Genomic DNA, 130,939 nt, shown 5'->3' with positions numbered 1-130,939 from the left:
AAAACGCACCCGCAAAGTCTGAAACCGTCTCTTCGTCGACCTCGGAGTCCGTAGTTCCTTCGCAGGCACCGTGTACGTATTCTTCGAGAGAAAGGTGACTTGCATCCCATAGCTGCAGACGAAATTCTTGTCCACGCAGTTCTGGCAGCGTGGTTTGCCTTCATCGCCTGTTTGTGTTTCCCGGAGAGAGACAAAATGTTAGTAGGAAGTCACTGCAAGCATCAAGAGTCCAGAAAAGATTGTAATAAGTTGTATCCATCCATGGTTTTCATAAGGATGGTGGTAGTGGGTAGGTGCTTAGAGAGAAAAGATAGGAGAAAGTGGGACACAAACTCACACTTGCGCCGTCGCGTGCGACATCGCAAGCACCCGGTCCTACATCTGGTAAATTTAGGCGGCGTGGGTGTCACTTTGGCTGCAGCTGCTGCAGCTGCTGCATCTGCCATGGAGATGGTCGGTTGGTTGTAAGGAGGTACACCCTTTTGAGGTGTTGAGAATCTGGATTGATCGAAGGGTAAGAGTTGTGTAGAATTCTAGCGATTCGGGTGCAGGATAGGAACGGAGAAGGGACCGATGGATGGGGAGAGTTAATGAATCCAGTAGGCCTAAGCGCGGGGTAGAAAACAAACCCCCGACTGCCGGCCCCGGGCGGCGCTTCGAGTTTCCATTTCGAGATTACCCCAGCTTTTCCAAATTCTCCCCATTCGCGAGCCGATCGGCTGGGACCACGTCATAATTGAGATGCGCTTGCAACGACACTAAAGTCTGGCTTGTAGTATCTATGATGATCACGTCTGCCTATATTCTACCTGTGTTGGTTATGGTAATCTGACGGCCTAAAAGAAGTAACACCATTGTCGCAGTGCACATTTACGCAGGATAAGAGGCTCCAAAGGGACAGTCCGATTAGGATCTATATGCCTCCTCTCCCAACCCAATTCAATTTCATGGAACGCCGAAGTTTATGGATTGTTAGTGTTTTTTCCACTTACATTATGCAGCGCTTTGCGGATGACCTGCTGTCAGCGCCTGAACATGGGTGTAAACCCAATCCACATTCCCAACTTCGACCCGAGATGACTGTAAACTGATAGTGTCAAGTCATGGTCTTCGTGATCCGGACCAGCAGAGCACCACCAGTATCCACTCCCGCGCGGTCATATATATGAACAAAACGGTAGCCATGCTGAAGTCTGCTGAGTCGTATGCACGCCCACCCAGCAAGCGAGTCACGGAAAAACTCGTCATCCTTGATCTTGAACCTATCCCATCATCAGCATCCACCGTCCGAAAGAACGGTCGTCAGAGAGCACATACCTGACAAAACTAAGATCTTCAACGACGTTGGGTATGGGAGGGAACTCGATCTTCTGGCCCTCGAAATCCGGATTCGACCCCGTTGCACTTTTGGTGGTTCGCTTGTAGCCGGCTTTTTCAGAGTCTGATTCATCATCGCTCGCGGAGTCGCCAGAGTCATCATCTGGAGTATCAAGATGAAGGATACAAGACACATAGGGGTGGAACTTCTTTTCGCTCGTCTGGCCTGGCGGCAGTGGCAGGTTTTGACCGGCGATGAATTCAATGGACAGGTTGAGTTGTCGTCGTTGGACGATGATCGAGTCCGCGTCAGAGCTTCGATACCCGGGGGGCTTGAGTACCCAGCCGTGCTCGCCTGCAAACATCCCGTGGTTGAGCATCATTCCCTTGTCGAGATTCTGCCAATTCAATGCTACCATCTGGGCGCCGCGCCGCCAGAAGAAACCGGGGTCCATATTGGAAGACCCTAGGCGTAGCCCTTTGGGGTATACGCGCATGAAGAAGTGGCGGTTGTGCTCGAATAGCGCATTAGGGTCCTTTATATGTGCCTCTCGTACTGCATTTTCCGAGAGAGAAAATACGTGACTTGGCACTTTGGCCTCTGTGGTGTTTCAAAGTGAGCAACAATTCATGGAAAGCCAGTGGATTAATCTCAACATACCTGGCTGCTTAAAGTCCTTGAAGTGGAAACCTTTGGTGAAAACGGCCAGCTTGCTCAGAGCATGCACGATCTTCGACGGTTTGTGGGGAGCCGAAGCAGGGGCTTCAGGCGTCTCAGGAGATGTGCTCGCGGGGCCTAGTGGTGTGCCTTGCTGTTTGAGCGTCTGAACATGCTTCAAATATACTTGCTTCTCCTCTTCCTCCGGGTCCTCGTTCTTGTCCACGCTGTCTGGGGCAACGTATTTCACCTTGATGAGAATTTTCCGCTTCAGCTCCTCCAGAGGCGGCGGCGTCTTGGTCGCTTCAATCTCAGGCGTCACTTCGATCAACATCCCCTTCCACGACTCTTCCATAATCTCCACCATGGTGTGCTGCTGTTCATGACAGGCATGCACCTCAAGACTCACAATCACCGGCAGGTCGCTGGTCACAAACGCGCTATCGCGGATGGCGTAGCATACATCTCGAAAACTGGCCTCCTTGGTGAGGGTGTGGCCGTGGAGGACGCGCGGCTCTGGACGTGCCGGGCCCTGAGCTGTTTCTTCGGGAGGCTTTTCCGTCGTTGTAGGTTCGCTTTTAGACGACGACAATCGATGATGGCCCAAGAAGCCCTCTAACTTGCCGACTTCTTCGGAAATCGCTTGAAGACGCGGGTGGCTCTCGGTCGCTTTTCTGAGTCTCTCCATCTTCGACTTGCGACGGCGAGGCAACTGGGGCCTAGCGGCGCTTTCATCCGAGCTTGAGTCATCGCTACTACTGCTGCTGCTACTGCTGCTACTGGTGTCTTCGTCCTGCGAGCTTTCGGAGCTGCCCTTTCCGTCCCAGATGTCTATCTCGACACATCTTCCTCCACGAAGCAATACCTAAGACACATCAGCTGTCTGCTTTTCTTCCGCGTTAAGGCAGAGTCTCTTGGTATCGATGATGGCTCGACGTAAGATGGAACGTCGTGCGGATACTTTTATACAGTGTTGACGCGAGTTCCCTTCTTACAGCTGGCTTTTGAACACAACGAAAAAAATGACGGGTCCAAAGGGGCAACGTACATTGGTATAGGCACTCGCATCCGAGTCGCTATAAAGCTGATTGCCTGTCAAGTACGTATTATGACTGGAGGAGATATAGTAGTCCGTGATTGGAGCCGAGAGATCAGGCCGATCGACCGGCTTCAAGGCAGAGGCCGCGGGACTCGCCATGTAAGCATAGAATGCTGGCAAGGATGCCAGGGGATTTGTGCCTTCTTTGCCACTTGCATCTCGCGTGCGAGTCTCCTGTTGAATCTCCCTGACAAAGTCTGGCTGGGACAATGAAGTCAACGAGCTGTAGATTTTGTCCAGGTATGTGAGGACCGGAGGTGAGAAGGTGGGTCTGGTCTCCGCTTTGGTCACAGGCTGCGATGAGTCCAGAGTGACATTGCTGATATGTTCTGTGATTCCAACCATCTCTGTCTTTCTGTTGTGTTGTCCCAGCTTAGATTGTAGCCTGGTCCACACCGACTGGTTGTGATGCTTGCGGGCCGTGGTTGAAGGTGGGGGGGGATCACGAGCACTCGGATCAGAATGAGCCAAAGATAGCCGGCCGTGTGAAGAACGCGGGGGAGGCCCAGGACAGCGGAATCAATGGAATGGAAGATACAACTGAGAAACAATGAAGTAGCATGAAATGCTGGGAGTAAGGCTGGTGGAAGAAAGTTCCGGTTTGTTTTTTTTTTGGTGTTGTCTGTGAGAGTTTTTGGTTCTCCACGTGAAGTGGAGACGGATTGTTTCAACCTTCAAAACTAGCCTTTGTTGACTGGCCTTATAAGGATAAGGCTACTACTAGCTCTTCCTTTGCATTTTTATCACCCCAACTTTTCTGAGAATGAGGTATGACTGCTGTTGCTAATGACGTCTACATTGACTTCCGAGCTGAAGCAGCAAAGAGAGCAGACAATCAGGCATCTGGAGTGCTGCAAGGCTGCCTGTCCAAAGGCGATACCTTTCGAGTGAGGTGGGTGCGGGGCATTTCAGCACTGACGCTTTCTTCAGCCTTGTCTCGCAGGCAAAAAGACTACCCAGATCGATATGATCTGTCTGCTGCATGACCCAGCCAGAATATCTCTCCTTCTTTTTTCTGCCGAATTCTACTCATCCCTCAACAGTTCAGGGTAGGAGTCCACGATGCCAGCAGTGGTGCAAAGTAAAGTAGCGGTGAAGAATCAATCACGGGGTGACTCCCGACGGGTCGGTGGCAGGTCGCATTGAAGTCGCAAAAGACGATACAGTAGATGGATCATGGCTTTTCACGTTCATTCTCCAATAACATACTCACATCCCTCTGGTCCAATCCACACCTCATGTACTTTTCCCGCCGGCACATCCAACCTCGCGCCCACGCCGCACGTCTCCTTCTTGACCTTTCCTCCATGGATCGCAACATTATCCTCCGGGTACGTGATGGTCAGACTCCCTTGACGGATCAGATGGGTCGTCAACCCAGAGTGCGAATGAGGTGGGTAGTGCGCATTGCTGAATGACGATTTTCGTCAGCGGATCGCATATTCAGCATTTCGGTCTCGTCGTCGGTGGTAGGTAGACATACCTCCCATCTGACCAGGTGAAGACATGGCTAAATCCCCAATCCCGGACCATGCGCTCGCATTCTTTGCGGCTGCCGATGGGGTAGGTCTCGAGCTCGGGTGCAGTCATTGTGCGCTGAAACCTCTTCTTCTCCTTTGTACTCCGTCCAAGAGGGTCGTGTTTGGAGGTTTGATCTCTCCTTCGAGTTGCAATGAGAGCGGGGAAGGCGATCGATGGCAATGACGTCGTTGCGGTCTCGCATCACGTGTTTTTCCTCTTTGTCTTGACAACAAATCAGATCGAGACAAGAATGATCCTTTTAGTCCATTGATGTACATTTATGCTACTATTTACGATGCTTTCAATCTCGACGGTTTCCAATTGAATAATTCTCAACGCTCTTGGTGTGTGTAGTCTATCAAAGAAAGTAGAGTTCCGCCAATCATTGCCCCAATGCTGTGACTTTTATACAACCAGGAGAAAGAGTGTGCAAACAAGCATGTGTGGTCGAATCGCAACGTCTTCTTGGAGACAGAAAGAGAGCTGTATGGGGAGTGATATCGAAGCTATGCGAGGGAAACACGAAAACAAAACATTGTCATCACATGATTATATGTACAACAAATAGGGATATTTATTTGAGGAAAAGAGCAACAATTATTGACAAGATCGGATACAATGAATAGAGCCAGGAACAAACAGGGTATAAGATCGAGCTGCAGCGGCATCAAAAGGGACAGTCAACCTGTCATTCAGACATTGTTGCCACCGTCAAGACCCCGGAAGTAGCTGGACTGGAGAAACTCGTCACGCATGACCAAACTCACGTCCGAGTTACGGTACTGCCGTAGATCCTCGCGTTGAAGTCCACGCAGTTGCTCTCGACCAGCCGTAGAGAGTGAGTGCGTGCGGGAGTGATGCCCGTTGCGATTGAGTACGGGGGAGAGCCGGCCGGTTGGGGAAAGGTGACCGTTGGACGACTTGTTACCCGCGAGCCCCGACCAAGAGAGGGTTTGACGAGGCGCAAAGACAGGCAAAGAGGCATTGCTCGGGAGAGGGAGGAAGGAGCTAGCGTCGGTAGAAGCATTGCTCAGGCTTGACCGGATGGACGACGGGCGTTGATTCGCATTCAGCATAGGGAAATTAGACACGGAGCTGTAGAAGCTTGACATGCCAGACGTAGCGGACGATCGCCAGGAGTTAACTGCGCTGCGTGGTATGGTAATAACTTCTTCGTCAATTGGCATAGTTTGCTGCAGAGCAGTGGCAACATCAGCGGGCTCACTAAGACTAGCGTTGGGGCGACTAGCCATGATCTTAGCGGACTTTCCGATCCAGAGCATCTGCTCATGCTCACGCAGGTACCGATCACCACTGAAGGACTTCTGCACAATCTTGCGGGTCATCATACCCAGCTTGCGGCGGTGTTCGCTCTTATCATACATGCGGCGCGTGATCTTAGCAACATCCTCCGGGGTAGGTGCAGAAGTCAAGACAGGAGGTGCCTCGGTATCGTCGGCAAATTTACTCCATTCCCCAAGAAGTCCAAGCATGGTGATCTGCGCGCGGGCGAGAGCCAAGGCATCGTTGGGTGCAACCACGGCGCTGAAGCGGGAGAAGTCATCGGGGTCACTCAACACACGCAGGGAGGCTCCGACATCAGTACAGACAACGGGTGCACCGGTAAGAGCAGCCTCGCCCAGCGCCAGCGGTAAACCTTCAGACAAAGACGAGTTCAGGAAGAGCCAAGTATTCTCCAGCACCTTCATCGGGTCAGCAGTACCACGCAAAGTGACTCGACCACGAAGTCCCTTCGAAGCAATGATCTCTTGGCATTCGGTGGAATATGTTGGGGCCTTGTCGATAGCACCGTAAATGTCCAGATGGTAGTCATCGAACTTCCATTGATTGATGATGATATCCGCGGCAAGGAGCGCTGTCTTGATATCCTTGGCGTACCAAACGTGGGACAGCATAGTGACTGTAGGGCGCTGCGATTTGATCTCCTTAACTGGAGCAAACTTCTGCATGTCGGTGATACCGTTGACCACGGGATCAACCTTGCGACGGAAGACATTGCGATGCTCAATGGTTCCTTGACAGGTACCGATTTCGACTTCCCAGCCTGGGTTGAAGAAGTCGGCACATGGCAGGATGATATCAGCGTGGTGCAGCGTGAGAACCGATGTGACTCGCATCAAGCCCAGAAGAGCATTGCGAACAAAAGGCGAAAGCTTGCAGAGGGCAGAAGAAAGACAGAGATTCGTCTCACGCCAGCTGATGGCATGGTCCCAGATTTGCAATGTACAGTTTCTCTTGATCTTGCAGACAACTCCATATGACGCACTGACGCTGTGATGTGATGCCTGGAAAACATTGGGAATCTTTTCAGGGATGGGAATAGAGAAGATGAAGAGATAGCGATACCAGAGCTCAAGGGCTATGTCGAGAGATGCCAAGGTAGGAAGCTCAGTGTCGTACCATTCTGACGAAGGGGTTGCATTGGGCATCTCCTGAGTCAGCCAGAGATCGCGCCAGCTCTCCTTCACAATTTCACTGTCCCAGATCTGAGTCCAATGACGCGAGTCTTGGAAATAGGTATTAAGGTTCACCAAGGCTCTAGTTGCCTGCTGGATATCAGCCTTGGAAAGGTGGATAGCACGGGCTCCCTTCACCAAGGCCGTTAAGATAGGGATGAAGTTCATCTTGATGTCCATCTCGCTGGCGGAAGTGACGTTCTCGACCTCGGAGTCAAGTTTGTTCTTGAAGAGACCATGCGTGGGCGTGAGGAAGTCGAGACCCCAAAGAGGAACCACTTTCAGTGACAAAATGTTCTGCTCTGTCTGATGCTTGGGAACACCAAAGTCGTTTGCAGATTCGCAGATCATATGCCATTTGATCGTTCGCAGGGAATTGATCATATCACGGCGGCAAGCAGAAACGCCGCCTCCTTCGTTTGGCCAGGTACCATTGTCCGCAGCCATGACGTGCAGTGATTTCTCGGTATCAGAGCCGAAGTCCTTAGATCTTGTGTTGACAACAGCATCACCGCCTGGTCCGAAGTTGAACAGATCACTTATCTTGACAGCCAAGGGAGTCCAACTGGAGATGTTGTCGTCCAGGTCTGCACTGGCCGTGATTGTATCGGCGCGTAAGTCCAGATATTTCTTGGCTGAGGCAAGATCACCGCGATCTCTGCTGCGCCAGTAAGGAGCAAGCGTCTTGTCTCTTCTCAGTAGACGTTCGTCCATCCACCGGACAATAATGCCGTCGAAGTCCACGCGGTCCTTCCAAGCCTTCCAGATCAACGAACGTGCACGAGAAGTGGACACGGGAAAGCGCTTCGTTGTCAGACCGAAGAACCGGGTAAGAATACTTGAACTCAGACTGTCACAATACAGAAGAGGATTGTCATGCACAAAGCTAGTGTACCGGGGTTTGGCCAGTACAGCGAGGTAGTCATGCTCGATCATGGGTGGGGTCTGAATTTTCTGTCCGTTGAGTGTGGTGAAGATCGTAGGATGAAACTTGTGATCGTAAAGCCAGCGAGACTCGTAGACGTCCGCACCCTGAACAAACGAGGCTTCCGTCACCTTGGAATGAGGTATCCAGCGATCAATCTTCTGGGGATGGCGCAGAGGAGGCGCACACCAAGAGACAGTACAGGTGATATGCGAGAGAGCGAATTCTGCCCGAAGCAACTCATCTCCAAACCGAGGATTCTTGCGATAATGATACTTGAACCGAATCAGATTGCCGTCCTTCATGTAGGATCCTGCTTCGATGAGGCCCTTCTTGTTGTACTGCACACTCTGAAGATGATTCTCTCCGCGCACACAGCGGCGTCCCATTGGAACCTTGGCAGAAGACAGCTTGGACAAGGAGAATCCCTTCTTGGACGGGGCACGGTAGTCATAATGATACTCATTGATCACCTTTCCACCTTTAAATTCTTGTCTGACCATGAGTAGCATATCCTTGGAATAGACGCAGACGTAGCTGAGACTTTTCGTGCCTTCCGGCTCGGCCTTGTGCTGTCCCGCGTAGTAGTAGATCTTGAACCCTCCATCAGCTTCGTCGTGCTTGAAAGCAGAGAATGTTCCGTCCAAGCTCTGAATAACAAAGCGGCTCTTCTTGATGCTGATAGTCATTCCTTTCGTCTCATCCCAGAGCTGTTTCACATTGCTGCGGCCGTGAAACAGAAAGAATGAGAGGCCTAGATTCTGCACGATCCTCGAATACGACCAAATCAAGCTCAAGGCCAGGGTGGCTGGTACACGAATGATAGCATGACGTTGACTCATGACATGGTCGAATTCTCGCTGGAATTCAGGATCAGCAATGAGAGCAACAACAATGAACTTGATCGTTGATGCCAATGAATAATAGAGTGAGTGCCAGGGCTTTGCAAAAAGATGAATGATTGCAGGGAGCCTCTTGGAGACATAAGGGATGTAGTCTGGAGTCTCTGGATCTTGGAATACAACAGCTTCGCCTGTGCCATAGTGTGCATAATCGAGAATGCTGACAGCGGTAGCAGCACCAAGGTTGCAACGCGCAACATGCACATCAAGATCCTCCGTGTCGAATTGGCAAAGACGCCCTTCAAGCCATTTCCGATCCTCGCTTGACAGCTGACAAGGCTGGCCAAGGCAACGGTTCAAGAGAGAGTCTCTGATGTCCTTGGGAAGCTTTTCCCAATGAGCATCACATTCAAAGCCAAGGCACAGGTGTTTGAGTAGTTCCTTTTTAGCCCAGCGAACAACGACCGCGGTGTTAGATTCCGCTCGCAGCTGGCGAGCCATAGTTTCAGTCACACCGGCGGTGACGAGAGACTCGGACAGAATAGCATACTCGTGAGGGATATGCAGCATTGATTCGGCGACGGCATGAAGCAATGTTTCAGCAATGACTTGGCAATTGGCACTGACATCAATGCGCTGATCGAGTCCACGTCCAACACCAATGGCAATGCTGAGGTGTGTCGTTGTGCTGCAGCTGAGCGCGTGAATGCCAGGGCCCAGTGACCCAGACGGCACAAGCTCCACGGTAATTTCTCCTTTTCCCCACGCTCCAAGGGCAAGACTGATCAATTCCTCTGCTCTTGGGAAAGCATCCTCGATTCTAAGTTCCTTTCTGCGAGAGAGCAAGATTTCCTTGACTTCGACACCAGGATGATTTTGTGGCTCCAGTTTCAAGCGCGCGTCCGAAGGTATTTGTGCGATTTTCTCGTGGAAAGTTTGCAGTTCTTGCTGGGACCACTCGGGGTCGGCCCATGGAGCCGTGTAGGCATGGAAAGTCTTTCCCAATTCAACAGGTGAGTCAACCTTCTTGGGCATTCCCATCTTCGCAGAGAAAAGGGAGAGGAAAGCGACTGTCCAAGTGGCCGAGCCTAATCCGATTACTTGAGAGTAAGGGAAATGCGGGAGACAAACTTTGAGGGCGATTCCCAAAGGTAAGCCGACAGCGCATCCAAGAAGAAGGGTCTTGAAAGCATGAGGACCAGTAAATATTTTGGTATACTGATACCAAAGCAACCCAGTGTAAGCCAAAATGTACGCGCAGAACGTAATCATGGCTTCGACAGAGGACTGGAAAGTCCACAGAAGAGCTGTAGCAAGCGCAAGGCTCCATACATGCCACATAAGGAATCTGAAGAGGACTCTCCAGTAGACCTTCCTCTTGAATCGTACGTCCCGCTTCTGCGTCGCACGGATGTCCTTTGACATAGGGACAGCTACGGACGAGTGCTGGCCAACGAGGTCGTGTAACTCTTGGGCTTTGGTGTCAATGAGAACAGCACCAATCAAGTAATAAGCCAGGCCGAATCCCACAGCCATTCTCTGTGACTCATTGTCAGCAGCGGACAGCAAACCATTGCCATGTCCGCCAGACAGAAGTTGCACCCACTTGTCCAGGAGGGCCACGACAAAGTACAGAACACCACAGCCAATCTCTCTGCTCGATTGCCGCCATTGAATGAAAGCGTTGTGCAATCGAATGCCCTTCTGAGAGTTCCTGAGCACATCCAGGCCGACTTTGGTTTGGATATTCCAAGACGAGCTGAACGGAATCGGCCTGGGTACATCAGCGTATCTGCAGTACCAGTCCAAGAGAAAATTGGTAGCATCCCAGTCTCTAGCCAATTCAAGCACCAGGGTATCCGTTGTGGGCTTCTTATAGAAGTGGCGGTTCTTCTCTGCCATCACGTCCCTCAGAAGCGCTTCTCTGGACAGCTTTAACACGGCCGGGTCGCTGAGGTTTCCAAAGACTTTCTCGTCGTTGTTACCATAAGTCGCAACATACCACTTGCGGATCTCTGTGTCATCGGTTCTTCTCAAGCTCTGGTACCAAGTGACCCACTTAGAGGCGATAGAGCGAAGGCCAAAGAGTAGGACTATGATAAAGACATAGATGACCGCGAGGTAGATGGCTGAATCATGGCCGGTGAAAGTTGTCACGATGGGCGAGATGAACAGAATTGGAACACACGCGAAGATGATTTTGCGGCCTGATAGGAAAGTGGAGCCGGGATAGCTGAAACTGGCGAGGGAGGCAAAGCTTGAGAAATAGATCGTCAATGCGATCAGATACAGGTAGAAGATGATTCCGGCCCGTGCGCTCTCTGTGGCAGAAATGGCAATGAACCCAATGAGACCACCGGCGACGGTGAAAGCAATTCCGGCAATCAATCGGATGAGGACAAACATGTTGGCGGCGGCGAATGCCATTGAGATCAGATAATAGGGACCTCCACAAGCGATCCACGTGCCGATAGCACCGGACAACAAGAGCGAAATCATTAGAGCGATGGTAGCACTCTGCTGCTCATCATAAGTCATGTAAGCAGAAAGATACAGCCCGCGCCCGATAATGGTGAGCAAGAGGATATCGATCAGCGCAGGGAAAGCGAAGACACTGAGAAATGTGAATCGCTGATAGCCACGCATAGGCTTGACCTTGTCGGCTGGATTCACATCGATCTGTGCGCCAGCGTACGATGTAGCCATATCAGGAGCACCATTGATCCAATTTGGCAGCTTTTCGTTCGTATAGCTCTTGCGAAATCGGTTTGACAGCAACTTTCCAAAAGCACTGGGAACCATGTCGAAGTAGGCTTCACAACGCGATCCAAGAGCGAAAGACTCAGCGAAAGCAGCGGCTTGGTCGGATTGATTGTTGAAGAGCGGGTTCCGGTCGGTCACTTCGGTGTAAATTTCATCCAAGGCGCCCTTTCTTGCCGCACAGAACAATGCGAGGGCCAGCATGTCCGTGTAAGCATCAATAGAAGGGGTTTGGACAAGCTGGCACAAAGCTTCAGAGATCTGAGCAAGTTCAAGCTCTCTTCGCTCGCGTAGTATATTGTTGAAGACAGATTCGGCCTCTTTGAATAAGGCGAGGCAGAGTGTCGGGGAAGGAAATTGGCAACCCTGCTCCTTATACCAAGTGAGACGGGTATCTACCACCATTTCTGGGGTAGCGGATCCCTCGAGATAGGCAGTAGTGTTCAGCTCCTTGAGCTGGGCCAGAGAAGGCAGGTCTATAAGTTGTCTGCGGATATAAGCACAAATGTCTTCGGACATAGGCCTTGGCGCGTCAGTCAAAGACAGATGTTGCAACAAGAGGAGTCGCTCTTCGGGGCTCAAGGCATCGATATCCTGCACAATGCGGCGGGGTAGACCCACGTCCTCGACAAGGTCCTTTGACCATTGCGCCAAAGCGGTTTCTGCCTCAAAGCAGATGTGGCGTGGGAATCCCTTTGCCGACAAGAATGTGTGCAAGACGGTACCCGTAAGACCTTGAGCATTCTTTGATGAGAATATATCGACTCCATCTGCATCCATCTGGTAGACAGCCCAGAAGCGAACATCGGTACTTTTACGTAGACCAGAATCCAATCCAAGATATACTCGTAGTTGGTCGGTGGAGGCCAAGGTCGCAAGCTGCTTAATGGCTGCTGCGAGCTGTTCAGAGGGACTCCAGTCGCACGAGGCCAAATTGTCATGGAACTGCCTAAGGAGAAGCCCCAGACTTTGCAGCTTAGAAGCAGGAACAGGATGGAGCAGGCTATGCGACTTGAGCCGTTGCTGGGATTGCAGGATTTCAGCGAATGCCAAAGGGGTTGCTTCAGAGCCTAGAGGGAAACAGCCTAGCTCCTTGAACTCGACGCCAGCCATGGAAATCGATAACGGGCTACCTTGCGATTTAACCTGAGCGACCCACTCTGGAGGCTCACGCAGAGAGCCAGTCGACTTGGCGCTGAGCTGCGACTGATAATCTGACGACGCAAGTAGTGTCTTCAAAGTCGGGAAGAACGGGATCAAAGAAGTCCAGGATTCATTGTCGACAGGCTGGCGTTCAATGTGAAGATTAGTGCGCCAGCGGTCCTGGGCCTTCATAATCTCGGCGTCTTTCAGCCACCCAAAAGAAGAAAGAGGCTCCAGAATTTTGACATTGAGAGCGGCGTTCTCAAGGGCGGATGCGCGGCCAATCCATGGGATTGCGCTATAGAAATTGCACCACTGCATTGATCTCTGAATTACCGCGTTGGAGAGCGAGGCGGTGTCGTCAATGGTCTCCCAAGCTATCACCAAAAAGTCACGCATACACGCCTCGGAGACGAATGCCTTGATCGTTGGATGTAATTTCTCCAGCTGGAAGTAATCCCGCTTCTGGCCGTCTGGGAGGATACTCGCATTCTTGATGACAAGCCCCGAAATTGCAGTCGTCTGTAATACATCCCGGTCTTGGAGAAACTTCGGTGGAGCTGTTTCGAGATAAACGGCCAAGCCAAGGTTGTTGATTGTCTCGCACAGTCTTGCAAGCACCCTTGACGTGAACTTGTCTTCCCAGTTAGCAAGCAGAACACCACTCAAGACCGATTCGCGAAAGCTCCCAGCCAAAACATTGCCAATTTTCTCGATTGCGGTCGAAGTAGTCTCTTGATTGAGGAGTACTGTGAGGTCAAGTCTACCAACAAACTGCTTGCCTTGCACTTGTGAAAGACCAGATACCACACCGGGCTTCAAGGGATCCACGATGATGAGATCCCAACGTTCGAGCAATTGACGGTGGGTCTCAGTCAGAGGACTAGTGAAGGACCCCAGGTAGACGCCCACAGAGGATGGCTTTTGTTTGCTGTGATGCGCAGTAGTAAGACCAAGCTGTTGAGTCGCAAGCTTGTCCAGCTGTTGAACTATATGGGCCGGCACCACCTCCTTACGGGGTCGCGACTAGAAACAGTATCAGACCGGAGCTTTTCTTATGTGATCTCAGCTTGCAGATGGACTATACCTTATACCATTCGGTGAATCTCTTGAAGCCGGAGTATGTGAGATAGAGACACCCACATACTACACTTGCCAGGAGGATGCCGATCAGGACCTATGACAGGTCAGTATGGGAAGGGCACAGTGTACAGGATTTACGTACAAACTGCCACCAGTGGCTTTTCATCCCAGCCCACCCGACGGGGGAGACGTCGAGGATTTCGGCCATCTCGATTAAAGATTAAGGCGTCCACAATAACGGCGCGAGAACGAGGGACATGTATGATGAATGAAGCAGAGCAGCGAGCGGACGCGATTACTATTAAGAATATAGGATCGTATATTCGGAGGAGGACAACGTCATGCCCTAAATCATGGTTGTAGGTCTCTTTGTTTGTGGTGTGGGATGTACCCAGTCTCAACCAGGGAAGAAGAGAAGGAATAAGAGAACGGTAGCTTTGTGTATATAAACGAATGGCAAGAACTGATGGGTAGGAAACGAGCTCTGAAAGGGTCGAAGGAACGGTGGCCGAAAAGGCTAAAAAAGCAAAATGCGAGGAGAAAATGCGAGCAGGGAAAAAAAGTCAGAATAAAGGCAGCGCCAGGTATAGAGGCGGAAGAAGAGGCCTGAGAAGCGTGATCGAGCAGCCGACAGCCAGCCTCTCCTGTATGTCTGACTCGATGACTGAGCAGGAGGCAGGATGTTAGGTCAGCCGCAGCAGGATGTCAGTTCCAGATATTTTTATTCCATCCAAATTAGTCCGGTTAGAGGGTGCGGGCAGTATCTGATCGGGGGCCACCTAGTCTGATGCAATCACGACCGGTGGCGCCCAACGCAGCTTCGGCCTCAAGGATGACCGAAATAGCCAAGCGTGTCAAAGTCCTTTGGATTTAGTTTGGCGCTAATTCTTTTGGTCTGTTTGAGAGTAAAAAGCGGCAGCTCCATATTGAGTAAGTGATGAGATGGTGCTGGGGCGGTTGCCATGCCATGCCATGGGGATGGCAATGGGGATCAACCCGGTAGCGTGGCACACCCATTCTCTCATCATTTGTGTAAAGCGGAACAAACCGAACGGAGACGAGAGGCAAATGGAACGGTACCATTGATGGCAGCGATTGATCCTTTTCCTTTTTTTCCTGTCTTTGAACAAAAGTGGGGAGATGGAGTGGGAGTGGGAGTGGGAGTGGGCAGCACAAGCACACACACACAGAGAGAGAGAGAGGTCGTTGTTGATGCATGGCCATGGCGATTGTTGCACCACAGTGAGTGCGGTGGAGATTGTCGATATGCGATTGGTCCTTTGAAGAATTTTCAGTCTGCCAGCCTGCCTTTTTTTTCCCTTGCGTTCGAAGTTAGTGGGTATTGCAGAGACAACCAGCCGGTTTGGTTTGTCTACTGAACGGTAGGTTGGAGGGGGAAACGAGACTGGATGAACCAAAAATCAAAAATCAATCAAACAGGAAAAGAGAAAATGAAAAAAAGATAATGTGGAGAAAACTGAGCCCGGGAGTTGATGCGGCTACTAAATTAAGCTTAGTGTTGTATCATTACCTTCAGTACGCAACAGCTCTGTATTCATCGTTCAGATGTTAATACGGTACTGTCAAACCAATTCTTTTACAAAAACACATCCACCGTTACACAGTCTCGTAATACTAAGCGAAAGGTCTCGTATCCGCTGGTTCCTCTTCCCTTGATTGACTTTCCCCCTCTTCCTGTTTCTCTTCTTCCCGGTTAGTCGATCTCCTACTACTACTGAACATGACCTCTATTATCTACCCCACACCATCAATCCAAATCTTCATGGTCTCAGTTCCTGATGGGCCCTCTTCTTAGCTTCCAGGCTCTGACTTGTTCTCCATTCTAGGACGCTAGAATGGCACTGCAATGGCCACCTGAATCTAAAATGGTAAACGGATGCTAACTGTACTGATGCTTTAGCGCTCCTTAGTAGTAGTCTGTGAGCTGAACTGGGAAATCCATCTCCGTGCGCCGAGTCTCTTGTTCGATGGCCAGACTCCCTTGCCATGACTCTCACACCATGTGGGCTCGTCTCTCGTCTATTTTTTCCTCATCTCTGTTTGTCAGATGTTCTGAAAGTTGGATTATGGATGGTACTTGCTAGCGAATGGGTTTGGCAAGGAAGAGAGCCCCCCCATTGCCCTCAATCCATCTCGGAAAAAGTCTCGGGGCAATTTCCACTACGCATGCCATGGCCAACTGGGTCACTCAGATACGATGAACACACTAGTCGAAAATCGACTCATCGCCTCCAACTCCTCCATCCAGGGACCTGAATCTCTGAAAAAGCGGGGCTGCAAGTACCCAGCGGAGACCAAGTGCGCCATATCTGAGTGAATCGTGGAACCCTCGGCTTCGGACTTAACGGGTCTGGCCCTGAAAAAATGCGTGAAACGATAGGCTATCAAGCTTTTTTTACGAGCTCTGGGGAGCAGGCACCCCCCGGCAGTTAATATAAACACACAGGATGTGATTGTGCCCACAGAACACAAGCGCTGATATTTAGTCTACAGCTGACGATTTCGCCAGGGGTCCTGAAGCCCAGGTCCACCCAGTCACTCGCTATCATTCGCCTTCGTCGGGCTGACATTCCTTTTCGTCTTGCGCAGGATCGGTTGATCAGACTACATTGCAATCATGATTCCGTCCTGGCTGCTCAATGCGGGCTGTTTCTTCGGGTTTATAACCTGCCATACGCCCCCAGGTGTTTGGCCTGATCAGGGTGCGACGGTCATTTCATCCACTGCAACTCCTTTGACAACTTCAACCATTGGAGTTTCAGGAACGATTGTTCCTGGCACTACTTCAATTGTTCATTCGTTTACTACCACCGATTCTCTCGCTTTGTCTACTCCCACTGCTGCACCTACTACTTTACTCACTTCGTTCAGCTCTACTGCTACAATCGTTGCTTCGCTTTCTTCTTCCTCTCTTTCCTCCTTTTCTTCCTCCTCCTCTTCTTCGTCTTCCTCTGTTGTGTCAGTCGAAGCATCCACCACCATGTCTCTCAGCTCGAGCATTGTGGCTGCCCCGTCTGCCTCCGCCGCCGTCTCTGCTTCTGTCGCGGCGGTGAGTGCGGGGTCTGTTGCGGCCAATATCCTGGTTATTGCCCGAGACACTGCCTCGGCCAATGTTGCGTCCTCTGGACTTAACGCTTATGGCATTCCCTTCACCACTCTTGTCGTGCCGCAGGCTGGAGCTAGCCTGCCTACGCTCAACACCACCACCGGAGGAAACTTCGGAGGTATTGTGGTTGCCAGCGAGGTCAGCTACGACTACGGCACCGCGGGCTTCCAGAGTGCGTTGACTACGGACCAGTGGAACCAACTGTATGCCTATCAACTGGCCTATGGTGTGCGCATGGTACAGTACGACGTCTATCCGGGCCCCAACTATGGTGCCAGTGCCGTCGGAGGCGGATGCTGTGACACCGGTGTGGAACAATTGGTGTCATTCTCCGATATCAGCGACTTCCCCACCTCAGGCCTGAAGACGGGTGCCGGTGTCAGCACCAGTGGTCTCTGGCACTATCCGGCCACCATCAGCGACACCAACACCACCAAACAAATTGCCTCGTTCGCCTCCAACTCGGTCGTGTCCAGTGACACGACTGCTGCAGTGATCAACAACTTCTCTGGCCGTGAGCAAATGGCGTTCTTCATTTCCTTCGATACCACCTGGAGTGCTACCTCCAACTACTTGCAGCACGCTTGGATTACCTGGATTACACGCGGTCTCTATGCTGGATACCGCCGTGTTAACCTGAATACTCAGATTGATGACATGTTCCTCGAGACGGACATCTACTATCCGAATGGCACTACCTTCCGTATCACCCCCGATGACCTGACGGGCATCACCAACTGGGTGCCCACGATCAATGCCAAGATGAACGCTGGAAGCAGCTACTACGTCGAGGTTGGTCACAACGGTAACGGCAACATCGAGGCCTCCGCCAACACCGGTGATGCAGGTTATGATGCCTGCAACGGCGGTGCTATTGAGTATGATTCTCCTGCCGACACTCCTTTGGAGTTCCAGAAGCCTCTTGGAACTGGCACCAACCTCTGGCCCTCTACCCCGACCGCGTACGACTGGACGACCACCTGTACCAAGCTCGATGCCCTTCTGAACTGGTGGACCACTTCATCCAACTTGAACAGCTGGGGTCACATCTCCCACACTTTCACCCACGAGGAGCAAAACAACTCGACCTACTCGGATGTGTTCAAGGAGATCTCCTTCAACCAGGCCTGGCTCAAGCAGGTCGGTATCGATGCCGCTGCGCACTTCACCTCCAACGGTATCATCCCCCCGGCCATTACTGGACTGCACAATGGCGATGCTCTTCAGGCCTGGTGGGATAATGGCATCACCAACTGTGTCGGTGACAACACGCGTCCCGTGCTCCTGAACGCGGATAATGCGATGTGGCCCTTGTTCACCACCGTTGCTGCCAACGGCTTCGCCGGCATGCAGGTCAACCCTCGCTGGGCCACCCGTATCTATTACAACTGCGACACTCCGGCTTGCACTGTGCAGGAGTGGATCGATACCTCTGCTGGCAGCGGCGACTTCAGTACTCTGCTGGCTACGGAGGAGTCCGACACCATGCGCCACCTGTTTGGTCTCTACCATGACCCTTACATGTTCCACCAGGCCAACCTCCGCAACGCAGACGTTGACCCCATCACCATCAACGGCGTGTCGGCCCAGTACTCCATTTTCCAGGCTTGGGTTGAGACCGTGGTGCAGGAATTCGTGCGCCTGGTTGACTGGCCTATCGTTACTCTGAAGCACCAGGACGTGAGTTATTTCCTTAGCCTAACTAGCATCTCTTGAAATCGGTAACTAATCAGTCTACAGATGTCCGCTGGCTTCCTCGCTCGTTTCAACCGCGACAAGTGCGGTTACGCTCTCAGCTACGCCATCGCGAACAAGCAGATCACTGCGGTGACTGTCTCCGCCACCGGCAACACCTGCAGCGAGCCCGTCCCCGTCACCTTCCCTGTGGCGCCCACCAGCACCCAGGGATTCACCACCGAGCAGGTGGGCAGCGACCCCCTGACCGTGTGGGTGGAGCTGTCGGGCTCGCCGGTGACGTTCACTCTCTCCACTCCCATCGCGTTGTAAAAAGCGCGGGGGGAGGAAACACACTCGCTTGATTGACGGGATTCTGATCCTCTGGACATAATCTGTAATGTTATAATGGCCACATCATGGATATACTAGTAGAATTAGCTACGATACAACATTGAGTATCACTAGGATGAGATACGGTACGAATACAATCGACAGTGTTTTTACGCAGCTGGAGTGGTACTGTAAAATGTAACTGGAGGCTGGACATATCCTGTACATACAGTACATAACATCACCACCACCGCGCACAGGACCAGCAAACACTGTCACATCCAGTCTCCCGGGGAAAACAACCCATAAACCCTCTTACGTCTCTATGACGCTGAGTTTAGGTTAAGAACTTTTGCGATCATCCAAAACCTACCCAACGAGAACCTACCAACACACACAGACACACACACACACAGAGAGAGAGAGAGGGACATCCCGCACGCAACCCAAAACCAAATCGCGGAGGTCCAACCACACCGGGGGAGGCGCACTGGCAAAAATCCCCTTCCTCCAGAACCCTGCATGAGAAAAGCGGGAAGGGCATGAGCATGAGCATGAGCATGCGCATAAGCAGCGGGCAAACCACCACTCAAGCACAAAGGAGACAAAACTCTTTCTTTGCTGTATTATGGTGTACCTATCCAATGAATCCAGCATCGCAAAGATACTTCCACAGTTCCACCAGTCCACGGGAGAGAAAGTATCATGCTTGCCTTGCCCCCACGTCCTTTCCAACATCCCCCAAAAGTACGATCCTTGTTTTTTTTTNGTTTTTTTTTTTTGGTTTTTTTCCCTGCTTTCTCGGGGGGGTCGGGGAAAGGATTTAGGGGGAACTAAGATTTCCTACCCCTCATCCAGGATCCAGGATCAGGGATCCATTTTTCTGCCCCTGTCAAATTGGAGCGATAGGACAGCGCATCATCTTTTCTTTACTGCTGCATCCTGCCGGTCGATCTTGGCGTATGCACACCAGTACAATCCTTTTTCGATTTTTGGGGGATTAGCCTGAATGGATCCTGTTTGTTGGGGTGGTTTCAGCAGGTTTTTCTTTTTTTTTGTTGGATGATTTTTAGGATTCAGATTAGATTTAGATATACGAATGGGGGGGAGTTTTGATTTGACGGGGTGCGTGTTTCTGATAATCTATATGGGATGACACTTTGTGGGGAATGGGAATGGGCGGGCGGAGAAAAGAAAGAGGAGCCAAAAGGGACGGAAGGGATGAGTGGGGAAGGGAAGAAGGGGAGAGAGACGGGAAGGAAGGTGACTTTGGAATGTGGACGGTGGTTGTCGGCTACGGTGACCTATTTTTACCACCTAAGGTATGTATGTCTCGCTTAAGGGTCTTATGATGGGGCTGTTTGAGCTTGCAATTGATAATGTGTTGATTTGGTCGCTCAGTGTTCACCCTTGTGGTGGTAGTGTAGTTGACAGCGAGGTCGGATCCGAAAGACAGACGAGGCTAAACACACATGATCTCTTGGAAGGTTGGCTGGACCCTGTTAGAAGTGGTGTTATAGCGTCACCAGAACCAGCTGGCTTAGTTAGCTAGTCGACTGACTAGCTCTTAGTCGACTAGCTACTAAGGTCAACTAAGTAAGCAGGGGCAAAATACCTACAGTCAAGTTACTCGTACATTGGAATATGGAACTAACTTGCTACTGTGTGCTGTATAATACACTAAACTATTACTATAGATGTAGACCTCACCCTTCCCCACACAAACTCTCGCTCCGTCACCCTGGCTTGCAGGAACAGAGCGGGAGGCAAAAGCTACCTACCTCCTCTGCCGACTAGTTCCGAGTCAGTTAGCCGATGGTGGTGAAGGTTGAGTTTCGCTTCTCCCGCGTATGGTCCTGTCAAATTTTACTTTTGTCTTTAGGTGCCGGTTAGACTAGCGTTTCTCGTATTTGGATGCATCATACATTGGCCCCGTTACACCTCATCTTGGTTTGTCTTGTATGGGATGATGCTTATGATGCTGATGCTGATGCTGATGATGATGATGATGATGCAAGTTAGATTAAAATTACTAACTCTTTCACCTGCTTACCTCACGACTTTAGTTAGGAACTCGCCGAAGAAGGCAAGGCAAGTCAAGTCCGGGATATGTACACGAGCCTAAGGCTTGGGTTGGTAGATGGCCAGTTTTCTCATTACCCCTACATTTGTAGACTTTCTTTATGCCCAGTCTCCAAGGCTGACCATCGGCGCCGAGGTCGGGGGAAGAGGAGGTCAACGGACATGCCGATGATTATGTTCGAATAGCGACGAACTTCTTGTTCAGGGAGGAGACTATATTTCCCATATTCGTATTCATTAAAGATTTGTGAGTTGGCATTGCCATCATCCCCGGTTCGACAATAGCATGATTGTGAGATTCTCATGTCATCTGGGCTGATGATGAGAGAGGGGGGCTATGAGGCTACAAGACTCGAATTGCGGAGATCGCCTCTTTGTCTCAGGCTGAGCTTTAGTTTGTAGGCTGTTGTTGTAATCGGGGAAAAAAAAAGTCATGATGCCATTCAAGCTCGTAAACCACAAGCCCAAACACAATGGACGCACTCCTTCGTCTCCCCTCAATGATCCTTATGCCAGGCTAAAAAGATAATCACATCGTACTTCTCCTGACTGCAGGACATCGCTGGACAGAAGATGTTCGAACTATCGCCTCTTCAGTTTCTGAAGCGCCGGCCCCCTTCAGCTTTTGCTCAGCCCCATCCCCGTTTACTTTTCTTTTTCTCTTCCTTGTGTTCTGTACTACGCGCCTCGAAAACCCAACCTGACAACCGTCCTACCTCAAGCACCTTTTTTGCCTTTGGCCCCGTGAAATTTTAAACCCGACGCCTGCATGTCAAGCTTAGGTTGACACCTGCCAGGGGGAGGGAGAAAGGTCAGTCAGGGACGGCCGCGGTGGCTGGCCTGGACGGTTCTCCTGCGTCTACCGTGCTAATCATAGGAAGATTCCGTTCGTCGCGAGGCAACAAACGGGCGGAAAGTAAACAGCCAAAGTAAAACTCTGCCAGGTCAGCAGATTTGCTGCAGCGAATATCCCTGTAGGATCAGACGGTCAGGCCAGTCGGGTGCAGTGCAAGGGAAAAAAGGGAGAAGGCAAAATGGCCATGGCCATGGCCATGCCATGCCATGCCAGCCCAACAAGCCAGCCAAGGGCTAAGCCGGTTTACCGTGGGGAAATGCAGGGACGGGGGTCGGAGGTCGGAGGAGATACAATCCCTGGTAGTATTTTGGCCTTAGTGTTTGTTGTTCGGAGTACATACGTGCGAGTGGTTGGAAAAGAACTAATGCTGAAGAGATGTGTGTGTGTGTGTGTGTGTGTGTGTGTGTCCCACGTAACGGAGCTTGCCAAACTTCCCATACATGAGCTAGTGGAGTTGAGAATGACCAGTAGACCAGTCAGTAAAACCAGTAGAAGATCGGAATCTGGGCACGAAAAAGTGTCCGATGATGATGGGAAGGGAAGATCAATCACATCGGGCCATCAATCACAACATGCCAAATTCTCCGCCACCGAAACGTGGTAGACAGCGCAAAAGCCATGCGCGCCAAGACCAACCCCCCAGGTGGTCCACCGCGTTCCAAGCAGTCGAGAGACTCGAGTCAGGTCACTACGGAGTAGGCTAGTAGTCTCCTGCGCGCCAAGAGGAGGGGATACGAGATGAGTGAGCGCGTAAGTCTGACGGTTGCGAACTTGTGCACATTATTTGCACAAGTTGTTGCTCGGGTAGGGGCAATGAATCGAGAACTGTTCGGGAGTCCAAATCCGAGAGCTATTTTAGGGTTGATGGGGGGGGATGGGAGGGAGAAGAATGGTCAGGAGCAGATTTGTGGTGTTGTCTTGGTGGTCTTGAGGGGTCTTAGGGTCTCTTGGGATTCCATCGCAGATCTTGGCAGAACTGCGGGTGGTTGCCAAGCCGGATGATTGTGAGATGTTTTTGTATGTAATGGTATTTACCAGCGAGCTGCAAGTTACCATGAGAGGAGCACTGTTCGACAGTCGATACCGATTTCTGACCAAGTGTAATTAACAATACATAGTCTGACCGTACCTGATCTCGGAAGGAACGGTTAGTGTCCGTGGCTTGCTGGGACTATCCGATTGGCAGCGAGGAAAAATGGCAAGGTTCCGGCCCGATGGAAGGACAAAAGGTCAGGAAAAACAAAAAAAAGAGAGTAAAAAAGTGCCAAGAAATTGAGCAGGGAAACCGCCAGAGCATGGTGGCTTGAGTTTACCGCGGCCCCTCTCTGTCTAACTTTCTTCAGCGATCAGAAACCCAGCGAAGTCTTTGCGAAACCTTAAAACAACTCGGCTATAGCGTGCTTGACTCGAATTGTTGTCATCATCCGATCGTCTGTTTTTAGGGCATCTTGCGACCGGAAAATCGGCCCTTCGTTTCCTGTTAACTAGTCGAGACGGACTGGTCTGGGCCTACGCAGAGAGTTTTTAAGATACTTACTGTGTACTCATCTACTCCGTATAAGTTATTTCAGTGACTCGATCCTCCTTTGTAGGTCGAGCCTCGTACGACCAAGGCCAAGTAAACTTCAAGCGCTGACGGTTTTACCGCCCATTGCATCCTTCCGGTCTTGATTGAAATAGACAAACAAACAAATCGAAAGAGGCAAACAACAACCAGCCTGGAGCCCAGCCATACCTGGTACCTCAGGTACTTTGCTAGATTAGGGTAAATGGGTGGCTGTGGGGAGGTCACGGGGTGGCTTAACCCTTTCCAGCCGATTCCGGTGTGGCTTACCTCAAACAAAGAACCATTCCATGAATGGTGACACGATGTTCTCTTATTATCCATCTTCAACCACTTTCCTAAGATTTCGGTTCATTCACCGTGAGGTAGACACAAGATCTGAACAATATGGTGCAGTTTCGCATCGCTACCTTCTCCCTACCTATCTCTGGACCAAGGTCCAATTCTTAGTCAGAGGAGGAGCCTGCCCAGACTTCACAGGCGCCGACCCGATTATTTTCCAATCCCAGCGCTCAGCGCCGAATAGCCAGACACCGGCCGTGATAGTTGTGTTCTGGGCGTTTTAGGCTTCCGAATTCTGGTCTCTTATTTGTGCGGTTTCAGTAGTTTTGTTCTTCAGTAGTGCACCGGACTATGGCGTGCACAGTGCAGAGCCTGAGAGCAGACAGGATTGACAGGGTCCAGACAAAGTCAGCCCGGCCACAGCCGGCATGGGCGCTTCCCCTCTCTCTTTCTTTCTCTTTTCTTCGCATTCAGGGTCCAACGCAGCGCTCTTTTCACCACTAGTAGTTGTACTAACTTACCACGTCCTCCTCTGATTCCATCTTATCTACCACTTAATCCCAGGCTCCCCTCCTAATCATATCTCCTTCACCCCCTGATCGACATCAGGCAGTTGGTTGTTTCTTTTGCCTCTTTTGCCTCAGCGCCACTGCTGAACAACATGAACCTGAGTCTTGTGTGACCAGACGAAGCTTTCCTAGACTTCATCCTTAGGCACCCTCGTTTCCCTTCTCATTCATTCGCTCATCGCTTGGATTCACCCGAGTTCGATTGCGACCGGGCTGAAAGACTAACTGGACACGAGCAATCTGCAATCTGCAATCAATCTTCTCTCCACCCTTTTAATTCCCCATCTCCCCATCTCCCCGGATTGCCCTCGTTGCTTGATCTGACCTTAATTGATCCTTACTTCCTTGGGGACCACTTGAGACTATTTTCTTGATTTTATCCCTTTTGTTGTCAATTTAGCCAATTCTCTCCCCTGCACCCCCCAAATGGATTCTGCTGGGGAAACCGCCCTGAAGGGCTACCCCGCGCGAGGCTGGAAGGCTTGGTCGCTCAAGAAGAAACTCATCGTGGTCGGTTCGATCCTTGGTGCGATCGTGGTCATCGGAGTTGCCCTTGGCGTGGGCCTAGGAGTCGGGTTGAACAACGGCGGCGGTGGTGGCGGTGGTGAGGAAGAGCCCTCTCCTCCCACGAATACAACCGGCAACTACACGACCGCCAAATGGCAGCCTGCCGTGGGTACCACCTGGCAGATCGAGCTGCTGTACACGCTCAACGACACCTCGGTGGACGTAGACGTCTACGACATTGATCTCTTCAACAACAATCAATCAATCATCAACAGCTTGCATGACGCGGGCCGCAAGGTCATCTGCTATTTCTCGGCCGGCAGCTACGAGAACTGGCGCCCGGACAAGGATGACTTCAAGTCCGCCGATCTGGGCAAGGACCTCGACGGCTGGCCCGGGGAGAAGTGGATCAACATCAGCTCCCCGAATGTGCGCAAGATCATGCAGGCCCGCCTGGACATGGCGCAGAAGAAGAGCTGCGACGGCGTCGACCCGGACAATGTCGATGGCTATGACAACACGAATGGCCTGGATTTGACCGAGGCCGATTCCATCGACTATGTTAACTGGATGGCGAACGAGGCGCATGCCCGCAACATGTCCATCGGCCTGAAGAACGCAGGAGCCATCATTCCTTCGGTCATCAAGAACATGCAGTGGAGCGTCAACGAGCAGTGCGCAGAGTATGACGAGTGTGACACTTACGCCGCTTTCACCAAAGCGGGCAAGCCGGTGTTCCACATTGAGTACCCCAAGGGGGACGATACCAACAACAACAACGAGGTCACGACCACCCAGAAGAACGACGCCTGCGACTTCACCGGGTCCGGCAACTTCTCAACTGTCATCAAGAACATGGATCTGGACAACTGGATTCAAACCTGCTGATCGGTGATCGTGATGACTGCGGAGGCAGGCGATAAGCTGCTCGCTGCGGTTTGTCTCAAGAGGTTGACGAGTGCAAATTTTGATCCTGCAAATGAGCATGGGGCATTGGCGCCAGGGAGTTTTGTTGGGAAAATCTCGCGTTGTCAGCATAATCAAGGCCACACACACATTGTATTGTAGTTTTCCATTTGCCTGCGCTATAGCACACAGCTAGCCATTTCCATGTAAATCTGACATTTGAATACCAACGGTCATCTGCTCGGAGCAAACGGGAGAGTCTACCCGATCACGAGGCTGAGATTCGATTCCTGAATAGGTGCCCACGGTGGCAGCAGCGCAGGCCAGGGAGGAAAACTTAGCGTGGTTCTCTTCTCTATATCATCCGGTCCTTATTCGAAGCCCAGTGCGCAGTGCGCCCATTGTGATCAAGACATCCTCCGACACAATGTCTCAGATCGACTCTACTGATCAGACACTTCCTCCCTCAGCTGATGCGAACGGGGAGGGGGAAGATGCATATCGAGTCATAACTAAGCATCTTTTTTAATAGCTCGAGACATTTGACAAGTCAATTTTTTTCCTGAGAATCAATGCCTAGCATCACACCACCACCACTACCTCTAGGGGTCCAACCATGCCCGTGCCCCGTCCAGACTACAGCAGCATGTACAGTACTGTAGTATGTAACTTTAACACTTGCCCCCAAACATACTGACATACTGACATACCTCCGAGTCTGATGGCGACGTGCACCGCATCATTGTCATCCTCATCCTCATCCTCGTTCTCGCAAATCTTATTTCACCGTAGACAAAACAGAACAGGATGTTGAAACCCTTTTTGAGAAAGAAAAAAAGATCACCCCCTGTCTGGTTCAAGCATATACACCTTCCATAAGAGGTCAGCTTCTTTGACACGGAAAAAAGGAAAAAGCGCAGAAGATAATACTCGTCCGGAAAAGTATCCCCATCAATAGAACCGACTCGCTCAATACACACATACACATATACACACCATTGTTGCTGTTGTTGTCCATGTCTCAGGCCCAACCGTGGGCGCCACGACTTGGCATTGGCGTTTTCCTCTTACAGAATTCGCCTTCGGTATACCTAGAAGTAGTCTAGATAGAGAGAGAGAGGTGGGGGATTACCAGCTCATCATTGCAGGATGTCTCACCCGGAGGGAGGGGGACAAAGGCCCAGAATCACATAGGTACAGTACAACACACGAGTCGAATCTAAAGGATACCGAACAAACCATGATGTTGATGATGATGAGATTGTGGGCTCAAAGAAACATCGCCATCTCCCCTTCACCACAAGTTCGAACATGTAGAATGCTCATTCCGGAATGAGTAATAACAAGCAACCCCTCCTCTCCTCGGACTCGAACCGAGGCGAGATTTCGAGAGTGCCCCAAACCATGGTTGCGGGACTCCTCTGGATGTCTTTGTCACTTTTCTTTTTCCAGAAATCTACGCGACCAAGATTATTACTCCCCGTTACCATCTTATCTAAGCCATGCCGCTTGAACCGTGGTATTGGGAGGGAGCGGCCGATTGTGACGTTATGATGACTTCGTGGATCATCACATCGGATTATTCGCCATTCTGAGAGATAACTCTATCGATCTCAGTTTTCTTTGTTCTTTCTCGTTTTCATTCCCACTTCCCCCTCTCCCCTTCGTGTCTTTTCGCTAGTGTTTTCCAGATAGATTAATGGTCCCGAGTTTCTGCTTCTTCCTAGTAGAACTTAAGATCCTTAGGGTTATGTCCAGGGAGGTCCGACCGCGTGTTCTTTTGCTGGCAACAAGTTCCTTTCAATCAATTGCCCGCCGACTAAACAATAACGAGAAAATAAGATTATTAACTTCGAGATTGAAATTCGAGATTGAAATTCGAGATTGGCGCTAAACCGCTTATCGATTCTTCGAACTTCGCTAAACCTAGTAATCTCAAGTCGCCGCAACGGAGCGACTAACTAGTAGATTTTAAGTTAAGCGCCCAAGTGGACAGCTTTTTCATCTGACTTGCGGGTACGAGGTGCTCACTGTTCCTTCAGAGTCTCTAACGCGATTTAGCTCCGTGAGTCGTGACTTTTAGTCGCAAAGGAAAAGACAGTGGACGAATCACCGGCGAGAGAGCTTAGACCCAGAACGGGCTCGCTCCGAATACGCCGGCGCTCTTTTTGTTTCGTCTCTCGCTCGCTCGGGTCAGGCCGCGGTTCGGTTGCGGTTAGCCTCGTGGAGAATTGGTTGGTCTGTTCCTACTTGTGTATTAGCCGGCTTCGCTAGGTGTATTCTTACCGCCCGTTCTTCCAGCGGGTAATTTTTATTCTCGAGGTAATTTTTCTCTCTCTGGACTTGAGCCCCAGATCTTGGATTTGGGTTCTATACATAGTAGTAGAGGGAGAAATCTGATACAAACGATCAGAGTGTGAACCATGGTTCAAGACGTTCAGAATCTGACTCGATCGACAACGGCTTCCGTGAATCACCGAGATGTAAATCGACTAGTTGAGACGTGCTAGCGACTGTTCAGATCGGTGGCGTGGCAATCCTGGGCAGTAGACACAGTGCATGCATATACTCATAGCTGAATGACCGCACCCTGGAAAGGAGGTGATGGGTCATTGATCTGACTCAAGATATGATAGAGTTTAGGATCCTGGCTTAATTGAGATTTTATCCGGCCCTTTGCTTGTTAGCGGCACTCATTACCATCATCATCTTACTGTCGCTCTCTCTCTCTCTCCTCTACCACCATTCCCTGGTTTGGAGGCACACTAGAATCCCGCTCCCCTTCCTTTATGAAAAAACAAACAACGTGGGACTCCCACTCATCTGAATCGACGGCTGTTCCTGAATCCACGACGTAATTACTCGATTAAGTTTGGTGTGCCTTGTTCCTGAACCAAAAGATCCAACTTCTGGGATTTTGATCCACACCGAGATGAAGTGCCGAGGGAAAAACACCTCCTGGTTTGACCGATCGGGTAGATGATCGTCCGGCGTGCCTGGGCGGCCCCTTAGAGAAGAGTGGATCGTGGCCAGCCCCTCAGGCACAGCTTCCTCCGTCCATGTTTTTTTGACCCCACTAAGTCTCGGTCTCCAGTAGCCCGTGCGGTAGTGGGTGGTTCGCATCGGAGATGATGCCCACTTGGTGCTTCGCGCGCCTGTTCGAACAGATGGGGGTAAGATTTGGAATCGACGAAGTCAAGAAGGAACAGCGGAAAAAGGAACTCCTAGCTCGAAGCGAGGGCCCGGTTTGGAATTTTCTCGGTGCGATTCGAAGTTTGTGTCTTGGCAGATCAATTCGAATCAGCGGTGTTGGACCGAGTGTTTGAAACCTTGAACTTTCCTGTACGTACTGTAGTTGAATTAGTTACGGGCCTCACTGTGAAGGGGGAGCAAAAGACGGAGGGCTGCAGAACCGCTAGTCTGGTCTGGATTCTGTGTACGGAGTAGTAGTCTCTCTCACTCACCTGGCACTGACACTATTGACGTTGACACTGACACTGACAGCCTGTCTTTCCATTCTTTGATGAGACTGCCATTGTAGCAGATTGAGTATTCAGCTCCATTCTTGTCGCGGGATTGTAAACGATGGAACTTGAAGTCATCGAATTATGCTTAATTAACCGTACTATAGAAGGCAATTTAACCCGAGTCCCTTCCTTGTTTCTTGCGGGATTGTATGCCTCAGGTACCGACCGTAGTCTCAAGTGTGACTTGCCCCATTAGGCAGGTACGCGGAACCTACAGTACAAACCTGCTTGACAACTAACAAACCAACTATATCACCTTTCTTCTTGCTTCAATGTATAGTACCCTCTATTTGACACACTTCAGTCTCGGAGAAGACCGTTCTGCTCACTAGTCCATTCAAAATAGACAGACTCTGGATTGTACCGGGTGGTCACACCGACAAGGAAAGCTCAAGCTGTAAGCTGAGTCTGTATCCCTCTGTCTCGGTCACTCGGGTATTCCTCGCCAGATTCTCGCTGACACGCTGATACCACATCTCAAGATCCCACCATCGATCGGCCCTCATCAACGGAATCACTTCCTCTCAGCTCCGCTGGGGCTGTTCCGATTCAGATCTAAGTCTCACTTCTCCGAAATTCCGTGCGATCGGCGGGGGAGCTAGCCTAGCTTACATTCATCGGCAAGCTGACAGCCGGAGCGAGTTCCAACCTTTCTCGACCCATTTGCGTGCAGCCCTCATGGAATGAGGAAAATATCATCGAGTAGCAATTGTTCCAGGAGTACCTGCAAATGTCAGCGACAATCGCTCTTGTCACGGAATAAGATCGCTCGCGTCGAGACAAGGCGAGCCGGTGTAACGTAGCCCCCAGGCACCCGGTTCTTAAGAAGAGAATAATCAGAAAATTACTCCGAGGGTGACATGGCTGAGAATCACGAGACTCGCTCATGTTCGACTTGTCGGCGCGGACCTCCTTGGGTTCACGGAACAAGGCGGTCCATACAATATTGTTGCTTGCATTTCCTCTTCAGCTAAGATCAAACGCTGTTTATCCCCGACATATGATGATCAGTGATCGTCGTGTTTGGGACGTGAGGAAGGCGCGGAGAATATGCTCGATGACATCCGACCTCAGCAACCACGGCTCTATAAATAAATTTGTGCCTTCATCCCTACAACACAGCGTCATTTTGGCATGTACCTCATACCCAGTAGATCGACGTCGATGATACATGCTCTACATGTATGTCTGACTAGGAACCCCGTCCAGGCTGCCGACCGGACATTTTTGCGCTTGTATTCTCCAACCGGCTCGGAGGCCTACGGCGTACATCCAGCCACCCTGCAGGGTACATCCTGCACATTCCCCATGGATGGAGACGAGTTCAACGCACCTGTGTCACTTCCTTCCTCCGCAATTTGACTGACCCTCTCCCCTCCGTCCTGCGCATATTCACCAGCTTGTCCTCACCAATTCATCACCTCAGCAGGAGTCTGTGGAACAAATCAACCCATCCTCTGGTAGGATGGTGAGTCTCCCAATGCGGGATACTGCATTGAGCTCTCCGACTGGCTTAGAAATCCTTTCATCGCAATAGACACCAGTAGTATTCTATCATCAAGCAGTTTCCCCTCTGCATGAATTTTCCTAAGGTGGCAGCTGTCGGAAAAACCCAACCAACCAGCCCTACTAGCATGTTCGCGAACACCTAGCATGCCCCCACTCTTGCTACATGTTCGATCTTGGTACAATTTAGCTGGCCCCATAATGAGAGCCACGATTGCAGGTTCACTAATTTAGTCCCTGCTGTGGTCTCTATTGACTTCAGCGCCTGGTTCCTTCGCCGGATTGCATCGGTCCAGTTTGCCACTTCAATGTTCTCACCAGTTCTTCTTTGATCATGCAACGATGTCAGGCAAGTGTTTATTCCCCCTGACCACAGGTTGGTGTAGAATCAGCTGAATCGCTTCGCAGGTAACACGAACCATTCTCTTTCATGCTATGGTCTCAGGATCATTATGCTTGAGAATGCCTGAGTGCACTTCTAGCATGGTTCATATGCAAGGTACTATGTTATTTAGAAGTGAGTTCTCTAATAGAAAATTGCAGGTAAGTCACCTCCAACTGGCCCATGCAATAGACCTATTCCCAACCCTGAGGGTCTATTCTCGTGTTTGTTGTCTGCCAACCATGCACATAAGGCACCATTGCCAAGCACATCTCATCCTCTGGCTAGCACGTAATTCCGATCCTCAGGAAGCAGAGAGGAGCGCGCGGAGCAAGCGACTCCCACACTTTTCAGCTACTGCACATTCATTCTGCTCCGGCCAACCTTTTGCGCAGTCTAGACTGACTGAGCCCTCCAACAAGGGACTACAGTATGATCTAAATCATGGTCTAAGACACTTACAGCGCAGCCTTAGACATTCGCCTTCTTCTGGCCTCAATAGGTCACCAGCGAGTAGTAGCAACCTTGGCATGAATGCCATGCATCGAGTCCTTCTCGAGTCTGTTTTTTCCGTCATCTTTGCCTCTTGCTCTTGACTCTAGCGTGGGGCCAAGACCCCGGCCTGCCGGTGAGGTTCCCAATACGTCCTAATTACTTGGACTTGTTGTCGCTGCCTTTACCCCTCTGGAATAGGGATGCACAGCACCACTACTTCCTAGGTACTGTACCTACCAGGTAGATGCAGTTATCGGTTCGCGCTAAAGCCGGAAAAGGCTAGACGAAGTGGATAATATGCTTGAACTAGCTAAGTGCCCGAGCTCTTTCTTTTTATCAGTATTTTCTTTTTTATTTCTTTTTTCTTTTCTTTTTTTCCGTTCTTGAATTTCTGCCGCCTTTGAAAATTACCCCACTTGTCAACCTCAACTCACTTCCACCCACCTCCGCGGTGAAAACGCGGATGTCACGTAATCACGTAAAATACCCTCGACGAAATTCAGAATCCGAAAAATAAGGGACCATAAAACCGGCAGCCCGTACCTGCCGTTGCCCTAACTTCTTACATTGGAAGGAAGGTAGGGGGCGGGGAAGGGATGATGGTTGCAGGGATATGTTTAGAATTCAACGAAGCAATTCCCCCCAAGAACTTCTTCCCTACAAGGGGGCAGGAAAGGTTCAATGGGAGATTTACTTATGGGAGGGGAAACAATCACTTGTCCTGTCCTGTCTGGTCTTTGCTTTTTTTTTGGTTGGTGGTCATGTCTAAGTGGGTGGTGGTCGTCATTTCTCCATGTTTGTTTTTTCTGCCTGAATGCCCTGGAGAAAGGAACAGGAACATGAACATGGGGTCCGGTCTTATGCAGGGTACGTACTGTGTAGTAGTAAGTCTCTTTTCTGGTTGGTTTCGAGAAAAAAAATTCAGATGTTGCCTGAGTTTTCCAGCCGTCGGAGCGCTTTATGCACTGTACTGTCCTAGACCCAATTAAGTTTAGTGGTATTACAGCGCTGTATGCCCGGCTGCTGACATCCTGTATCGAAAATCAACAATTGACTTTCGGTTCTCTCATTGCGTTCGTAAATACGTCATTCACATTCATCATGCTCTGGAAAACCCCCCGTTGCTATACTATACTGTCGTATACCAGACCATAATTTCATTCCATTCATCCGAAAAGCGACACAGTCGATATGTTGATGATTTTATGAGAAGAGCAGCCGCCAAAACACGAAAAAGCAGAATATATACCACCACCCCCTTGGCCGCCAAATATATGATAGAAGGAACTGTAGAATTACAGCAGAGACTAGACCAGCCCTTTTTTTTCAGACGCGCCACTTCATAGATGCCTGTCAAAAGCAGCTCTCACGATTTCGCCATTAGATCGACAAACTGCGCCCATTGGCTCCCGAAGCTGGCATAGTAATTCGTATCGAGATGGGTGATGAACACCTCATCCGCGACCTTGCGCACCTGCTTCACTAGGTTCCGGAAATGCGAGCCCTCCACGCTGGCGGGCACCGAATGCACGACGGCCGCGAGCTGCTGGCGCGTGCTGTTGGGGATCTCCTGGAAGAGCTTAGCCCCCTGACGGTCCAGGAAGGTCTGGTAAGTCGCCTCGAAGACGACGGTCGAATCAGCGGTGCTCAGGTACCGGGAGTCAGGAATCACGCCGGGGTTGTGGACGACCTGGACAACAAGCGGCGAAAAACGAGTGATGTCAGCCACGAAACGAACGGCGAAATGTCAATAGCTAGCGATTGAAAGAAACAACAAAGGTGGCTAGGCTGGTTGGGCTAGACTATGCTCGAGCCGAGCTAGAAACTAGCCGAGTTTCTCTCTTTCCCGTTCATCTGCCTCGATGGGAAAAAACAGTGAACAGCCCAAACGGCGATCCGATCCGGACCGGATAGAAGTTCGGGTCATAGAGAAGAAACAAAGGGGGCAGAATTCAACAATGAGCTCTGCGTTGTCGACGATTATTTTTCCCCTTCTCCATGGGAGGAGGAAAAAAAGAATAATCACCCGGCAAACAGCAAAATTGACAGTGGAGCAAGGAAAATCATAAAGGGGTGGAGCCGTCTCCATGATACCGGGAACCAGAATTTTGGTAAGGGAAGTTATGTAAGTAACCATGTATTGATGAACCCGGGTCGGTAAAGGTACTGGAAATACGAAGAAATTGAAAAGAAACGTCTCACGTACATAATTATCCGGCCCAAGGCCAGGATGGCTCTTCACCACCACCGTCAGCTCTTGAAGATATGCCAAGGCATTCGCATCGTATTGCTGAGGCGTTTCATCAAAGAATATGCCCCGAACCGCAAGCTTGGGGTTGGAACTGTTGGTCGGCCACGCCGCATAGGTCTCGATGTCGCGGCGCACCAACGAGATGTTGCGATTGGCGTACGTGGTAGCGACATAACCTAGTAGACGAACATTGTCATAGGAAGCGAGCTTAGGAACCTCTCGGGTATAGTTGGCGTCAGGCAAAGCATCGGGCCCAGGGCCGCTACCGGGGTTGACCACCACCGTGAAGTTGACGTCGGGATGTGTAGAGACCCTGTGGCGCTTAGCTGAGTCCGCCATACATTGAAGTTACCCGTATCATGCCACGGGGCGAACGAGCATGGACCAGGGAAAGCGCATGTATGGTTGGCCGGGGGGGAAGGGGAGGGGAACTAGGGGGGGGGAGACGGTCGATTTGGGATGGCGCTCAAAGAAGCATGAAGACCGGACAACAACGTACACTTTTTCTAGCGGATCCCAAGCTCCGGGAGCAGGATACACATAGAGAGGAACAAAAACTGAAGCTTTAGGACCCATGCTGTTCTTCTTGTGTAAAGTGACCACAACTGCTGGTGGAATGACGGCGGCGAGGATGGCGAGGATAACAAAGACGGCGAGGATAACTCGCGAGCGTGTACTGGAGAGACAGCGGCGGTCTCTCACGTGTTTTTCTTGCCCCATAATGATGAACAACAATAGTGGGTGATTATGATGGAGCCAGGAGCAGAATAGCTGAAACCGTGCGCACCAACACTTGCGGGCGAGCCAAATTAGTACTGCACTTGAAAGTGGGTTCTGGCTAGTAGTGGTGCTGGTGGTAATAGGTAGTGGTAGTAGAAGTGGGCAAGTGGGCTGGTGGGCTGCTCCATAGTAGCGGAGTTGCGCCAGAACCGGGCCTTGAAGGACTAGAATTAAGTAGTGGGCTAGTCAGCCTTCTAAACGTAACTAAATAATTTGATGCTAAGTGAGAAAAAAGAGTAAAATGATTGAATGGGTGAGTGAGTGAGTTGGTGAGTAAGAGACTTGGGACGGGGGAGGGAGGGAAAGGAAAAAGACACAGCAGGTAAAGCGCAAAAAGAGATGAATGGCGCGCGCGAGCCCAAAATAGAGCGGGGCAGGGTTTCGCCCATGCAGCAAAGCAGCAGCAGCAGCAGCAATAGAAACTGCTACTGTTACTGCTACTGCTGTTTCTGCTGTTGTTTCTGCTTTGCTGCTGGAACAATTTCTTTATCTGGTTTCGCCCCTACTTGTCCCAATTCTCCATCCAATTTACTTACCTACTTACTGTACTTTCCTTTTTCTCTGGTAGTCTTCTCCCCGTACTCTGGTACTCTGGTACTCTCTTGTTTCGTATCGGCGGATATCCGATGATGTATGATGTACTTGAGATTGCTGATGCTCTCGCTCTTGCTCTGATTGTAGTTGCTGTTGCTGCTGCAAGTCTCTGTGGAGGCGTCTAGAGTTCGATCGAAGAGTCCAGTCCCAGGTCATTAACCATAAAAATAAAAATATAAATTAAAAATAACCAAAAAAAATCACCAAAGAGGCGAGATACCAACAAACCTGAAGGCTAAGTCAAATCGAATCACTCACTCACTCACTCACTCACGTACTCTGTCAGTCAGTCTTCCTTCTAGGCCCGATTGTTCCATCCCAATAAGATCTCTCGCTGACATCGTCGACTCTTTATATTTGCCTTTTTTTTCTCTTCCACTCTTTCTTTTTTGTCTTCTGCTTCTTCCAGATCCTCTGGTACCGTCGTTCGCTCCCACCGCTTTCTATCCCATTTTTATTTTTATTCCCTTTTTTTTCTCTTGTCCTTCCTCTTTTCTTTTTTAAAATTATTATTTCTCTTTCGCCATCCTCCTCTTACACCTCGTCTTTCGCTTCCTTTCTCTGATATCCATTCGCTTCGTATGGCCATGTTCCCTGGTTGTAAATAAGCAAGTCACCGATCACGATATCATCGCCCAACCTAGCTGGCCAGATTCAGCAGCGGTTACATCGGAGAACCGTAGCATAGGGCCACCACTCGTTCTTCCAAGGGAGTATAAGATTTGGGAAATCCTGTCTTTGATCTCATCCGATCCTGCTCGGAGTCACCCGCCGTCATCGAAGAACCCTCGCTCGAATAAAAGTCTTTCGTTTCCTTGTCATTGTCTGACCAAAGCTTCCTGATCTGCTTCACCTTTGAAGTTGTGCTTCCCATCTCCCAAACCCCCGCCCTCCTTCATTGCCAAATATGGAGAGCCCTCGTCAGTCTGATGCAAGCACTCCGGTGGAGCCCAACTCCCCGGGCTTCGTGGATACGCCAGCGACGCAGTCATCCGTCTTGTTTGATGGCAATCTCGAGGAGTTGCTGCGCAACTTCCCCCTCGATCAGTACATCCTCGTTACAGGGGGTCTCGGGTTCATCGGAAGTCACACAACATTGGAGCTACTCAAAGCCAATTATAATGTAATCGTGATCGACAATCTCAGCAACTCCTTCCAGAGCGTCTTCGACCGCATCAAGCTGCTGGCGTCCAAGCATCATGAGCAACAAGGAACATGCATGCCTTCCTTGCAGCTGCACGCTCATGATTTCCGGGATACTGTTGCTCTCCGGGAGCTTCTCGATCAGTACCAAACCCAATCCAGATGGGGTTCCCCCAAGTCCAAAATTGCTGGTGTCATCCATTTCGCTGCTTACAAAGCAGTTGAAGAGAGCATCAGAAACCCTCTGAAATACTATGCCAACAATGTCAGTGGTCTCATCGACTTTGCTACCACCTTGGGTGACTATGGCATCAAGACCTTTATCTTCTCATCCTCTGCCACCGTGTATGGTACCTTGGCCACCTCCGGCCTGCCGCTGAAAGAGGAACTCTGCGTTCACAAGGATGAGACTTTCACAGACCACAACGGTTCCGAGCAACAGGTCAAGGCTGGCTGCACAGGCATCACCAACCCTTACGGCCGCACCAAATGGATCTGCGAGGCCATCTTGGCAGACCTCGCGGCCTCTGATCCAGAATGGACCATTGTCGCTCTCCGGTATTTCAACCCGATTGGATGCGATGAGTCCGGTCTCCTTGGCGAAGATCCCCGCCAAATACCCACCAATCTCCTGCCTGTGGTTGTCAAAGTCATGACCGGGCAATATGCGGAGCTGCAAATGTTCGGCACGGACTGGGACACTGAGGACGGCACTGCCGTCCGCGACTTCATCCACGTTACCGATCTCGCCCGAGGGCACATCGCTGCCCTCAGTGCCGCCAATGGAGGCAAGTTGGCTGAGAACTTCCGCACCTTTAACCTCGGCACAGGACGCGGCCATTCTGTGATGGAGGTGGTGAACACCATGGAAAGCGTTTCTTCCAAACCCATTCCCCGCAAAGCGGCTGGACGTCGTGCTGGTGATGTTGGCTCGTGCGTTGCAGTGGCAACTAGATCACAGAACGAGCTCGAGTGGAAAACTGAGAAAACGCTGAAAGATGCGTGTGTGAGCTTGTGCAATTTCCTTGATGTCAGTGGCCTTTCTGCATAGGCCTGGATATTGTTTTAATCACCCTGTTTCATCTATGTGGCGCTTGGTTTGGGTTTCACCTTTCATGATTCTTTCGTTTATCGTCCTGTGACCGTCATAATTTTCCTTCGGTTACCGATTTTTCGTATATCCCCGTGATTCCTGTTCGTGTGTTGGGACATAATTTCGACAGCCTCAAGCAACTCGTGATATTTTGCATGATAGAGACGAACGCATTCGCTATATTCATCCATCACATAGTATGCACTTGAAACCACTATACTTCACATCTGACTTTGTTCCGAGAAATCGAAGGGGTTCGCTAAGTGCGAGGCCTTCCACGTTCCTTTCATGGATAGTGTTAGTAGATTGACCAATGTCACACTTTTGCCGTGGAGCCAGCCCCATGTCCCTCGAGAACGTTGTAATCTGTTATCATGCTCCATGTGCATGAAAAGACTCCGAAATAGTCGACGAGACCAAGGCCGTCGCGAAATGCGTATGCTTAATGCATATCATTGAACAGAGCAGGAGACCTTGGGCACTGATAGAGAGGGGGGATGAGGGGCAGGGAGAAAGCATGGACGATTCAAAGAGCGGAAAGAATAGACGTTCGGGTGAATGATTAGTCAGACTGCCTGCCAACACTTCATCGTTCGACGTGGATGCAGTCTCTGTAGGTCTTCTCTGCTCTTTAAATGTTTAGGTTCGGCGCAGTCAAGCAAGGAAGGCATTTCGAGGAGGGTTATCATGTTCTTATCAGACGTTCGAAGCTAGATAGCACTGCTCACACGATCATCCTGGAGATGAACATCGGAGACTAGCGCTGACGGCGAGAACGTCTAGAACCAATGGAAGGCTTTACTGTCAGACAAGCAATATGAGAGCTCCGGAGAGATTGCGCAGCCTGCCTTAGCTTTGCTCTTTTCTCACCAGCAATATGCTTCCTGCGGGACGCAGTTGCAGGCATTGACAAGGCGCGAAGGTATAACGGCAGTCGACATGCATGGGATGTGAGTGATAATGCACGAGGCAACCGGGGAAGGGATGGCATGATGCTCGGTTCCTGCAATGTTCGTTGACATTTCCTGTTAGTCGATATCGGCAGGGAAGTCGAGGACCCATCTGCGGACGGAAATTGTCCGCGCGGGAGCAGCGGTGACAGGGACGGTGGGACTGCTAGACGATTGGAGGATGTCCCAGCTCTGCTTTTAGAACGCAGTAATGTATCGACAGGCGCCCAAGAATCATTGCCATAGCCGTCATTTCTAGATGCCGCAGGTTACCTGGAAATCATTCGGTACATGCGCGGATACCTTATCTGTCGAATGTCACTTCGGGTTCTATGATAGCTCGAAGAAGCCGCATTCGTCGCACTTGGAATAGTCTAGTGGGAATAGTACAAAGCTTGTATATTGAAAGCGTTCAAAAAGCGATGGGATTTCAAAGAAGAGTAAAGGGAACAAAGCTTGTGTTGATGCCGAGCAAACACATATAAGAAGTGCCGTGAGGAACTCAAAGCTACGAGTATCCGAATTTAGAATCATAATACTCGAAATGGGAAGAAGACTTCGTAGATTGACCAAATTCAAGGTCACAAAGCAGACCTAACGTCATGAGCGAAGTCAGGTATATGATAATGTGTTCTGGCAGTACGGTCACAGATGTATCTGAACAAGGTTGAGGTCAAGTATATTCGTCGGGCTGCCCGTATCGGTATATCGCGAAGCTCGGACTTCTGGTTTAGTCATTGATCACATGATCTCTAACCACCGGCGTGACATGGTAATTGAGCCATCGGTAGATGGACAGGGCGCAGTTCAGACTCTTTGGCAATGATGGAAATCGGACACAAATCTCCTCTCGAGCTCGATGTCATCGAAAATCCACCTTTGCAACAGACAGACTGTTCGGATCAAGGAATTGATGGCAATTTATTGAAAACTGCGCAATAGGTCACGTGTCGGCTCACCTCCGGCTTGGCATCAAATTCATGCCGCAGTTTTCTCGATAAGTGCACCCTCACTGCGTGCCGGTCGGTAGGATTCCATTACACAGCATTCGATTCAGCGTGCACGGCTTGTTTTGGGGCTGAGCACGGCATACCACGACTCCAGTGATCGACTTACTATCACCCGTTCTTTTTGTCTTCGTTCAGCTTAAACCTGCCAGACTTCACACTCTCAAAATGATCTGCCAACGATGCCGGACCGGCATCCTGTCTCGATTCCAGCAGCACACGGTTACGTCGCCTGCCCTGTCTGGCGCGCGCCAGCTCACTCTTCCCATCCAGCGGGCTCAATTCCGCAATTACAGTGACGGCAAGCCCACCGTGTCCGCCGCACCGCCGCCGCCCAAGCCCCGACAGCCTGGCGTGAGCGACGTGACCGTCGCGTCCGCCGTCTCCTCCGCCACCCCTGGAGTGTCGCAACCATTGAGCACCCCCACGGACGGTGTTCACAGCGATGTTCACCCCGGAAAGGCCCGCAAGGTCGTCGAGCGGCCCCCGAGTAGCTGCCTTGCTGGCACGAAACTGAACGGGCTCAACTACTTCAAGAACAAGCCTGATCTGCTCGCTCTGGAGGATTCGGAGTACCCCGATTGGCTGTGGGGTTTGTTGGATGAGAACAAGAAGGGGAAGACCGAGCAGGGTGGCGTTGATCCAAGCAGTAAGTGACCCCCCATCCCCCCCCCATCAATCAATGCCGCGAAGTTCGTCTCCAGCTTGGTTCGCTTTGACTAACACCGTGCTTCTTTCTCCACAACCACAGCTCTGAACAAGAAGCAGCGCAAGCGCTACGAGAAGAAGATGGCTGCCCGCGCCGCGAACCTCCCTCCCGTGATCCCCATCCACGAACAGGCCAACGATATCACACCCGCGGCCTACAACCGCGATCAGGCAGAGGCCCAGGATACCCTGGTCGTCGCCGCCGAGAGTCTCGAGAAGCGGACCGAGATCACCCGAAGCGCGAGAGATGCCCGGAGAAAGGGCATCAGAGAGGCCAACTTCCTGCGCGGGTTGTAAACTATATATTGTGTATCTTTGGCGAATCTGCGATTTTCTCGGTGGAGGTATTGATGTTGTTCGATACTGTCCAAACTTACGACCCACAATGTACAATGGTATTGTTGGCAACCCGGGGAAGGGCTGGGCGGTTGGGGGCAGGGGGGCAGAGGGGGAACTGCGTCCGGAAGAGAGATATTTTCTCCTTGTAACTCATATTCTTCATTTCTTTATCATGTACTATTTCCCAGAACCAGGCGCGCGAAATGGAATGGCTTTTAACACTTTCACTTATTGCAGCCCCAGCAGGCTCACTTGCACCACTGCCAGCACTCCATGACTTTCCGAAAGGCGAAAAGCGAAACACACTTCCAATCAACGAGGGATCTCCCAATCCGACTCATCCTTCTCCTCGCCCTGGCCCTCCACCCACGGCAAACAAGCCTCCCACAGCGCCTTGACCTCCCCATCCCCCACCGCAAGCAGCTCCGCCCAAACCGCCCTATCCCCGCGCTGGAACCACGCCAAAATAGCCACGACCAGAAAGTCCGCATACCCGGGGGTCTTCCCTTCAAAGAACGGGCCACCACCGTTGTTGTTGTCGTTCTCCTTGTTCCCGCGCCGGCCCCGCAGCATCATCACGATCACGGCCATATCCCGCTTCATCGCGTCGAGCAAACGCTCCACCTCGCGGGCATCCCGGGGCCGGACCTCGGAGAGGGGCTTCCCGAACTGCGCCGAGCGCGTCTTGATGAAGTACTCGCGGCCCCGCGCATCCAGGAAGTCCGCGACGCGGGGGACGATCAGGGGGACGGCGTTGACCCAGACGGCGCCCATGAGCTTGCTGACGGCCAGCGCGAGCGCGTAGCTGGCGTCACCGGAGGGGAATAGGGATCGAGTGTTGGGGAAGGCTTCTTCAAGGTGCGTGGCGATGGCGAGCGAGTCCATCAGCGTGCCGGAGGGGCTGGCGGGGAGGGAGGCCGGGTGGCAGATGGCGGGCAGCGTGTAGGGTCGGCCTTGGGCTTGAGGGCGGACTCCCTTGTGGGAGAGGAAGGGGGCGATGTCTGGGTAGGAGAGGAAGGTCTGCGTGTAGGGGAGCTGCTTGTAGTTGAGGGCCATTCGGGTCTTGATGGTGTTGGGGGACCAGGCCCTCTCCGACCCTGGTGGTGCGTTAGTCGTAATGCTTGTTTTGTTTTCTTGGTTTTTGATGTGGATGAAATGGAGATTGGTTTTCTTTGATAAGGTACTCACCAGAGAGGGCCGACTTAATGTCGAAGAAGTGGATTGGGCTGGAAGTCGACATTATTTTATCTTCAATATACAGTACGCCTCCTAGTTTGGCATCGGTTGAAGTTCGTTTGAGTATGCTATGACGCGGGAGAGGGGAAGGCATCTTTGATTTATCAGCTCCGCCGCCCCAAAGGTAACTACTAACTAGGCACCCTGCTTGCTTATCCGCTCTTCAACCCCGGTCATCGGCCTTGATTCACGCTTTGATGAAGTGAAGCACAGCCTAAACTTGTACGTTTGCTTATTATACTTAGACTGTTGCTTTATTGGTTTCAGACATGAGCCATTGAGATTTAGTCTCTATGAGATGCTATCTATCATTCATCTATTTTTAAAAGTCATTAAGTTCAATGAGACTCTATAGTCTCCCCGAGAAACGTCATGTGTGGGGGCTTCGTAAGGTATATGAAAGACGGCTCAATGGGTGAACCGGAAGTCGAGACTGCGGGGTTATTAGAGAAATATTCGTAATGAATGAGTAAAGCTCAGGGGTCTGACCGTTTGTTACCAAGATCCTTGTCGGCGACATCGGCCAGGTATGCCTCTCTCTCGGCACTGGACATAGCGTCCCATATAGCGGCTCTCTGTCTAAATTATAGTGTTAGCATGATAATCAGACAGTGGGATTGTGTGAACTTACTTGTTACGCCAAATGTAGTAGAGCTTGGCCCCAATGAAAACTAGAATACTCCATACGGCCATGGCAATCAGTACTTTGTTGCCAGTATGGTAGTATGGCTTGTCCTTCGCTTGATAGATCTGGGAAATGTCAGCTGACTTTCACCACAGACTAAGTGTTAGAGGGGTAACTCACCTGACTGGCAATGATATTGGACGCTTGCACCATCATGTTGTACACAGCGCTAGCGACCGTTCGCGTCCGAACTGAGCCTGCATTTCTGGACGTCATGGCCACAATGATAGCATGAATATAAGGTGCGCCAATCAATAGAATGAGAATGGCCCATCGTCCCCATGTGCTGGCCCCGTCCGGAAGAGCAACTAGTGCAATGAGTAAAATCAAGCACCAGAATTCCATGACGAGGCCAAGCAATAAACGCTGATTGAAGCGCTCGGAAATCCAAGTCCAGAACAGAAGGTTGATAATGAAGATAACATAGGCAGGAATGGTGAGAAGATTCGTCTGAAAGGTACCGAAGCCCAGGGATTTGAGCTCGAGAGTGATATAGTTTGTTGCAGGTGTGTTAGGAATCATCCATGTCAGACCGAGTAAATAGATCGGCCACATATCATAGTCGCATAGAGCAGTCCAAAGCATCTTGAGCGATACAGCCTGCCGATTGTGCATACTTCCCTTACTAGGGTCGTCACGTAGCACGCGGTTGACAAGAATCTTCTCTTCGCGTTCGTTGAACCAGCCGTCTTTACCCCGGAGGCCACCCTTTGTTTGTGTCGGTGATGCAGGCATCCAGAAGATAGCGATAATTCCAATGATTCCAGTGATTAGACCTTCAAATGCGAAGAGGTACCGCCAGCCACCTTTACCATCAGCATCGTGGATATGGAGGAAGCCAACCGCCAGGAAAGCGCTAACGATCGCAGTAGCTTCATAAGAAACCCAGAAGTAACTGAGTCTGACCGGTAGCTCTTTAGATTTGTAGAAAAAGGAAAGGAAGAGGATAGTGTCAGCAATGCTGGTAACTGTCAGCTAAAAAGATCGACGTTAGCATTCGACTTTGACTTACAATCCACCTTCCAGAAGTCCCAGAAGCGCCCGACAGATGAAATATCCGGTCTTATTCTTCAAGAAGGCTTGGCATGCAGCAACCAAGCTCCATGAAACCATCTGGAAAGGAATCCAGCGATCTGGTCCGACCTTCTTGGATAATAACTGCGAAGGCAGCTCGGCGAATAAGAATGTGAGAAGGAAGATCGTCTGCCCGTTGTTGTAGTCATTGGTATTCATCCCCAGATCCGCAAGCATGGTGTCGGAATTAGCCTGGACAACATTGCCTCTGTCGAGTTGGAGCGCAAAGAATGTCACGCATGCAAATGTGCAGATTCGCCAGTCAATCTGCTTTTCATTAGCTCTATACCCTTATTGAGAAGCGCTTGCTGGAAATACCTTTTTGATCAAGGCCTTCTCTTCCTCTTCCGTCCACTCAAAGTAGGGATCCCAACGGTGTATGCCTTCATACTCCGGGATAGGCTTATAGTACCGAGGATCCTCTGAGGTGTCGAATGCACCGCCCCCTTTGACACGCTGCACCGCGGCGAATTCGAGGGATGACGTGGACGAGCCCGATGCCACTGCAGTGACGGGACTCTTTTTACTGTCCTCGCCCGCGGGGACTGTGTCCACGGGGATATCGTGAACATTATCCGAGCCCATCTTGCCAATGGAAAAACGTTGACCACTTAGACGCAAGATATGAAGGCTCTTGTTCGCGGCAGTCGAAGAGATTTATAGAACAAAATACAGGACCATATGAGCTTTTTGATATGCTTCATCCCAAGCAGGCGAACATGAAGCTTCATCACGCGATCGCTCGGCAATATAGACAGATAGGCTAAATGCTAGATGATGTTCTGTGAAAGGTTGATTTAGCCAATCATGGCATGAATGTAATGGACTAAGAAAGATTCCAGGCATCTCGGGCGATAAGCTATGAAGTAAATCAGCTCGTGGTAGGGTGGCACTTGCGTCGAGCCCAACATCAAGCGCAGCCATGGCGGCGAGACCAGGCCGTCAAGCTGTGGAAAATGATACAAATCTCGATGTCTTGCAGTCTCATGGGGTGTTCTAAGTGCGATCACGCAAACGAAGCATAAGTGACGTTATGAGGAACAAGTCAGAAGAAGTAAAGAGAGTCCGGTAGTTGTTAGCGTGGAGTAGTAGGATTCAAGTCTAGTTCGATCTCCGCTGCGGGAAACGGCCGAAGACGCGGCGGGGCCTTAATGGGTCGGGATCGCTCAGGCGGTGGCTGCGCTTTACCGCGCCGGTACTTCCACAACTCTTGCCTTACAATCCTCCGATTTCACCATCGCACTGGTCGATGGTGATACGTTTCGTCAGCAATATGACAACATCTCTGTCAATGCTGATTGGAGGCAAGTATACAAGTCTACTGCGAAGTCCTGCGTGAATTTGTCAAGGCCAATGCAGTCTCAATGAACTGTGATGCGCCCTAGCAAAATGTGCTTGCCTTGACCCTCTCTTACCTATCTCGTCTACAATCACACTGCGGACAATGTCTTGACCATTGACCAAACCAACCGATTTTCTTCTAATTCAACTCCTCTTATAAGATGAGGACGATCTCTATGAGTGAATGCGGGTCAGGTGGGGAGTTGAGCTTGTTTGAGCTTTGGAGGGGGAAAGTTGCGCCAGGGACCATGGATATCACGCCATGTTGCACTAAACCACGTTGCCTCAACCAGCGTCAACCCTCTGGAACACAGTCTCATCCTCCGGCACTGTTCAAGGTTAACCAAGTTCTTTGATTGTTTATGGGGTACTTCTAACAGGAACAAAACTTTGGCGAGGGTTACTAAGTATACGACACTCACCACCAGATGGGAAGACCGGCAATAGGCCAGTACTCCGCCTCGAAGATTATCTGATCAACGCCCGCCATTCCTCCTCGAGACGAGCACTGATGCCTATATGTCGTTATCATTCGAAACCTTGTACCTAACCTTGTACCTCGTACCCCCTTTGCGAACCAGCAACTGCCGGAATTCGCTCGGCCATGCATACCCCGCAGGAATTGCGTGACGGCGCATCGAGTCGTCGTAAGAAGAATGGTGATTATATATGCCAGAGCGAACGGTACCCTCTCGCAGATCGAAGTCCCTCTCAAGACGGAAGAAACCCAACCTAGATTCCTCCATTCTAAACCTCAATCATGGCACCATCCATTACTGAGACCCCGACCCTTTCTCTCCGGGCAAAGCCGGTGTCCGCGCTGAAGACCGATTCGGGCTTCAACAAAGAGAACTCAATCGGATACGCAGAGGTCTATAAACATGACGACGAAGTCCAGGGTACAGAGAAGCAGCCGCCCGCATCATTCCCAAACTATCTCCCCGTCTGGGACAACGAGACAGAAAGGTTCGACATCAGCCCTAATCTACTGGCCGCTTTTTGACCCCCGCTGACCTTCGCAGATACCCTCCTCTGCAACCATTCGAGCACTATGACCACGGCAAGGATGCGGACCTCTCTTTCTCCGACCTCTTGCCAAAGGACAAAGCTCAAGTGGATGACCTCACTCCCACCATTGGCAGTGAGGTCCGTGGTGTCCAGCTGAGCCAGCTGACGAAGGAAGGCAAGGATCAACTGGCTCGATTCGTCGCCCAAAGAAAGGTCGTCGGTGAGTTGTAGCCACAGGTTTCTCCGCTGTTCTGCAAGGTCCTGTGCTAATGTCGAGCCTCATCTAGCCTTCCGTGACCAGGACTTTGCGCATCTTCCTATCGATAAAGCCCTCGAATGGGGTAGCTACTTTGGCCGACACCACATCCATCAGACATCTGGAGCCCCCAAGGGCTATCCGGAGATTCATCTCGTTCACCGCGGAGCTGATGACACAAGTGGTGCCGACTTTCTGGCCACACACACCAACTCTATCACCTGGCACTCCGATGTAACATTCGAGAAGCAGCCCCCTGGCACCACCTTCCTGTATCTCCTGGACGGACCATCAACTGGAGGAGACACCTTGTTCGCGGATATGGCACAGGCATACCGACGCCTCTCGCCTGAATTCCGAAAGAGGCTGCACGGGTTGAAGGCAGTTCACTCCGGTATTGAGCAGGTCAACAACAGCCTCAACAAGGGCGGTATTGCACGGCGAGACCCGATCACATCTGAGCATCCCATTGTCCGGACTCATCCAGTGAGTGCATCTCAGGAAGAATGAGATTAGTGGGTTTATTCGTTCTAACGTGCTGTCTAGGTTACTGGAGAGAAAGCACTGTTTGTCAACCCACAGTGTAAGTTTAAGATCACGTCGGTATCACTGAAAAACAAGCGACTAACAAAGCTTCAGTCACTCGCTACATTGTCGGATACAAGAAGGAGGAGTCGGAGTTCCTGCTGAAGTTCCTCTACGACCACATTGCGCTGTCTGCAGATATTCAGACACGGGTCCGCTGGCGTCCTGGCACTGTTGTTGTTTGGGATGTAAGTGCTTCCAAGCCCCTGGATCATGGAACACAAGATTGACAAGGCTAACTATTACAGAACCGTGTGGCCGCGCACAGTGCACTGTTCGACTGGGCGGATGGTCAGAGACGACACCTCGCCAGAATAACGCCACAGGCTGAAGCTCCTTACGAGACTCCTTTCGAAGGATAGATGATGTCGGACAATGAACAGCGATACATATGGCCAGAAGACCAGGCTACCATTTTCTCGAGAGATATAGTTAGCGGCATCATGAACAGACAGGACGAATATGACTTCTTTTGAATGATACATCTTACAATACCAACTAACCAATGAATTCTTCGCTCGGCTGCAACAGTGCTTGCACGACAGTTCCAGCGGTGGGGTTGGTGCTGAGATTAGCTGTATCCTCATGATGACACACTGGGACATAGGGTATTGAGCACTTCACGATTGTCTACTCCGGTATGACCAGCATTGTGTCGAACTTTATGACCTCGCGTAGACCACACACAACATCATTATTGAATCAACGCCGTGAGTCACCCACACCCTAGCCAGCGCATCAACTATCATCTTTGTTACTCCCATCTTCAATCTCTCAACACCTTCCAGTCTCGCACAACCATATCACTACCACCACCATTATTACCACCAATATCACTACCATAACCATCTTTACCATCTAAATTCTACCCTACAAACCCAAACATCACCACCACGATGTCCAACCAAGCTCCTCGAGCACCGAGGATCCACCCTCACGTGCCCCCAAGCCACCAACACGCTCTGGGCGGCCGAACCACCAAGCCCCCGATGAGCGACGAGGACACTGCCGTCGACACGCTTCGCACCGAGCTGGGTTCCCAGAACCTCCAGTTCGGCATCTTCAAGCAGCATATGACCAGCCAGCTCAACAGCTTGATCCAGCACAGCAGCACCTTGTTCGAGGCACACAGGAACCTTGAGCAGGAGAACAAGACCCTGCAACAGGCGAACAAGCTTCTCCGCAACGAGGTCGCCCGCCTCAGCAACGAAGCCACCCGCCAGCGAGCGGAGCTCGCCACCCTGCGCACCGAGATGCAGACGGCCGCCGTCGAGCGGCAGGAGGAGATCCTCCGGGCTGGCGCTACCGCGCAGCTCATGTTGTCTCAAGTCGAGGATCTTTGGACGGCGTTGACTTCCCTCGACCAGAAGCGTCGCGGTGAGTTTTTGGAGTGGTTGGATGGGATGGATGTGGAGTAGGTCTATTAGGGTAGAGCAACGAGGGGGGCGTGTAAGAGAAGGAAGGTACCACCATCATGGAGATATACGATATTATGCATAGCGGAGGGGTTAGTGGAAGGAGTTTTGGGGAGTAAATCATCAAGGGCATGAGTCTTCTCGAGAAGGGAGATGTGCGTGTTCTTTTTGGGTGTTGTGGAGTTTTAGGGTACGGTGTACGGTGTATCACTTTGCTTGCTTACTTATGGGGGTTGTGATGTTGTCTACTTGGGAATACTGCATTGCAATTCAGCTTACTTTTCTCGAGTCTGGTATGGTTTTGTAAATCCGTCCCGTCGCTTGCAGGTGGGAGTGACGCCTCCCTTGACTATGCCATGCTTAATTTCCTCGCGCCTTCCTGGGTATGTGGAGCAAGATGCTCATCCACCGAGTAACTATATCCTTCCTGTATACCACTCTCGTAGCCACATCCTCGCCAACCCCGTAGTATTTGAGGCGAGGCGCCTCTCCCCAATAAAAACAAAGAAAGATCTACTGGTATTATGCAAGCAGCAACAATCCCTTGTCCTCTCCACAAACCACAATCCCAAGTGAACCATCGCTTGAACACTAGGTCGAGATTCATGACCCTTGCTTCTCCCCAATCTCCGCTCAAGAACAGATGAGGCTTATGGCTAGCTAATACGTAAATCCCAGCTTTCATCTCACACGAACCCTGCCCCATCACAAAGCCATCGATGCGACTTCTGCTTGAATTTTGTTTGAGATGTGGCCGGGCTGTGTGATCTATGTCGTTATTACGTATGTCGACTCGCGCAATTCCGGGCTACTATGCAATTCTAATGTAGTGTTTGGTATAGCGGTATGCGATGTTCTCACGTCTTCATACATAAAAAAGAAAAGGAAAGAAATCCCGATGAGAACATGTACTGTACTATACCATAACGGGATCAAGCCGCTCAACTTCCACTGTGAAAATGATGCAAATAAGGGACCGTTTTGCGGAAACAGCTAATAAGGAAAAGACTGTATTCCAAATCAACTATAAGTGAGATATAAGTTTGGCAATTTGTAGTAACGAAGCGTCGAATGAAGCTGCTTCATATAATGCTCTAAACAGCCTGAATCTGGATATTATGTCAAAGTAGGAGGCTATACCTTCAACAGCTGGTCTCGTGGCGCAATGGTAGCGCATTAGTTTCCGGTACTAGAGGTTGTGCGTTCGAGTCGCACCGGGATCGTTTTTTGCCCACCTCGAGCCCGTCTCTTCCTTTTTCACGACAGGAGTAAACCACCTTGTATGTGTTTGCTATCGCTGCTTTTCTTTATGGCATACTCCGACAAGGCTCCGAAGACCCGAAGTATATGATCTGAAATCCAGTCAGGGCCCAGGGTTCATCTCAGACGAGGCTTATCGATCTATCTTCGGCCCCAACTTGCACACTCGTCCACCACACCAGTGTCGCACCTCTGCTTCATCTTTCAGCGGTCCAGCCCGTAAGCCCACTGATCCAGATGACAGGGAAGCCACTCCAAAATTATAGTATCGTTCGGAGGTGGTCCGAGGCCCAGGCCATAGCCCAGGCCATAGCCCAGACCTAGGACCGTGATCGGTGTTTAATCCCCGAAGACTTGCTTAACTCGACGGAGGGGGCTCTACAGCCCCCACTGTGAGGCCATCTGGCTTAGGTGATATTGATACATCAGGGTGCTCGCCGTAAGGGGAATTGGAGTCTCAGAGTAACGTAAGATACAGAGAAACATACATGGAACTGAACGGGGAGCCTCCAGCTCAAACCTGGACTAAGATAAGAGATAGCAGGAGTTGGTAATCTGTTGAAGTCTATCAAACTGGTAGAATGGGGGCGCAATAAAAGCAGCCTAACTCGATTCGGTGAAAGCAATGAACTCCCGCACACCCGTCTAGGAGAAAGAGTAGAAGGAAATAATATGGTTTTATAGGACCACACACAACATAGATTCGTATATACAAGAAGTAGTAAAGGTTTGTTGGCCCTGGAGTCTCGACAATCCAGAGAGGAAAATGTAGATGAAACAGAGATTGAGGATATGAGAAGCGTCGCAAAAGTGTACAGGAGGAAAAGAAACAAGAAATCGACCAAGGTCGAGAGAAGAACTTCGTGGCAGGAATAGATGCACGATCACCAGGAGCTCAGATAACAAGAACAGCTCGCGCACAACCTTGGCCAGCAAAGCAGGAGCGAGGCTGGTCCGTTTTGTCCCGAGGACAACGTGCCGAATGGGGAGGCAAGGCGCAAGAAACCTTGCATATGGAACCGAGTGAGATGGCGTCTTTTCCCACCAGAGCGTGTAAGTAAACCTTCATTTTCATCGTCCAACAGAGGGGTCATCTGTTTCAAGTGAATGACGGCCCTGGCTATGATACCGGTTTGTAGCCAGATTTACTTCTCCATTCAGTCTGTTTCCAATTTTGTTGGAAGGAGTCCATCTCTGTCCGCTCCGTGTTCCACTTGGCGTCGTCCAATGCGTGTTCGAGACGACCCTTCTTGCGCTGGCGCACGAAGAACAAAATGAATGCGGCGAGCAGCATGGCTCCGACCGCCGCAGAGCCAGCGTACACACCGATCTTGGCACTGGTGGGCAATTCAGCCCATTTCTGGGCCAGAGTCTTCTCCGGTTCCTTATTTAATTCCACGGCAGCCGTCGAATTACCCCTGGAGCTCCAGTGTTAGTAGTCCGTCAAGTAATATCTCAATAGCGAGGAGGACTTACGTTACAACCTTGATGCTCTCCCACGAGCCCGTATGGTTGGTATATTCGTACTCTTTGCCGGTGTGGAAGTCCTGTACGCGCACTTTCTGGACGACCATATTGTACGGACCAGCATCATAGTCGATCTCTCCGCCCGCCCACTCGATTGTTCCCAGAGGCTCGCTCGGGTCACCACCGGGCCAGATACCATAGCGGAGTGTGCAGGGGGTTTGCGGATAGTTCTTGCCATCCAATGCATCTTCGTACTTCAGCGTGCGCACCAATGTGCCGTCAATCCACCATTCCAGTTTTGCGGCATCCCAGTAGGTAGTGTAGTTGTGGAACTCGGTGTCGGCGTTGGGAACATAATGGAAGCCTCCGCGGTCAAAGGACGTATCGTTACCCTTGCCGAAGTAGTTGGACTGGACTGAGCTAGTGTTGTAGCCCACCCACTCCCAGTCGATCTCGTCCAGGTCATCGGACTCCAACACGATACTGCTAATCACACCGCCACCCTTGGCCATCTTGACCCATGACTCAACGACACCGAAGAAAATGTAGAAGGTCGACTTGATGGTGGGGGAGTCCAGCTTCTTAGCGATGGTGAAATTCGCGCCGGCGTCGGTGATGGCGATATGGCCGTTGGTGGTCTCCCAGATCTTGGAATCGAGCGTCTCGTTGAATTGCCATGAGAAAGTCGTGCCCAATGCGGGATCCGCCGGGCAGGTGGTGTTGAGGGGGTTGCATGTGGTTGAGGTCTGAGCAGCCACTAAGTAAATCTGGGCCACGATCAGGGCCAGGAGGTTAAAGAAAGACATAATGGACAGTCACGTCCTTTAGGATCACCACTCTCCAGATACTGAGAAATACGTTCCCCTCGTTTTGTCAACGATAGTATTCAAGGGAGCAGAGGCGAGTCAGGACAACTGCGGGTCACACACGCTTGCTTCCTGGCAAGATAAGGTGCGATAAAGGGGCGTTTTCTGGCAGTGCACCCGGGGGGACGAGTGTTTGAGATCAATTCCTCTAACGGTCCGTAAGGAGTGAGACCGATAGCGTGGGGATGAGGAAGAGAGAGAGAGGAAGATTCAGGTCTCAAAAGAATGGCAGTGCGATCGAGTCGCACGAGGAGGTTGAAAAGCACCCACAAGAAGGGATGAGAGGAAAGAGGGATAGAACTGATGCGGAGGAAGAACGGACGGAGGAGAGGGGAAGAAAAAGAGACATGACGGCGAGAGCATTTTCCTTTAATTTTACTAGATACTAGGTTGACCCCAACCACAATCACTAGTTTTTTTTAACCCTTCCTTTTTTTCCCCCTCGCTCTCTTTTCTTGTCCGATCATAATAGTTAGAACTATGAGTTATTCTTTTTTTAAATCGGAGTTGGAGACACGGACAAGGTGCATGTCTCGCATACAAGCTGCGAGTCTGCAGTCAATGTCACTAGTTTTTGGCCCTAATCTTTTCAGGGGCTGCTCCAAACAGGAAACCACCCGACTCATGAAGGGAGACTAGTCCTGAAACAGCCTGGTATGCCACAAATCTACCCTGGTTCGGCTGGCTAGCGTGGTCCCTGGCCCTGAATTTAGTCCTAATATAGCCTAGTGCTGTCCCCACGACCACTGAAGGGCTCGGATTGTTCCATGGACCAACATGATTGGGTCGAATAAGGCCGAGGATAGATCCGTACACCAATCAGGGTTCTGCCTCAGGGGAACAAGGGGTTCACTTTCAAACACCCGACAAACTACTAACAGCAACTCGGGGATGAGTCCACAGTGCCCTGAGAGCTGCTGGCTGGGAAAGGGAAGATTTCAAGCTGGTTAAAATGATAAATGCACCGGTAAAGCAGCTTTAAAGGAGTTGATTGAGGGATCATCGACCAGGAATGATACTTATGTATGAGTAGGTATCCATGATGAAGCTATGAGTGCTCCTTACTACCCACAAAGAGCCAATGGCACCGCCACTCTTGGGTTGCTTTATGTATCGTACCTGCAGCCACTGCCGAACTCCTCTGCAATTGCCCATCGAATGACCTTGCGTTCCACCCACCCACCTTGAGGCACATATACTCCACGGTCTCCGAGGGACAATCAACCAAACAAGCACAGCTAAAGGCATAAATTTTCACTCTTCCAGACTAGTTCTGGCACCGCCTGGTGAAGATCCATTCTTGGTCCCAGCACAGCACAGAGGGTCAGTGCCGTGGCAGTTCACTTGAGTTTGCTGATTGGCTGGTGGCAAGTCGTGTAGAGTAGGTAGGTTTGCGGCAAACTTAGTCTTACCAACAGATAACCTATCGGGATTGTAATGCCGTGAGGGGAGAAAAGGGGGCGCAACAAGGGTAGAATTGTCAACATTGTTTGAAATTGTATTTTGCATCCGCACAAACATGCAATTCCCCCACCACCTCTCAACTCTCCGCAGCCAACGGTTTGCGCGAGTCTCCCAGAGCCAAGGTAAGGGAGCACAACTGCAGATAGATCCGAAACATGGAAAGGTCATGTAGCCGGAATCGTGCCAAGCCATGTCTGCTACTCTGTATGAAGGTCTCTGCAGATTTTACGATGGACAATGATTGACAGCTCAATCTATTAATGTCACTGCCTACAGCTGAGTATATTAGATGCGACTTCGACACGAACATGCTCGGCGCTGGTCAGTCTAATTTCCAGTATCGGTTCACCCCACTTTCGCAGATAGGCAGATAGACATTGCATAATGACCAAGAAGGATAAAAATGGAAAGGATGGAACCGTTCCCACTTCGCAAGAGAACCAAGAGCACTACAGTTCTGCAGATCAACTGTCTCATGATCTTTCATGGTGAAAATCGTCAAATAATTGTAACCGGCTGCTAAAGGTTCGTGGCCTGCCGCCACTCGGCCAAATAGCTGTTATATGCGTATATGAATCATCGATCAATCAATCAATCAATCAATCATCCGATCATGATCATAAGTCTTTCGTGTCGGACAGTTTATAATATGATTCATTCAGGGTATTATTATAGCATAAAGGTCATATCGACATGTACATACATCGTAACCATACGTGATTCGAAAATCGACAAACACATTAACCGACCCCGCCCCCCCCCCCCCAGCTTCCCCTACTTCCATCCTTCTATCCCTCCCAATACCTTCCATTCCTCATCCACACGCTATCAATTGAGATAGACTTTCGCTGGCCTCCTTACCGAACTCCTCGGTTTCTCCACATAGTAGTATGACGGGCTCCGTCGCTGCCGGTGGCGATGGCGCGCTCGGTTGGTAGGCAAATTGGTCTCCCCATAGTCGGGCTCGCTCTCCATCTCATGATTCATGGCACAAAGCTTCCAGAGCCAGAGGAGCAGCAGGGTTCCTGCCATCGTCCCTAGGACGATACCTGCGATGCCACCCCCGGAGATGGAATTGGGGCAATTGGAGTCATCCCGACTCTGGAGAAGGTGGATTGGCGCCTGAGGGAAGGGAGAAAAAATCAGGTGTCAATTTCCTCATTTCTTTCACGGAAGACTCGGACTCGGCCCGCCCGCGCGAACAGATCCACGGAACAACGAGACTCGACTTACCATGGGTGTGGTGGTTGGTTTCAATGTACTACTGTACGGAGTACCGTGCTGCACAATTGATATCAGAAATCAATCTCTTTGTGGTCCCCTCAATGCAAGTACAACCGAAAGAAAGTCGACTAACAGGGAAAATAAGAAGAGGGGGTGGGATTGGAACCATATATTATCATCATCATCTTTTTCTCTTCAACTTCTTGTCCATACTTTCCCGCAGCGGCTGGGGCTGGTGTTCCCATTGACGTCAACCGTACGTCTTTTGCCTTGGATCCCCTCTTACACAAACCCCCCTCCCCTCCTCTCACAAACTTCGGCTTGGCTTTCTGATCTTGATGAGCGGATGGCTTTTCCTTCCGGGCGCCTGCCAATAGAATCAATGGATCAATTGTAAGCATTGCGCACTGCGAAGTGTCTTGCGCGCATGGATGAGCTTACGTTTTCACGTGTCGGGTGTGGGTGGGGATACCGCGGGATACCTCGCTTCGCGTTACTGGTCCAACTACCGACTAATTGCTACATAGGAAACTCATATGTAATGCCAGGTGCTTTGAGCCTTGTTTTTGAGGACTGACTTGCATGAAAATCGCGCAGACGGATGGGCTTGGATCTCGTTCTTTCTTTTGTGGTTTCCCCGCATCTGTGGAAAAGTGGACTTCAAGCCGGTGTCGTTGAGATGCTAGAGTAGACTACAATCTCTGTGTGTATGCTACGCTCTCGATGTAATTATGCGTTGCACAGTCTTGGTTCTAGAACAGATCGATTGTCTATTTCGAGTCCGGATTCATTAAAGCAATGGGAGGCTAGTGGTTTACTATCATTTCGGGAGTCTATCCTGGACCCCACTTAGCGATAACAAAACACTTTACCAGGCGCGCCAGCAATCCCTAGTCAATGCTTGTGGTTGATGTCTTTTCTACGGTGCACGAAATGACATGGCTTGGGTGCGCTCCAAAAATAGTACCAACACGAACTCTGGTATGTGGCTTGTGAGGTGACCGATGCAGAGGAAACTGGCTCACAATCTCCTATGTCCCGGGGAAGGGGGCACACTGCCGGTCTCCCAAGCCGTCATGTTGGGCCCCAGCTCGAACTCGATCGTGCCCCCACGTGCCATGAGATCCTCGTGCTCGAACCAGTTCTTCGTCCAGGCCTGTCCGTTGATCCTCACGCTTTGCACATAATAGCCCTGGTCCAGGCCATTCGCGATAATCCGAAGCGTCTGGTTGCCGTTGATGGTCATGTTGAGATCCGGGAACCAGGGCGAGGCAATCAGGTACACTGGCTGGGTGACCACCGGGTAGATACCCAGCATCTGCCACAAAAGCCATGAATTCATTGCCCCTGCATCACTGTTGCCGGGGACTCCGTAGAGTGCGTCGTTGAAACTACATGGATGTTTGATTAATCGTACTCTTTGGAATATCTCATTCCGTGGTACTCACTATTGGTATCCGAGGCCCCTCGATCTCTGAACACTTTTTGCTTGCTTGTTGATGTAATTGTACAGGTAAGGCGTGGCGAAGTCAGGCTCGTTACTTAACCACGGTCATTAGTCCCACTTTGTTGTCAATTCACAAAGGGGTGTGTACCCTATGTTGATGATTGTCGTGATTCCAGCTCCATTCGGTCCGAGGCTTTGAACGGACATATTTGGCGCAAACTTCTCAGTTAGCTAGGGTCCTCCTGCAGCGGGGAAATCTTACCATTAGATCAAGTCGGGATTCGAACGTGTCCACGCCTCCCATTAGATCAACCAGGGTCTCCATGTCATGGGGAATGACGAAAGAGTATTCTAGACGTTCGGTGCGTGAGTAGACGTTCTATCATACCATGGATGTCACTCACCCCAAGGCACGGCTTCATACGTATAGTCCAGCCACTCGCACTTGTCACAGTAGCGGGGATCATATGTGCTGCTGTTGAACGTGCCGTATGAGAACCTAGGTGCCAGAAATCCTGTGAGGTTCAGACTAGAAACATCCGAATTCCATATATTCTGCCATCCAGCGGACCGATTCAGATACTTTTCCTGGTCACTAGGCATCTCTCCCGAGGCGACTTGGCTCAGCGCAAAATCATTTAGGCTGTACTCAACGGTTCTGGATATACATCTTGTGTTACGATCTTGTGAGACATATCCAAGCTCGAGCCAATCGCCCAGGGCGCCGCGCCCCTCTTTGGTGCTGGCTGAGGGGTCTGTGGGGTCCCATGTGTTGTATGGGATCACCTCCGCGTCGGTCTTCATGGCGGCATAGCCGTCGGTCCAGTTGATCGCCCCGCGGAGGCCCTTGATGTAGGCATCCGCTAACACGTTATCGGCATTGGAGCCGCCTTGGACCAGTCCATTCCAGTTTCCTGAGCGTCCATCTGGCAGGAAACCTTGGTGTCTTCAGGACGAAGAAAAATATTAGTATCACTCTTCCTTGGCCCTGCTCATATCCATGGATCATACCTCCATATATCGATCAGACCCCGAATCATAGACTCATAGTAGTCAGGTTGATATATATGGTAGAAACTAATCGTGCAGCGAAAAATGTCCCCTAATCGTATACATCAACAACAGTATTTGAATAAATTGTCCTTCATACTGACACATTGTATAAAAGTCGTCCCAGAATGGCTCATCCGACTGCCAGAGAGGATTCTCGCCAGTCCGATCGGACGGCATCAGATGCATAAAGTAGAGAGAACTGTAGAGCAGCCGCACATGCGTCATATTCGCTGTTCCGTCCAATGCAATCCGAGTCTTGCTGAAAACATCTTGGTTCCATTCTTCCACAGCCGACTGCACCGTGTCATTCAAGTCCCAGGATGGAATCTCTGATTCAATGTAGGCACGGGCCTTTTCTTCGGAGATGAAGGATACACCAACCCTGGAAATAATTTGAGCGCTTGAGGTAGTGTTCCAACTGAAGAGCGCCCCGACGCGATCATTCATGGGTCCTGATGTGGCTTGCTTATCAGTCAAATTACCGTATACTGGCTGACTGCTGCCACCGTTGGCGAAGCTCTGATAACGCGGCATCGGCTCGGTATTCTTCCCTGCGAAGGTGCGAGCTGTCTCTGCGGCTATAGAAAATTCTCCGTAGAAGTAGACTGTGAATGGCGCGCCTGGTACCCAATCAGGCTCTCCGAAGATTATAGTATTGTCGCAGGCTGACACTCACCGTTGTTCCAGCCACCCATAAACGTCCCATAGCCAGTGTAAGCCCGTCCCTCATCCTTCAATTGAATTTCGCCGGCAACGTAGAATTGACCATTGGGATCATTGGGTGACCCGGGAAGATACTTAGGTAAATGTTAGCGCTGCAGCACCTCGAAGCTACAGGCATTGTAGATGTCATACATGAGAAAGATCGACCAGTACATGCTTTTCGCCCTCGGGGAAGCTATACTGGATGATTCCAGCATGGCGAGAGGCCGAGAGCTCGACCTGAACGCCGTTCTGCAATCTCGTTGCAAAGTAGCCCACGCTGGCTGTATCATTACCGATCTACAGAGATTATGAGTCCAGGTCGATGAGTTTCGTTTCTCTCGGGCAGCATACCCTAGGCTGGGAGTAGGTCAAATTATCGAGCAGATTCACCGGGGGCGCAACATCTGTGAGCGGCATCTGGGGAATTATTCCATATTTTGGTGCACCTCCAGTACCACTTTCATGCATCATGGCTGGGTAAATTGGGAACTGCTAGTCAACAATCGAGGACCGTTGATTGAGTGGTCACGTTCACCTACTGATCGCCGTAACATTTCCATCTGGCGTCCAACCCCCATTGAGGACCGCCAGGCTCCAGTTTGCAGCCGTAGTGTCGATACCTACCTTTGCCACGCCGAAAGGCCGCGCTCCCCCCACGAAGATATCGCCTCCTCCATAGCCTTTGCCTGGAAAGGGTCCTTCTGAACCCATCAGGGCATTCACATACTGGGAGTAATCTTCCTGGATAGAAGCAATCGCCGGTACCAGGACAGATAGCAAAGCTAACAAGCAATGGCAGGTGGGTAAGTAAAGTGACTGCATACTGGGTATACTGAGTAGCTTCCAGAGGATTCTGGAGATAATGAATATGGGGCAGGAAAGAGGGGAAATTCACTGGGGTAGAAGAAGAGCTGCCCTCCAGTTATATCCCCCGCTGGGGAGGGGAATGCAGGCGATCTACGCGGAAATACTTGCATTTTATCCCTGCGACTGACCACTGATATCAAGATGATGCTTGCTTGATTTAGACTGGCACAGTCGGAATGAAGAGCGAAAGTGGTCGTGTTGTGTTTTCTTCCCCGCATTTTGATTAGTGAAGCAAGGATTCAATATTTGACTGACACACACACACACACACACACACGCACATATCAAGCTTTGTTCACCTTCTGGGCTCTTCCCCAGTATCTATAATCATACTGGAGCATTTGGAAGTTCTCGTGGTCATTTGTACTGCTGCTCTCGAAATTATATTCCGCCTCGAAGGACTTCACCCCTTGTGAAGGAAAAGACGATGTTACTTGCTTACATATGCTCGACCAGATGACATACTGTCTTAGCCCAAGCCCCACAAGCTGAGTCTAAGGCGTGAAGTTTTGGACTCCATACTCAATGCTTAACTCGAGAAACTATTTACTTGCCTATATAGGTAGTTACTTGCCTATAGGTAGTTACTTGGTTGGTTTGAGCGGATGACTAAGCTAATCACGGCTGCTGCCTTCCCAGCCGGGATCAAATCCGAATCTCGTCCCCCTTTCGCAAACTGGTCTTCATGATCTTTAATCATCTCAGCATGACTATGTAGAACTTGAATCTTTTCAGTAGCCGCCATGTTTCAGTGCTCTCATTGCGACAAGTCCTACCAAAGAAAGAGTCACCTGCTTCGGCATGAGGCGACGCGTACGCACTGCTCTCCCCCCTCAAGAGCCGGGGAACTCCGAAGCATGGAGGCTAACAAGTCCAGATACTACTGAATCTTTCTCTTCAATATGTCCCATTTGCAATAAGGCCTTTCAGAAGCAGTGAGCGCTCATTCTTGCCGAGCCCCCTTTCCATCGGTGGGTTATGTCTGACAGGGTTCAGGGAGGTCGCTCGACGACATAGTAAGATATGTGCAAGGAAGTACAATAGACCCCCACCGCCAGCGTCTAAGCCTGGCCGGAAGAAACGCTCCTGTGATGAGTGTACCCATGCCAAAACAGCCTGCGACAAGAACTCACCATGTTCTCGCTGTAAAGCCCTGGGTCGGCAGTGTTCTTTCGGAAGTGTGACGTCTTCGCCTACAACTCTCTGCTTGGCATTTGTCCCACCTTCACTAGCATCCTCGCACAGTTCACTCGCAAGCAAGAGGTCGTTTTTCTTTCTCTCACACTTTACTGATCCAGCTGTGGTGAAGGACAAGCTTGCAATCGCAGAGACAGCAAAAAGCTCTACCAAAAGGAACCTCGATGCCCTCCATCTAAACCTCGAAGATGCACTCAGCCCGTTCTACGCTATGCAGTCATTTATGAGCTCTTCTGCAGCTGCAGATATGTTCTTTCAGCCTTCTTTCCTAGCAAACCAGTATCCCGTCCTGGATCTCCCCTCTGAAGGCGCCTTGACTTCGGGGCTCGCCAGGCAATTGAATGACTTGATGGTAGAGCTGGTGGAAACATCAAACTCTATGGGCCCTGATAGCGAAGGCTTGAATAAACCCCTTAATATCTCTGGCTTAATTCCGCTATTTACAACTTCCAATCTTTCAATTTTCATCTCGGCTTACTTTCAATCCCTTCACTGGCATCTGCCGATCGTACATTTCCCAACATTTGACCCAGGAAATGTGTCAAACTCTCTCCTCATCTCAATCTTTCTGGCCGGAGCAATCTACACGACTTCTGAAGACGGGTCTGTCGTGCCACCTAGGCTACTCGACGTAGCCGAGGAGTATATCTTTCGACGTGTGGCAAGTCTGTCGACAGCATCAATCCATACCAGCCAGCTCTCTCAATTGTATCCAGTACTTGAAATTGTTCAAGCGGCCCTGATAATTGAGATGCTTCAATTTGGACAGGGAGGCATGCAAACGAGACGGCGCATTCGGATCATAAGACACCCGTGTGTTATCTCCTTGATACGATCAATAGGCATTTTCCACTACAAACGGAGTACAGCTCCTCAAATTTGCGATGAGCTCACTTGGAGGAATCTCATAGCGGAGGAGGTCCTTATACGGTGAGTACATATAATATCGGTCACTGTCAAAGACATTTATTGAGACACTGTCAGGGTTTCCTGTTGGGCTTTCCTCGCGGACGGATTTCTCACGGTCTGTTTTAACAACCATCCTGCATTGTCTATCTTCGAGTTGGATTGTGACTTTCCCTGGGACTCTACACTGTTCGAGGCCGAAAGTACATCTGCATTTAATGAGCTTGTAGCTTCGACTGATGGAGCACAGCCCCCACTTCCAACAATAAGACAGTTTATCACCCGTCTACTCGACACGGATATCGGAGATTTGGTCACATGGAGCCGGTCACTTGCAGCAGAACACCTGCTACTGTTGATGTACGGTATGTGTAATGCCTGGTTGGCCCCTTGAGATGACAGCCTCGCTAATAAAAAGTGGGATCAGCGATGCACTCCCTGGCATTCCAGGCAAGGACCGGCTTACTCGGATGGATCTCACCAAACGCTATCAAGCTCGCTGCGGATAATTGGAAACGAATCTGGGATTCAAGTGGTGACATTGTTGACAAAGAGAAGACACAGAGTCTTGGTTATCCCAAACATGCAGAAGAGCTTTGGTGGCTTCTAAATGCTACGCTCGACCGAACCGCTGGCCGGGACAGGAGTCTTCGCTACCTAGACACCGCAGCTACTGACGACTTGGGCAAGCTGAACGAGTTCATTCATAATGTTGCGGCGGAAGAAGGAACACCTTGATTAAGTAACGGTGTTCATATTAATTATTACAGTACTCATATCATACGTCTATGTACAGCATACAACAAAGCCAACACGTGCCGGAAACGCCTCGATGGTTTGCAATCCAGCTCCTTTAGACCATCTATGCGAGATCATTCCTCTTACTCGTTCTTGTGCTTCAATTCGTCGCCCTTGGCTTTGCGATATGTGCCACCCAAGCGGTCCCAGAACGTGGTGAATTGCCCATAATTATAGTTGAAGTACAGATGATGCAGCGTATGACACTCGGGTCCGTTGATCACTGCAGAACGCGAGAGGCATTCGGCATCGTCTAATCGGGTTGTCAGTTGTGATCGTGGCAGTTAACAACAAGGGAAGAGGGGGGCGTACGGATTGCGAGGGTCCACATAGTTACGAAGACAAACAGTCCCAGGTAAGCGCACTTCTGCAGAGGGAACAGCATTGGGAAGATGTGGTAGGGCAGACTCTGGGCCCAGCCATCGAAAGGGTTGAACGCATAGCTGGCGTACGGTGTCGGCACGACCCACTTGTGATGCTTCTTGTGCAAGAAACGATAGACGGAAGGATGGTGCTCCCATCTGTGGATCCAGTAAATTCCCGTGTCCGTGAAGAAGATGAAAAGCGGGTATTGAAGATACGAATATCCAGGGAAGGGCTCCTGGTTCGCGAAGTCATATAGCTTGGACCATCCACGGATTTCCAGCAGGAAGAAAGGAACAGTGAGGATGGACATGACAGGCATGGCAAATAGTCCCTGCTTGATCTCCTGTCGGATCTGCTGGTGTAGGATTCGTGGATGCTTCATCAGAGACTTGTCGAAAACAGTGTGGTACAGGATCGTGCTGCCAATGAGGTACATGAGAACACCGAATATCCTTCATGAACATCTTAGTTAGCTACTGTGTACGATGAAGCCTAAGTAGAGAACAACATACCACATGGTGAAGAATAACGACAGGGCCTGTCTCGGGAGATGGTCACGCTTCCACCGGCTCGCATTGGCATACTGGGACGCTTGCAGTGGATAGTAAAGGCTAATGTGCTGGTTGTAAGGGAATTGAGTCTCCATGGTCGCATTGCCCGGATACATCTCATAACTCGGAAGCACTGAGGCATAGACCCGATCGAAGACGAAAGTGTCGAGGATGTCAAGCAGGACGTCCATACTGGCGATTGTTGTTGTCGTTGTGCTTGGTCGAGTTTAGGGCTGGCTCATACCAGACAGGGTGGATGGTGCGGTGCTGTTGCTTTATAGGACGAATCAGTCAAATCTCGTTCCTTGCAGGTAGTAATATTGAGTTTGGGCACATGGGAGAGCTCCTGCAGGATAGGCTATGAGTTTTAAGTTACTCTTGATTTATATACGGGGTTTACCTACCTGGTACTCTTCGGCAATTCCCTACGCGGCGATTCCCTACCGCGGGAATTCCCTACCACGGGAGCCCGGGTATTCCAGTCAGACCACTGATTAAGGGGCGACGAACGGTGGCGTGGTGATGATATGTTTTTTATCCCATGGTTACTGGTGGGTTATATGTGATAGCCAGCCATTGATGGTAAAAGGGGTGTCTACTCTGAGTCCTACCGCACAAAGTACTACTGCATTGTTCACAGGCGGTTACCGAGCAGGCCCTTGTTGACCTGTATTTATATGTTATTCCCAAGTGCCGCCTACCTCACTACAACCACCTTAACTGTGCCTTAATAGCCTTAAGCAGCACTACGATTGATTGAACAGTCATGGAGCCAAATATGTGAGATGGCCCAGGCAAATAGTCTATTGTCTTTACTGAAGCTATAGTGATAGGTACAATGTGCATTGCTTACATCTTGTATCACGCATCTAGCCGAATCATCACGTATACCAAATGGCAAGATGGCCGAGTGGTCTAAGGCGCTAGTTTTAGGAACTTCCGAAACACTAGTTCGAAAGAGCGTGGGTTCGAATCCCACTCTTGTCAAGAACTTTTTGTCCGTGTTCATTGAACACAATGCTGTTGTTTCAATCGCTTTTTGCCAATCGTTCTTTTTTTTTTTGGCCTTTCTGAAGCACCACGTAGCCGGCTCAGCGTCATGTCGTGCCTTCTATGTCATATGTTACAGTCATCAAAGGGTCATGGTTGTACAGCGCATATGCTTGCTTATTCGGAGAAACTATCCGCTCTCGGTGTCTTTCCGAAGGCATGCCCGCCGCACAGCGAGACAATCACGAAAAACCCACCAAAAACCGACAGGCAGAGGGAAGCCACACCAGCCAGGCCAGATTCAATCCCGCGCTTTCCACATTCTCATACCCCTCTCCAACTCCACCTTCTTCACCCCCTTCCTCCCACCTCTATCCTCCCCCCAAAAGCCTCTGTATCGTCAAAATGGGTGTCACCTTCGACAAGTGCGAGACCCGCCCGGCCAACATCGATGCCATCCTCAACGGCCTCGACCGATACAACCCGGAGACGACCACGGTATTCCAGGACTACGTCGCCCAGCAGTGCGAGGACCGCACCTTCGATTGCTATGCCAACCTGGCCCTGCTGAAGCTGTGAGTGTCTGTCCCTTCTTTGCCCATGCGCCTATTATCCTACACACTGCACCTCCTTCCCGAGAACCAAGCGCTCCGACGCGGGGAAAAGAATAAATGGTTTTTATATGATGAAGAAAATCTCATTTACAATCACGTTTCCTATTACCTGACACCCTATCATGGGGCATGTCGAGATCTCAATGCTCCTGAAAATGAAAGCCATCCAAGCTTCTACTCATCGCACACTGCATCGCTTAAGTTTTGACGGTAGCTAACACGTTCCTCGAATTGTCTTTGATTCCAACAGCTACCAGTTCAACCCCCACCTTCTCCAGCCCGAGACCGTCACCAACATCCTCGTCAAGGCTCTCACCGTCTTCCCTTCTCCCGCTTTCTCCCTCTGCCTTGCTCTGCTCCCCGCCCACACCCAGCCCTTCCAGTCCTCCAACCCCGAAGCCCAAGCCGCCGCCCAGACCTCCGACTTCGTTGAGTCCGTCCAGAAGCTCGCTCGTCTGTCTACCCTCCTGGAGTCTGCCCAGTACGCCCAGTTCTGGTCCACCTTGAACTCCGACGACCTGTACGCCGATTTGGTTGCCGACGTCGCTGGATTCGAGGAGCTTGTCCGCATCCGCATCGCCGTCGAGGTCGGCAAGGCCTTCCGTGAGGTCAACGCCGAGGTTCTGGAGCAGTGGCTGGACCTCCGCAGCCGTGAGGCCCTCGAGAAGTTCGTCGCCGAGGTCTGCAGCTGGGAGGTCGACGGTGCCGTCATCAAGGTGCCCACCAACAAGGAGAACGAGGCCCGCAGCGAGGTCAAGAGCGAGCGTGTGGGTGTGGATATGTTCGGTCGTGTCATCCGCAGAGGTTTCGAGCAGGCCGCATGAGCGGAAAGTCCTCAAATATCATTATTTCCAGGATTTGCATCGGATTCCCCGCCTTTTGAACCAACCAAAATCGCAACCTTGACGTCTTGTTCAAATCTCGTTTCTCTTTCGGACCGCTTCTTCCACCCTTCACATTCTTGCTAATACTTTTTTTTTACTTATGTTTCTCCTTGTGCCTTGAAGTTGATCCCGGGCTCTCGATCTAGCCCCGTTGATCATTTTCAACGTCTCATTTCTTCTCTCACTTTTCCTCTGTTCCATCTGTGAAAGGTGTACCGAGAGGAAAGAAGGAAGAAGGAAAAACCGGGACAGGCATGAACCGAACTTCACCTATGACTTATGAGTCATGAAGCTCCCAAATAAGATGACGATGAAACCCATGGGAAAGAAAAACGGAGAGGGTTAGACCAACATGTAGGGATTAGAAAGAGACGGGGGGACTGGGAAGTCAGGAACCTGGCGCAATCGGCGTTTCGAGTTTTGGTTCGCTGCTTCGCGTGTGTTGATTACCATCTTCGTCATCTACATCTAGATGAATATGTCTCGCCTGCTGCAACGGTGCCTTTCCATGCTCTCAGTTCTTACCCCCAAGATATCCTTTTTATTCTATTGTAAAGCAGAAGGAACAAGAGGGCGAGGAAAACAAAAGGAAATCATTTCAAAAATCAAACAAATGTAATTCAGTAGCATTGTCTGTCGCACTGCCTTAATAATCAGTGGACTGTGGATGCATGTATGATTAAATAAACTTTTGAATTTCCAATGAGGCCTAAAACGCTCAATGGCGTCTATGAACATGGTAGAGTATGTATGTATGTATAAATGGTCATCATCAACATCAAATTATTCATGGGTAAAGCGTTGGGAGGTAGGTTCTGATTTTAGACCTTACACCCTTATTGTCTTTTTTCCCCATTGTGGAAGGGGATGCAAAAAAGAGTAGAGCGGAATCAATCGGTCAATCAATCATTTCGCCGCCTCCTCCCACTGCACACCGGCCCACTCCTCACGATAGCCCACGACCCCGACCTCCTTCGGTCCACAATCCCGGCCACACACGGCCAGCATGATCGTGCCCCACTCCATGCCGGCGTCCCCGAGACCGACGCCCTCCCGGCCGTCCTCGAGCACACTGATGGCGTGCGGGACGAGCTGGAACTCGAACACGCGCTCGCTGCCGCAGTACTCGCAGCGCGGGATGCGGCTGGAGACGGACGGGCCCTGGCCCCCCGTCGTCGTCGTGGTGGCGATGTGCACGTTGGCGGGCTTGTGCGCCAGGACCTCGTGCAAGCGCTTACCGATGGCGTCCGTGTGCGAGTAGAGCAAGGGGTTGCCGCGGAACTGGTACCGGAGGATCTGCTCCGGGTTGTGGCCCAAACGGGTGGAGAAGCGCATGAAGGCCTTGTCCAGTTCGGACTCGAAGGCGTCCTTGAGGTCGGCGCCCCCGCCGCCGCTGCCGGTGTCCTCGCTGTTGTCGATCGTCACGTTGTCTGGGATCGTGGGCGTCGAGGGTCGCGAGAGGGTCTCGTACTCGGCATCGAGGTAGAACCGCGGGTACGGGGCGGGAAAGTCGGATTCGGCAGGCCACGGGGTGACGGGGCCGGAGGTCTCCTCGGGGGGTGTGATGGTCTTAAATGATGCGGCGGGCGGTGGGGGTGGGGAGGAGACGCGGACTTTGTCGGCGAAGGAGTCGGAGAGAGTGTTGGCGGTCGTCGATGCTGGGGTGGATGTTTTGGCGACTAGACCTGGAGATGGGGCGGGTGCGGCGAACGGGTTGGTGTTGGTGTTGTTGCTGCCGCTGGAGAACGGGTTGCTACTTGCACCAGCTCCGCCGGAGGAGAAAGGGTTGGCGTTGGCGGAAACACTGCCTATCAGGGAGGAGGATCCGAATAGACTTGCGCCGAGATCCGGTTTAGGAGCCTCGTTCTTCGTCTTCTCCTCTTCCTTGGGGGCATCGGTTGGGATATCCACTTCTTCTTGTTCTTTTGCGGCTCGAGGCTGTTCGCTCTTCAGCTTGCGGGTAGCGCGCAGAGCTCTGATACTGCCGGGTTTGCGGTTGCAGGGTTTTCTGGGACAGGCGAAGATGTACAGACGTCGCTCGTCGTCGGGGAAGTCGTCAGGGAGATCACCGTGCAGTTCGAGGAGGAGAAGCATGGGCGAGTTGCAGACTTTGCATTTGGCGAATTCCCCCGGAGGCGGGGTAGCGTCGTCGAGCCAGGTCTGGGGCAATGAGACTAGTCAGTGAACTTCTTCTTTCGATGAATTTATGTGAAGCGGTGTCATAGGAGATGTACCGGAGTTCCACCAAGGTGACTGATTGAGTCTTCTAGAATCTCGTCTGCTGCGTAACCCAAGAGCACGCCGGTCTCGGTGAAGTCCCCCTCATCGTCGAAAGATGAGTCGCTGTCATAAGGGTCCATGATCTGTGGGGTCAGGTCGGCCAAATGTAGCAATATCTGAATAAGATGATATGCGCGGTCGTAGCGAGTATGTGCAATTGGCTTCGAGCACAATGCAATGGATCGAATGTCCTGTACGAGGCAAATGAGCGATGCGATGATTTTTGGGCAGCTGGGAAAAAAAAGCCGGTAGAAAAGCGATAAGCGATAGAGGCCCGGCCCCAGGAACCTTAGCCTAATCTGGACTAGCGCCATTGATATGGCTCGATGCATCACCGACGGAGTAACTTGGGTACAGCTTAACTACAGCCTACCTCTTCTGATTCTCTCAATCCGTCTTTCTGTCACTGTCAGATGTCTCTCATCACTTCTGTTCGCGTATAATATTCTGCTGAGTTTGGCTGTGTCTGTTACTGAGTAGAAAAGTGCATATCTCTGTCTGCCCTCGAAGCGTCACAATATCATCCTCGAGGGATTTGGTCCCCTTGTGCAAGCACGGAACCCATCTCTACTCTAATCCATTTAAGAACCTTGCTATCATGAATTCCTATCCTAAGCGTCCATCCTTTGTTTACCTCCTATATACTCAGCTTATATGCTATCTCTTCATTCTATGCTTCATTCCTGGCAGCAATGCCGCTAAACAGCAATTCTTGAGCTCGTTCGGAGAGATAGCTCCCAAGAAAGTCGCGGTCATCGGTAACTACTACCATACTCCATTGCAATCCAAGCTTTGATGACTGACATCCTAGACAGGAGCTGGAGCTGCAGGATCGTCAGCTGCCTATTCTCTCCGCAAATACGCTGATGCCCAACATGTCCCTGTCAACATCACTGTCTTCGAGCGCTCTTCGTATGTTGGAGGCCGCTCCACCACGGTCAATGTCTTCGACCACCCGGCCTACCCGATTGAACTGGGGGCCTCGATCTTTGTCAGCGTCAACTACAATCTGGTGAATGCATCCAGAGACCTGGGCTTGAACGCCCGGAGCGCCAGCTATGAGCGACCCCGCGAGACCGACGACACGATCGGCATCTGGGACGGGGACCAGATGGTGTTCGTGTTCAAAGACACATCTGGCTGGTGGAACCTTGCCAAATTGCTTTGGCGATACGGATTGGCACCAGTCAACGCCTACCGACTGATGAAGTCGACCGTCAACAAGTTCCTGCAACTCTACGACGGACCCATGTTCCCGTTCCGGTCCCTCACCCAAGCCACCGAGGCCATTGGGCTCCTGAATACCGTCGCCGTGCCCGGGTTGGAGTTCCTGCGACTCAACCGCATCTCCGATCTCTTCTCCCGCGAGATCGTCCAAGCCAGCACGCGCGTCAACTACGGACAGAACCTAGGCCTCATCCACGGCCTCGAGACGATGGTCTGCCTCGCCACCGACGGCGCCATGGCCATTGAAGGCGGCAACTGGCAGATCTTCGACGGCATGCTCAAGGCCGCCGGGGCCGACGTGCGTGTGAATCACACCGTCACATCCATCAACTGGGACGCCCAAGGCCCGCAACACCGTCCCACTAGCCTCACATTCAAGGCCAGCAGCACCTCTTCTTCAGCTCAGACCGAAGGAGAAGAATTCGATGAAATCGTCATCGCCGCCCCCTTCCAGTTCACCGACATCACTACTACCCTACCCCTCCAGAGCACCCCCGACGATGTCCCCTTCGTAAAACTGCACGTAACTCTCTTCTCCTCCCCGCACCGTCTCTCGCCGGCCCACTTCAACCTCCCCGGCCCCAACGCCCCAGAAACCATCCTAACCACCCTCCCCCACGACCTCGACCCTACCGTAGGCAAAGCCGAAAAGGGCGTCGGCCCCGCCGACTTCTGGAGCATCAGTACCCTCCGCACCGTGGTTCCTCCTCCTTCGGAATCCGAAGACGACCAACCACAGCAGGTGCAACAGCACTACGTCTATAAGATCTTCTCCCCCGAACGCCCTACCGCCTCCTTCCTCCGCTCGATCCTCGGGCTCGCGGACACACCAAAGGGCCAGGGGATGAAGGAGAATGTCACCGCCGCGTCCATCGAAGACCTCCCAAAGCAGGACATCAGTTGGTTCCATGAAAAGGTCTGGCGGCCTTATCCGTTCGTCTATCCGCGAGTGACCTTCGAGGAAATCGCGCTGGCGCCCCACGTATGGTATACCGGGGGCATTGAGAATTTCATCTCGACGATGGAGACGAGTGCGTTGATGGGGAAGAATGTGGCGGCTTTGATGGTGAAGGAGTGGGAGGAACAGAGGGATAAGGCCGAGGCGGCGATGGGGTCAATGGGTTTCAGCCAGTTTGAAGATGGGAAGGTTGAGCTGTGAGGTGTAGACATGACTTGGAGAATAGGTCAGAAGAAAGAGCACAGATTGACGGATGGCATGAGGAGGACCCTGGAAGGCATTAACTTACTGGAACTACGTATAAACGACCCGATAGAGTGCTACTGCCACTGCTACGATATGGAAACACATGTGAGAAGTTGAACTTCATGAATTATTAACTCTGAGTTATCTGATACTGATATTAAACTCAGTCAAGGCGGTTAAAGCCTTTAATTTTCCAACCACGAACTTTTCCGGTCCTGTTGAAGAAAGTGTTGAAGAAAGCATCCTGGTGCTTATTTTTTTTCTCTCAAATCATTCACACATGCTCATGCATATCCATGTCCCGTGACCCGCGTAAGGTTGAAAAAGCAGTCCTGTATAAAACCCCTGTATAAAACGACACACCGGCTAGATGTTGAACTCGAAAACCAAAACAAAATAATAAAAAGAAGATGTGGTATCATATTGTTGAAGGCTACCCCGGAGCAGTGATCACACTTAGACGGGGAGGGGGAAGGTGCTGGCCCACTGGGCAATCTCCTTGCGGAGCTCGAGGATCTCGGGGACGGTCTCGGAAGCAACCTTGGCCTTGAAGTCCTTGAGCTTGTTGGCACCCTGGGGCAGCTCGCTCTGGACCTGCTTGCAGATGTTGATGGACTGGTCAATGTAGCGGGCAATGCGCTTGAAGTCATCCTCGGACATGCCACGGGTGGTCATAGCGGGGGCACCAATGCGGATACCGCAGGGGGTGAGAGCGGACTTGTCACCGGGGATGGAGTTCTTGTTGCAGGCAATGTTGATCTGCTCGAGGACAGCCTCAACACGGGCACCGTCGAGGCTCTTGGGGCGGAGATCGACGAGAACCATGTGGCTGTCGGTACCGTCAGAGACGAGCTTGTGGCCCAGAGCCTTGAACTCATTCTCAAGGGCCTTGGCGTTCTTGATGACCTGCTCCTGGTAGAGCTTGAACTCAGGGGAAGCAGCCTGCTTGAGGGCAACGGCAAGGGCAGTGATGGTGTGGTTGTGGGGACCACCCTGGTGACCAGGGAAGACGGAGAAGTTGATGGGACCCTCAAGGTCGTACATGATGTCCTTGCCGGTCTTGGCGTCGTGGCTGCGGACACCCTTGCGGAAGAAGATCATGGCACCACGGGGACCACGGAGGGACTTGTGGGTGGTGGTGGTGACGACATCGGCGTACTCGAAGGGAGAGGGGATAACACCGGCGGCGATCAGACCGGAGATGTGAGCCATGTCGACGACGAGGTAGGCGCCAACCTTGTCGGCGATCTTGCGCATACGCTCGTAGTCAATGAGACGGCAGTAAGCGGAGGTACCAGCGACCAGGATCTTGGGGCGGTAGAGCTCGGCGTTGGCCTCAAGGGTATCGTAGTCAATGATACCAGTCTCAAGGTTGACACGGTAGGGGAGAGTCTCGAAGTAGGTGGAGACAGCGGAGATCCTGCAGGATAGACGTTAGCAGCTGACTCAGATCGACAAGGAAAAGCTTGAAAAAAGCTTAAAACAGCTTTGGAGACGTACTTGCGGGCAGGAGTCTGGTAACCGTGACTCAAGTGACCACCGTGGGGGAGGTCGAGACCCATGAGGCGGTCGTGGGGGCGCATGAGAGCCTGGTAGACCTGGAGGTTGGCAGGGCTTCCACTGAGGCACTGCACGTTGACACCCCACTTCTCGGAGTCGAGGTTGAAGGCCTTGAGGGCACGAGCCTGGCAAGTAAGCTCGATGGCATCGATGTGCTGGTTACCACCATAGTAACGGGCACCGGGATAACCCTCAGAGTACTTGTTGGACATGGGAGAGCCAAGGGCATTGAAGACGGCGTGGGAGGTGAAGTTCTCCGAGGCGATCAGGACAATGGATTCACGCTGACGCTGGATTTCTTTTTCCTGTAGACTTTCATGTTAGTATTGTTCTTAATCCTTGGTTTCTTTTTATATAGAGGAATTGAAAGGCAGGGATTGAAAAACAGGACATACCATGATCTGAGCGATCTCAGGGTCGGACTCGACGAGAGACTTCTCCATTTGCTGCACCGATGAGTCAGTCAACTGCTTTGGTTCATTCCCAGAGACATGAAGTACTTACGTCCCGGTGGGACTGGGGGAGGGCGTAGGTGGCCATTGTGCGTGATGTGAAGATGGATGAGGGGATGGGAAGGGAGATAGAGGAAAGAAAAAGATGGGATGAGGAGGGAAAGAAGAAAGAGAAAGGAAGATTGAAGAACGGGGGGGGAGAGGTAGAAGAAGAAGTAGGAAGATCTGGCGGGGTGGGGGGGGGAAGAAGATGCGGCGGACTGGGTCGGGAAGGGAAAAAAGTTGCCTCAGGACGGAGGTCACAGACCAATCTTTCCTCCTTTCCTCCTTTGAGCCCCGCAGTCCGAACTGGACGGGAGGCAAAAGAAAAAATGATTCCCACTAAGAAAAATCCGGAGGCGGTCGCAAGTCCGGGAACGACATCGGAGCCGTGCTTGCGAAAACCCGCCGACTCCTCCGTGGGTTACGGAGTCTTTGTTCTACGCAGTGTATGCTTTTAGTCGCCGCTATTATTCATCGCCTGCCTCAATCCTTTCTGCGTCAAAAAGTCAATCCTGTAGATTGCACATCGTTTCTCTTTGATTGGTGCTCCAATACGACATTCCGAATAAATGAATTGTCTAGATTTAAACCAAACCGTCAAACCGCCAAACCGCCCGAAAAAATCGGTTGCTAGTAAAACCACGGTCTGACTCACCGTCGCAAAGTATCCACTGGAGCTTGCTCGCCGAGCAAGCAAGCAGCACCACTAATTCAAATCCCCGATGGATACTAATCGGACCAGTTTACGTATATGTAGTGCATTATTTCCGACTATACGAAAGCCGAAGCTGGATTCCAGGTCACGCAAGCAAGCCTTACAAGTAGAGATAATGTTCACAAAGATTTAAAAGCTTCATCAACTGTTTTTCTGGGTTTACGCAGACGTCCGTTTCACGCAAAGCTCAAAAAAGAAACTTCAATTCACCCTTTCGTCTGCCATCAGGTCAATGATGACTCCGAAAGTCCTCCCTTGCAGACCAATTCCACCTGATGTATCTGCAGGTTTCATCCCAATGTAGAATGAGGACCGTGGAGGCCAGAGGCGGGGTTGTCAAGCATAATGGACAGCACTTCCCACCTGCAGGATTGCTTGAGAGCAGCTTTTTTGAGAGCAGCTTTTGTGAATCATTGTTCAGCCACTAGCATGCTGCTAGCATGGCAAACGTAGGTGAGGGTCAGGACGGCCATGGTGGTAAGTACTATTCAAGTATCGGCAGTTCTTGAACAGCTGCAGTGGCAAATTATTGCCTTGTATTGCTGTGGCTTCAGGTAGAGTACGCGGGCCTCTTCATTGCGCAGCGACGTTCAAATCAACAACACTTTGAGTCAATTGACCGTGTCAACAACCAGGGGTTCCGATGATCAGGCTACTTTGCAGTGTGCTGGGCCACTAAAACCAGCATCTGTGGAATACCCAACCCAGCAATCGACATGATTCACTTGGATGATCCAGCGTGCCCAAGTATGCATGCTTGATACTAGTCACCTGCGAGAAGAAGCGTCCTGCGCCCATGGTGATGACCGAAATCATGGCAGTGCTCCCGCCATTGTTGGTGACCATATTTTCTATCCCTCAGAGCCCTCAAGGTTCAGTGATTCTAGACTTTCCCGCACTCCGAGGACTGGCTCTCCGGCCAAAGTCAGAGATGACTGATTTGAGCTTTGCGATACGGTCCTCGAGCTCCTGGATTTCCACCTCCTGCTCTGCCACAGAGCGGTCGACATCTGGCAAATTCTCCACCACTGCCTGCGCCTTCTGGATTCGGATCTTGATCGAGCTGACCTCGGTCGGGAGATCTTTGATATCGAGCGGTGGAGGTGCATTCGATCCCAAGGCTGCAAGTTCGGCCGAGGCGGAAACCGGTCCAGGTCCTGCGGATGGAACAGTCACCAGCACTCCAGGGTGGCCGTGGCTTTCATTCCCAGGCTGTGAGTGAGACTGGCCAGGAGCACTTGTGGGTTGTCCGACCGGGCCCGAGCCTCCACTGTTGACTTCGGCGGCTCTGACACCATTACCAGCTGTCCCGAGGGATGCAAGCAGGCGAAGCAGAAGACCGTGCAATGGCGGAATGATATCAAAAGTCTGCGGGGGCGGGAATGGAACCGCTTGAGGTGTAATGGGGGTGTCCTTCACGATGGGGGTTTCGGGCGCGGAGAATGGTGGTTTCGCTGCGGGTGTGAAGGCCGTGGGGGATCTGGACGCCATTATCGGAAGAGAAGAGGACACCGGGACGGCGAGAGTCGGCTTAGTGTATTCTTGCGATGCAGTATGAAAGACTGACAGCAGGAGTGGGAACTGAGCCAGAGACGAAATATGGGGCCCCTTATTTCGGGTTGCTGGGTAATTGTTTAGGGAAGAGCCGGAACGTGGAGGTAAGTTTGTTGCGGGCGGACGAGACCGGCAGGAGAAAGGAGTGCGGGCAGCGAGCAAAATCGAGCAGTGAGCAGTGAGCAGTGAGCAGTTAGCGGTTAGCAAAGGAAGTGACGTCGGGAAGAAAACAACCCCAAAGCGTCACCGGGAAGAAAAAGCCCAAGGAAAAGAGCCCCTCCCCCTCAATCCATCATCCCAACCCAGTTGTTTTCACCGGGCCAGCCTTTTTACTCCGGTCTCTCCACCTACTCTTCTTCCTCTTTCGTTCTTCCTTTTTCCTAATTCTCTTTTCCCTCTTTGCTTCAATTCCTCTTTCTACTACCCCTTCCCAATTATTCAAGTTCAAGTAAGTATATGTCCTTTTCCCACTCCCCAATCACGATGCTTGGAACTATACGTCGCTACTATACCGACCTTCCTTTGCCCCGCCGTGGAATTCGCTGACCATCCAATTTCCATTCAGCATAACTTCACCATGGTTAAGGTTGATCAGAAGGTCGCTTTGAGTAAGTCATTTCTCTTGACCACTCTATACTAAATCCATTCGACTAACACTTCTGCTCAGTCGTCATCGATGGCTGGGGTGTCGCCGGCCCCGACTCCCGCAAGGACGGTGATGCCATCCTCGCCGCAGAAACCCCCTTCATGTCCGGCTTCGCCGAGGCCGACTCCAAGACTGCCCAGGGTTACACCGAACTCGATGCCTCGTCCCTCGCCGTCGGTTTGCCCGAGGGTCTCATGGGCAACAGTGAGGTTGGCCACTTGAACATCGGTGCTGGTCGTGTTGTCTGGCAGGACAGCGTCCGCATCGACCAGACCCTGAAGAAGGGTGAGCTCAACAAGATCGACAACGTCGTCGCCTCCTTTAAGCGGGCTAAGGAGGGCAATGGCCGTCTGCACCTTTTGGGTCTGGTCTCCGACGGTGGTGTCCACTCCAATATCACTCACCTGGTCGGTCTGCTGAAGGTTGCTAAGGAGATGGAGATCCCCGAAGTCTTCATCCACTTCTTCGGTGATGGACGTGATACCGATCCCAAGAGTGCCGCCAAGTATATGCAGCAATTGCTTGACCAGACTAAGGAAATTGGCGTCGGTGAGATCGCTACCGTCGTTGGCCGCTACTGGGCCATGGACCGCGACAAGCGCTGGGACCGTGTCGAGATCGCCATGAAGGGTATCGTCACCGGAGAGGGTGAAGACAGCGAGGATCCCGTTAAGACGATCAACGAGCGCTATGAGAAGAAGGAGACCGACGAGTTCCTCAAGCCTATCATTGTCGGCGGCAAGGACAGACGTGTCCAGGGTACGTTTTCACTTTTTCTTCGTGGCGTGGATGAATAGGCTTACTGACGGATAATGTTCGACAGACAACGACACTCTGTTCTTCTTCAACTACCGCTCTGACCGTGTTCGTGAGATCACCCAGCTGTTGGGTGACTACGACCGCTCCCCCAAGGCCGACTTCCCCTACCCCAAGGACATCCACATCACCACCATGACCCAGTACAAGACCGATTACACCTTCCCCGTTGCTTTCCCCCCTCAGCACATGGGTAATGTGCTGGCTGAGTGGCTTAGCAAGAAGGACCTCAAGCAGTGCCACGTTGCCGAGACCGAGAAGTATGCCCACGTCACTTTCTTCTTCAACGGTGGTATCGAGAAGCAGTTCGACGGTGAGGTGCGCGACATGATTCCCTCGCCCAAGGTTGCCACCTACGACCTGGACCCCAAGATGAGCGCCAAGGAGGTTGGTGAGAAGATGGCCGAGCGTCTTGGTGAGGGCAACTTCGAGTTCGTCATGAACAACTTCGCTCCCCCCGACATGGTCGGCCACACTGGTGTCTATGAAGCTGCCATCGAGGGTGTTTCTGCCACCGACAAGGCTATTGGTGTCATTTACGAGGCCTGCAAGAAGAACAACTACATTCTGTTCATCACTGCTGACCATGGGTGAGTTGTTATCGTAATTCTGATTGATACGACCCGCTAACAATCCCCCCCAGAAACGCCGAGGAGATGCTCAACGAGAAGGGCACCCCTAAGACCTCCCACACCACCAACAAGGTTCCTTTCATCATGGCCAACGCTCCCGAGGGTTGGAGCCTCAAGAAGGAGGATGGTGTCCTCGGTGACGTCGCCCCCACTATCCTGGCTGCCTTGGGCGTTGAGCAGCCTGAGGAGATGTCCGGACGCAGTCTTTTGGTTAAGGCATAGATTTAGTGTATAGAGTATATTTCAGGTTTCTAGATACGGCGATTTATGAAGCGATGAATCTTAATGGAGCGCCCGAAGGGCATCAAGTGAATTGTAGAGCGTGATTGGTTGCACACATGGAACAACTAGGATATTGAATTGGTAGCTCCCTGGAACCCGGTAATATTACTTGAAGCGATATAATGGTTCTTCCTGTCCCTTTTAGGGACAGTATCACCGGTGGTCGATTGAGGAAGAGGCAAGAAACCACAAAACTAAATCATTGCAAGGGTATCTAAAACCACATACTTTTTCCATCAACCAGTAAAGTAGGCTGGCTAAGGTTCCACACTGGAAATCTCACCAATCGTCTCTCTACATCGTCGTCCGAGTTGAATGCAACTGTGTTGCTGAGATATCAACCCGCGCATTATCGCCGACAATGTGAGTGCATTCAGGTCCGTCGTTCTGATGCACCCGCCCCTGCCATGCTTCGAAGGTGTGGGGGGCCGTTCATCGTTCTTCTAGAGCTAACCCAGTATACCATCCTTCACCACTCAAGCAGAAGCAGCAGCGGCTTGTTGCTGAACCTGAGTCTGGAACTGAACGATCTGTAGAATCCATCAGAATCAGTTGTCCCATCTTCCGACCCCAATCAAGTCAAGCTTACCTCGGTACGCTTCTTGTCCGCCTTGTCCTGGTTCTCCTGGATTTGTCCCTCGATTCGCTTACTGTAGCTCAGCCATTAGACCCCGTTTTTAATACTGTGCGGAATATGGTGGGTGGCATACATCTCCTTCTCAATGAACTCCAACCGTCCATTGACAGCCATCACCGCCTCAGTCTTGTCCTGCTTCAACAGCACGGGACCGATCAGCTTATAGATGTTGGACTCGTCATCGAGCGAGTCGAATTCCTTCTGTACGCCCAGATTCTCTTGTTGCTGGGACTCGAGCTTTTGGCGCGCATCGACAAGACCGTCGAGCTCTGGAAGTGAATTTTCGTTAGCAAATGAGCTTCCCTGCACATATGACGCGATTGCGCTGTGCTGGATAGACAGCCCCCGGGCGGAGATTCAAAAAGAGTACACACCGGTCTGCAATTGCTGGAACTCATCCGAGAGTGCCTGCATTTTCTTCTGGGCGTCCGCCATGTTTGTGATATGTTGTTATATAAGGTTCTATAGGACTATTGAGAAGGAGGGGGAAAGCAACCAACAGAATAGGCTGTGAGAAGGTGCGGGCGGGCAGCAGCAGCAGCGGCGGCGGCGGCGGCGGCTCGGAGGGGCAAAAACGGCCAGACGGAGCGGCAGAAAACCAGAGACGGTAAACAACCCAGTGGGGGACTTGGACGGGTTCAACTTGTGGCCATCTCAACTTAACCTACCTCTCTCTCTCTATTTCATTCAGTTTCTTCTACAAATTCGTTTTCCCCAGGAAGGCCTTCAGCATATTAACTTGGGATTCTTGTGCGGTTCCAACCTCGTGTTCCATTCGCTACTCTCCATTACTTCTGATCTCATCACGCCAGGGCTACTTACCTAGTAGTACCAAGCAACCAATCAACCCAGCCACTCCTCGGTCTCGGTCTAGGTACTCTCAGTCTCCCCGCCTTTCGCCCTCCTCCGTTCCCTGTCCGTGTGTCCCTGGCATCCTCCCTCCACCACCCCTTCAAAGCCTCATTACGTAGCCGGGAGAAAAACAAAAAACCAAACTATCTTGTCAGCCCCGCGCGCTTGCTTTCTTCTTATCACCTCTTTGTTCATTCCAACACAGCCATGAGCAACACCGACTTCCTCGGCCGGGCAATTGACACCGTCAAAAAGGCCATCGAGAACGACAATGAGGGCGAATACGAGAAGGCCTATCAGCTCTACTACTCCGCCCTGGAGCTATTCATGCTGGCTCTGAAATGGGAGAAGAATCCCCGCTCCAAGGAGATGATCCGCGCAAAGACCGGCGAATACATGGATCGGGCCGAGAAGCTCAAGAACCACCTCGCCTCGCAGGAGGGGCGGAAGAAGCCCAGTGCTGTCGGCGCGAATGGGAAGGTCGCGCAAGGGAGTGGGAAGGGAGGGTATGTTTTCTTGCTCCAAAAAGAAGCTCGTTCAATACTTTTTCTTCTTCTTTCTTGATAATCATTCTGGATCGGCTGTTTACTGACAATTGACTGTTTTACTCTGTAACAGGAAAGAAGATGATGATGGTGAGGATGCCGATGCGAAGAAGCTACGGTCCGCTCTGGCGGGAGCGATTCTTTCGGATAAACCGAACGTCAAGTGGGAGGATGTTGCAGGTCTGGAGAGCGCGAAGGAGGCCTTGAAGGAGGCGGTCATCTTGCCGATCAAGTTTCCGCATCTGTTTACGGGGAAGAGACAACCGTGGAAGGGTATCTTGCTGTATGGGCCGCCCGGTACAGGTAAATCGTATCTCGCCAAGGCGGTTGCGACGGAGGCGAACAGTACCTTCTTCAGTGTCAGTAGCAGTGACTTGGTGTCCAAGTGGATGGGTGAGAGTGAAAGGTATGGATGCTTGCTCGTGTCTGTGAGACTATACAGGATTTGGGCGCTAACGGTTTCCCCTTTCACAGGCTCGTGAAGCAGCTGTTCAACATGGCCCGAGAAAATAAGCCCGCAATTATCTTCATTGACGAGGTCGATGCCCTTTGCGGCCCCCGTGGAGAAGGAGAGTCCGAGGCGTCCCGTCGTATCAAGACGGAATTGCTCGTGCAGATGGACGGTGTCGGAAAGGACTCCAGGGGCGTCCTAATCCTCGGTGCGACCAATATCCCGTGGCAGTTGGATGCTGCCATTCGTCGCCGCTTCCAACGGAGAGTCCACATCAGTCTCCCAGATATCAACGCTCGCATGAAGATGTTTATGTTGGCCGTCGGCTCCACGCCGTGTGAGATGACGCAAGCCGATTATAGGACCTTGGCTGAGATGAGCGAGGGCTACTCGGGCAGTGATATCAGCATCGCGGTACAGGATGCGCTAATGCAGCCCATTCGGAAGATTCAGACCGCGACGCACTACAAGAAGGTAAACTTCACTCCTTCTTCCCACATGGTTCCCACATGGTTCAAACACCCGACTAACCGCGATTAGGTCATCGTCGACGGTGCGGAGAAGCTCACGCCTTGCTCGCCTGGCGATCAGGGCGCCATCGAAATGACATGGACAAGCGTGGACGCAGAGAAGCTCTTGGAGCCACCACTCATCCTCAAAGACTTCATCAAGGCTGTCCGCAACTCCAGACCAACCGTCAGCCAGGAGGATCTGCAAAGAAACTCTGAATGGACGCAAGAGTTCGGCAGTGAGGGTGCCTGAGCCTTTATATTCTCGTCCATTCGGAACCGCCCTACCCCTCTTCTCCGTCTTTAAACCATCGATCCTGATATAGAGTCAAACTTACATGGGACTTAATTTTTTTTTCGTTGGTTTTTGCACTGAAACGCTCTGATTCTCTGATTTTCACTACTAACCGAGTTGGATGAACGAAAGGAATGACCTATGCTTATGTGTTTCTATCTGCGTCTATACATACACTTTGTTTCTGCCTCTTGTTCTGCCGTCTTTGTACCTCTTGCGCTGATGTTTCTCTGCAAACCCTTCTCACCATGACCTCGGTGTTAGGAGCTTTTTTACTCTCTGATTTCCTTCTGATCTGGATGTGTGGCAAGGCGAGGCGTTACTTGATCCTGTTATTTTGAGTTAAAACACTACTTCTTTTTACCATTCACCTGGGTTGCCCTCGAAGCATACCTCACGGATGTCGGTCACCTTTATCATTGGTACAATCTCAAGAAAGCATTAACTATTAGCATCTTGTGTTGATAAATCCAGTTTTCGAACCTTAGCATTCTAAGCAACCGATTGAGCGAAACTCGTATCCAGGCTAGAAGAACTCAATGCAGATGTATATGCATTCATTCGTCTGGGGGCTTCATGTTCTAAGACGCACCAACAGCTCGGTACAGTCTAAGAATGTAAGGGGTGTAGTTCCATGTACTGTACTCAGTCGAAATCAAACAGGCTATTCAAACATAGTCATTCATCCGTCCATCCATCCATCCATCTTATGGCAAGAAAAGAACAAGAAAAGAGGCCAGAAAAGCACGAAAGTAACGATAACGCCACATGAGACCACACAACAGGCTCATGATATCAAAAACAAAAAGCACACAAACACGTCGGGGAATCTTCTTATCATCAAAGGTGCCGAAATTTCCGGGCGGGGGCGGAAAAGCAAAAGTGAAAACATATGACAGAACGCTGTTGACTGGATGTTGAGTTAAACCAAGTCACATACAAAAAAGCGCACGTGCGAGTGAGGGAATGGAGAAAAAAAATAGAATAAAGCATCTATGCAAAAGGTTGTTGCCGAAAGGTGGTAGAGCTGATAGGCTGGCTCCGTCCACGACAGGGCTTGAACTTGAATACCTTTTCGTCAGTATTTGTTCGAAGACTCTCTTCGCTTCATGACTTCGTTCTTGGCCCTTTTCAACCCTTCGCCGATCTTTTTGGTTTTCTTCCAGTCCTGGCTCATTCGTCGCATGCGGACGATGGCTTTGACCATGGAGATGGCGGTCTTGAGTTTCGCTTGGGGAGTCCGGAGGGGGGTGCGGTCTCTGGGTTTGACGCCCATGTCTGAGATCATGCGCAGGTCGGCTTCGTTGCTGCATTGGTGTGAAGCGATAGAGAGTCAGTTATTCTGTGGTGTGGTCTTATTCGTGAGATGAAAGGATGTATACGTACCATGCAACCCGGACGCGCTCGCCCAGCTCCATCAATCCTTTACTCCAAGCCAGATCGCGACGGAATTTCTCCTCTCGCTTTAGACGAGCACGGAGCCAGATGATCTCCTTGCCGAGACCCAGAATTTCCTTGTCGTGTCGGGTCTTGCTGTCGGTCCTGGTTCCCAGCTTCTCCACAAGCTGGTCGTAACGATCTTGCAGAGCCTCGAGTTCCTTGAGAGACATTTCGGCTCTACGCGCGCAGAACGACCGCTCATCGCGGATTCGGCGCATTTGGGACTTGAGCTCGTTGAGACGGGCATCACGCTCCGATACCTTGAGGGCGAGCGCTTCGGCCTCGAGGGTGGATGATTTGAGTAGTTCATGGAGGTCACGCTGGTCTTCTTCTCTCATGGCAGCTCGCTCCAGGTCGCGGTTCTTCTGCTTCACTTCCTTGAGTGCTCGGTGTGCTTCGGACAATTGCTTCCGCATGCTGCGGAGTTCATCATGGAGCTTGTTTGAGGGTGACGATGATGGTGATCGAGTTTCGAACTTATTCATCAAGGATTCATGCAGTTCCCTCTCGAGCTCGGAAATTCGTGCCTTGTAGGCCCGCACGGACGATTTCTGCTCAGCTTCCCGCTGGAGAAGCACCTTCTCACGTTTCCGTGCTTCGTCTAAGCCATGACGGAGCATCGAAAGGTCCGCGTGTGCAGTTGAATGCTCAAGCTCAGGCTCAGTATGCGGATGCTCGCGAAGGAGTGTTTCGAGTTCTTGGATACGTCTCTCGAGACGTTGTATCTTACTTTTGGCGAGAGCGAGTTCACGTTCCCTGCCTCCGGAAGTTGTGTGTAGCTTATCCTGGAGCTGGTCGATTTCTGCCGAAAGACGGTTCTCTTCCAGCGTAGCACGCTCAATCTCAGTGCTAAGCTGTTTCTCCAGTGTTTCCTTCGTCTCAAGAAGGGATGACTTGTCTTCCTTTAGGCGCTTGAGCTCGGCTTCGAGACGCAGAGTCGACTTGCGCAGGTCAACCTTCTCTTTGTCGAAACGTGTCGTGTCGTCAACCTGGTTTTGAACCTGGTCAAGTTGGCTTTGAAGCTCATCGCGTTCAGCTTCAGTCTCGGTAAAAGAAGTCCGTAAGTCGTGCAATTCAACGTGGGCATTCGCAAGCTGATCCCGAAGTCTTTGCTTTTCTGTTAACAGTTTTTGCACCTGGCTGTCCTGCTCCAAGGATCCTTTCTGTGTACGACCCTTAGCGAATTCCTGTTCTTCTTCCAGGTTTGCTTGCAGGACCACAATCTCATCCTCTAATGCTTGGACTCTCTCTTTGAGAGTCGTCTCTGCGCGTCGTACAAGTCTCAATTCCTCTCTGGTGGACAAGAGTTCGTTCCTCTGTTCGTCAATTATCTCTCGCTTTGATGTCAGGTCGTCGTTCAATTCCTTGACCTGTCGACTCAGGACAGCCTCCGAGTTAAAATGTCGCGTCTTTTCGCTGTCAATGACTTCTTGCAACTTCATCTCTTTTCCAGACAGAGTATGCTCCACTTGTTCGAGCTTCTCAATCGTGCGCTTAAAGCCAGCCGCCTGATCCTCAGCCCTGTCCTTCTGGAGCTGCAGGGTTCGCCTTGCGCTCTCCCATCTGTCCTGTTCAAGCGCAAAATGCCCTTCTTTGTCCTCAATCTCATGATGCAGGGCTTCAATTTCTTCTTGCTGCCTCTCGACTTCGTCCTTGTATTGAGTACGAATAATGTTGGCTTGGTCCAGTGCACGATGTCTTTCGTCCTCGACCGCTTGCTGTAGCTCTCGAATCTTGTTTTGTGCGTTGGCCAAGTCATGTTGTAGACTACCAGATTCATCCGTCAAAGCGCTGTGTCGGGTTTGTAGCAGTTCTTTCTCATCAGCCTTGCGCTGGATTTCGTCCAGTGCATCCTGCAATTGAGCTGCCAACTTATCACGTTCTTGCCGAGAAAGGTCACATTCCCGTCTTGCCTGCGCGAGATCATTGTGGAATTTGCGCTCCCTGTCATCAAAGCTCCGCTGGCCATCCCGATACTGCTCTTGGAGACGATCCTCGTTCCGGGCCTTGTTGTCGAGTTCTCTCTTGAGAGTGCTGTTCTCCTGCTGTAGGCTCCGCAAGTCCTCCTCAAGCTTGTTCGCCTTCTCTTCGAGCTGACGGGTTAGTCCACTCGTGCTGATAGACTTGTTTGCCATTTCATCATGCAATTCCTGGAGGTCTTGTTGGGCTTGTTCCTTCTCCTTGACGGCCTCTAGTCCGGCGTCTCTCGCTTCCCTCGCTTCTAGCTTAGCTTGGCTTAGCGAATCCTGCAGCTCTTCTATTTGCTCTTTCGCACGTTGAAGTTCTGCTTCCAGCTCGGAGAGGGCATCGCGCTCCTTGCCATCCCTATCCTTCAATTCTTCTATCTCCTCGTCACGTTCGTCGATCGTCCGATCCTTCTGCCTTAGCGATGCTTCCAGATCCTCGATTTCATCTCGAAGCTTCTCCATTTCCCGTGATTGGTTGTCCTTTTCGTCTCGTAGCTCCTCTTGGAGCTCTCTGATTTGGTTGTCCCTCGCTTCCACCTCCTCCCTCATCAAATCCATCTCGCGCTGTATTGTGTCGTCCGATTGCCGCCTCCGTGACTTTTCTTTCAGCTCTTGGAATTCAATGCGGTAGGATTCTAGTTCGCGCTCGGCTTGTTGGAGGCTCTTCTTGTATCGTGCAATATCGCGTTGCATCGTCAATTTCGAAACCTTGAGTTCGGTGTTTTCCTTTAACGCTGCTTGATTGTGCGAGGGGCCCGCCTTCTGCAGTTGTTCTTGTAGAAAGTGAATTTTCAGTTTCAATCCAAAATTGTCTTTCTCGAGTTGATCAATCATCTAAGATAGTCAGAAAAGCTCCGTCAAGAGAGAGAGAGCGAAAGTCCTCTCAAGATGCAGCAAGGTTACCTTTTCCTGTTCCCGTAAAGACATCATATTCTGCTGCCCGTCCATGCCTCCTTCCCTGGACAAAGCCGGGAGCGGTGTACTCTGCATGCTACTGTCCTGAGGCATTGGGGTCCGCTGCTCATCCGTCGCGTCCTCCTCATCAATATCCGTCATCTCCATCGACGGCAACCCAGGGGTGTTGACCGCGCTCAACGAGCTTGTTCGCGTATAGCCTGGCGTCTTGGACCCATGCCTTCGCGTCGTCGACACGTTCTTCAGGAAATTGTTCTTCGTCGCGCTTCTCATCAGGGGGGTAAACTCCCCCTTCGGGATGGCTGTGTTTGGAAGTCCGTGTCTACTGTTCAACGCGCTTCTGCTCGCCTTTGGGCCGGATCCCGCTCGTGGCGTGCTAAGCTTGAAGCCCGCGGGCGAGCGTCTCGCGTTCTCGGCGCCTCCGAACCCTTTGAGCACATCGTTGTCCTTGGATGGCGTATGGAATGAATTTTCGACCGAGTCGAGTGCCGTTAAATTGGGTCGGCCCACGCTGCGGTAGCCGTTGGTGAGATAGGTCGCGTTCCCATCCACTTCGGTGCGCGGCGTATCGATGTAAGGCCACGGCATTGTCGTCGGTTGGGCGGCGAGGAAACACGCGATTGTTGCACAAACTAGTCGGCTAAGGTAAGATTGAAGTGAGTGCCATTAAAGAACGACCATCCCCGACGGCCGAGCTATCATTCAGGACGCCAAAAACACGCGACAAGGTTCTCGTGGTAGGGAAGGGGAAAAAGTGGTGGGGAGCAACTGAAGATTGCGACGATGCGATAATACGGGACGGGAGCTTGCAATGGACGTGTTTTGGGCGGTGAAGACTGGACGGATACTGTATTGTTGACATCTAGCCCAATCGGGCTTAGTGTCAACGCTCTCGAGTCTCCGGGCCGGGGAATTTGCCGCTGCTTTTTTGTCCCGCCCAAGTATGAAGTCATGTCCTGCCCGTAATTTATTTCTCTCACTGCTCATTTTCAGCTCATTTCCAAATCATTCACAACAACTCAATAGTCCACAAGGAAAGCCGCGGCAAGTCGGCTGGCGACCGGTTCTCACCATGGCGCCAATGTCGCAGGAGGATCTTGAGTGGTTCAAGTCCACCTTTCGTCCCATTCCCAAGCCAGAGATTCCGGACGATGCCGTTGATTATGCGCTATATCACATCCCTTCTAGCCCCGCCCCCGCTACGCTCGACGAGGTTGCAGAAACGCGAGCGCGACTGGTCGAGGTGCAAAAGTCTGCTGCGGAACTGACAAAGGACCTTTTAAAGGATTATATCTGGCAGCGCGAAGGTTTTCGGCTGGAGATTACCAAGGATAATGGTATGCGGTGCCCTTCCTTCCATGTCTGATGCGCCCTGGTACTTATTGCATTGCAGGCGTCACATCTTTGCATGGGCGTACCAATTTTGGAGACTCCATCGAAGATGAATGGGTTATTGTGTACATGCTGCGCGAACTGACCAAGAAGCACAAGGATATATGGGCCAGAGTTGTAGATGGTGACGGACAGTTCCTCCTCGTGGAGGCCGCTGCCACGTTGCCTGCGTGGCTGGAGCCGGAGGTCGCTGAGAACAGGGTTTGTCACTGTCCTGTCGTATTCATTATACCCATCTGGCTTCGCTAATGTCTGTATCTATCCCAGGTATGGATCAACAAGGGCGAACTCGTTATCATCAAGCCGAAAAATGATAAGAAGGACAGAGTAACAGAGAAATTGTCGTTTGCAGATGCGAGGAAGGTAATAATGGAGGAACCCGCGCGACTCATGCGCTCGACCATGATACAGGAGGAAGCATTTTATCGTCTCCGCAATTACCCTAAACAAATCAACGAGAATCTCCACTCCGCATTGGTCACCATCCCTCGCAAGGTCGCTTTCCTGCTACATCAGAAACCCGCCTACATATCTGCGGCCGTGGAGGCCTTCTATCTCAGAGACCCGATCGCATTACGGCCGTTGCGTTCGAAGGACTTCAGCAGCTTCATCTTCAAACCCGAGGACCTCGTTACGGTCAGCGTGCGCTTTACCCGGGTCGGTTACGCCCAACTTAAAAGTCAAGACTTCCCCATTCCCAAGTCCTGGGCCGAGAAGTTGCCGCCGACGGAAGATCAAACAGCCTATGGACGGGCAGAAATGGGCATGAAGCTGGCTTGCGGGTTCGAAATGCTGCTCAATGACCCTCAGAACCAGGATAAAGCCACAGTGAGAGAAATGAACCTTATTTTGGAAGATCTGGATACTGGAGATGAACAATTACCGACAGATGAAGAGATAAAAACCTGGGATCGACGGGAAGATGACGAGAAGTGGCTAGATATCAGCTTTGAGGATCTAGACCAGGAACTGAAAGGCAAGGGAAAGGGCAATGACGACAACTCGCGTGCACGGGGTGCTTTTGGTGACTCTAATGCACAGGAGAACTTGCAGCGCATCGTGGCACAGTTTGAAAAATTCCTCAATGACGACTCAGCTGGCTTTGAAGGAGCGGAATTTATCGATGACTTCAGCTCGGACGAAGACGATGAAGATGATGAAGATGAGCTGAGCGATGAGGGCGAAGATAAAGAAGCCTCATTCAATGAGGAGGAGTTTTCAAGAATGATGGCGGAAATGATGGGAATGCCGTCTGGGTCAGGCCACGGTCAGAGGGGCGTATTTGGGCACCCACCGCTCAACAGAGTGCAAGAGCTCGATAATGATTCCGAAGACGACACTGAGCAGATCAAGGAATTATCAAGACAGATGGAAGCGGAACTTCGAGGTACCGGAGTTCTTGACCTAAACCGTCGGCCTAAGGCAGCTCAAGATCAGCGGAAACTTGGGAAGGGCAAATCAGGCGAGGAAGAAGAGGATGAGATGCCAGATCTAGATGAGGGCGATTCTGATATCAACCTTGCAAAGAATCTGCTTGAGAGTCTCCATGGTCAGGCTGGTGTTGCCGGGCCGGCAGGAAACATGCTCGCCATGATGGGTCTCAAAATGCCGAAGGATGACCGCCATCACTGATTACTTGAGCCACCAGCTTCGAGTGCTTCTCAATGGTGAACACTAGTGAGCGAAATTCGTCTTCACATCTATAAGTAGACATCTGCGCCAAGGCTCCCACTTTGCGCAAGGGCAGGTATCCGCAGAACGGCAGTCCTGCGTCCGGAGATAGCTGCAAGCCGGGCAGGCTTACGCGAACACTAGTGAGTTTTCGTGGTAACTGGCCATCGGGGGTGATTCCTTCAGGTGTCAATACACCAAAATTGCAGCTTATGGACTGAGAGAATGTCTAACTCCCTCGTTGATGTTCATGCTCGTCTGACTATGGACTAAAGGATCATAGAACAACTGCCTCTAAAAGTATATAGACACGAGCTTGGTCATGATGTGCAAATATATCAGCACGCTAACGACGATGAAGCCTCTCATATATTTATCTGTAAATGTCGTGATGCCTATTCGACCGTCATATCTTCAATTCATGACATATTTGACGTGACGAATTTAAAAGTCCTCATAATAATATAATGCACTTCAATATGCTTATTAAGTTATAGATCATCCCATCCTCTTGACCGACATCGAAGGACAAACAGAGTTACGGATAAACCCGCCCCGAAACCGCTTCTCAACAGCATCACGTGGGATAATAATGTCTTATCGGCTTGGGTGTCGTCAGCCCCGTTTTCCCCCTCTTTCTTCCCCTCTCTCCGACCCCTCTTTGGCCCTCAACGGACTCAATTCCCGGGCGGATCTGAGGTTGTGCGCTGTGCTCTACGGGCTCTTTGGCTTTTCTATCGTTGACCGATTATAACCACAGCCGCTTCGATAGTCGTTGAACACCCTAACCCATAGACCCATTAACTCAGTTCAACTTCAAGCAGCAGTGTATCCCATCAGGCCGGACGGAAGTGACAGCCGTACTCGTCACGATTCCCAAATAACCAAGAAACCGAAAGAGTCACAGCCCGGCTGATCCAGCGGCGAGATCAAAAGGAGTAAACGAACCTAGCCATTCTTGACGCAACCTCAACGAGAGCCCAGATACAAGAAAAGCCAAAGGGAAAAGATGGCCACGCCGGCCCACTGCTACTATTGCTTCGAGAGCCTCGCAGCCTCCTATCAACGCAAGGAACCCATCGACTTGGCCTCCGTCGAGGAACTCTGGGCCCGCCATGAACAGTTCAAGAAACTCTCCGCGCTGCAGGACACCGAAGAAGAGACGGACTACTCGCTCAGCGTAGACGACGACGACGACGACGACGAGGAGGAACCTGCGGGTGGTGGTGGTGGGCGTGGTGGTGGCGGTCCCCGGAAGATCAAGCTGCCCAGCGTGCACCGATTGCAGTCCAGATCCAGCACCACGACAACTCGGCCCTCATCGCTCAACTCCTCGCACTCCACGCTGACCACTTCCACCACGCTGACCACCCCGGGGTCCTCCACGCTCTCCGACACCGCTAGCGGACGCTCCCGCCGCGAGGAGCCGCCCGAGCCCCAAGAGTACCCGCTCTTCGTAACCTGGAACACCCTCTCGCGCCACGGCCACAAGTCTCTCCGCGGGTGTATTGGAACCTTCGAGGCTCAGGAGCTGTCCGAGGGCCTGAGAGACTACGCTCTCACCTCGTAAGGGAAACCACAAAAGAAATCTCGCCACATGGAAACTGGAAACACTGACCAAAACCCCGTTAATAGTGCATTCGAAGACACCCGCTTCGCCCCCATCCCTTCCACCCTCCTCCCCTCCCTCTCCTGCTCCCTAACCCTCCTAGGCACCTTCGAACCCTGCACCAACGCCCTCGACTGGATCCTCGGCCTCCACGGCCTCCGTATCTCCTTCATCCACCGCGGCCGTCGCTACGGCGCCACCTATCTCCCCGACGTCGCCGTCGAACAAGGCTGGACCAAGGAGGAGACCGTCAAGAGCCTGATGCAGAAAGCCGGGTGGGACGACAGCAACAGCAGCAGCAGCAGCAGCAACAATAGCAGTGCCGCGAGGCGGTTCCTTCGGGGCGGGACCGGCTCGAGTAATCATCATAGTAGTAACACCAGTAGTGGCGGGACGTCTTCGGTCAAGCCGCCATGGGATCAGGTCTCGGATTTCCGGGCGGTCAAGTATCAAGGGCTGAAGGCTAGTTGTACATATGCCGAGTGGCAGGAGTGGCGGCGGTGGGTTCTAGGGTTGGGGGATGGGAGTCAGAAGTTGTTGGTTGGGTGATTTTGATCCACCCCCGGGCCCCTTCATGAATAGACTTCCCTTTGGCTGGGATATTTGGGGTTGAATCTCTAACAATGATGATAATGATGATCTAATGATGTGGTTTCCTTGTGAGTGAAGGGGATTGTGCGTTTCATTTTTGGGTAGGGCGGGGGGCGTGCTCATATTTCTTCTTTTTTTGTGGATAGGATTAAGACATAAACTTCACTTTTCTTAAAGCTCAACGAACCAGCTGCCGCCGAGGAGAATAATTGGTAATCGATAGGCTCCGATCTGGATTTTGGAACCAGTATGCAGCACCCGTCGTGCTCGAAACATCGTACTTATATTGGTGGGATTCTATCGGTAGGATCGACCAGACAGACATCAATATATATCAGCCAAGAAGCGAGGGAACAAGCGAGGAAGCAACGAAAAGATGGTATCTAGGCTATATTGAGCATCCGACAGACACGAAACATGTGATTGATGCATATATTATCTCTTCGCAGATTTGCTCCACAACCCCGCCACCGTCTCCTTGACCTTACGTTCTTGGGCCCGAATCTGCTCCTCCGTCTGCCCGCGGGCATTGCCCCGTCCGTCGATTTCCATGTCCCCGTCGTAATCGGCACGGTCTCCCTGGTGCTGGGGAGGATACTGGTGTTCCTCGTAGACGTCGTTCCCAACGACGCGTTCGGGCTTGGGGTCGACGCTCATCACGCCGTCCATCATGAGCCCCCCTCCCTCGCGGAGCTTGTTAATGGCCCGCACCGTGTCGATGGCCTTGTGAAGGGTGCGTCGTGCGTTGAAGTTCTTCTTCACCGTCGGCAGGAGATCCTCGCCCGAGCCGAACTTGTCGACGTCGGTGTCGTAGGGCGGGTTGACCCAGGTATGTTGCAGGGCGGCGTGGGCCGTCATTCGCGCGGCGGGGTCGATGGTTAGGCAGCGTTTGATGAAATCGCGCGCCTCGGGAGAGACGCCGCGCCAGTATGCAAGGGGCGTGAAGGAATAGTCGGCTGCAAGGATGGCCTGCATCTCTTCCAGGTTGGAGTCGCGGTCGAAGGGGGTATAGCCGCAGAGTAAGAAGTAGGTGATGACACCAATGGCCCAGATATCTCTGCGAAAGGGGACGGGTCAGATACTTTGAATTCGAAAAGTGCAAGGTGCTCTGGATGAGAATATTCCCAGTATAAGACGTACACTGGTTTTCCATGGCCGCTTTTCTTGAAGATCTCGGGTGCCATGTACCCAGGCGTACCACATGTCGTGGTGAGCACGTGGAACTGCTCCTCGTCCATGATCCGAGACAGGCCAAAGTCTGCGATTAACAGATCCGCGTTGTCCTCGGGAGTCCGGAACAGGAGGTTTTCTGGCTTGAGATCGCGATGCACGATGCCATGATCGTGTAGATACGCAACCGCAGACAAGATCGCACGGATGAGATCCGCTGCGTCGGATTCGTAGTAGCTCCCTTTCCGGCAGATACGGTCGAAGAGCTCTCCACCGAGCGCAAGGTCAGTGACCAGGTAAACTGAAGAATAGATTAGCGTCCTAGAGCCCCTGCGCCTTTCGCAACCAAGTAATTGGGATGGCATACGATTGTTCATGGTCTCAAAATAGTCGACCAGGGTCAGTATGTTCTGGTGACCCATCGATACTCTCTTTAGCACTGCGATCTCATTCCGAACCTGTCAAGGTGCATAGATCGCCCATACCATTAGCCTCTATGCGATCATATCTGTGCATCCCATTTGGCCGGTACTAGTTCAGAAATAATTACCATGTGCTCGCGCCCAGCCATCAAGCGTTTATTGATCACCTTCGCCGCATAGTAGCGGCCTGTATCGATGTGCACGCATTCTTTAACCACAGAATACGACCCGGCGCCTAGCGTCTTGCCAGTCTTGTACCGACAAGGCTGGACCTTGGGGCGCTGACTTGTTTGCGCTGGTGATGCCATGGATCGAGAGCAATACAGAAACCGGAGAATATATAGGGTCGATGCAAGAGGATAATAGAAGCGAGAAACGACAACAGCCGGTGCTGCCACGAGCTCAGCGGAGACAGCGAGGAGGAGAAAGTGAGAGCTGATAAGTAAAGTGCCTGTGAAACGCGGCCCCGCAGTCAGCTTAAAGTGGACGGAGAACAGCAAACAACAACAACAACAGCGACCCTGAAGAAACGGCTGGAAATGGGAAGATCGGCGTACAGAAGGAACAGACTCCCGAGCTCTCGTCCGAGCAGAGAGATGTTGCTATCCGTTTGGGAAAAGGGGGAGTAAGAGGGAGGGACTGTTTCGTCCTATCGCGATCGGCTTGGGTGGTGGGGAGTGCATCCGACTGCGGGGTCCGCGGTGGAAACTTGGCCACTGACGGGTCAGGCACGTACTCGAGTACGAATCGGTGAATTGACTGGAAAAGGGGTGGTTGTGACTCTGGGTACCTGTGTATCTTGATAGGTAGTCTAAATGTTAAAGAAGAAAAGAGACGGCCGTCGAAAGTGTCGAGAGCTCGATCGAGCATGCGACTGCGGATTACCTTACCTTGTCCTTCTTGGTCGAGTTAGCTGTTTGAATGGCGCACGTGCAACTGAGATAAGCCATTCCTCCCTACTGTACAGTACATATCGCCGGGAAAACATCCAAAGAATATTTAGCCACAATCCAGTACTATGTATGTATCCACTTGATTCTATAACTATATACAAGAAAAAGCTCATGCGCAAGGCTATGCTAACCCGCCTTTGAACGCCAAGGTATCCAAAGCTATTATCCTCCTATCAGAATTGACCAAACAGGGTATTGTCACCAACAAACCTGAACCTAACGCTGAGCACAAAGACCAACCATATTACATCTGTCCTAGAACTTCCCCCACGACAGTCTCCAACAGCTTGAGGTTGTGGAACTTCGCAACACTATCCAGGAGCCGTAGCTTCTTCTCAATCTCTCCGCGGTTCATCGTTTCCACCCACACCCCGCTGCACGAACAATGCTCCATGAAATCACTGATCTTCAATCCCCCACACTTGGAGCATTTGAGGTCCTGAGTCTGCCAGCCGACAATGAATCCTTGCACCTGGCCAATGAGGGTCTCCTCCTGCGCGAGCCGGTCATACTCGGTTTGACAGAAGGGACAGCGCCAAGGCTTCACTGAAGATTTGTTCGACTCCGTGCCAGGATCAGGAAGCACATCTTCATCTCGGCACAAGTCCAGGTCTCGAATCAGACAACAGGCGTTGCAGGTGAGCTCAGGGATTTTCAAGCTTGCTCCTGGGTTCTCGAATCGACCCTCTTTGCTAAATTCTCGAATCTCAAACAGCGCAAGTAGCTCCCGACGCAGCAGTCGTGTCTCCATTGTGGTAGTCTTGGACAGACTGAGTACCTGCATCAGCAGTTTGACCAATTCCAGAACTGGGTTGCGTTTCTCGTCATTGGGGTTCGAAAGCACACCAGGAAGGACAGGAAAAGCATAGTCGGATGCCAGCTCCGGGTGTAGCAATTCATCCCGCTGTCGGCGAATAAGACTCGTAATCTGCTTCTTCAACGGCTTAGAAAACTTCTCGGCGAGAATAGCCGAGATTTCTTCACTTTCTTCATCGCTCGGACGCCCGATGGGGATCTGCGTCATCCGAGGAGTCGATGAGTTGTTATCAGGGCGTTTCAGACCGTGCATCAATTCGATGTACTCGACTACCCAGTCATGGAAGATAGTTTGCATGGGCGTAGGTAGGAACCGACTAAGCTGCCAATGCATGACCGTCTCCAACGGCTGCTCGTCGGACTCGGCCACTTCCTGGCATCCTTTGCCACCATAATTGTATTCATCGTACCAGAGTAAATAGTCCCAGTATTCCTTGATCTCGAGGTCGATGAAGTGGAATGACGGATTGGCCCGAATGGACTTCAGGACGTACTGGCTGAATGCATAGGCGTTGCCCACTTCCGTCTTGGTGGTGTGGAGTAGAAGGCGAGTGGAGCTTGCGAAGACAATGTTTGCACCCACTCGTCTGAATTCGGCCATCAGTCTCTGGAACGATTTTCTTGACAACATGCGCACATAATGGTGCAGTGACTGATCATATAGGCAGGAAGCAGGACTCTCCACCCATCGGATCAGATGCTGCACCATGATATCAGCCATACTGTTTCCATCACAAGCTTCAGTCCACCAGTTCTTCACCATTTCCCGAAGAACAACGGCCCCGGCTGAAGTGAATGCCTTCTCCGAGTAGAGCACCCCTCCATTCGCGTCAGCTGATGTGCCAGATGATGCCAGCAGTGTATCTGCTCCCTCCATTTCGTTGATGATGGACGAGGTCAGAATCGTGTTGATGGCGAGGTTGCGCACTTCGAGCTCAATACACACAGTTGTATATGCGTTCGGCATATTTACGGACGGCATTGGAACCTTTTCCAGAGGGCCTGTTATGTCGTCTTTCTCATAGCCTGCATGGTCAGGCTTAGGGTTCGAGGACCACCAAAGCACAACGTTATTCTGCTGAAGACGCCTGGCATAGGAGATATCGATCATGAAGCGAGGATCGTCGTTCTCCAGATTGCAGAGAGGAACATCACCATACCTTGCGAGCAAGGTCATATGCTCCACCCAGGCAGAGAGATAAAGATAATGTGTGACCAAGCGCCGAGCAACAAAAGTCTGCCAACCTAAGGGCGGAAGTTCCATGTCTGAAACCTCAGGCTTCACAGGTAAAATAGGGTATTCCTTCAATATGGGCACGTCATGACATAGGCGGCTTCTTTGATGAGACTGAATGACCATAATGGCAGGCTGAGTCTCCTCGGATTTCAGTTTCTTGATCAGATCCCCAACCTCCAAGTGAGCTTTCCTTCTTGTGGTCACCTGCGTGGTCTTGAAATGAAGCTTCTCCTGATACTCGAAAGCAGTCTGTGTGTTGTCCGCAGCTAAGTTCAGCAGTCTGCGCGCACGGAGTTCCGCGTAAATCTTATCGACGTTTGGAAGGCCTTGGACGTCCCGGGTACGGTTAAGGATAACGATGTGAGCCTCAGTCTTCGTTGTGGAGAAAATGGCAAATATCTGCCTGTCACCAGAAGCAACATGATACAGATAGTGGTATGCCATAGGAGCGTCTAGCAGATAAGGTTGATCGGTATTCGTATGACAGAGAGTTGAGAGGTCGAATCCCTTATCCAAGCCTTCTCCGAGAACGCCTCGCTGTTCTTCATCGAATGTGCAAATACTGCCGAGTCTGAGGACTGCGCGAACGGTGAGAGGAATGCTCCTTTCATAAACACCTTCAACACTGGGGTGTTGCAGAAGGATATCAATCTTGTTGGCTTCGCGAATGTATGTCTCCTCCGATAATGTCAACTTGAACAAATGAACTGACGGATGTCCATTTGGTAATGTATGGTTGACTTTCTCAACCTCACAGTCAGGGACATCCACATCCGGAAGAGAATCCTGTTTCAGGTTGACGTATATTTGTCGGGGAACCTTGACAGTGAGTGCGTGGACTTTCCGATCGATCAGGACAAATGCTCGCACAATACCAGGCCGCGATGTTTCAGCAAGTTGTAAGACCTGCCATGTATTGATATACAATAGCTCCGCCTGGTTCCGGAAAAGATTGCTCAAGGAATCGGTAGTAACATTGACCCTCTCTCCGAACAGCTGACGGCGACGGATCCGAGCCTGTTTTTGGATTTTCCATTTCTGCTTCTGATACTTCAGGAATCCAACGTAGTCATCTGTAATCGATGGCATCTTGGTCGGTAGAGTAGCAAACGGATCAAGGGAGGTTTTGGGAAGACCTTCAGGGTGCTTTCTCTTTTGAGAAACCTTGCTTTCGGGTGACGATTTCGACTTCTGTGTGGAGTTGCCAATCACCTCATCCAGGTCACCAGTATGTTGGACGCGATGATCAAGGATGTTTGTGGAGATGTCTGTCAAAGGGGTCTTCTCTGACCGGGTGAACATATCCGTCATTTTCGTCTGTTTGAATTTGTCATCCTTCTGATTGATACGCCTCTGCAACCAGTCCGGATGTGCCACTCTGGGCACAGGGTTTCGAATCTTTTGTAGGGCAGCTGGGATGGTGATGAGCTTCTGTACCACAGAACCCAGGCGCTCGAGATAGTAATCCCAGTCAATGACCGTTCGAGGATCCATATCACCAGGGTCATCTTTCAGCCACTTTCGTAAGAAGAAGCGTTTGACACTTTCCTCGGCTGAGAAAATGGCCACAGGAATGGCTCGCTCAGTAACAGGAGTGTTCCTTGGCCTCGAAGAAATGATATACTTGCAGTTCAAGCCCTTATCTTTGACCATTTGTTCTCCCAAGAATTCTGCGAGGCGCCGAGCGGTTGTGATCGATGTCGACTTCTGGTTCCCATATTCCTCGAGCGTCTTGGTCATGCTTCTGTTCTCAGAAATGAGGTCAATCAGTTCCTCATCGGCCAGAGTCGCGCCATGCTCGTACAGCACGTCTAACCACCGATCAGCCACTTTGGCTACTGCAGCGTAAGTTTCGGTAAGCGTAGACCCTTCTAAGAAGAAGCGGAAAATCTGGGTCTGGAAAATTTTGATGAGCTTCAGCTCTCCTCGACGCTTGACCTCAAAACCCTTCAGTTCCGCCAGAGACCCGTCATGATTGAAAACAGCATAACGTTTCTTCAAGTTCTTATCTTCCTCCTTGGAAGTGGGCAGAATCATCGCCTTGTAAGGCCCATCAACCTCGAAGAAGATAGAGTTGTCACTGTGGGTCTCATATCTGAATGAAGCTGGATCGACAAGAGTCTGATACTGGTGGTTGGTATAGCTTCCGTGCACAAGGTGGTTGAGCATAACACAGGGATAGGAGATACCGAGCTTTTTGCCGTTCTTTAGAGTGAAGGTGAAGTTCTCGGGAAACGAACCAGGAAGCATACACCAGATACCGTCAGTATCGAGCTCAAGAGGGCGGCCGATACGTTCAACCAGCTCTCGTGCCATCTGAATAATGCGAGCTCCGGTCAGACATGTCACGCCAGCCATTTCCATGGAATACCATCGAGAACCCTTTCTCATCACATAACCGTAGAAACTGTTTAGAATGACTTTGTGGGCAAGCTGCAGGGAGTCGTACAAGATAATCATCTTCTTTGCCTCATCAATTTCTGCAGCCGATGCACCAGACGATTTCAGGGCCTCAGTCTTGCCTTTCCAGACCTTCTGCTTCCCCTTGAAGTCATATCTTCGATCACGAAAACTGCGAACAGTGTCGACATAGAACGGATTCTCCCGCTGACAAATGATAGCCTCTCTGACTATCGTTTTGCTATCGTGGATCTTGTGATAGATCTTCTTACTGTAATCCTGCAGTCTCTTTTTGACGATACCGGCTTGCTCTTCAATACTCAAGTCACCAAACATCCTCATTGGGCTATTTTTATATCTTCCGGGGAACTTCTCGTTCGAAACTGCATGGCGAATCATGTTGTACTCGTCGCGTTTTGCAGGAAGAAATTCACCTCTCCAAGCCCATGGCATTCGCCTATCGCAGGTCTTGCCGGGCCGGTTGAAATCACAAGCGGCACAGTTGGACTCTTCAATCATGGAGTCTGGTTGCAGCCGGTTTGTGATCATGATGTTCGGATACATGGAAGCAACATCCAAATGATAAATGAAAGGAACCTCATCCCTATGCGGCTTCTCTTTGAGGCCCATCAACTTGTCAGAAATCTGTTTCTTGATCTCGTCGTAATTGGTGACATCATCCAATGACTTCTTCTCTTCAACCTCAATGCTGAATTTCAGAGCCGCATCGAGATCACGGAGAAGTTCATCCACAGCAGCCGGGTCTACCTTGAAGGTGACTGGTATGTCGCTTCGGAAAACACCAGCCTCAATACTTTCGACGTGCCCTCCAACATAAGTCTCCGACTCGAGCAGATGGCCTTCATAGAAAGCTTCTGGCGGGTCTTTATGCTTGTTGGGTAGGACGATATTGCCCTGGTATGCTTGCACCATAAGAAGCATTTCGCAAAGCGTTCCAGTTCCCTTCCTCAGAGTGTCGTCTGGATTCAAAGGCAGAATTGTGCAAAGGGAGAAGATGAAAGGGTGAACATATTTCATATACAAGTAGTATGTTGCGACGGCATCGGACACGGAGTACTCCGCCAAAGTCTGGGGACGCTCACTGGCGTACGGAGTCATCAACTCTGGATCGAGCTCGTCAGGATCGTATCCAAGCTTCGCGACGGTGACGGCTTTCAAGCCACGACTTCCTTGAGGAAGATAACTGTCACGATTGACCCAAGCGAAGCAATCCATGTGCACACAGTGGTCGGCCTGGTAGATATCCTCGCTGTTCTTCCGGAAGCCAATTTCTTTGTACATATCGATGCCCAACACGCTAGCTCGTGCCTCAACGAAGGGCCAGTCGAAGAAGTCACCGTTGTAAGTGGCAATGACCGTCGGCTTCGCCTCTTTGATATGCTCAAAGAACCGTTCGATGACGCTCCGTTCATCTGGCTCATTGAAAATCATGAATGGCCCGTTGTACTCAGGTTTTGGCGTGTATTCGAAGTCGTTGATGTCCTCAGACACGATTTCTCGATTTGTGATGAGGAAACCTTGGCCATCAATCATATAAGATATCATCATGATCTGATCAATCACGGCGTCCGGGAATTTGAGAGGTAATTTAGTCGTTTCGATATCGAACGCGAGAATGACAGGATCGGCACGAGTGAGTCGCTCTTCTATACAGCTCAGTGAGATAACTCCGTGTTTCGACTCGACTGTGTACCATTTTCCTATACGAATGTCTACGAAACAATTAGCCGAGCGACCTTGAAGGAGCAGAAGCGACCTACCTTTATCGATAGAAACTCGGACATGGTAAGGGACATCATACTCCCTAATATCAACAATAAAATCGCTCGCGTTCATAGTGGCATTAGATCGTGACTCGTTAATTAGTTCATCATCAAAGAGGTCAAAGCCAGCGTTGCCGCTTCAATAACTCAGTCAGTTTCAATGGCCATAGAATCCATGGGTTCCAGACTATACCTTGACATCTCCACATAAGCATCCATCGCTGTCGCATTCTTCTTGTTCTTTTCCGCCAAAGGCAAGATGGTCCTTCGTACTTCCAGCAAGTGGCTGACATTGGCGAAGCTTAGTTGAAGATAGTTCCGGCGATGTCCAAGTAAATGATTCGGCAACGAAAGGTCCTCCTTCTCCACGCGCGTCACCTTCTTGACGAGCCCTTCAAACATTCTGCGACACCACTCCTCAACCTCCGCTTCGTGGCCTTTTTTCACGGCGATCAAGAAATAGGGATCGTATTCGACTGTCGCCTTAAAGCTGGTGCCGCCATCTTCGAGGAAGTAGTAATCGACACCGGCGCGTCCACCGGGGACATTCGGATCCTGAATCGATGTGCTGTGCATGTTGATGAGCCATCCGACTCGCTTCTCACCGGCCTCGAAGCGCGGAAAGCCCAAGGACTCGTCAATGCTGTTGGCCAGCCGGATGGCCTCGAATTTCTCATCTTGAGACGTAGCTTCTGTCGATCTGAGGGACGCGAACTCGACGGTCTTCGTTCGTCTCGGGTTGAATGAAGCAGCCCCAGATCGGAACTTATTGCCGAATTTGCTAGGTTTTCTTGAAGGCATTGCGACGACGTGCCCACCGGCCGGGCCTGAGGATCACTGCAAGATGCGGAGATGATGTCGATAGAACATGGAAAAAAGATAATAAGAGGTTGATGTTTCAGTAAGGGAAAGGGTGGCACATAATTTCGCAGCCTTCGCTAGAGTGGTTATTGTTGGTAGGAGAATAATTCAAGACTGGCTGTAAAGTTGAGTATCTCGATTGCACCTGAATCGACCCGATCCACTGTATGCTGCGGAGCCCTCCAGAGTAACTTAGATTTCGACTTCTAACGCGTTCGCGTTTCTACTTTACGCGTGCCATTGGCCGATCGCCTTGACACGGGGAAACTATCCGCTTTCGTCGTACCGCCGGGCAGGTTCTCGGATCGCGGAATCGTCCGATTGTCCGCGGCCTTATTGTTTCTCTGCGAAGAAGTTCCGCCCGCAATACCGTACAGGTGATTGCTGCTGCTGCTGCAACTGAGTTCAAACAAAATCACATCATGGCTGACGATACGCGGGGCTCCACAACTATTGCTCCGGAGCAAAGGGAGCCGGAATCGCAAAATACTGCATCGGATTTCACATCCCAAAAGAAGCTGAAGCATGAGATTCCTCAATCGCAAGTCGGAAAACTTTGGGACGCATTTGGAAACCCTGAAGAGCCTGTAAACATGCTTCCTTCTGCTGGGATCAAGTCCGGAAAGAAGCATGCCGACATCACGGTCACCGAAGCTATGAAGTCAATGTCGTTGGAGAATGCTACGTCTTTCTACAAAGCACCCTGTGCTCGGGATTCGTTGCTTATCGGAATCGGCGCTGGGTTCGGTATAGGTGGGGTGAGGGGTGTCATTGGAGGTAAGTTGATCACACCAGCTCGCCCTAACTCGTCATTCTTTGAACACTGGCTAACTTCTTGTTTCCTCATATCAGGGCTGCCCAAGATTTGGACTGCCTGTAACTGGGCCGTGGGCGCATTTGCCATTACCGCCCTCGCAACACATGAATTCTGCCAGCGACGTCGAGTACAGGAACTGGACGGCATGAAACAGGCTGTGGAGCTGATGAAGGAGCTCAAACTCAAGAAGCAGCGTGAGAAGGAGCAGAAGGAAAAGGAAGCCGCGCGCCTGGCGGAGGAAGAGAGGCAACGGAAGAGTTGGACCAACCCTTCCAACTACAAGTTCTGGTAGAGTCAATTGCACCTTGCGCGGAGTCTTGGAGTATATTTTCAGGAAATCATTGTATATTATTATATGTCATGTGATATGCATGTCAGGTACATACATATTGTTCTATTCAAGAGCTCCATTCATGTCCTCGTGTTCGTTTCGGCTATTTTTATGTCAACGCATCAAGCAGTGACCTCACAATCAGTCATCTTTTCGTGCAAGATCGTTAGGTAGAGGTGAAGCAGTAGCCTTCAAACAAACTGCTAGAATGTTTGAGAATCGCACTCAATTGCCTCCGTGGGCTTGGTTGCCTATATCATCACATGTTGAACTTGACCCTCTTCTGTATGGCACCACTTTGAATACTTCGAATTTTATCCATTTCGGCACCATCGCGTCGCTCTCGTCGCTTTTCTCGTGCCTCTCTTGCTTCCCGGTTTTTCCATTCTGCGACTTGTTTCTGCCTCTTCTGCGATCTGGCCCATGCGATGGCCGCAGTAGGCTTAAAACCGATGCCATTTATCCCGTAGCCATCATCACTCGGGTCTGAAGGGTTGTGTCCAGTGATCTCCGAGTCATGCCATGTAAGCGGATTTTCAAGCGCATCGTCGGTGAGCGGTGGTGAGCTTCTCGCGCTGCGAATCTTAGATGTGGTCGATGAGTTCTTCTTCTTGCGCGGACTAGGGGTTGACTGCCTTTTTCTAGGCGATGCGGAGATGCCGGTATTGGGGTTATCAGACTGGGGATGGCATGTGTTTTCCGTCGACTCGTCTCGATTGGGCTGATCTTCTGCGTGAGAGCTAGTTTCGGGCATTTTGCGAGGCCCAAAGATAGAGTCGTATAAAACAGGCCAGCATCCCGACGGCACCGAATGCGTGACAGCGCCCTGATCTAACCCATATGGAGTTGGGGGAGTCGATAGACGGTCTCCACGGATGGCCAGTTCTCCTAGGCGACCGGCCACTACCGCTCGAGGACTATACCTTCCCAAGTCTTCGGTCTCTCGAAGTCTGGCTTCCTGAAGGCTGAGTATCGAGACAGTAGATGTGGGTGACGATGGACTGTACTGGTCGGTATCCTCTGACGATGCCCTCTTGCGCTTAGGGGAGTTGAAGGGCATCGTCGTCAAACTCGAAGACATCATCGCGGGGCGAAATCTGCAAGCGGATGTGGGGGCATCACAGCGCCCGAGCGCCAGTAGTTTGGGTTGGAAGAATTACCCAGCAATTTGTAGGCTTCAGTTAAGACGTTGGTCAGCGTTGTGATGGATCAATATCAGAGACAGTAGAAGAAGCCATCATGGCGAAGAAGCTGCGGGCGATTTGCTGTCATGATAGGAAGAGAGGGGGAGGGGGGCTAGAGTACAACAGGGTTGGATTATCCTTGGAGGTGAGGTGAAGTGAGGGGGTTCGGCTCTGCTTGGTTGGCCTAGATTATACCAGGCGGTCCCTCCGACAGACAATGAATAAGCAATGTCTGACAGAGCAAACGTCAACGTGCAGCTAGTCTAGCAGTCAATCAATCAATCAGACATGGATGCCTGTTCAAACAACAAAGCACTTGATTTGTGTGGCGTGAAGGAGCGAGGAAAGTATATGAAAATCCCGATTTAGATTTGCAGAACTACAAGGAAATTTTAGAACGACACAGGCCTCAATCGAATAATTTACAAATACCCAGCCCGTCACGTCGTGAAGGAGAAAACAGAACATAGATGGCAAGAATAAATCAACCCGACAACGCCTCGACAATAATGACGCCCTCCTGTCCCAAGACTTGGTGGTGCTTCTAGACCTTCTTCTTCTTTTTGGACGGCTCAGCATCGCTGTCGTGCTTCCGCTTCTTCTTCTCCGACTCGCCCTCGCCAACGTCTGACTTGCGCTTCTTCTTCTTGTCCTCCTTCTCACCCTTCTCCTTCTTCTCCTTCTTTTCCTTCTTCTCCTTCTTCTCCTTCTTCTCCTTCTTGGCCTTCTTGTCTTCCTTGTCGGACTCAGCATCCTTCATCTCATCGTCGCTCTGCTCGGCGTCGATGTCCATATCAGCAAGGAGAGCATCCATGGCGTTTTTCTGCATGTTATGTCAGTATATGGCTAGGATTCGATGGAAGCAGCAACATCTATATACGTACCATGGCAACTTCGTTCTTGGTAGGTGCGGCGCCAGTAGCGTAGAACTCCAGGCGCTCCTCAACCTGGGCCTTCAGGGCCTCTCCAAACTTGGTGTTGGGCTCCTCGGAGAAATTGTCGATTCTGGAGGCGATGGAGCACTTGTTGGCAAGGAAGCGCGAGATGCGACCCTTGTTCTTGGGACCGGCCCGGCCAATGAAGGACGAGTGGTACAGGAGACCGTACTTGGGGGTGTTACCCTTGGTCTTCAAGGCTCTGAAGAGAGCCTTCTCAGCACCGAGAATCTGAACAGTAGAGGCGGGGTACTTGGAGAGGTTGGTCAAGCTTCCGGCGTGGGAGATGAGGCGAGCACCAACGATCTCGCCAATCAGAGCAGCAAGGTTAGGAGCAACAACGCTCATCTTAGAAACCAAGTAGGCATGGAGAGACTTGCGATACTTTGACAGGCTGACAACACGCTGAGCGAAAGAGATCACGTTCTCCATATCAGTCTCAGAGATCTCCTGACCCATACTGTGCTTAGCAGCATCGATGACGCTCTGGGCAACACCCTCATCATCCTCGACGAGGGCGGCAAGATCGTGCAGCTTGTCATCAGTCAGATCCTTCTTATCCTTGACGAACAAGGCAACCTGAGCGTAGCGCTGATTGTCCGAGACAATCTTGATAAGTTCAGGGAAGTGCCAAGAGTACCACTCGCGCACTCTCATCGAGAAAGTGTTGATGGCCTTGTCGAGTTGGTCGAGAATAGCAATGGCCTGGATGATGTGGTTGTCGTCGCGCTGAACGGAGAACTTAACCTTGGCACGGGAGTAGGCGTGACCGAGACCAAGCTGGGCAGTGTCGATATCACCCTCACGGAGTTGCTTGAGCAGCTTAGTGGCGTGCAGTCTAATTCCACGAAGCATATCCTGAACAACCTCGCTGGTCTCGCCGGTTTCGCAGTCGACGAAGTCGAAGGCCGACTTAATGCTTCCAGCAAGAGCCTTGTCCAACAGACCCAGAACGACCTTCTTCTTCTTGTTGGGCTTGGGAAGGTTCAATTCGAGGAAAGAGACGAGCGTATCCGAGGCGACACCTTCCGAGATGTCGTTGATTTCACTGAGGGCCTGCTTGTTGTTCCTGGACTTGGTCAGTATTCTAGCGGGAAAAAAGGCGAAAAATCCCCCTCAAGGCCCGATTGACGTACTCAAAAGGCAGGAAACTGGCCAGCTCAACCATCTTTCCGAACTTAGCAAGGTCATCAACGCCTTCCTGGACCTCCTTCAAACGGTTGCCGACACTGTCACCCTGGTGGGCGACCTTGAAGAGAGAGTAGCCGATAGGGCCCTCCCAGAGAAGATAGTCGGCCATAGCGAAATTGAGATCAAGGCCCAAAAAAATGTAAGAAAAGGTCCTTCACGTGCGAGCGACTGAGCCCGCTTCTCAATTTCCCTGGAATTTGCGACCGTAGACCGGGGCTGGAGCGACGTGGAGTTGAAGAAAAGCCTAGGAGGGTAGATTTGCAGAGTCGAGCCGTCGGAGCTCTTTTTTTTCGCAGCGGCGCTAGTGCGAACACAGAATGTGGGCTTTTTGCCAAAACCAAGGCTCACCGCATTCACGGCAAACACCACCGCTAAGGTTTCTGGCAGTGCGGGCATCCTCTATCGGGCCTATAGCAACAGCAAGCTGGTCTAATCTCAAGTCCTTTCGTTGGGTCCTTGTTGCTTGTCATTCAATCTCTCTGCAGAAATGTCTGCGACGCAATTACTCAACCCCAAGGCCGAGTCGAGGGTATAAAATCCATTCCCCTCCCCCTCCTCTCAATAGCCCCTCAGTGGCCTAGCAGAGACTAACGGCTCACAGCGGAGAGCGGAGGCTTTGAAAGTGAACATCAGCGCTGGTGAGGGTCTCCAGGATGTCTTGAAGTCTAATCTTGGTCCTTCTGGAACGTTGAAGATGTATGTTTGGTGTCACTGATAATTTTCCAACTTCTTAATAAGCTAACAAATCATAGGCTGGTGGACGGTGCAGGCGGAGTATGATTTATTTCCTCTCAACCGGTCGACCGAAGGTCTAACAAAAGAATCTCAATCAGATCAAATTAACTAAAGATGGCAACGTTCTTCTCCGTGAGATGGTAAGTCTATCTTGGTCAGCGCTTTCTTCCATCAACAAGAGACTAATTGCAATAGCAAATCCAAAACCCAACGGCTGTAAGCTACCTTTCCGGTCATATATCGAAAGCCCCTTTCTAATTGCCTCGAAGGTTATGATCGCTCGTGCCGCGACAGCTCAGGATGATATTACTGGCGACGGAACGACGTCCGTTGTCCTGTCGGTTGGAGAGCTCTTGAAGCAGGCGGATCGTTACATCTCCGAGGGTCTGCACCCTAGAGTCATCACGGATGGTTATGAGATTGCAAAGAACGAGACTCTCAAGGTATGCTATGTTAGAGAAATCTCCTATACTTTCGGCATACTGAAGTATGATGGCATATAGTTCCTCGACCAGTTTAAGATCGAGCGAGCCATCGACCGCGAACTCCTTCTGTCCGTCGCCCGGACGTCCCTCAGCACAAAACTGAACAGCGCCCTCGCTGAGAAGCTCACCCCCGATATTGTCGATGCCGTCCTCGCTATCCACAGAGCTCCTGAGAAGCCCGATTTGCACATGGTTGAGATTATGACGATGCAACACCGCACCTCTTCCGATACCAAGCTCATCCGTGGTCTCGCTCTTGACCACGGCGCCAGACATCCCGATATGCCTAAGCGTGTGGAGAATGCTTTCATCTTGACACTGAACGTCAGCTTGGAGTACGAGAAATCTGAAATCAACTCCGGTTTCTACTACTCTTCTGCTGAGCAAAGAGACAAGTTGGTGGAGAGTGAGCGCAAGTTTGTGGATGCCAAGCTGCAGAAAATCGTGGAGCTCAAGAAGCTTGTTTGCGGCAACGATCCTAAGAAGAGCTTCGTTGTGATCAACCAGAAGGGAATCGACCCCCTGAGTTTGGATGTCCTTGTCAAGAACGGAATCTTGGCTCTCCGGAGAGCTAAGCGCAGAAACATGGAGCGTCTCCAGCTTATTTGCGGTGGTGTCGCACAGAACAGCGTGGAGGATATGACCCCCGATGTTCTCGGCTGGGCTGGTCTTGTCTATGAGCACCAGCTTGGTGAGGAGAAGTACACTTTCGTCGAGGAAGTCAAGGATCCTAAGTCCGTGACTATCCTCATCAAGGGCCCCAACCAGCACACCATTGCGCAAGTGAAGGACGCTGTTCGTGACGGTCTGCGCTCCGTTTACAACACCATCGTCGATGGTTGTGTCGTTCCCGGTGCCGGTGCGTTCCAAGTGGCCTGCGCCGGCCACCTGTCGTCCGACGCCTTCAAGAAGACTGTTAAGGGTAAGGCCAAATGGGGTGTCCAGGCTTTCGCCGATGCACTTTTGATCATTCCCAAGACCCTTGCAGCCAACTCGGGCCACGATATCCAGGACTCTCTGGCGATGCTTCAAGACGAGCTCGCCAACGGCAACAACGCCGGTCTGGACTTGACCACCGGCGAGCCGATGGATCCTGTGCAAGAGGGTGTCTTTGACTCTTTCCGTGTGTTGCGCAATTGCATTGCTTCCAGCACGGGCATTGCCTCGAACCTTCTACTTTGCGATGAGTTGCTCAAGGCCCGTCAAATGAGCAGACAGTCAGGACCTGGTGGTATGGACGAGTAATGTGGCTTCTACAGACAAGGCATATTATGTAAAGCACTTCTGTGAATTTCTTCATCGGCTTGCAGGTTAGAAAAATACTCTACGTCGAAAGTAGGCTCAAAATTGGCCATACTAATGCATCTTTGGCACATCCTAATTGAATCGAATATAATCCACAGAGCTCGCACTCCGCCAGAAAATATTACCGGTTTACTGGCTTAAGCTACCATAATTTGGTTCGATATGTGCTCATGGAGGTTTTCTGATCTGTCCTCGGCCGCGGTGTTGTTCTCAGGACCTTCGCGTTGTGTCGCAAGGCCTAGGATTCATATACACGCCAGTCTTGCTCTGCGGAGTGGTTGAATCGGGATCCAATCGTACATGGCGTTTCCATACGGTCAGTAGCGTATGTAGATAGTAGTAATACAAAGGGCGCTGTTCCACAGACGCGCATACAGAAAGGAGCATAGCCGCAAGAGAGACTATCCATCGCCGCTTTCATTACTGCCCCCATTGCTTTCTTCGTCCAAATCGGTCGGAGCCCATTTACCATGAAACCCCTCATCTTTAACCGGGTCCCACAGGGCCATATGATGAGACTTGGCCCATTCGAGGACGGTTGTCTTTCGTATTGTTACAATTGAGTCACCCCCAGCGCTAGTCGCTCCAGATGAATCCTTTGACTTCCGCTTCTTGGCCGGCGTGGCCGGCTGAACTACTCCCAGGCCCCTGAGAGCTGTGATGACGTCCTCGGTCAACATGCCCGTTGCCAGACCAATGTCCTGCACTGTCATGAGCTCATGGGCGGGTCTCTTTTTCGGGCCCTTAGGGGACTTTGACTTCTGTGGCACAGCAGCTTCCTCTGCGTCTTCGGCCTTCCAACCATGCAAGAGCAGGTGTCTGGCCACACGCTCCTCCCAAAAGCGCGCGTAACTCTTGCGACCCATTTCGCTCAATGGTCGCTCCGGCCCGCCGATCAACCCACTGTCGCGCTCCCAGGCACTAATCTTATAACTGACCCCCATCAACAATTTCCCAAGCTGCTTGTGCTGGTACGGGGGGAAGACCAGGATACAGGCGAGGTTGTTGGCATCCCAGGAGAGCTTTTCCTTCGAGAAGAACCCCAGCACATGGTAGGAATCGGGGTCGGCGGGGTCGGTGAAAACGAGGAGGTAGTAGAAGAATGACACGACATCGAAGAAGACCGACTTGTGATCAAGGAACAGTTTCGCGAACAGGGAGAGGTTCTGCGCGTAGAGCTTGTGATGTTCGCCGTCCAACTCCCAGACCGAGTAGCCTCCCTGCTCGTAGACCTTGACCCCGGGCGGTGATTTCCGGTGTGGGCAAAGGCGCGTGTGTTTCGCGTAGGCGTGCTCGTCGCACGAGTAACGGAAGCACCAGCGACAGACGTACAACCTGTCTGTATCCTTACTGACTAGATCCTCCGGGTATATGGACTGGTACCAGGTCTGGAAAAGGAGATCACCGAGTACGACGTGCTTCACATTACGTTCGGTCGTGGAGGACGGCTGGGCACGCGTCGCGGGATCGTCGGCGGCCATTGAAGACAGGCAAATCCAGCACGAGGAGCACTAGGCTTCGGAATTGCGATTGAGGAGGGGGCGGAGGGCTTGAGATGTTGGATGAAAGAATTAGGAAGACCCCTTCTATGCCGGTGAGGATGTGATGTGAATGTGTTTCCGTGTGTTGGCCATTGGAATGGGTGTTGGAGTGTAGGAGGTGTGTCGAGAGTACTCCCAGATCGGGATCGCTATGGATTGATTAGCCTGAATAGGATTCAATTCCTATTCAACCAACACACGCAGTAGGAAATTCTGTCTTGACTGTTCGTTTTATTTCGCCTTTTGTTCAGAATATTCGTCTGCACATGGTTTCCGACTCTATTCAAATCTCTGTAGTGGTAATAGCATATAGAAGATACTAACTATAGTTGATGTAGAATGTACTAATTCGCAGCCGCAATGATGAACGGGTCATTTGACGGGCTTCCCCCGGGCCAATCAGCAGACCTCAAAGGCGGGAGATGCTTTTGGAACTGGAAAATGAACGGAGCAGCTTCTCCAATGGTTGATTGACTGATTGAACTGATTTTACTTTGACCGGTTGACTGTTTGACTGTGTAAGAACTGAGGAAGAGGACCCGGCCAACCTGAAGTGTTCCCCTCCTCCTCCTCCTCCCTCATTGGAGACTGTCTGATCGACCTTCTTCACATCCCTATTGCCCCTCCCCCATACCCTCTTGTCTCCAATATATCGCTGCCTGAATCCTGCTTGCCTTGCTTAATCGCTCGTGTTCAGTTGTACTGTCGATGATTGCTCTCTTTCAAGAAAACTCTTTTGTTGAACTGGAGGCAAATCCAAGCTGCCTAGTAGATTACATACGACGACTGACCTGACTAACTACAATCACCAACACCACCACTGCCACTACAAATCAACCCGCTCATAGGCAGCAGCAATAGTGACGACTATAGGCTTTCTGTGTATTGACTTCCTTTGCCTCCACAACTTTCCCTCCTTATTACCTTTCTAGGGTCTCTATTTCTTTATCTACAAATAGTCACTCTGTCAGTTCCCGACATCAACATTTTGCATCTACCCGCTCGCTGCCAATCCCATTCGGCCCACTCTTCCTCGGATATCGATATCGCTCCTTTGCGACCTACAAACTACGATCACCTATCGTCTCTGGTTGAAACCTGCCCTTCTGGCGGCTTTGGGACGGAGTTTCTCTCTCCCGCGACCGCCCGCTAGCTCCAGAGATGTTGAAGCCTTTCCAAATCAGAGATCTCCACAGGTCCCCATCATCGTCATTTCCAAATGAGGCCGCAGATCTAGACCGCCCCCTGTCTCCAACGAGACGCCGGGGTATCGTGCAGCTGTCGGCGTCTCAATATGATAACTTATCTTCCAGCCATCCGCGAGCCCGCTTGACGTATCTTGACGAAGATGATGGCGAGCTTATCACGGTACGAGCTCCAATCCTTGACCGTTGATCTGAGTACTGACATGTTGTATGATGGTAGGTCGGTTCTTCTCTTGAGCTCTCACAGCGACTTGAGGAACCCGTTGATGCAGAGCTCGATCCTATTACAGCCCCCCAACCGGCCCTCGAACCTATGCATATTTTTGACATTCGTCGGTCAAATTCGGTCACGGAGCTGTGGAAGACATTCGAATGCAAGCAGGAAACACGGGAGACAAAGGACATGAATGATGCGACAACCGAGTCCACACCTGCAGAACCCTCCGCATCAACCACCCACCAGACAGCAGAAGGCTCAGATTCTCCACAGAGAGATGCTCACGCAGCTGATATCGAGGAGTCCGAATCGCTCCTGGCTGCATTTGAGGCTGAGATGGCCAAGTTTCTCAGTACTTCTCGGCCTGCAACTGGTCCTACACCCCCCGCAGAATCCTCCTTCCCCTCGCAGTCAAACTCAGAGTCAAGATCGGCCAGGCCTCAGAATGCAGCCGAAGCATTTACTCACGCAATGCATAGCTTGATTGACGGGGCTGAGTTGCTCAGCTCTGGGTTAATGTCAAGATTGCCTGAAATCGAGAGACAACTGCAAAACGCTCAGAGGGCCATACCTGAAAATGTTGGGGCCTCTGTGCAGGGAGCTCTTGCAGCCGTAGAAGCTCAGCTCAGACAAGTGACTAATTCCCTCAATAACTCTCCAGCAGTGACTGCACAGGCGGCCCACATATTAGAGGGCGAGCTTCCCACGGCCACGAGCACAGTGGAAAGCCTGCGCTCCATGGCGTCCGAACTTGGCAACGTTGGCCACACATTGTTTGAGGCATTCGAGGCAGAGCTTGGCTGCAATCGGACCAGGCCACATGAGCAATCTTCTGCTACATCCACAGAGCACCGGAGCTCGGATAATCTGGTGTCAGACAGGAATCCCGAAGTCACGCAAGCACGTAGCACGGAGACCAGTCTTGAAACGACAGACTCAACTACGGGCCTCGAAACAAAGGAATTAACTACGAAAGAGAAAAACGAGGCAAAGGATGCCGGGTTGCAGGAAAGTGCGGCTCAGCCTAGGATGTCTAGCAACCTCGACTCCAGTGATCCGATCTCAGAGCCGTCTCGTCGTCAGACTCAATCCATCCGCTTCCCCGATTTCCAGCCTCCTATGCAGCCCATGCATCATTCCCGACGCCGCCCTCACCCTTACCCACCTCCGGCTCCTCATCCTCATCACCATCCACGCGCACCTCCCTTTCCTCCTTTCTTCCATCACCCGCCACCTCCGCACTGGCAACCACCCCCAGGAGTCCCTCCATCATGGCCATTCTCAACACTACCGGAGCTCCGCAATGGCTACCCCTCTGCACCCCCTCCACCACCACCACCTCACTTTCATTTGAACCATCATCCTTTAGATTTGCGGTCACACTTACATCGAGGAAGACACCAAGGCCGATACCCAGTCGGGCCCACGAACTTCTCGGATGTGCCGGCTGACAATGATATGGGCCCGACGGATGTCCCTCCCGCCGCTTGTCATGCGCGTGGAGTGCGACCCTCCGAAGAGGGTACCGCATTGTTCATTGGTAATGTGGGCTTTGACGTCAGTGAAAAGATGATTACCGACGTTTTTGCCTCCAAAGGATTTTTGGTTGACGTCCACCTCCCCCAAGAATCTGAAACTGGGAAACATGCTGGATTTGGATACCTACAGTTCCCAACAGTACATGCAGCAAAGGCAGCTTTGGATGCTCTACAGGGAGAACATATTGACGGACATGCCATCAACCTGGAGTCCAGTGACCATTCGCCCATTCTCGGGTTACGACCACAAAAAGCTCGGTCGCAACCTGAATCAAATCAACCAGTGGCTAGTGCTACTGCCCGTACAAAACGGCCATCAGAGCTTCAGGGTTCCGTGGCGTCACCTGCAAGGCACAGTGCCGACGAGGCTTCCGCGAAGCGCGCGGTGCCCCTGACGGTGGCGGACCTGTGCTCCAACGATAATCGCAAGCGAGGCGATGTGGTGTCCTCCATGAATGGCCTGGAAATCCCATCAGATGATGATGCTGATCAGCTCAACATCCTTTATCCATCACTCCTCCCTGAGGGTTCTCCGCAGCCATCAAGGTCGAACAGCATCCCATCAACTCTGTCAGATTTGACTGCAGAGGTCGAGCAGCGTCGCTTCCCGCCGATTTCGCAGCTAGAAGCGCAGTTCCGTGCTATGCAATGTCATCAGACCGCGCCCGCTCAGAGTAAAACCCCAGACGACGGCCCCAAAAGTCTGGATGCTGGATTAACATCTCCATCGTCGTCGTCGACCATTCCGGGTACATTTCCGGAAACCAGCGGCGATGCTGCTAAGCCGGTAGAGACCCCTTCCTCAAGTCACCATGTGCCAGACGAGCTTGAGAGTCAGATTGGGCCTCGTCGCCATAGTCGACGCTCGAGATCTATGAAGCACCCTCACTCATCTTTGAAGGGTCATGGTGTAGGTTCTGACCAAGTAGAGCCCGGGCCGTCTCACAATTTCTTTGGCCGCCCAAGGCCAAACTTTAGTCACCGTGCTAGACATCACAGAGAGCCCGAAGGCTCCTCTAGCCAGCCACAGCTGACTCCAACCATGCGGCAAACCAGCATTGATGCATGCGTGGCTACATTGGTTGATCTGGGTTATGGTGGTGCAAGCGATGGCGGTCTGCAGCGCATCGCAGTGTATGCTGCAGCTGCAGATGCTAATGTGCTTGACGCTATCGACATGATCGAAGAGGAACGGAAGGCCTATGAGCAGCAGGGATCCTCCATGTGATGATTCATGGTATAGCATTAATTGTTTCTGGCTCGTGCTATTTGATATGACTGCGATTCGTTATGATTGTGCGTTCCGGCTGGACTGAGGATTTGTTTTTCTTATTGGGACTTCTTTTTCATTCAAGACTGATGATAGCCCACTCTACTCAGAATTAAAACTAGCACTTAGGTATTCATTTTTTAATGCCTTGTTCAAGCGAACACCAGCACTAGTTGTAGGCACAGCATATCTACAAGGTAGTCTCTACTCCGTAGCTTGTAGCGTCCGGTCACGGCGGGCGGAGCTGAATCATCATGCCGGGCGGCTGCCGCCTTTTTTCCTCCGCAACGCGCACCCTGGAGCTTAGCTTAGGATCTACTCTGCCAGTGTAGCTACAGTTACACTCATTATCTACTCCTGTTCCTCCTTCAAAGATGCGGATCTGGCATCGGTCATTCGCCACATCTTTTGCGAGGCTCAATGCTAGGCCCGCGACAACGATCCCCGGCCCTCCGCTTCTCCGGTGCGCGCAAGTCCTCGACAAAAACCGCACAGGACCCAACAGTCTGGAAGACCAAGAAATCAAATTACAGGGATACATCAATAATGTTCGCAAACACAAGCGCTTTTCCTTTGTAGAATTCGCCGATGGATCAACGGTCGAGGCTCTGCAGGCTATGGTGAGTGCGGCGCAGGCCGCTGGGTATGTTCCCTCTAATCTCTGTTTTCCTATTGAGTCGACAAGTCAATTAATCTCGATTCTATCTTCACAGGCTAACCAAGGGAACAACGCTTGAAATCACAGGAGTGTGGAAGGCATGTCCTCCAGGCAAGTCCCAGACGCATGAGCTGCATGCAACATCAGTACACATTATAGGTGAAACAGATGCCGAGGTAGGCTGACATCTTTTCCAGCAGTACGAAAGTCATTAATCCAGGGCAGCTCTGTTGACAAGCTATATGCCAGACCTACCCCATCCAGAAGAAATACCAAAGCGCCGACTTCCTTCGTCAAATCCCTCACCTCCGCATGCGCACTCCCTTCAACTCACTTCTCTCCCGGCTCCGATCCGAAGTCCTATACCAGCTTGGAAATGTATTTCGAAATGCTCCGAATGGAGGATTCGTACAGGTGCAGCCGCCGTTGATCACATCGTCGGATTGCGAAGGCGCAGGTGAGACGTTCACCGTGTTGCCAAAGGTAGCATTGGGGGGATCAGCACCCCCAGCCGAGGGCGAGCACTTCTTCCGCGCGCCCAAATACCTTACTGTCTCGTCTCAGCTACACCTGGAAGCCTACGCGGCCGAGCTAGGTAATGTCTGGACTTTGTCGCCCAGTTTTCGGGCCGAGAAGAGCGACACGCCGCGCCACCTCAGCGAGTTTTACATGTTGGAAGCCGAAGCGAATTACATGCACGATTTAGACTCGTTGACGGATCTCGTCGAATACCTGCTCCGCGACCTCACGCGGCGGCTCTACGACACCCCCGTCGCACAGGAACTCATCTCGTACAAGGGACCTGTGGAGGAAGGCAAGGAGGGCAGCACCAGGCCTGACCTCCTCGCACGCTGGCGCGCCTTGTTGGACGGGCCCAAGTGGCGACGCATGACCTACACCGAGGCAATAGAGAAGCTTCAAGCGGCGGTTGCCACGGACGGCGCCTCATTCGAGTACCCGCCCACGTGGACGGGGGGGCTTCAGCTCGAACACGAGAAGTACATTGTAGAAGTGATGAACCAAGGTCAGCCGGTCTTCGTAACCGATTACCCGAAGGCCCTCAAGCCGTTTTACATGGCACCGTCCAGCGACGGACACAGCAGCCGCCGTCACGGCGGCGAAACCGTTGCGTGCTTTGACCTCCTCCTACCCGAGGTCAGCGAGGTCGCAGGCGGGTCTCTTCGCGAGCACCGCCTCCCCGAGATCATCCAGAACATGCGTGACCACGGCTTAATCAAGCAGGTTGCTGCCAATGAGGACGGGAAGAGCGACTCCCCAGCGGACGACTCGTCACCATCCTCCCCAGCCCCAGCCCTCTACCCCCATCTGCTTCCTGGGGAAGATTTGGGCCATCTCCAATGGTACGCCGACCTCCGACGCTGGGGCACGGCGCCGCACGGGGGCTTCGGAATGGGCTTTGACCGGTTCTTGAGCTACTTGGCCGGGGTACCTAGTGTGCGAGACGTGGTAGCGTTCCCTCGCTACTTTGGTCGGGCAGATTGTTAGACTTTTCCACCGGGGGAAAGACTCTGGGGAAATCAACTGACTATTGTATATTCATGTATTTTTTATCACCGTGACCTTTCAGGAGCAAAGCGTAATCTCCACACACACGCACACATACACCGTTCACCACCGGTAGACACCTACCTACCTATCTTGTTATACCTACCCCGGTACGGGCTGGGATTCATGACAAATATAAGCATAAGCAATAAGCACTTGCATGGACTTCAAAGATCACACTAACTACAGTACCAGGTAAGACTAAACCCAAGAGTAGAGTAGATTCAATCCGAAATGCTACCACCACCACTTGGCATCCTAAAGCATCCATCCCCTGTTCTTGTTTTCCATCTGCTCCTCCAACCCCCACCCCCAATCCAGTAATTGGTAAGCACTAGGTAGTAGGCAAGGCAGGCAGGTACCTTTTCCAAGCCAGTGCGTAGGTACCTAGAGAACACCCCATCCCCGTCTAGGCAGCACCGTGACTGGACTGGACTCAATCAAAGAAAGACGCGGCGAACTCGGGGCAGGATCCAAACTCCCATATTACTTTTACGAACCCCTTCGTTTAGCCCAGTAGTAAAAGGGGAAAGCCCCCCAGCCCAGCCCAGCCACCCAAATACCACACGCCACAATGTCTTAGAGGGATATAGATGTCTGACCTAAGCTAAGCCTCTGAGACCTCCGGTTCAAATACCCTCTTTTGGGGGTTGGAGGGGGGGGGGTCCGATAACGCTAATCCGCGGATCGATTACGATGCAAGACATTTGGGGGAATGGCTGGTTTGGCTCGTATAGACGGGATTGAACGGTCTTAGAAGCGCATGGGCATGGACATGGGTATGTTCTTGTTTCTTGTTCCCTTTCTCGTATTCTGGCCGGGGACCGGGAGAATGAGGGGTGGAATCATGATGAAACAAAAATTAAACTTACCACGCCACTGGAAGAGGAGGAGGAAGTCTATTTCCGAAGGGTCGTTTGTTTTTGGGGCTACATTTGGGGGGCGTTTGTTGGGTTTGTTGTTTGGCATTACATATGAAGGATACTAGGTGACTGCTAGTCGGGATGGGTGTCATCTATCCAGATATCTATCTGCGGTGGTGGCTCATGTGGGTAGCGAGTATTCTGGGGTAATGAAGTCATTTGTGAAGTAGCTCGAGATGGAATGAATGCACAGTTTCTGGTCAAACAGGGTTTCTTGCCTGGGCAGTCATGGGGTTTGGCCTGGGTGGCTACCAGTGCTGATATACTATATCGTGTAGATGGTGCTACGGAGTACGTACGGTAGTAAGTCTAGAGGGGCCCAGGCTTATGGCATCCAGCTGCGCAGGTAATATGATAGAAAAGCCGTGGCTGATTGACGGTTCGATTAATCTGCACTAAATATAACTGTTCTCTATAACGGTGGCTAGCTGTAGGATTGTGGGAGCGGGAACAAGAAAGGTGGATATGTGTTGGGTAGTGCTTATGTCTGACTCGCAGGTGAGTCTCCAGGTTGACTTGGATGCGAAGGCTTGGACCTATACGAGGACGGCAGATGATTTAGTCATGTACAGTGCGGTACTTCTTGCTCTGTCAATGTATTCTGGACATAAACTTCGGCAGGTCTAATGCACTTATCAAGGCTAGCCAGCCCCAATCAATACCGCATTCATGTTCTACACTCTATGAGGTTCAATTAGCCTCTTCAGCCATAGTGGTCGAGTTACCGGCTCAGTGAAGTGTAAGATTAAGTAGTAGCACTGCACGGCCTCGAGTACCCAATCACTCTTTCCGTCGCATTCCGGGAAACAGTAATGGATCTCGAAGCAACCGCTCCATGTCATTTGTCCGAAGATGCAATGAGATGTCCACACCATGCTCTGTCCAAGTAGTCAGCGACGGGAGATCTCCCATCTCTGGGATCCGAGCGGGTGGCGCCTCCTTGATCAAGACAAGCCCGTCCAGGTTTGAGAGAACACCTTCGGCGTAGCGAACCTTGCCTTCTGCGCCGAATCCCAGCCCGAAATCCACCTCATACAGACCGGCACGTGCCCACGTCGTCACCATCGTATGGCGTTGACCGAGGAACCCTGTCCAGATGCGCTGCGGGGACTTCTCGAACGCTAGCCGGTGTAAATAAGCTCCCAGACCAGCTGGGTTGTTGATACGTGTGATGGTCTCGCGGATGCGCTGCGTAATGCGGGGTAAAGAGAGGGTCTCCTGTCCACAGGCAGTGGTAGTTGTCGTGGTCACCTCTTTCCCCGTCATGCTCACATTCACCATCAGTATGGGTGACCCCAGAAAGGCATCACTGAGATGGAACATCGGCCGCAATCCACAGGTGAAATCACAATACACTGGGCCGTCGTCGTCTTGCATCTGCCGCGCGCGGTTGACACACGCCCAGATGTGAGCCAAGACGGCGTCGTGTCGACTGATTCGACTATTGGTACGCCCTCCCGCTTGTTCGTAGACGAAGTCCACCTGGCACCGGGTCAGGTGTAGGACGTAGTAGGATACGCGAGCTTCACGGTCCCATTCGGACCAGGGTATGCATTTGGCTGCCGGGACGATCACATCGTGCTGGAATGCTTGAGGGACATCAGATGGTCGGATAGATCCAGGTTCTAGATTCCACCAGTCATAGCGATGAATTGGTAGGTCCTCAGTCTGCCGGATAATTGTCTCATCCGGCGTGTCTGCATTGATGTCGCCTGCAGCCAGAGCATCTACCTGGTCCGGTCGAAAGACTGGGGTCAAGACAGGAAGAAGGTTCTTGCGCAGTATCGCCCGATTAATGCTTGCCCAGTCCTTGACAAAGTGTACCAAAGTTTGTGCGTCCGCCAGTGGATGTGCGAATTTCACTGCTAGGACGAACCCTCCGCAAATGAGATGAGTAAGCTGAATCGCCAGCACGGGTGGAGAGGCGCCGTCTTCTCGGGCTCCAGCTTTGTGGAGGGGATTGGCGAGTTGTGTTGAGGGCACAAATTCGCTCAGATGTGTATCACTGCAGTCCCACAGAGGTTGTGCAGCTGTCCGAGAGAGAGGATGGAGTTGATCCAAAGTCACGGAAGATTGTGCAGTGACAAATTCGACGCCTGGGTCATCAGGAGTGCCATACTGTACAGACACGCGCCCAAATCGTTGAGTGTGAGGTACTGTACAATCGCTGACCGTGGTCACTGCTTTCAGCTGCCCGCAACAGTGGGGATAAGCGTCCAGGGCGATGATAAGGGACTGACGAAGATGGTCCACCAGGTCGGATTGGCGTTCACGTGCAGGAGGTTCGAAGAGCCAGGCCGCGCAAGTCGCAAGGTAGTCCGCGGTGGTGGCGTCCAATAATGACAGTGGCACAATTCGCTCGGAGCTTAGCTTTGCGCTTGGGTAAAGCCTCTCGCACGTCAATCTCGTGGTTTCGTGGCACGCCATTGTGATTGGTTTGAAGTTCTTGGATGCAGGATTTTTAAGAATGCATGGCCACCAAACGCATTTTGGTTGACGCGATACACGCACCCATATTATATTATACAGTGCATTCTTCGTCGACCATTTTCGTTGGCCACGAGAAGCCAAACCGAGACATCTTCGCCGTCACGATGGCTCATAATGATTGCCGTGCGACTTCGAATCCTGTAAAGAACATGACTCATTGATTTGGCCGTTGATACCGTGGCGCGAGTAATAAGAAGCGCCAAGGTGGAATGGATTGATCGAGACTTCATTAGCAGTGACTACCCTACCGTAGGTTGGTGGGCGCTGCGAACGCCATAATGGCGGTGGCTGGCACTATCTATCCAACAACGCAATGTCTCCAAGTTCTCCAGACTGCCGCAGCCCCTCTCCATGCAGTCCATTCAATTGGGAAGCAAGTATCGAGTTGGGATAAGTCCTGTAGTGGGGAGTTTCGATTGATCACGACATTGTACGCCAATATCCAGAGGAGGGAGTGTTTATACTTCGTGGATCGAGGGCACGTGAGGAGAGAACACGAAGCGGAAGGATCAGTGGTGAGATACTGCCGGGTGTTCACCAGATAATCGAAGATTGGCTGTGGCCGCCTTAAGTTACGACCGCCGTGTTCAACGAAGCAAGCACTTCCAGTCAACGCCAACCCAGTCCACATCAAGGGGGGCAAGTTGCTCTAACTCTTTGTCGTGGCCCCATGCCTTCTTTGACTTGACTTGACTTCCTAATACGAGTACGATACAATTTTAGATTCTCATCCGCTAAATCCGAAAAGCACACCCACATGTACAATACCGTACAACTGCTTACATTATCATCACTGCTCTCCTAGCTGGTGCCTGAGAGAGAGGGGGCAACATGCTAGCGGATCATTTGGAAGGTCTGGTCTAGGCGTTGCACGCATATCGGTTCCATCCTTTCGTCGAAGTTTCGATTTCTGGAAGGTGTTTCTGTGAGATCCATCGAAAGGGGGGAGGGGGGGGGGGGGGGGGAGGGGAAGGAAAGGGGACCTACACAGTAGATTTGGTATTGTCTGGTGCTCGGGAGCGGCGGATGCCTTTGATGAAGACACGATATGTATCCACTGTCCACAAGCCCCCCCCTTCTCATCCCTTTTCATCTAAATAGCTTTGGATCCGTCCTCCTACTCCCTTCACAGCGTTATGTCCATAAGTCAAGGACTGGAAGAGGACTCAACTATTCAGCAGCACTACCAGACCCGGGAATCAGGTCCGGAGGGGAAAAGAAAGACGAGGGGGGCGCTTCTAACCGACTGGGAAAACTTTGGAACGCCGTAATTAGGATTATTTGGTCCCATCTATTGCTCCTCTGGACTAGAAACAGGAAAACCTACGGGAATATACCCACCCCGAACGGATACTTTATTCCCTCCAAGCTGCGGTCTGGGCGGAGCCCTCGCCAGAAACAAACCCAGCCTACTTCTCTTCCCCCCCGAATCAGGCTCGCTGGGCCGCGATCCACCCCCTCGTCTACGGTGGATTATGCTCGGCAGAAATTCTAGGTCCGACGGGCCTTGTTCTTTTTTTCACTCATACACTTCGATGATCAGGCGGTTTCAGATGCAAACTCAAGTGGTTCAGCTTCCGCAATTGGTTCTCAACAGGTCAAATACTCGTGTACGGAGTAGGTTGAAAGGAGAAACTCGGCAAAGCGCGGGGAGGGGGGCTCGATCTTCGGGTTCGGCACGAGGTTCCATCGCCGTGTATCTTCATTTCAGGGTCTAGGTTTTGTTTGGGCTTCATGAGTAGGCCCGTGATAGAGTCAATGAGGCATAAGGTATTACTTACTTTGGACAGTTCGATCGCGCATAGCATCGGGTCATCATACGGTGTATCTGAAAGTAATCTATTTAGGACAATTGATTGACCGTAGACCCCACCACTGACTGTACCCTGACAGGCTCAATTCGGATCTGCCATGGATGAGCAACATCGTGTCAAAATAATGAGCTGGAAGATTGGCAGATTGGCAAATTGGCATAGACATTTACTAATCTATTGGTACTTCCTGCAAAGGAGGAAAGAGAGAGGGTCACATCAGATTGACCACGCGGGAGAAGGGGGCGAAGGAAGGGAGGGGTTGAAGGGGCCGGGCAGAATGCCAAGTTGCCAACCTTACTGGTGTTAAGCATATTCTCTCGGTCTTTCTCCGGCGTCAGATGGAAACTGGGAACAGAGTTAACGCCCAACAGACTCGAAGAGAGCCAAGGACCGTTCAATTCTATCCCGTCCATAATACGCGATCTAAAGCCTTGGCCTGGAATCACTTCTCAAACTGGAGAGCAATGTTGTTGGCAAACTTGAACAACAGACGGAAGGGAAAGTTACTGATAACTGATACAAGAGTTTTCCATAGCATGAATTGTTTGTCCTAAATTATGATCGGACTGGAATGGAAATGATTTTTTTTAACCATTTTGGGCGGCAACTGCCTAGAACGGGGACCCGTGGATCGCCTCTTCGTATCGGCTGGATTTGCTCGGCAACCTGATGAGGACACCTGTTCGGTTTTGAATGTGTGATTTTGAGGTGAGTTTCTTTCCCTCCCAGCTGGTAATTACCAATCTCCAATTTTACCTAATTAAATTCGCTTCTCACCTCTGGGCTTGCTTTCCCTTCTTTCCTCTTTTTTTTTTCCCTCTTTCTGTTCTCACCCGCGATACGGAACTGTCGGCTCGGCACCGCTCTTTCCCAGCTATCCACAGCCCAACCTGGAACTCTCGGCTCGCTTAGAGACAAGAGACAATTTGATGGGCGGGGAGGTGGAGGGGGTTTGAAGTTTCAGATTAATGGTCGATCAAGTTGCCACTTCGATTTACTGAGAATCAGAATAGGCAGTCTAACGGTTGTCTAAACCCAGATCCCTGTAGCTTCTTTCTCAAACCACATTGTACTCATACCAAGTATGTGTGTGTGTGCAATGATATCAAGTACGATGTATGGACAAAAGACCATGTGTGACCGCAGTGCAACGCAGATATTCTCTGAAAACCTCGAGAAGGATATTGGACACATTACAACCAGGGTCACTTACCAATTTACTAAGGATTGGCTAAGCCTTGGCCTATCTTACTATCGCTATAGTGAGATAGCTGGCTGAGTTTATCCGTAAGCAGCTAACTAACGGAGAACCAGCCGGATAACTCGTGTTGAACGACATCAATCTCTACGTAGTAGCCAGCGGGGATGGGCTAGCTTGGCTTTTGCAGCGCTTTGACACTTGGGGCGTGAGTTTGACCAAGGATAAGAATCCTCAGTTATGGGACCTTAATATGAGTATCTTATGCCTACGGAGAAAGTACTGCTTATAGATAGGAGTAAGAACAACAATCTATTTTCATTGTTTAGTCAATCTCCCATTCCCTTCAAGAGGAAAATTACACAGAGACACCCATGGTTCGTGATTATACCCGTTACTAGTAGTCGGAACGTGGACTAAGCAGGGACAGGGAACAGGAGACAAACAAACAAACAGAGCCTACTACGGATGCGGAGTATGTCACTAACCTAGGCAATAGTCGAGAGACTAAGCTATAAATATGTGGTTTCAATTGACAGCAAGCTTTGATTACTATTATTACTCCGTACTTGGTCAGTATTACATGGACTAGCTCTGCCCGTCTGGCTGGCAAGAAAAAAGTTAGAACCGAAAGCTTTACTTAGTCTTTCTCCCTAGTGCTTGTTTGACTTTTGACTCTCGGAGCGTCACCCCCTCGCTGCTCCGTACCTTAACCTAATCCAAACACACCATACTGAGTATAGAATACAATTCGACCATTCTTATGCATCCCAAAAGAAGAATCCCTTACAAAAGAGGAGGGAAGGTGCAACAGCAGATCCCAGTCCGCAATATCTATCTCGGGTAGTTGATCTGCGAGTACAACGATCAGAAAGTGAAAGGTGGGTGTTGTACTGACCACTATGACAGGAAGGGAGATCTTTCCACTTGGATCTGCAGTTGCCCTACGTACTCACTCATACACTGAAGAAACATATGCCTGCATGCCCTGTGGTTGCGTTGCCCCGCCACCTTCAATCCCATTGTATTGTAGCCCGTACAGTACTGTATAAGACGGCGAGAAGCCCTGCAAGCAAGACTAGAATGAAAAGGCAATTGGCCAAAAACAGACCCTACCGACCCAATCGCCTGCATATCGGACACTCTCCAACGAGGAAAAGAAAACTAGAAGTTGGCAATTCGGCAAAATCTTGGTCGGACTTTTTTTTCGATTGATTTCCTTTAGAATCTAGCTTAAATCAATTATGCTAGTGGAGATAAGCCCCGTGTAACGTCTCAACAAATGGCGCCCTTTGGGCAATTGGAACATCTTTTCGAATCAAGGGTTGCATTGGGGCATGACCATACCAGTTGACATCAGATGTCGCAACCCAGATAGATCTTGATGTGAGAGGATTCCAGGAGTAACCTCTTCTCTGTCCCTCGTGTGACTCGAACATGCAAGGGATCTCTGTTTTCCAGGGGAATTCCCCCCAAAGGACTATTGAGTCAGTAGACGGGTCTTTTATGTCCGATGACATCCAAGATGCTTCTGCTGCTTCTCCTTATGCTATCTATCGCATTTGCTCCTCGCGAAGCTAGGCTTATGGGAAGCGACAGAAACACATTGGCACCCTGTTATCCGGACCGACCAGCCAGACGATAGTGGCTGACAATCTAACTGCGATGGGAATGTGATAGCTTTCGGTCTGACCCCCTCAGGATAATTTAGAGTATCTGTGGCCATGATCACGATTCAACGACAAGGATGGATCGTTTCTAATGATTGTTCGGCTTTCGGACTTTGAAGAGAAGGGAGGGTCTCAATCGACTTGGATTGGCTGTTGATGCTGATCGCAACCGACTGACCCTAATGCCATGGTACCTTACTCTGGCGGCAACAAGGTTCTTGTACAGATTACACTCAGTTAGCTGCATTCTTCGGTAGGAAACTAAAGCTTGATCGCGGCTGTTAGCCTGCCCTATGAGACGAACCATAGGGAGGAGCGCGTTGCTTATTTATCCGGCGGTCCTTCTCGGTCACTCTAGACTACCTGGGCTGGTTACTGCCCACTCCTCAGCTACTCTTGTATGTACTAGGTATCAATTCTTAGTATCCCTCTAGCGTCGCGAGTGTTACCGCATACAGGTGAGCCTGGTTCTCGGAGAATCGAGCTGCGGCCTCATATTATTCATTCATATGACCGGTTATGCTTCTTCTTCTTGGCATCAAGGAATCAGGGAAGACTTGGTAATCCTACTGAAAACCATCTACTACGTAGTGTATATCCGAGCGGCGGTGGATCGATCTGGTAGTACTTTGCATCACCTCGCATGGTCCGGATTTCCTGGTCGCAACACATAACTGCAAAGAAAGATAGAGCATCGACGCTGCGGGTGATGTGTAAGTGCTATCCATATCCATCTGGTCCGCCGCCATACCCGCCAGTGTCGTAGGGAGAACGTCCAGACTGCAATCGAGTCAATTGGCAGAGTGACACTAGGAGTTTGTGCATACGGACCCAAGTGCATTACATCGGTTTAGTCCTACAAACTATTACATTGCAGGGTACAGTACATCGGACTATAACACTAACCACAGCTTGCGGGGACTGAGGGTTATTGGTGGTTTGATTACAAGGCTCCTTTGAGAATAACCTGTTTATAAGTACCTACTAAAGATTTGTTCCTCTTTTCAGATTGTATTCGCAGTCTCTCGCAATAATCATATATTGTGTGCCTGGTCCGAGCTGAGACATTACATTTGTAGAGACTACTAGTAATACGAAAAGGATGCTTGCTATCTCAGAGTCTCGGAATAACAAGCAAGAAGAAATAAGCACTCGATCGGGTGACACCATTCTAACTCTTTTGGAACGGGGAGTAATCATAATGGTTTAATCTAAGTTAATCTATTCCGAATCATTCTTTGGGGCCCTTTTGTCTTTGCTTTTTTTATGCTACTATACTGGAGTAGATTTCGCCATTGTAATTAGTCACTCAGGGTATTTTGCCGCTCCCGTATTATGCACGAACTGGACCTTTGGGGGTGGACTGGGGCAAGAAGGGAAAAGGAAGGCATCTCCGGTCGTGATTTGGTCCTGCCCATTTTGCCATGTGAGACATCAGCTGCACAAGGCCAGCCCTGTAAATACTAGTCCGCAGTTTAGTATCAGGACACTCCTGATTTTACCCCCCATCCTCCAAAGAGCCCACCCTATCGCTTGGCCCGAATAACTTACGAAATCCTGTAGTGGGCCAGGCCAAGAGAAGCCAAGGAAACCGGGCCAGGATGCGACCGACTTTGTTGGCGATACGCTTATCCTGAGTACGACCGTACTAACTTAGACTGTGCTCCGGTTCGGCTGCACTACTCCAAGTAGTCTAAGTGAGTGAGGCATACTTGGCTTTCTCAGTATAGTACCCTAAAGGATGGGGCTGTGTGAAGGTTGTACATCCGAGGGGTGTTTTCCCCCCCTTGTTGCGAACAAGAATTGAAGGACTGACTCCAAGAAAAAAAAATCTCTCCCAGATATATGATCGTAACTAAAACTGTCATTTGGAAATGTTCAGGCTCAATATATTCCCGGTTAATGAGATACACGATGAATTTGGCAGCCTAGGGGTTAAGAAGAACGGGGAGGGAAGTGTTGATTGTCGATGCGTTCGGCGCGCACTGACAACGTCAGAATGGGCCTATTCATTCTTGTAACTGTACTATTGGTTCCCAATAGATTTTTGTCTCATCACCTGCGACATGACTGATTTCCCTTTTCTGATAGGCCGAGACAACCCATTGAACAAACCACCTTTTCCTCCCCGAAAACGAAGCTTAGTAGACCTGACCGAGATGGCTGTGCAAGTTCCTTAAAGAGCACGGTGAACACTAATCATGTACTGTACCAGGCAAGCCTGTTTTGACCCAGTCGGGAAATTGGTGGGGAAGAAAAGGATAAAGGAAAATTAAAATTAAAATTGTAAGCAAAAAGAAAAAAGAAAGTTGGATTGTCATGTGTAAGCGAATCAATCCTTTTTGAAACTAAAACTAAAGAAAAAGAGTAAGCCCAAGCGACTGCGGACGGCCAAAGCTCGACCTTGCGCCCGCAACTTTATCACCGAAGTGGCCATGTCTACTGGACAATAAGTTCCGGGGGAGGGTTCCAAAAGGCAAAAAGAGCCTAAACTGGCGCGTCTGGTGAAATTTCCCAAGGCCAAAAATTACATAGTAGGAAAAGAAGAAGGAAAAAGAGGTACGGAGACTGTACGGAGTACTCATGTCGGGGAGTAAAAGTCGCGCCCGCAAAGCAAAAGTTACTTACTCCTCCCCACTGATAGGACAGCGGAAGAGGTCGTCTACAGTTTGATAAGTCGCCCAGCAAAGAGTAGGTAGATCAGGTATTACGTGGCCGATCGCTGTGCATATGACTGATCCTAGAGTAGTTTAAACTGTCGTTTACGTGAGAGTTAAACTTTGCCATCCGAAGTCTAATAGTACCTGCTTGCTATCTGACCATGGTCAGCTATCATTGGGATCCACCATCTTACTGATCAGACAGTTGTGTCAGGCGAACCACCGTTCTGGATAAGATTTGTCAAGCTTTTCATGGGTTTGGGGTTTTCTGCTCATGCCTGGTAAATTCTGGTTGCCAACCGGCGGATAAATCTGCAGCAGAGGGAGAGAACTGTACAGTAACCTGGCACTGAGTTGGGTAGAGTGTGAGTACCAGACCTGTCAGTCTAGCCGAACCACCGACCCCTGCTTGCTACGGAGACTAGGATGAGGATGGTTTCAGGGAGTGCCTCGAACAAGTTGGGGGCAAAAATTGGCGACACGATGGAGCTTGGAGTCAGTCCGGGAGCTCCGTGATGGCGGGTTTGCTAAATCGGATCATCGCAAATCGCTTAGTTGTCAGGGACTTCACGCTGTTGTCGTGCGCAAAACCCCCGCTCAGTCTATCTGATCACTCCGATGCGGAAATCCTCTGCTCCCCTGCTATTGAAGGGCTCGTTTAATCGAGGCAGGCTGTGAATAATGATTGATTCAGATCTGGAGATCAGATGGCCAGCAATACGAGTACAAACCGCCACAGTGGCTGTCGCTTGGGTTGCCGATAGCCGGTAATCCGAGGGAAATGAACGACCATTTTCTCTGCTCTGAGTCAAGACGGTCAGACATGGATCATATACACCGGCTAGCCCGGCGGGCTAACCCCAAGGGAAAAATGTCGTCAGCTTTGACCAGAAATGGTCACTTTTCTTTCGGGCGGAACCGCTGCGTAACCCGGGGATGAACTAACCCTAAATCATTGGGAATGCACTCTATGTACTCCGTAAGCCCTGAGGATTGAAGGAATGAGCTAGTTCTTAATAATATTATTCTCTTTTCCCTTCGTTAGAGGAGCATGAGTAGGATGAATATTGATCCGTCACAAATCACAATACCGATGATCCATGCCGGCCTTCCTTCTAGACCACGGGTAAAAGATTCGATGAGCAGTGGAGAGCTGAAGCCAGCACCTATTCAGCTATATCACAATGCATGCAATGAAAACCCGAACCAGGAAAAGTAAGATCCGGATGACACGGATACATAACCCAGAGTTGTACGGAGGTACATAAGTTCATAGCACGACTCAAGACTTCGACAGGAACTGAAAAGTCGGCTATGGAACAAAGTGGATTTCCAGCCACAGTGGAGGCCCTGAAGGGGGGACGGAGGGGGGGGAGGGGGAAGGAAAAGGGAAAGGGAAAGTGGGAACCTGGTAGGCAAGACCTTGTCCGTCCCGAGGTCTGCTTTTGATTTTTCTCTAAGCGAGCTTAAGGTTCCTCGTGTTGGATTAAGCTTAAGCTTCAGAAAGTCGCGCACTAATCAATTTCCGGTTGGTTTCAAGCGATCAGAGCGCCACTGGTATCTTACTAGTGTATTACCATATTCTGCTCATGTTTTCTGGTTTTTTTGTTCGGATTACTTTGAATATTCTCAATTTCTCTGAATCATGAGTTCTGACGGCCAAGACAACTCTTGTCTCCCCCCCGAGGGGCTAGCCGAGATTTGGTTCCGTTGTCTCTCATCTAGGTAACATATTATTATTATGTAGCTGCCATAGCATTAAGGATGATAGGGCAGCAGACCCATGAGCAAGGAGAATAGTTCCAGGTGCTATGGAATCACTGTCCTTGGACGCTATCCGATATCAACCTGCTAAGGAATGGACATCCGGTATGTGGGAATCCTACAGCCCTGTAGGCAGGAGTTTGTACTACTCATCACATATGCAACCGGTTACTCCGGGTGTCGGTCGTGGTATACATTACATGCAGTCCAAATGCTGACGACGACGATGATGATGATGTTAAAACCACCTTGTATGAGTAACGTACCTCTTGCAAGTAGATTGCCTGTCTGGGTTTAGACTCCACCCGTGAGTGAGCCCCCTCTTCTTAGGTTCACTGCTTGACTGCTGGTTATAGGATTACCTGTAGTGTGTGAAAGTATAACTATACGCACTTATACTTATATCCCCGAGAGGGTCTTGGTGCGACTCAGGAGGTAAAATTACCTGGAGCTTAGCTGACCCGACAGTCATGCTCCTAGGCATAGCGCAATGATAAATTGAAGCGAACGAACTCATCCACCAGCCTCGCTCTCCAGTACCGTGGATGAACATTAGGCGAAAAAGAAAAGGTTAAAAACAAGGTTCGCTTTGTTTGTGATAAATCCAGCAACTAGGTAATATCAGATGAAATCATTTGCTGCGGCCTCCTCTTAACCTGTACCCACTTTTCTTGGTCGTTGAATCTGGCTGGCTGATCTTTCGCATGGCGCCTAGAAAGAAGAGGTCCAAGCCATCATCCTCTGACCCTGGCTGGGGCTGAAATCACAAATGGATAAGGATTACACTAGTCCATAATTCCGAGAGACCATGAGGCAAAAATAGAGAGGCGGATGCAGTCAAGCAAGCAGCGAGGAAGATACTCATAAATCACAAGAGGGCTGCTGCTGCTAACCATCCAAAACGATAACTATTTATGCAACACCGGTTGAACTTCACTTATACATAGTCCAGTCCATATACTAGATTACTAATGTGTATCCAGCTGTAGCCGATGCTCATGCGAACACGCAATTAAATCCGACCCAGATTTTCGAGTAATATTATTTCCATCTCATTCAATAAACCAAAACACAACTGCTTAACCCTGTGGGGTTCAAAGTTAGGTTGGTTCCCCACCCTATCTTTGATGCTAATTCTTCACTTGAATATTTTTATTTTATTTTCCATTTCTTTTTCCCCCCTCGGATTTTGTTTTATTTTATTTTAGTTCTTGATTACCATTCGGATTATAATAATCATTTTTCCAGTATTTCTCTGCCTATTCTTTTCTTCTCTCCTACCACCATCTACACTCCCTACAACCCACCATCTCTCTCATCATCTCCGATTCTACCTGTGACTGCAGCAGCAACGCTCAAACCCGCAATTATTCCCACTGTAAGTAATTGAACTGGTGAACCTGTTCGTTGCATTATGTAGCCTCCTTGTCTCAGCATCCTTTGTATAACTTTACGCTTGATTTGGTCCGCTTGACTGCATTCCTTCTTTATTCTCCTATCAGTTGTGCCCATCCCCACTCCCTACTTTCTCTCCCCTTCCTTGCTGCCTTGGTTCCACCATCTACATTCCATCCCCCTCTACCTTATCCCCTCCACCCCCTCATTCCCATTCTAATATACATAGATAGCAAATTAACCTCGCATCTTCTTACTATTAGATCCTCGTTTACTCTCTGTGGATGCTGTGGCAAGATCAAAGTTGATACCGCCCGGCCTGCATCAACTTCCTAATCGGGAAATATCCACTACCGTGATTGATTCTGCAACACACAAGAAAGCACTGCGCAGAAACCAACTCCCTCCTGTCGTCAGAGGGACCAGCATTGTTTAGCCCGGCTTCTGCTCAACTTTCAATATTCTGTACCCTACGAATCACACAGCCCTGGCGCTCAAACCAACCGTCATCACGGGGACCTACACAGATCACCGAAGGTGGATGGAGACGTATCACGGCCACGTCCGCACCCCAGCGGACGCCATCATCCTCTTCGAAGCTTGTCGCATTGGCCTTCTCCCCCGAGTACAACGACGACTGTCGGAAAAAGAACGTCAGTTAATCCGCTCAGGGTCAGTTTTTGTCTGGGATGAAAGGGAGGCGGGTATGCGAAGATGGACCGATGGCAAATCTTGGAGTGCGAGCCGGGTCTCTGGCAGTTTTCTAACTTATCGCGAAATGGAGGGTAAGCGAGGAGGAACAGGTGTGGCACAAACGACAATGTCAAGAGGGGGCAAGACCCCAGATAGTGCGCGAGGCAGCGACGACGATCGGGGGGACGGCGTGGACGAAGGACCTGATGGCTATCGATACAAACCCGACGGATTGATGAAACAGTCGTTCAGCATTACCACCTCGACCGGACAGCATCTCCATCTCATCAGCTATTACTCAAGATCGCACCCGTCTGCTGCCAATCTCCAGCAACCTTCAACAGATCCGGCCTTACGACATGTTCGACCCCAGAAGGGTCTCTACCCAGAATCTACGGTCAACGATCAGCAGAATCTTCCTGTCGTGACTCGTGGCCCCATGGCCGGTGCAGCCTACGTACCTCCGCATCCGATGGGGCCGTATGCTCGCGCCGCTGCTACGCATGCTCCCCCATACACGACGTCGTACACGTGGCCACCAACTCCCCTGGCCACCCCGCCTGTTCCGGTTCATCACTATCCCTCATATCTACCTCCAGTTCCGGCCGGTAGTCATGTCGCATATTCTCATCATCATCATCCTGCGTCCTTACCTCCTGGTACTCCTCTACCGCCACCTCCGCAGCCCCCCGGTTTGCAAACGCCCCACGAGCGACCAATTCATGCGGTTGAGGTTGCGATGCCTCCGGCCTTGCCCCCATCGTCTGTACAGATGCTTGCAAGTCGGTCGCCACGCACACCAGTCGAAGCGCACGAGATGCTGCATCGAAGCCCGTCAGAGCTCGCACACCACGCGGATATTCGACGTGCATCTCCGCGCACGCAACCACATCCTCTGTCACACAGCAACGGCCTTGGCCCGGCTGTGCGGAGCCCCCGGCTTTTGAACCAGCCTCCATCCAACGCTATTCATATCCCTCCCCCGAGTGCAGTGGTCTCTAAGCCTCTCGAGCCCAATAGCTCCGGCATTGCTGTACCCAGCATTGGTTCTCTAATGAACGGCGCACCGTCTGGCGGATTACCCTCAATCACCGCTCCTCCAGTTCCGGCAACAGGGCGAGCGGAGGGGCCCAAGGACATCCCTAGCGAGAAGATCGGATTCGGTGGGGAAGACATGCGGGCTCTCAGACAACTTGATCGAGTTTTCACAGCTTAAGCAGCCAATGGTTGAGATATATTTCTCACGATCACTCATCATTTTCTCAAGCTGTCGTCACCTCGTTGTGTTGTCGCTAGCATCAATCTTCTCACGTCTGCCTTATATCCCTTGTTTCTTGTACATGATTTAGCATTTTGCACCCGGTGAGCTGTTCAGATTGAAATGGTCATGTCCCCCAGCCCCACGACATTATTTCTATTCTCCATTCGGTCTGGTTTATGGTGTTGTTTTCGGTCTCATTTGCACGGAATTGGCGTTGTATAAAGAGGTGCATTACTATACAGCATGGGCGGGATTTTTTATATGTCACGGGTGACTTCTTTTCAATCCTGCGTTGAGGTCGAGAATTGCAATGGGATCGGTCAGTCCGGTGACTAGTCATGATGATAACGTCGAATTCAAGAATCATTTCAAATTCACCTTGCAAACTCCTGCACCTGACACCCACGGTTCCTGTAGTCCTTGTAGTCATTGTAGCATTGCCGTCATTATTGTCTATGAGGTCAACTCCACTTGCTATCAATTAGCACAAACCTGCTGTCTCGGCAGACAACTATAGTATAGCGCAGGCTCATCTGCACGCCGACTGGGTCCATGCACAACCAGCTTCCAGGTTTGCGCCTGGCCTCATTCGAAACCATAAGCTAATCAAAAGATATATTGCAATATCGAGTGGCCTCATTCTTTTCGGCGATAACTCCGGGCCTTTTCATTCGCGTTGAAACAAGTGCCAACTTACGCCCACTTTCGCCCGATTTCTACTTTTCAGAATGTATGTCTCAGAATTGAGAATATATGTTTGGAAATAACCCTGATCAATTTGCCCCGGTGGAGCCAGACCAGATAGGAAGGATACTTGGCTGAGGATGTACATAGCTAGTAGTCCCTGAGTGGATGGCGGGCACATGACTGGATCGCTAATCCAGTCCTCCTCATTTTACAAGCGGTGAAACAAATCTGCCTAGTCTAGTCCTTCACTTCTTTTAATCATTCCACCACAATTCGTCGACTACCCAGCTGAAATCTGCAACACCACGTCCCCCGCTTGCTTGCTTTTCAGGCTAGTCGTCCCTGAAGATCGCTGTAACGTCCGCCCAGCGCCGACCCACTCGGACCAATGGCCGCGGAAGGGTTTATTAACAGAGGAGGGAGAGACCCGCAATCGAATTGCTACCAGCTGGGAATATGTTGGTGTGCTGTATGTGGCTGAGCCGCAGAGCCACAGGCATTGTTTGCCGCAGTCACTCTACTCTATCAATCAACATTCCCTGAAAAAGATAGGTGGTCGTCCACAGGCAACGCTAGGTTGACTGCGACGCTGTTGACGAGGCGACTTGGTCGAGGCGCAGCTGGAGCAGAACTGCGGGTCGTGGACTGTGAGCTTTCTCCCCGCGTTCACTGGTTACATGCGTTGAATGTCCAAGCCATGGTGCACGGTCTGGAGAAGGG

At 51.0% G+C, this 130,939-nt stretch overlaps 37 protein-coding genes and 2 non-coding genes across 39 annotated transcripts; 20 read left to right on the top strand and 19 right to left on the bottom strand.

The window, feature by feature from the left end:
- Positions 1-698: 698 nt before the first annotated feature.
- ASPACDRAFT_120554 (putative phosphoinositide-specific phospholipase C) lies at positions 699-3,728 on the bottom strand. The gene is made up of 4 exons (XM_020196360.1): positions 3,024-3,728; positions 1,979-2,840; positions 1,318-1,918; positions 699-1,262 (listed from the first exon to the last, which is right to left on the bottom strand). Exons 1-4 carry the CDS (start codon positions 3,417-3,419, stop codon positions 1,097-1,099), a joined length of 2,025 nt encoding a protein of 674 aa, XP_020055633.1. The 5' UTR covers positions 3,420-3,728; the 3' UTR covers positions 699-1,096.
- Positions 3,729-5,287: 1,559 nt separating this feature from the next.
- gtb3 (glycosyltransferase family 4 protein) lies at positions 5,288-14,033 on the bottom strand (the record flags this gene model as incomplete). Its single annotated transcript, XM_020201351.1, has 3 exons — positions 5,288-13,768; positions 13,830-13,919; positions 13,968-14,033. The coding sequence occupies 3 exons, from the start codon at positions 14,031-14,033 to the stop codon at positions 5,288-5,290; spliced, it is 8,637 nt and encodes a 2,878-aa protein (XP_020055632.1).
- A 2,430-nt stretch (positions 14,034-16,463) lies between these two features.
- On the top strand, positions 16,464-18,959 carry agd3 (putative extracellular serine-rich protein; the record flags this gene model as incomplete). The annotated part of the gene is made up of 3 exons (XM_020199697.1): positions 16,464-16,672; positions 16,838-18,632; positions 18,693-18,959. 3 exons carry the CDS (start codon positions 16,464-16,466, stop codon positions 18,957-18,959), a joined length of 2,271 nt encoding a protein of 756 aa, XP_020055631.1.
- Positions 18,960-24,738: 5,779 nt separating this feature from the next.
- On the top strand, positions 24,739-25,707 carry ASPACDRAFT_61084 (endo alpha-1,4 polygalactosaminidase; the record flags this gene model as incomplete). Its single annotated transcript, XM_020203626.1, has 1 exon — positions 24,739-25,707. One exon carries the CDS (start codon positions 24,739-24,741, stop codon positions 25,705-25,707), a length of 969 nt encoding a protein of 322 aa, XP_020055630.1.
- A 7,294-nt stretch (positions 25,708-33,001) lies between these two features.
- ASPACDRAFT_29986 (spherulation-specific family 4 protein) lies at positions 33,002-34,606 on the bottom strand (the record flags this gene model as incomplete). The annotated part of the gene is made up of 3 exons (XM_020199694.1): positions 33,002-33,325; positions 33,842-34,199; positions 34,386-34,606. The coding sequence occupies 3 exons, from the start codon at positions 34,604-34,606 to the stop codon at positions 33,002-33,004; spliced, it is 903 nt and encodes a 300-aa protein (XP_020055629.1).
- Positions 34,607-36,167: 1,561 nt separating this feature from the next.
- Positions 36,168-37,454, top strand: ASPACDRAFT_61082 (NAD-dependent epimerase/dehydratase family protein; the record flags this gene model as incomplete). The annotated part of the gene is made up of 1 exon (XM_020203625.1): positions 36,168-37,454. The coding sequence occupies one exon, from the start codon at positions 36,168-36,170 to the stop codon at positions 37,452-37,454; it is 1,287 nt and encodes a 428-aa protein (XP_020055628.1).
- Positions 37,455-39,621: 2,167 nt separating this feature from the next.
- On the top strand, positions 39,622-40,458 carry ASPACDRAFT_43953 (mitochondrial 54S ribosomal protein mL54; the record flags this gene model as incomplete). The annotated part of the gene is made up of 2 exons (XM_020201350.1): positions 39,622-40,102; positions 40,205-40,458. The coding sequence occupies 2 exons, from the start codon at positions 39,622-39,624 to the stop codon at positions 40,456-40,458; spliced, it is 735 nt and encodes a 244-aa protein (XP_020055627.1).
- Positions 40,459-40,812: 354 nt separating this feature from the next.
- ASPACDRAFT_43952 (uncharacterized protein) lies at positions 40,813-41,740 on the bottom strand (the record flags this gene model as incomplete). The annotated part of the gene is made up of 2 exons (XM_020201349.1): positions 40,813-41,597; positions 41,689-41,740. The coding sequence occupies 2 exons, from the start codon at positions 41,738-41,740 to the stop codon at positions 40,813-40,815; spliced, it is 837 nt and encodes a 278-aa protein (XP_020055626.1).
- A 263-nt stretch (positions 41,741-42,003) lies between these two features.
- On the bottom strand, positions 42,004-44,576 carry ASPACDRAFT_1870407 (putative transporter). Its single transcript, XM_020197952.1, has 6 exons — positions 43,814-44,576; positions 43,434-43,762; positions 42,542-43,382; positions 42,368-42,486; positions 42,226-42,315; positions 42,004-42,169 (listed from the first exon to the last, which is right to left on the bottom strand). Exons 1-6 carry the CDS (start codon positions 44,078-44,080, stop codon positions 42,145-42,147), a joined length of 1,671 nt encoding a protein of 556 aa, XP_020055625.1. The 5' UTR covers positions 44,081-44,576; the 3' UTR covers positions 42,004-42,144.
- A 1,020-nt stretch (positions 44,577-45,596) lies between these two features.
- Positions 45,597-47,047, top strand: ASPACDRAFT_29468 (TauD/TfdA dioxygenase family protein; the record flags this gene model as incomplete). Its single annotated transcript, XM_020199643.1, has 6 exons — positions 45,597-45,802; positions 45,859-46,064; positions 46,132-46,586; positions 46,647-46,683; positions 46,740-46,873; positions 46,934-47,047. 6 exons carry the CDS (start codon positions 45,597-45,599, stop codon positions 47,045-47,047), a joined length of 1,152 nt encoding a protein of 383 aa, XP_020055624.1.
- Positions 47,048-47,581: 534 nt separating this feature from the next.
- ASPACDRAFT_43949 (uncharacterized protein) lies at positions 47,582-48,103 on the top strand (the record flags this gene model as incomplete). The annotated part of the gene is made up of 1 exon (XM_020201348.1): positions 47,582-48,103. The coding sequence occupies one exon, from the start codon at positions 47,582-47,584 to the stop codon at positions 48,101-48,103; it is 522 nt and encodes a 173-aa protein (XP_020055623.1).
- A 1,148-nt stretch (positions 48,104-49,251) lies between these two features.
- On the top strand, positions 49,252-49,323 carry ASPACDRAFT_t178. Its single transcript has one exon. It is a non-coding gene; the product is annotated as a tRNA-Arg (tRNA).
- Positions 49,324-50,480: 1,157 nt separating this feature from the next.
- On the bottom strand, positions 50,481-51,633 carry ASPACDRAFT_61077 (glycoside hydrolase family 16 protein; the record flags this gene model as incomplete). Its single annotated transcript, XM_020203624.1, has 2 exons — positions 50,481-50,778; positions 50,837-51,633. 2 exons carry the CDS (start codon positions 51,631-51,633, stop codon positions 50,481-50,483), a joined length of 1,095 nt encoding a protein of 364 aa, XP_020055622.1.
- A 3,769-nt stretch (positions 51,634-55,402) lies between these two features.
- ASPACDRAFT_29958 (uncharacterized protein) lies at positions 55,403-58,408 on the bottom strand (the record flags this gene model as incomplete). Its single annotated transcript, XM_020199686.1, has 11 exons — positions 55,403-55,772; positions 55,830-55,922; positions 56,034-56,047; positions 56,091-56,179; positions 56,233-56,774; positions 56,840-56,930; positions 56,983-57,501; positions 57,558-57,678; positions 57,737-57,823; positions 57,938-58,059; positions 58,126-58,408. The coding sequence occupies 11 exons, from the start codon at positions 58,406-58,408 to the stop codon at positions 55,403-55,405; spliced, it is 2,331 nt and encodes a 776-aa protein (XP_020055621.1).
- A 788-nt stretch (positions 58,409-59,196) lies between these two features.
- ASPACDRAFT_52686 (uncharacterized protein) lies at positions 59,197-61,294 on the top strand (the record flags this gene model as incomplete). Its single annotated transcript, XM_020202645.1, has 5 exons — positions 59,197-59,266; positions 59,331-59,388; positions 59,450-60,580; positions 60,635-60,921; positions 60,984-61,294. The coding sequence occupies 5 exons, from the start codon at positions 59,197-59,199 to the stop codon at positions 61,292-61,294; spliced, it is 1,857 nt and encodes a 618-aa protein (XP_020055620.1).
- Positions 61,295-61,437: 143 nt separating this feature from the next.
- ASPACDRAFT_120517 (sterol desaturase family protein) lies at positions 61,438-62,366 on the bottom strand (the record flags this gene model as incomplete). Its single annotated transcript, XM_020196359.1, has 3 exons — positions 61,438-61,607; positions 61,667-62,172; positions 62,233-62,366. 3 exons carry the CDS (start codon positions 62,364-62,366, stop codon positions 61,438-61,440), a joined length of 810 nt encoding a protein of 269 aa, XP_020055619.1.
- Positions 62,367-63,167: 801 nt separating this feature from the next.
- On the top strand, positions 63,168-63,258 carry ASPACDRAFT_t179. Its single transcript has one exon. It is a non-coding gene; the product is annotated as a tRNA-Leu (tRNA).
- Positions 63,259-63,666: 408 nt separating this feature from the next.
- ASPACDRAFT_30119 (CSN8/PSMD8/EIF3K family protein) lies at positions 63,667-64,699 on the top strand (the record flags this gene model as incomplete). Its single annotated transcript, XM_020199703.1, has 2 exons — positions 63,667-63,836; positions 64,126-64,699. The coding sequence occupies 2 exons, from the start codon at positions 63,667-63,669 to the stop codon at positions 64,697-64,699; spliced, it is 744 nt and encodes a 247-aa protein (XP_020055618.1).
- A 759-nt stretch (positions 64,700-65,458) lies between these two features.
- Positions 65,459-67,298, bottom strand: ASPACDRAFT_120511 (small subunit rRNA maturation protein TSR4). Its single transcript, XM_020196358.1, has 2 exons — positions 66,994-67,298; positions 65,459-66,919 (listed from the first exon to the last, which is right to left on the bottom strand). Exons 1-2 carry the CDS (start codon positions 67,117-67,119, stop codon positions 65,666-65,668), a joined length of 1,380 nt encoding a protein of 459 aa, XP_020055617.1. The 5' UTR covers positions 67,120-67,298; the 3' UTR covers positions 65,459-65,665.
- A 105-nt stretch (positions 67,299-67,403) lies between these two features.
- ASPACDRAFT_120509 (putative prenylcysteine lyase) lies at positions 67,404-69,732 on the top strand. Its single transcript, XM_020196357.1, has 3 exons — positions 67,404-67,797; positions 67,855-69,575; positions 69,638-69,732. Exons 1-2 carry the CDS (start codon positions 67,638-67,640, stop codon positions 69,423-69,425), a joined length of 1,731 nt encoding a protein of 576 aa, XP_020055616.1. The 5' UTR covers positions 67,404-67,637; the 3' UTR covers positions 69,426-69,575; positions 69,638-69,732.
- Positions 69,733-69,926: 194 nt separating this feature from the next.
- On the bottom strand, positions 69,927-71,570 carry ASPACDRAFT_29518 (glycine hydroxymethyltransferase SHM2; the record flags this gene model as incomplete). The annotated part of the gene is made up of 4 exons (XM_020199646.1): positions 69,927-70,890; positions 70,971-71,335; positions 71,426-71,476; positions 71,535-71,570. 4 exons carry the CDS (start codon positions 71,568-71,570, stop codon positions 69,927-69,929), a joined length of 1,416 nt encoding a protein of 471 aa, XP_020055615.1.
- A 1,536-nt stretch (positions 71,571-73,106) lies between these two features.
- Positions 73,107-73,730, bottom strand: ASPACDRAFT_43941 (RNA polymerase II mediator complex middle subunit MED9; the record flags this gene model as incomplete). The annotated part of the gene is made up of 1 exon (XM_020201347.1): positions 73,107-73,730. The coding sequence occupies one exon, from the start codon at positions 73,728-73,730 to the stop codon at positions 73,107-73,109; it is 624 nt and encodes a 207-aa protein (XP_020055614.1).
- A 640-nt stretch (positions 73,731-74,370) lies between these two features.
- Positions 74,371-76,109, top strand: ASPACDRAFT_43940 (2,3-bisphosphoglycerate-independent phosphoglycerate mutase; the record flags this gene model as incomplete). The annotated part of the gene is made up of 4 exons (XM_020201346.1): positions 74,371-74,401; positions 74,461-75,198; positions 75,263-75,845; positions 75,899-76,109. 4 exons carry the CDS (start codon positions 74,371-74,373, stop codon positions 76,107-76,109), a joined length of 1,563 nt encoding a protein of 520 aa, XP_020055613.1.
- Positions 76,110-76,209: 100 nt separating this feature from the next.
- ASPACDRAFT_79178 (tubulin-binding prefolding complex subunit YKE2) lies at positions 76,210-77,253 on the bottom strand. Its single transcript, XM_020205340.1, has 4 exons — positions 77,181-77,253; positions 76,880-77,075; positions 76,759-76,819; positions 76,210-76,699 (listed from the first exon to the last, which is right to left on the bottom strand). The coding sequence occupies exons 1-4, from the start codon at positions 77,239-77,241 to the stop codon at positions 76,646-76,648; spliced, it is 372 nt and encodes a 123-aa protein (XP_020055612.1). The 5' UTR covers positions 77,242-77,253; the 3' UTR covers positions 76,210-76,645.
- A 612-nt stretch (positions 77,254-77,865) lies between these two features.
- Positions 77,866-79,416, top strand: ASPACDRAFT_29526 (AAA family ATPase VPS4; the record flags this gene model as incomplete). Its single annotated transcript, XM_020199648.1, has 4 exons — positions 77,866-78,164; positions 78,277-78,609; positions 78,678-79,128; positions 79,195-79,416. 4 exons carry the CDS (start codon positions 77,866-77,868, stop codon positions 79,414-79,416), a joined length of 1,305 nt encoding a protein of 434 aa, XP_020055611.1.
- A 1,120-nt stretch (positions 79,417-80,536) lies between these two features.
- Positions 80,537-84,580, bottom strand: ASPACDRAFT_1888866 (putative spindle-pole body protein (Pcp1); the record flags this gene model as incomplete). Its single annotated transcript, XM_020198500.1, has 3 exons — positions 83,769-84,580; positions 80,845-83,699; positions 80,537-80,765 (listed from the first exon to the last, which is right to left on the bottom strand). Exons 1-3 carry the CDS (start codon positions 84,366-84,368, stop codon positions 80,537-80,539), a joined length of 3,684 nt encoding a protein of 1,227 aa, XP_020055610.1. The 5' UTR covers positions 84,369-84,580.
- A 232-nt stretch (positions 84,581-84,812) lies between these two features.
- On the top strand, positions 84,813-87,190 carry ASPACDRAFT_79176 (putative regulatory factor Sgt1). The gene is made up of 3 exons (XM_020205339.1): positions 84,813-85,117; positions 85,174-85,373; positions 85,440-87,190. The coding sequence occupies exons 1-3, from the start codon at positions 84,853-84,855 to the stop codon at positions 86,802-86,804; spliced, it is 1,830 nt and encodes a 609-aa protein (XP_020055609.1). The 5' UTR covers positions 84,813-84,852; the 3' UTR covers positions 86,805-87,190.
- Positions 87,191-87,433: 243 nt separating this feature from the next.
- ASPACDRAFT_79175 (AMMECR1 domain-containing protein) lies at positions 87,434-89,184 on the top strand. Its single transcript, XM_020205338.1, has 2 exons — positions 87,434-88,409; positions 88,479-89,184. The coding sequence occupies exons 1-2, from the start codon at positions 87,853-87,855 to the stop codon at positions 88,999-89,001; spliced, it is 1,080 nt and encodes a 359-aa protein (XP_020055608.1). The 5' UTR covers positions 87,434-87,852; the 3' UTR covers positions 89,002-89,184.
- Positions 89,185-89,478: 294 nt separating this feature from the next.
- On the bottom strand, positions 89,479-90,943 carry ASPACDRAFT_30088 (serine/threonine-protein kinase; the record flags this gene model as incomplete). Its single annotated transcript, XM_020199702.1, has 4 exons — positions 89,479-90,100; positions 90,184-90,514; positions 90,581-90,671; positions 90,746-90,943. 4 exons carry the CDS (start codon positions 90,941-90,943, stop codon positions 89,479-89,481), a joined length of 1,242 nt encoding a protein of 413 aa, XP_020055607.1.
- A 498-nt stretch (positions 90,944-91,441) lies between these two features.
- On the bottom strand, positions 91,442-98,862 carry ASPACDRAFT_1901862 (DNA polymerase epsilon catalytic subunit POL2). Its single transcript, XM_020198771.1, has 3 exons — positions 98,019-98,862; positions 97,823-97,962; positions 91,442-97,774 (listed from the first exon to the last, which is right to left on the bottom strand). Exons 1-3 carry the CDS (start codon positions 98,624-98,626, stop codon positions 91,833-91,835), a joined length of 6,690 nt encoding a protein of 2,229 aa, XP_020055606.1. The 5' UTR covers positions 98,627-98,862; the 3' UTR covers positions 91,442-91,832.
- A 246-nt stretch (positions 98,863-99,108) lies between these two features.
- Positions 99,109-99,795, top strand: ASPACDRAFT_43932 (uncharacterized protein; the record flags this gene model as incomplete). The annotated part of the gene is made up of 2 exons (XM_020201345.1): positions 99,109-99,463; positions 99,539-99,795. 2 exons carry the CDS (start codon positions 99,109-99,111, stop codon positions 99,793-99,795), a joined length of 612 nt encoding a protein of 203 aa, XP_020055605.1.
- Positions 99,796-100,093: 298 nt separating this feature from the next.
- On the bottom strand, positions 100,094-100,915 carry ASPACDRAFT_43931 (uncharacterized protein; the record flags this gene model as incomplete). The annotated part of the gene is made up of 1 exon (XM_020201344.1): positions 100,094-100,915. The coding sequence occupies one exon, from the start codon at positions 100,913-100,915 to the stop codon at positions 100,094-100,096; it is 822 nt and encodes a 273-aa protein (XP_020055604.1).
- Positions 100,916-101,377: 462 nt separating this feature from the next.
- On the bottom strand, positions 101,378-103,389 carry sik1 (snoRNP complex protein NOP56). Its single transcript, XM_020205337.1, has 3 exons — positions 103,090-103,389; positions 101,903-103,022; positions 101,378-101,841 (listed from the first exon to the last, which is right to left on the bottom strand). Exons 1-3 carry the CDS (start codon positions 103,251-103,253, stop codon positions 101,563-101,565), a joined length of 1,563 nt encoding a protein of 520 aa, XP_020055603.1. The 5' UTR covers positions 103,254-103,389; the 3' UTR covers positions 101,378-101,562.
- A 242-nt stretch (positions 103,390-103,631) lies between these two features.
- ASPACDRAFT_29703 (chaperonin-containing T-complex subunit CCT6) lies at positions 103,632-105,609 on the top strand (the record flags this gene model as incomplete). The annotated part of the gene is made up of 7 exons (XM_020199657.1): positions 103,632-103,673; positions 103,746-103,840; positions 103,897-103,918; positions 103,978-104,019; positions 104,075-104,095; positions 104,149-104,322; positions 104,383-105,609. 7 exons carry the CDS (start codon positions 103,632-103,634, stop codon positions 105,607-105,609), a joined length of 1,623 nt encoding a protein of 540 aa, XP_020055602.1.
- A 461-nt stretch (positions 105,610-106,070) lies between these two features.
- On the bottom strand, positions 106,071-107,150 carry ASPACDRAFT_43928 (putative histone acetyltransferase (MysT1); the record flags this gene model as incomplete). The annotated part of the gene is made up of 1 exon (XM_020201343.1): positions 106,071-107,150. One exon carries the CDS (start codon positions 107,148-107,150, stop codon positions 106,071-106,073), a length of 1,080 nt encoding a protein of 359 aa, XP_020055601.1.
- Positions 107,151-108,195: 1,045 nt separating this feature from the next.
- On the top strand, positions 108,196-111,599 carry ASPACDRAFT_79169 (RNA recognition motif domain-containing protein). The gene is made up of 2 exons (XM_020205335.1): positions 108,196-108,578; positions 108,636-111,599. Exons 1-2 carry the CDS (start codon positions 108,372-108,374, stop codon positions 111,396-111,398), a joined length of 2,970 nt encoding a protein of 989 aa, XP_020055600.1. The 5' UTR covers positions 108,196-108,371; the 3' UTR covers positions 111,399-111,599.
- Positions 111,600-111,766: 167 nt separating this feature from the next.
- Positions 111,767-113,724, top strand: ASPACDRAFT_79168 (asparagine--tRNA ligase SLM5). The gene is made up of 3 exons (XM_020205334.1): positions 111,767-112,083; positions 112,154-112,274; positions 112,348-113,724. Exons 1-3 carry the CDS (start codon positions 111,815-111,817, stop codon positions 113,602-113,604), a joined length of 1,647 nt encoding a protein of 548 aa, XP_020055599.1. The 5' UTR covers positions 111,767-111,814; the 3' UTR covers positions 113,605-113,724.
- Positions 113,725-114,954: 1,230 nt separating this feature from the next.
- On the bottom strand, positions 114,955-117,014 carry ASPACDRAFT_1870357 (transferase family protein; the record flags this gene model as incomplete). The annotated part of the gene is made up of 1 exon (XM_020197951.1): positions 114,955-117,014. One exon carries the CDS (start codon positions 117,012-117,014, stop codon positions 115,368-115,370), a length of 1,647 nt encoding a protein of 548 aa, XP_020055598.1. The 3' UTR covers positions 114,955-115,367.
- An 11,105-nt stretch (positions 117,015-128,119) lies between these two features.
- ASPACDRAFT_29970 (camp independent regulatory protein) lies at positions 128,120-129,487 on the top strand (the record flags this gene model as incomplete). Its single annotated transcript, XM_020199690.1, has 1 exon — positions 128,120-129,487. One exon carries the CDS (start codon positions 128,120-128,122, stop codon positions 129,485-129,487), a length of 1,368 nt encoding a protein of 455 aa, XP_020055597.1.
- Positions 129,488-130,939: the final 1,452 nt, after the last annotated feature.

The sequence above is a fragment of the Aspergillus aculeatus genome (genome assembly GCF_001890905.1).
Source record: "Aspergillus aculeatus ATCC 16872 unplaced genomic scaffold ASPACscaffold_9, whole genome shotgun sequence".
Taxonomy (NCBI): Eukaryota; Fungi; Ascomycota; class Eurotiomycetes; order Eurotiales; family Aspergillaceae; genus Aspergillus; species Aspergillus aculeatus.
The sequence above is the reverse complement of the archived record's forward strand: the minus strand, read 5'-3'. Positions and strand labels throughout refer to the sequence as shown.

What these genes read in the sequence shown, in the direction of transcription:
- sik1 (XM_020205337.1), bottom strand. Translation starts at nt 103,253, where the DNA reads ATGGCCGACTATCTTCTCTGGGAGGGCCCTATCGGCTACTCTCTCTTC. An exon ending in GCCAGTTTCCTGCCTTTTGA is followed by an intron (nt 103,023 to 103,089) that starts GTACGTCAATCG and finishes GACCAAGTCCAG; the next exon opens with GAACAACAAGCAGGCCCTCA. An exon ending in CCAAGAACGAAGTTGCCATG is followed by an intron (nt 101,842 to 101,902) that starts GTACGTATATAG and finishes CATAACATGCAG; the next exon opens with AAAAACGCCATGGATGCTCT.
- ASPACDRAFT_79175 (XM_020205338.1), top strand. Translation starts at nt 87,853, where the DNA reads ATGGCCACGCCGGCCCACTGCTACTATTGCTTCGAGAGCCTCGCAGCC. An exon ending in AGAGACTACGCTCTCACCTC is followed by an intron (nt 88,410 to 88,478) that starts GTAAGGGAAACC and finishes CCCCGTTAATAG; the next exon opens with TGCATTCGAAGACACCCGCT.
- ASPACDRAFT_79176 (XM_020205339.1), top strand. Translation starts at nt 84,853, where the DNA reads ATGGCGCCAATGTCGCAGGAGGATCTTGAGTGGTTCAAGTCCACCTTT. An exon ending in GGAGATTACCAAGGATAATG is followed by an intron (nt 85,118 to 85,173) that starts GTATGCGGTGCC and finishes ATTGCATTGCAG; the next exon opens with GCGTCACATCTTTGCATGGG. An exon ending in CGGAGGTCGCTGAGAACAGG is followed by an intron (nt 85,374 to 85,439) that starts GTTTGTCACTGT and finishes TATCTATCCCAG; the next exon opens with GTATGGATCAACAAGGGCGA.
- ASPACDRAFT_120509 (XM_020196357.1), top strand. Translation starts at nt 67,638, where the DNA reads ATGAATTCCTATCCTAAGCGTCCATCCTTTGTTTACCTCCTATATACT. An exon ending in CAAGAAAGTCGCGGTCATCG is followed by an intron (nt 67,798 to 67,854) that starts GTAACTACTACC and finishes CATCCTAGACAG; the next exon opens with GAGCTGGAGCTGCAGGATCG.
- ASPACDRAFT_79168 (XM_020205334.1), top strand. Translation starts at nt 111,815, where the DNA reads ATGCGGATCTGGCATCGGTCATTCGCCACATCTTTTGCGAGGCTCAAT. An exon ending in AGTGCGGCGCAGGCCGCTGG is followed by an intron (nt 112,084 to 112,153) that starts GTATGTTCCCTC and finishes CTATCTTCACAG; the next exon opens with GCTAACCAAGGGAACAACGC. An exon ending in TAGGTGAAACAGATGCCGAG is followed by an intron (nt 112,275 to 112,347) that starts GTAGGCTGACAT and finishes GCTATATGCCAG; the next exon opens with ACCTACCCCATCCAGAAGAA.
- ASPACDRAFT_79178 (XM_020205340.1), bottom strand. Translation starts at nt 77,241, where the DNA reads ATGGCGGACGCCCAGAAGAAAATGCAGGCACTCTCGGATGAGTTCCAG. An exon ending in GTTCCAGCAATTGCAGACCG is followed by an intron (nt 77,076 to 77,180) that starts GTGTGTACTCTT and finishes ATTCACTTCCAG; the next exon opens with AGCTCGACGGTCTTGTCGAT. An exon ending in CGGACAAGAAGCGTACCGAG is followed by an intron (nt 76,700 to 76,758) that starts GTAAGCTTGACT and finishes TGGATTCTACAG; the next exon opens with ATCGTTCAGTTCCAGACTCA.
- ASPACDRAFT_1901862 (XM_020198771.1), bottom strand. Translation starts at nt 98,626, where the DNA reads ATGCCTTCAAGAAAACCTAGCAAATTCGGCAATAAGTTCCGATCTGGG. An exon ending in GCTTATGTGGAGATGTCAAG is followed by an intron (nt 97,963 to 98,018) that starts GTATAGTCTGGA and finishes GAGTTATTGAAG; the next exon opens with CGGCAACGCTGGCTTTGACC. An exon ending in CCGAGTTTCTATCGATAAAG is followed by an intron (nt 97,775 to 97,822) that starts GTAGGTCGCTTC and finishes ATTGTTTCGTAG; the next exon opens with ACATTCGTATAGGAAAATGG.
- ASPACDRAFT_79169 (XM_020205335.1), top strand. Translation starts at nt 108,372, where the DNA reads ATGTTGAAGCCTTTCCAAATCAGAGATCTCCACAGGTCCCCATCATCG. An exon ending in ATGATGGCGAGCTTATCACG is followed by an intron (nt 108,579 to 108,635) that starts GTACGAGCTCCA and finishes GTATGATGGTAG; the next exon opens with GTCGGTTCTTCTCTTGAGCT.
- ASPACDRAFT_120554 (XM_020196360.1), bottom strand. Translation starts at nt 3,419, where the DNA reads ATGGTTGGAATCACAGAACATATCAGCAATGTCACTCTGGACTCATCG. An exon ending in ATGCGAGTGCCTATACCAAT is followed by an intron (nt 2,841 to 3,023) that starts GTACGTTGCCCC and finishes GATGTGTCTTAG; the next exon opens with GTATTGCTTCGTGGAGGAAG. An exon ending in GAAGATCTTAGTTTTGTCAG is followed by an intron (nt 1,263 to 1,317) that starts GTATGTGCTCTC and finishes ATGATGGGATAG; the next exon opens with GTTCAAGATCAAGGATGACG.
- ASPACDRAFT_1870407 (XM_020197952.1), bottom strand. Translation starts at nt 44,080, where the DNA reads ATGGGCTCGGATAATGTTCACGATATCCCCGTGGACACAGTCCCCGCG. An exon ending in AGAAGGCCTTGATCAAAAAG is followed by an intron (nt 43,763 to 43,813) that starts GTATTTCCAGCA and finishes AATGAAAAGCAG; the next exon opens with ATTGACTGGCGAATCTGCAC. An exon ending in TACTACATTTGGCGTAACAA is followed by an intron (nt 42,316 to 42,367) that starts GTAAGTTCACAC and finishes ACTATAATTTAG; the next exon opens with ACAGAGAGCCGCTATATGGG.
- ASPACDRAFT_120511 (XM_020196358.1), bottom strand. Translation starts at nt 67,119, where the DNA reads ATGGACCCTTATGACAGCGACTCATCTTTCGACGATGAGGGGGACTTC. An exon ending in GTCACCTTGGTGGAACTCCG is followed by an intron (nt 66,920 to 66,993) that starts GTACATCTCCTA and finishes TCATTGCCCCAG; the next exon opens with ACCTGGCTCGACGACGCTAC.